At 44.4% G+C, this 116,652-nt stretch overlaps 1 protein-coding gene across 1 annotated transcript; it reads right to left on the bottom strand.

Moving 5' to 3' along the window:
- Positions 1 to 17,784: 17,784 nt before the first annotated feature.
- On the bottom strand, positions 17,785 to 110,552 carry LOC122927751 (TRPM8 channel-associated factor homolog). The gene is made up of 8 exons (XM_044279896.1): positions 110,399 to 110,552; positions 62,809 to 63,438; positions 61,659 to 62,605; positions 49,346 to 49,440; positions 48,236 to 48,449; positions 35,445 to 35,684; positions 30,692 to 31,026; positions 17,785 to 18,258 (listed from the first exon to the last, which is right to left on the bottom strand). Exons 2-8 carry the CDS (start codon positions 63,423 to 63,425, stop codon positions 18,013 to 18,015), a joined length of 2,694 nt encoding a protein of 897 aa, XP_044135831.1. The 5' UTR covers positions 63,426 to 63,438; positions 110,399 to 110,552; the 3' UTR covers positions 17,785 to 18,012.
- Between the last annotated feature and the right edge of the window lie 6,100 nt (positions 110,553 to 116,652).

Raw genomic sequence — 116,652 nt, forward strand, 5'->3', positions numbered from 1 at the left:
AGCGTCCCATGTAAGTTGTCTGTCTCACCCAAAATGGTCATCTGGGTGAGCAATTGTTGGTTGCTATCCACCACTTTAAATACCCCACCTCCCGGTACAAGTACGCCCCCCGATTACCTCTCTCACCTGTCCGTAACAACCATGGGATCTGGAATAGTGTGTGGAACGCACGCCGCTCGCGTGCGTTCCACCGGACCGGAAGCTGGCGTCACATGGTGCGGGCTCACCAGAAGTGAGGTCAGGGCCTGCGTCTGAGCGTCGCCAGTTGCTGGGCAACTGCCCAGCTCGCTTCTACATAGCCCTTATGCTGCATTTGATGTCCTGCCTGCTATTTTAGTAATGCTCAATCGCAAGTATAAATGAAAATAGGATATTAATCTGACCGGATAATCGAGCTTAGGCCTCAATCCCGATATGATCGCGCCAACAGAAAAAATTAATTATGTTTTATGTTTTATGTTTATGCTAATAATCCTATTAGAAATGACAAAACCTACCATTCGCTACATGTGCGCACGGAAAAAGCCTTCAGTGCAAGTGGTGTATTACTATATCATAGCAGCACTGCAGTCATATGAAGCAACTATAATTGTCTTGTCACAATAGGGTGATACAGGAGTATTCACACTGCCTAAGACATCAGCACCCAGGTCACACAGATTCAGGTAACCACCGAACACCTGAACCACCGACCGCAGGCTGAGGCATCCACTAGATGTGGTAAGATCAAACCATTTTTTATTATCTCAACGTGAGACATATCCGTAGAGGTATTTGTAAATCCTGTTTGTCTGCGGCAGTTCTGTATAATTATCGTTGTAATAATCGTTGTTCTTTCACCCATTTGTAATTTTAAAGGACTTAGTAAACGTTATATTTTAATAATCCCTATTCACATATATAATTCAGTCAATTTTGGGTGTGATTATATACCGCCACACACTACGTTGTGCGCTGGTATAACCAATCTTTATCTAATTGTATTTTCGGATATGGCAGGATTTCTGAGCACTGGCTTTGACTCGGACAGTTGGCTGACAGAAGCTAAAGAGGTTTTCTCTGACAGAGCCTTCTGTCAGAGAAAATATATCCCATCGTATGGTGCTTCATTTAAGGAGCTAGAAAAGGTGTATAAGGAACAGATAGTTTCCTGGTGGGAAGTCCAAAGTTTGGAACACTACTTGGAACATAATATAGTCCCACGAGGTCTTCGTATCAATTTGACTCCTGCTATACGCTGTAGAAATGCCACCCTCATGAAAAAATGGGAGTTGGAGGCTACGAATAGTTCATTGCGATTTATGAAAATTTTAATTGAACAGGAGCGGCAGACTCTGGTGGGACTTGATATTAAACTACGAGACCAAATAACTATCACGCAGACATTTTCACAGGAGACGGATTTTGGGACAAAGTAGAAACAACTTCAGACCTCTTTAGATAAATTCCAATATCATCTTAAAGAGCGTAAACATAAACAATTTACTCGAGATTTGGCTGATTTTAAAGAAAATAAGGTATACGCGCAACCGATAGAAAGAAGGAGGTTGACAGAAAGAGATACTGATTTCTCATCAACTGAGACGGATCAGTCAGAATCAGATAAAGAATCCTATACAGGTAATCGTAAAAATTCCAATAAAGGTAGAGGCCGAGGCAAGAAAAACTACAGGAGAAATTCCTATAATAGAGGCGGGCAAAGTTTTTTAGACCAAGGCCAGACCTACACTCACACTACATCAACAAACTCAGGGAGCAGGAGTAACACAGGCCCAAAAATAATTAACCTGTCACCCCATACCCTAACCAATACTGAACAAAAAGTCTTGGAAAGGGGTCTCTCCTTTGTCCCAACATCCAAATATAATCCATTTAAAACTATAGTTGACCTGCATCTTTTTGCACGTAAACTTCGATGGTATAAATATTTTCGTAATATAGATAAAAAACAAAGCATAGAAATGGGTGTTCCTGTTGAGATGGCACCGGACGTAAAATTGTTACAAAGCTTAACTACTGCAAACAAACCGGCTCCGGGTGAGGGACCCTATACTTGCCTTAAAAACAAAAGCAGGAGGATCCCCCCTATAGGTGAGACAAACTGCGTCGATGTCTTTCTGAAATTGGTCAGCAGTGACTTAGAGACTACCCACCTTTACTCTGCACCACAAAATTGTACTCCAGACGAACTACGTGCACTGGATGATCTATCTAAAAATAAAAATATCGTTATAAAACCATCGGACAAAGGTGGCAACACAGTTGTCTTGAGTACAAGTAAATATGAAGCAATATGTGAGAGTTTATTGGCCCCTCGTGATTGTTATGAAATTCTTCCTGGCGACCCGACTGTGGCCTATAAAAAAGAACTTAAATGTATTTTAGAAAGAGCCAAATTCGCTAAATTAATTAATCAAGAAGAATTCGACTTTCTCTTTCCCCAATGTCCTCAGATTGCGACGTGTTATAGCCTCCCAAAGGTGCATAAAGGCTATGAGCCTTTAAAAGGACGACCTATAGTATCAGGTGTCGATAGCCTTAGCCAAAACCTGGGAGTCTATATAGACAAAATCTTGGCACCTTTCGTTCTCTCCCTGTCCTCCCATGTTAAAGATACCGGTGACCTACTTAGACAACTGGAGGGAATCCACTTAGAGGAGGGCTGCATATTGGGAAGTGTGGATGTGGAAGCACTATACTCATCCATCCCACACAAGTGGGGTCTATATGCAACGTCATATTTTTTTATCAACAAGGGGTAGACACTTTCAAGCCCATAACACCTTTGTACTTGAACTACTAGAGTTCTCATTGAAGAGGAATTACTTCCTCTTCAATGGACGATTCTACCACCAGCTCAGGGGCACTGCGATGGGCAGTCCCTGTGCGCCATCGTATGCAAACTTGTTCCTGGGCTGGTGGGAGAATACCATAGTATTCAGGGATGAATCTATGATGGAATTCCAAAGTGTTTTAAAATGTGCACGTTTCATTGATGACGTGTTTGTCATATGGAAAGGGAGTCTGGAGTGCTTCTCTAAGTGGGTCCAAGAACTCAATAAAAACGAGATAGGCCTCCATTTTACATCAGAATGTCATCAATCTAAACTCCCATTCCTTGATATCGTTGTCGGGATTGACCAAAGCGGTCGTCTGGAGACTTCCATCTATCGGAAACCAACCTCCACTAATTCCCTCCTGAGGTGGGAAAGTAGCCACCCCTACCCCCTCAGGAAGGGAATACCGCGGGGTCAATACCTGCGATTAAGGAGGAATTGCTCCAGACGCTCTGAATTCATTAAACAAGCTGCAGACCTAAAAACTCGTTTCTTGGATCGGGGTTACCCGGCTGGTGTATTAACATCAGCGTATCAAATGGCACTTAATAGGGACAGAGCGTCACTACTCACCCCCCGGACGGAGACCCCCCCACCCACTGGCGGTAATGAAAATCGGGAAATCCGCCTCATAAGTACTTACAATGGTTGTTCCTCTGCTATTAGAGAAATCATCTCTAAACACTGGCACGTCCTACGGATGGACCAAGACATTTGTAAGGTCATAAAGGAGCACCCCAGCATTACCTATAGGCGTGGCAGTAGTATTCGTGATCTTATGGTGCACAGTCACTATACACCAGTGGTCCAAAAGAAAACTTGGCTTGAAAGAGCCGTCTTTGGTAATTTTAAATGTGGAGGCTGTGTGGCGTGCCCCTTTATGACCAAGACAAAAGTATTCAGAAGTAACAATACAGGCAAAAGTTACACAATACAAGATTTCATCAATTGTAGGAGCATGGGTGTAATCTACAAAATCACATGTACCTGTGGAGTAGAATATATCGGTAAGACAACCAGAGAACTGAGGAGGAGGATAGGAGAGCATGTCGGTGACGTTAGAAATCGGAGAGATACACCTGTGTCACGACATGTAAATAGTGAACATGATGGCAAACCCGACTGTCTTTCCTTTACAGGAACCGAAAGAATCAAGTCAGGGATTAGACGGGGGGATGTGGACAGGAGGATCCTACAATGTGAAGCAAAATGGATCTTCTATTTGAAAACTGTCCACCCCTTCGGTCTAAACGAACAAGACAATTATAGTTGCTTCATATGACTGCAGTGCTGCTATGATATAGTAATACACCACTTGCACTGAAGGCTTTTTCCGTGCGCACATGTAGCGAATGGTAGGTTTTGTCATTTCTAATAGGATTATTAGCATAAACATAAAACATAATTCATTTTTTTCTGTCGGCGCGATCATATCGGGATTGAGGCCTAAGCTCGATTAATATCCTATTTTCATTTATACTTGCGATTGAGCATTACTAAAATAGCAGGCAGGACATCAAATGCAGCATAAGGGCTATGTAGAAGCGAGCTGGGCAGTTGCCCAGCAACTGGCGACGCTCAGACGCAGGCCCTGACCTCACTTCTGGTGAGCCCGCACCATGTGACGCCAGCTTCCGGTCCGGTGGAACGCACGTGAGCGGCGTGCGTTCCACACACTATTCCAGATACCATGGTTGTTACAGACAGGTGAGAGAGGTAATCGGGGGGCGTACTTGTACCGGGAGGTGGGGTATTTAAAGTGGTTGATAGCAACCAACAATTGCTCACCCAGATGACCATTTTGGGTGAGACAGACAACTTACATGGGACGCTTCCCATGCTATGGTGTGGATATGACCCATTGAATATCCAGAGTGGAAGTACGAGGCTAAACAATACCTTCTTCTTTCAGTAAGTAATCTGAGTTTTTAATATACTTATTTACAGTTATTACTCAGAGTATTTAGTGATCTATAATTAGTACATATTTGTAATTTGTTTCCAGTTACCCTTGAAAACATTGCTGAAGTCCCCTGATGAGGTCTGGACATTGAGACCGAAACATGGCGTGTAGGGCTGCGCAATTAGGGTATTAATAGGATTAGGCCCCTACCGAGGGTCAGGTTCGGTATGGGGTCGCCCCTGTCGGGGCGGGTGCTCCATGTGTGCTAGGCAGGTGTGTATTTAGCTCCCAGCCCACTTTGTAGGTAGGAAAGACACAATGGGGTGATACAGGAGTATTCACACTGCCTAAGACATCAGCACCCAGGTCACACAGATTCAGGTAACCACCGAACACCTGACCCACCGACCGCAGGCTGAGGCATCCACTAGATGTGGTAAGATCAAACCATTTTTTATTATCTCAACGTGAGACATATCCGTAGAGGTATTTGTAAATCCTGTTTGTCTGCGGCAGTTCTGTATAATTATCGTTGTAATAATCGCTGTTTTTTCACCCATTTGTAATTTTAAAGGACTTAGTAAACGTTATATTTTAATAATCCCTATTCACATATATAATTCAGTCAATTTTGGGTGTGATTATATACCGCCACACACTACGTTGTGCGCTGGTATAACCAATCTTTATCCGAGACCACAGAGTGGCCAAATGACAGAGTGGTGAGGTCGCAGCAGCATGATGAGACCACAGAGTTGCCCAAAGACAGGGTGTTGGGGTAGCAGCAGCATGAGCAGACCACAGAGCTGTAAGGTGACATCAGCATGGGGAGACCACAGAGTGGCCCAGTGACAGAGTGTTGAAATGGCAGCAGCATGAGGAGACCACAAAGTGGTCCAAAGACAGAGAGTTAAAATAGGAGCAGAATAAGGAGACCAAAAAGTGATGAGGTGGCAGCAGCATAAGAAGACCACAGAGTGGTAAGGTGGCAGCAGCATGAGGAGACCACAGAGTAGCCCAGTGACATAGTGTTGAGGTGTCAGCAGCATGAGGAGACAACAGAGTGGCCTAGTGACAAAGTGTTCAGTTGGCAGCAGCATGAGGAGACCACAGAGTGGCCCAATGACAGGATGTTGGGGTAACAGCAGCATGAGGAGACCACAGAGCAGTGAGGTGGCAGCAGCATGAGGAGACTAAAGAGTGGCCCAGTGACAGAGTGTTGAGGTAGCAGCAGCATGAGGAGACCACAGAGCTATGAGGTGGCAGCAGCATGAGGAGACCTTAGAGTCGCCCAATGACAGAGTGTTGAAATGGCAGCAGCATGAGGAGACCACAGAGTTGTCCAATGACTGTCACGACCATGTTTATGGCCGTGACTCCTTGGGAGCCGCATACAGTTGCCCGCGGTTTGGTTTGTTGTGTCAACCGCAGCTGGGGGCACTTTGCTGTCTGCCTCAGGTGCGGTTGCCGCGGACAACAGGTATGTGTGCGGTTGCCTTGGAATTGTGTGCGTGTATGTATGCACTTTGAATGTCTGCTGTGCACTCTGTGTTATGCTTGGTGTGCACTGTGGCATTTTCCCTTCACTGTAGCTGCCCATGGCAACGTTTGGTTTGAAGTACATGTGGTGGTAGTGTCTCAGCCCTTTGGCCGGCTCCCAGGACACGTTTGCCACACATGTCGTTGTCAACTGTAACAGCTGCAGTGAGTATTTGTGTCTATTTTCCTTTATGTGGTCTCACTACACTTCTGTGTGTGTGATCACTGGGTGTGTCTGTGTGGGTGTGACTACTTGGGCTTATAAAGCCTCTGTGTTTATCTCCAGTCTGAGGGGTACTTCAGCCATGACTAGCTGGAGTAGCCTCCTGTGTTATTTCACCTGCCAGTGGGGGCCACCCTTGTGGTCATAAGTTTAAGTTTATATGTGATGTTCAGTTTATGTTTTCCTTTATTATTCTGTGCAGCTATGGATCTGGGTTCCTGTGTGTGGATGTTTCTTTGCTGGTCTCTGGTTCCTGTGTGTTGTTCCAGAGGCTGGCAGTCGGATCCTGGTTCCTGTGTGTTGTTCCAGGGTCCGGCAGCAGTCCTGGGGAGACTCGCAGGTACTGACACTGATTCCCTTTCTCCTATCCCCTTGTGTGAGTCCCTCACTAGTTTTTTTTTTTTTTTGGTGGGGGGGGCTTTGAGGGGTGGGAGTGTCACGTCCATGTTTATGGCCGTGACTCCTTGGGAGCCGCATACAGTTGCCCGCGGTTTGGTTTGTTGTGTCAACCGCAGCTGGGGGCACTTTGCTGTCTGCCTCAGGTGCGGTTGCCGCGGACAACAGGTATGTGTGCGGTTGCCTTGGAGTTGTGTGCGCGTATGTATGCACTTTGAATGTCTGCTGTGCACTCTGTGTTATGTTTGGTGTGCACTGTGGCATTTTCCCTTCACTGTAGCTGCCCGTGGCAACGTTTGTTTTGAAGTACATGTGGTGGTAGTGTCTTGGCCCTTTGGCCGGCTCCCAGGACACGTTTGCCACACATGTCGTTGTCAATGGTAACAGCTGCAGTGAGTATTTGTGTCTATTTTCCTTTATGTGGTCTCACTACACTTCCTGGTGTTGAAAGGGTTAATTCCCTTCTGTGTGTGTGATCACTGGGTGTGTCTGTGTGGGTGTGACTACTTGGGCTTATAAAGCCTCTGTGTTTATCTCCAGTCTGAGGGGTACTTCAGCCATGACTAGCTGGAGTAGCCTCCTGTGTTATTTCACCTGCCAGTGGGGGCCACCCTTGTGGTCATAAGTTTAAGTTTATATGTGATGTTCAGTTTATGTTTTCCTTTATTATTCTGTGCAGCTATGGATCTGGGTTCCTGTGTGTGGATGTGTGTGTGCTGGGTTCTATTTGTATTGTTGTGGACTTCAGCTTGCCTGCACACGGATCCAGTCAGCAAGACTGTGGCAGGTGGCTGGAACTAGTGCAGCACCTGCTATATCCATAGGCCTGTATTTGTTCCCCATTCCTTGCAGCTTGGCCAGTGAGACTCCTGTTCCTCTGCATCCAGAAGGAACAGGTCGTCTTACCCTACTCCTAGTTCAGGGACCGGTTTGAGGGTGAGTAGGGATCCGAGGTTCCTGAGCATGGGCCCTCCTACCTTCAAGGTCGGCCCATGCAGCTAGGAGTTAGGGACGGATTAGGGATGTATTAGGAGGTGACCTGCTCCCTAATTCTTTCTGTCCTGGCCGAGCAACGGTTAACATCTTCGGGCATCGCACGGCTGAGGATTTTCCCCATCCTCAGCCGTGGCAATGACATAGTGTTGAGGTATAAGCAGAATGAGGAAACTGCAAAGTGGTGAGGTGGAAGCAGCATGAGGAGACCACAGAGTGGTGAGGAGGCAGCAGCATCAGGAGACCACAGAGTGGCCCAAAGACAGGGTGTTGGGGTAGTAGCAGTATGAGGAGACCACAGAGCTGTAAGGTGACAGCAGCATGAGGAGACCACAGAGTGGCCCAGTGACAGAGTGTTGAAATGGCAGCAGAATGAGAAGACCACAAAGTGGTTCAAAGACAGAGAGTTGAGATAGGAGCAGCATAAGGAAACCAAAAAGTGATGAGTTGGCAGCAGCATGAGAAGACCACAGAGTGGTAAGGTGGCAGCAGCACGAGGAGACCACAGAGTGGCCCAGTGACATAGTGTTGAGGTGGCAGCGGCCCAGTGACATAGTGTTGAGGTGGCAGCAGAATGAGGAGACCACAGAGTGGCCCAATGACAAAGTGTTCAGTTGGCAGCAGCATGAGGAGACCACACAGTGGCCCAATGACAAAGTGTTCAGTTGGCAGCAGCATGAGGAGAGCACAGAGTGTCCCAATGACATAGTGTTGAGGTGGCAGCAGAATGAGGAGACCACAGAGTGGCCCAATGACAAAGTGTTCAGTTGGCAGCAGCATGAGGAGACCACACAGTGGCCCAATGACAAAGTGTTCAGTTGGCAGCAGCATGAGGAGACCACAGAGTGGCCCAATGACAGAGTGTTGAGGTAGCAGCAGCATGAGAAGACCACAGAGCTGTGAGGTGGCAGCAGCATGAGGAGACCATAGAGTAGCCCAATGACAGAGTGTTGAAATGGCAGCAGCATAAGGAGACCACAGAGTGGTCCAATGACAGACTGTTGAGGTATAAGCAGCATGACGAAACCGCAAAGTGGTGAGGTGGCAGCAGCATGAGGAGACCACAGAGTGGCCCAGTGATCATAGTGTTCAGGTGGCAGCAGCATGAGGAGACCCCAAAGTGGCCCAGTGACATAGTGGTGAGTTGGCAGCAACATTAGGAGATCACAGAGTGGCCCAGTGACATAATGGTGAGGTGGCAGCAGCATGAGGAGACTAAAGAGTGGCCCAGTAACAGAGTGGTGAGGTAGCAGCAGCATGAGGAGACCACAGAGCTGTGAGATGGCAGCAGCATGAGGAGACCACAGAGTAGCCCAATGACAGAGTGTTGAAATGGCAGCAGCATGAGGAGACCACAGAGTGGTCCAATGACAGAGTGTTAAGGGAAAAACATAGAATGTGTCGGCAGATAAGAACCATTTGGCCCATCTAGTCTGCCCAATATACTGAATACTATGAATAGCCTCTGGCCCTATCTTATATGAAGGATGGCTTTATGCCTATCCCATGCATGCTTAAACTCCTTCACTGTATTTGCAGCTACCACTTCTGCAGGAAGGCTATTCTATGCATCCACTACTCTCTTAGTAAAGTAATACTTCCCGATATTACTTTTAAACCTTTGTCCCTCTAATTTAAAACTATGTCCTCTTGTAGTAGTTTTTCTTCTTTTAAATATTCTCTCCTCTTTTACCTTGTTGATTCCATTTACGTATTTAAAAGTTTTCCAAGATATACATATTAAGGTCCTTTAATCTTTCCTGGTAAGTTTTATCCTGCAATCCATGTACCAGTTTAGTAGCTCTTCTGGAGATACCCTTATGGAGATATGGTCTTCAGTACTGAGCACAATACTCCAAATAAGGTCTCACTAGTGCTCTGTAGAGCGGCATGAGCACTAGAGATGTCGCAAACATAAAAATTTTCGTTCGCGAACGGCGAACACGGATTTCTGCAAATGTTTGCGAACCGGGCAAACCGCCATTGACTTCAATAGGCAGGCGAATTTTAAAACCCACAGGGACTCTTTCTAGCCACAGTAGTGATGGAAAAGTTGTTTCAAGGGGACTAACACCTGGACTGTGGCATGCCGGAGGGGGATCCATGGCAAAACTCCCATGGAAAATTACATAGTTGACGCAGAGTTGGATTTTAATCCATAAAGGGCATAAATCACCTAACAATCCTACATTTTTTTGAACAACGTGGTTAAAAACATCCAGTGTGTGTATACGATCAGGTATGATGTTGTATCGATCAGGTAGTGTAAGGGTTACGCCCGCTTCGCAGACATTGACAGACCAAACTCCCCTTTTAATGTACCGCAAACAACCACAAACCGTCCATTTGCCCAACCGCAAACTTCCCATTTGCACAAGGTTGGATACCAAGCTAGCCATGTCCCGTTGATGTCATTGAAGGTTTCTTCCTCCACCCAGCCACGTACAACACCAAGGGTCCCCTAAAGGTGAATTGAATAGATTTTTCGAACGGGGAGATGGTTAAAAAAACGCTTGCTCCCTCCCCTTTGTTTGAATCCACGCCACGGTCACTGCGTCTGCGCCGTGCAATTTACTGTCACACCCGATATGAGTGGTGTTTTTTGTAGTACTATTCTCATCAGTTTAATCCCTGTTACGTGACGTCCCCAATCTGGGGTCCATTTATTAAATAGATTTTTCGAACGGGGAGATGGTTAAAAAAACGCTGGCTCCCTCCTCTTTGTTTGAATCCACGCCACCGTCACTGCGTCTGCGCCGTGAAATTTACTGTCACACCCGATATGAGTGGTATTTTCTGTAGTACTACTCTCATCAGTTTAATTCCTGTTACGTGACGTCCCCAATCTGGGGTCCATTTATTAAATTGATTTTTCAAACGGGGAGATGGTTAAAAAACCGCTGGCTCCCTCCCCTTTGTTTGAATCCACGCCACGGTCACTGCGTCTGCGCCGTGCAATTTACTGTCACACCCGATATGAGTGGTATTTTCTGTAGTACTATTCTCATCAGTTTAATTCCTGTTACGTGACGTCCCCAATCTGGGGTCCATTTATTAAATTGATTTTTCAAACGGGGAGATGGTTAAAAAACCGCTGGCTCCCTCCCCTTTGTTTGAATCCACGCCACGGTCACTGCGTCTGCGCCGTGCAATTTACTGTCACACCCGATATGAGTGGTATTTTCTGTAGTACTATTCTCATCAGTTTAATTCCTGTTACGTGACGTCCCCAATCTGGGGTCCATTTATTAAATTGATTTTTCGAACGGGGAGATGGTTAAAAAAACGCTGGCTCCCTCCCCTTTGTTTGAATCCACGCCACGGTAACACTGCGTCTGCGCCGTGCAATTTACTGTCACACCCAATATGAGTGGTGTTTTTTGTAGTACTATTCTCATCAGTTTAATCCCTGTTACGTGACGTCCCCAATCTGGGGTCCATTTATTAAATAGATTTTTCAAACAGGGAGATGGTTAAAAAAACGCTGGCTCCCTCCCCTTTGTTTGAATCCACGCCACGGTCACTGCGTCTGCGCCGTGCAATTTACTGTCACACCCGATATGAGTGGTATTTTCTGTAGTATTATTCTCATCAGTTTAATCCCTGTTACGTTCCCTATACGTGGACGTGTGTCGAATTGATTAATCATTGTCAAATTAACGACATCCTGAAATAATTTTGTTCTGAGCTCTGTACTTGCTTTGTATTGGAATTGATGGGGACTTTTTAAATTGTCTGCATTATTTCTAATAAAAAAATCATAATAAAGTCTCTTAATAGTTTATTTTATGAATTAAAAACCCATACAACTTTTAAAAAAAATATTTAAAAAAAAAATGTTTTTTCTATGAAAAATTATCCAGCCGATCGCTTTTAGTCTGATCATAATGAAGCAACGGGCTTATCTGGGGTGTGGCAACATTGCCAACACACTCATAGAGGTGATGATCGCTTCATTGTGATACGCAAGCCCCTTCACCACAACAAGGTACCGATCACGAAGGGGAATTGACACATGTATGTGCCTTTTTTTTGTTTTGTTTTTGCAGCCACAGTGCAGCACTAGAGGCCAGAAAAATTAGGCATGTACACATGCCTGAAAAGTTAGGCATTGTTGCCGGAAAAATTGATGTTTTCAAGGCAGAAAGGTGACTAAAACATTGCGGCTTGAACCTTAGTTGGTGGCGTCATTGGTATGCAGACATTAAATACAGCAGCGTGGGGACCATTTTCAGGCCAAGGCATGTCATCAGGCCTTTTGTTAGTCAAACGTATCCCCCACTGTCAGTCCCTTCGGGATCCATGCCTCATTCATCTTAATGAAGGTGAGGTAATCAACACTTTTTTGACCGAGGCGACTTCTTTTGTCAGTGACAATGCCTCCTGCTGCACTGAAGGTCCTTTCTGACAGGACACTCCTCAGAGTGTCGATATCTGCAGTTAAGGCGAGGTAGTCTCGCTACCTGTCGGTCAAGTCGTTCTCTAAGGCTGGATCCCGAAGGGCTGTGGCGATGTGTAGGACTGAAAAAGCTCTGCATGTCCTCCATCAACAACACATCTGTAAAGCGTCCTGTCCTTGCCGCCGTGGTAGGAGGAGGATTACTTTCACCTCTTCCCCTGTTAGATTCCCGTTATAAGCTGTGTAAAGCATATTTTTTTGCTTGGTTTTGAACTCCTTTCTGACTTCCGGTAACTTGGTAACATTTCCGCCACTTTCTGCTTATACCGGGGGTCTAGTAGCATGGCCAACCAGTACAGGTCGTTCTCCTTCATCCTTTTTATACGAGGGTCCCTCAACAGACATGACAGCATGAAAGACCCCATTTACACAAGGTTGGATGCCGAGCTACTCATTTCCCATTCCTCGTCCTCACTGATGTCATTGACGGTCTATTCTTCCCCCCAGCCACGTACAACACCACGGGTCCCAGATAGGTGACAACAACGAGCACCCTGGGATGCCTGCTGTGGTTGGTCTTCCTCCTCCTCAAAGCCACATTCCTCCTCTGACTCCTCTTCCTCATACTCCTCTTCCAGCATTGCCGCAGGTCCGGCAAGCGATGATGACAAGGCTGTTTCTGGTGGTGATGGTGACCACAACTCTTTCTCTTCCTCTTCAGGCTCATCTACAGCCTGATCCAGCACTCTTCGCAGGGCACGCTCCAAAAAGAAAACAAATGGGATGAGGTCGCTGATGGTGCCTTCGGTGCGACTGACTAGGTTTGTCACCTCCTCAAAAGGACGCATGAGCCTACAGGCATTGCGCATGAGCATCCAGTAATGTGGCAAAAAAAATCCTAGTTCCGCAGGGGCTGTCCTAGCACCCCGGTCATACAAATACACGTTGACAGCTTTTTCTTGTTGGAGCAGGCGGTCGAACATTAGGAGTGTTGAATTCCAACATGTCGGGCTGTCGCAAATCAAGCGCCTCACTGGCATGTTGTTTCGGCGCTGAATGTCTGAAAAGTGCGCCATGGCCGTGTAGGAACGCCTGAAATGACCAAACACCTTCCTGGCCTGCTTGAGGGTGTCCTGTAAGCCTGGGTAATTAGACACAAAGCGTTGTACGATGAGATTCAACACATGTGCCATGCACGGCACATGTGACAACTTGCCCAAATTCAATGCTGCCAACAAATTGCTTCCATTGTCACACACCACTTTGCAGATCTCCAGTTGGTGCGGGGTCAGCCACTGATCCACCTGTGCGTTCAGGGCGGACAGGAGTGCTGGTCCGGTGTGGCTCTCTGCTTTCAGGCAAGTCAACCCTAAGACAGCGTGACACTGTCGTATCCGGGATGTGGAATAGCCCCTGGGGAGCTGGAGGGATTCAGTTGATGTGCAGCCAGACGCCGCTGCAGAAGAGGACTCAGCCGAGGAGGTTATGGAAGAGGATGGAGTAGGAGGAGTAGAGGAGGTGGCAGTAGGCCTGCCTGCAAGTTGTGGCGGTGTCACCAACTCCGCTGCAGAGCCACGCATTCCATGCTTGGCAGCCGTCAGCAGGTTGACCCAATGCGCAGTGTAGGTGATATACCTGCCCTGACCGTGCTTTGCAGACCAGGTATCAGTGGTCAGATGGACCCTTGCCCCAACACTGTATGCCAGAGATGCCATGACTTCCTTTTCAATCACTGAGTAGAGGTTTGGGATTGCCTTTTTTTTAAAAAAAAATTGTCCGGGTACCTTCCACTGTGGTGTCCCAATAGTGACACATTTTTTGAAGGCCTCAGACTCCACCAGCTGGTATGGTAAAAGATGGCGGGCTAAGAGTTCCGTAAAGCCAGCTGTCAGACGCCGGGCAAGGGGGTGACTCCGTGACATTGGCTTTTTATGCTCAAACATTTCCTTTACAGACACCTGACTGTGGGCAGATGAGATGGAACTGCTGAAGGAGAGAGGCGGAGTGGCGGGTGCTTGAGAGGGGGCAAGGAGGACAGCAGTGGTTGACATGGCTGAAGATGCTGGACCAGGAGGAGGATGGTAGCTTTGAGTTTGTGTGCTGCTTGTACTCATATGTTGATATCATTGGCGTTTGTGATGTGAGATCATGTGCCTTCGCAAAGCAGTTGTACCGAGGTGGGTGTTGGACTTCCTGTTATCATGGCATCGCTGTTATCAGAGGCAGACACACACAAAAAATGCCACACTGCTGAGCTTTGCAATGACGGCATTCTGGTGGTGGCAACAGCATGCATTGATTGGCGTGCTGTCTGGCTGACCCCGGGTGCCGATACATGCTGTCTGACTGTGCCACTAACTCTTTGCGACGACCTCCCCCTGCTTCCAACTCGTCTCCTCATTCTCTCTGTCTCCCCTTCTGAACTTTCCCCCTCTTCTTCTTCTCTTCAAGGAGGCACCCACGTGGCATCCACGGACACATCGTCATCATCAACCACTTCACTTGTATCTGACACCTCAGCAAAGGAAGCAGCAGTGGGTACAACATCATCATCATCATCATCACACTGTACGTCCATGTGTGTAATGCTGCCTGACTGAGACATATCCCTGTTATCTACATCCTCTGGCAATAATGGTTGCGCATCACTAATTTCATCCAACTGATGTGTAAATAACTCCTCTGAGAGATCAAGTGAAGCGGCTGTGGTGGCTGTGGTGGTAGTGGTGGTGGTGGCGGCGGGCGGGAGATTGGTAACTTGAGAGCAGGTGACCAAAGCTGAGCTGGAGGAGGGTGGTGTGTCAAGGTTCTTAGCTGAAGGTGTTGAAGATTGGGTGTCCTGTGTAAGCCAGTCAACTATTTTCTCCGAATTATTTTGGGTTCTGGGTACGTGGCCTCTGAACACTGGGCATTATTCCAGGGCCAGTGGAAATCACAGCACCAAGACCACGACGGCCCCTGCGAGGTGGCCTGCCTCTGCCTGTCATTTTTTTTTAGATAAGTGGTACTATGCGTGCAAGGTACTGTGCCACCCTATATAAGTGGTGGGCAGTGGGCACAGTACAGTCTGTGTGGGCCTGACACACACGGGCTTGCAACTGTGATTATATCACAGAAAAATATTAAATATAATTTTTGTTATTTGCAAGGTATTTGAGTGAGTGACACCCTGTAACGGTATGAGTGGAGGCCTAGCCACTAGCCAGTGGCCACAATACAGTCTGTGTGGGCCTGACACACACGGGCTTGCAAATGTGATTATATCACAGAAAATGTTTTAATATAATTTTTTTTATTTGCAAGGTATTTGAGTGAGTGACACCCTGTAACAGTATGAGTGGAGGCCTAGCCACTAGCCAGTGGCCACAATACAGTCTGTGTGGGCCTGACACACACGGGCTTGCAAATGTGATTATATCACAGAAAAATTTAAAATATATATTTTTTTATCTGCAAGGTATTTGAGTGAGTGACACCCTGTAATGGTATGAGTGGAGGCCTAGCCACTAGCCAGTGGCCACAATACAGTCTGTTTGGGCCTGACACACACGGGCTTGCAAATGTGATTATATCACAGAAAAATATTAAATATAATTTTTTTATCTGCAAGGTATTTGAGTGAGTGACACCCTGTAACGGTATGAGTGGAGGCCTAGCCACTAGCCAGTGGCCACAATACAGTCTGTGTGGGCCTGACACACACTGGCTTGCAACTGTGATTATATCACAGAAAAATATTAAATATAATTTTATTTTATCTGCAAGGTATTTGAGTGAGTGACACCCTGTAACGGTATGGGTGGAGGCCTAGCCACTAGCCAGTGGCCACAATACAGTCTGTGTGGACCTGACACACACGGGCTTGCAAATGTGATTATATCACAGAAAATGTTTTAATAGAATTTTTTTTATTTGCAAGGTATTTGAGTGAGTGACACCCTGTAACAGTATGAGTGGAGGCCTAGCCACTAGCCAGTGGCCACAATACAGTCTGTGTGGGCCTGACACACACTGGCTTGCAAATGTGATTATATCACAGAAAAATATTAAATATAATTTTTTTATCTGCAAGGTATTTGAGTGAGTGACACCCTGTAACGGTATGAGTGGAGGCCTAGCCACTAGCCAGTGGCCACAATACAGTCTGTGTGGGCCTGACACACACTGGCTTGCAACTGTGATTATATCACAGAAAAATATTAAATATAATTTTATTTTATCTGCAAGGTATTTGAGTGAGTGACACCCTGTAACGGTATGGGTGGAGGCCTAGCCACTAGCCAGTGGCCACAATACAGTCTGTGTGGACCTGACACACACGGGCTTGCAAATGTGATTATATCACAGAAAATGTTTTAATAGAATTTTTTTTATTTGCAAGGTATTTGAGTGAGTGACACCCTGTAACAGTATGAGTGGAGGCCTAGCCACTAGCCAGTGGCCACAATACAGTCTGTGTGGGCCTGACACACACTGGCTTGCAAATGTGATTATATCACAGACAAATTTAAAATATATATTTTTTTATCTGCAAGGTATTTGAGTGAGTGACACCCTGTAATGGTATGAGTGGAGGCCTAGCCACTAGCCAGTGGCCACAATACAGTCTGTTTTGGCCTGACACACACGGGCTTGCAAATGTGATTATATCACAGAAAAATATTAAATATAATTTTTTTATCTGCAAGGTATTTGAGTGAGTGACACCCTGTAACGGTATGAGTGGAGGCCTAGACACTAGCCAGTGGCCACAATACAGTCTGTGTGGGCCTGACACACACGGGCTTGCAACTGTGATTATATCACAGAAAAATATTAAATATAATTTTATTTTATCTGCAAGGTATTTTCTGTCACACCCTGTATGAATGGTGTGCACACAGTGCTGTCTGTGACTGAGCCTGCAGCCTCTCACACGGGCAGCCAGGCAACTGCAATATATATATAAAAAAAAATCGTGGACTGATGTACCAGCCCTGAAAAGGGCTTTTTGGGGTGCTGTCAGGACGCTGTCCTTACAGCAGATGAGCCTGTGGACACAGAACACTGCCCTAGCTAACACTTTCCCTATTGAATCAGCAGCAGCAGCACTGTCCCTCCTCTCACTGAGAATGCAGCTTCGAATGAATCTAAAATGGATGCTGTCCAGGAGGTGGGAGGGTCTGGGAGGGAGGGTCTGCTGCTGATTGGCTGGAATGTGTCTGCTGATTGTGAGGTACAGGGTCAAAGTTTACTCAATGATGATGTATAGGGGATGGACCGAACATTGCATATGTTCGCCCGCCGTGGCGAACGCGAACAAGCTATGTTCGCCGGGAACTGTTCGCCGGCGAATAGTTCGGGACATCACTAATCACAACTGATTATTATCTCCATTGACTATAATATAATGTTAACTGCCCCAAGCTACTGCTAGACAGACACATCCTTCACAATTTTTTTATATTTATTTTTTTTGCATCATGAGTTTAGTTATTAAAAAAACAAAACTAAGTTGGAGCAGGAATCTGAATTATTTATTGAACATTGCATGCATTGCATATGATTATATTCTATTAGTTTTCCATATTCAGATGATAATCTAACAGGCTCTGTTGCAATATTATTATGATGTGATTTTTATATTTTCCTTTAACACTTTTGAGCCTAAAATGCATTCCTCTTAAGCCACCAAAAGCATATTACTATAGAAGGATCATTTTATATATTTCTTTTATGAAATTTAGCTGACATATTTATTCATTGGATTCTCTTCCCATTCACTTAATATGGATAATTTTTCGGTGGTAGCATCATTAATGGGCCATCCCCAGGCCTTGAAGAATGAAGCTAGGTTCTTATTGACTGCGTGAGAAAACTTCTCTGCCCAGAGATTCATCTTAACATCCTTGACATTACTGACATTGGACATGGTCTGATACTCTGAGAAAACTTGCTTGAAGGGATCCCAGCCAAAGCACTCTTGTAGCTGAAACAATAAAGAAAAGACAAAGTACATTTAGGAGTACAGTTTTATATCATTCTTTCTAGGCAAGGATGAATATGGATATATCATCAGTAGAGTTGAGCGGACACCTGGATGTTTGGGTTCGACGGGTTCGGCCGAACTTCGGAAAAAAGTTCGAGTTTGGGACCCGAAATGACCCCGAACCCCATTGAAGTCAATGGGGAGCCGAACTTTTTAGCACTAAAATGGCTGTAAAAATGTCATGGAAAGGGCTAATGGGCAAATGTTGTCAAAATGTGGTTAAGAGCATGGCAAGTGCTCTGCAAACAAATGTGGATAGGGAAATGACTTTAAATAACATAAAATACATAAAAATAAAACATAAAAATCTTGATCTAGGAGGATCCAGGTCCATATGGAGTAAGAGGTTGAGGAGGCAGTGGATGTGGCAGTGTAGGTGGAAGTGGTGGTGGAGGAGGGGGAGGTAGCCTACACTGCTTTTTGTTTTAAAATGTATTTTTATTTTTTTAAATTAGGGTACACCCCAAAACATTGTGAAATATAACCCTCCAGTCGTGCTAAACACATGTTCAGACAATACACCGGCTGCAGGGCAGGCCAGCACCTCCAAGGCGTAAAGGGCAAGCTCAGGCCATGTGCCCAATTTGGAGAGGAGTAGTGAATAGTGATCTGGATTAATTAAGACTTAACTTTTACTTTTGATACAATATAAAATATATCCCTCAAAACTAGAGGTTGAGTACAAAATACAATTTTCAGTCCCGCACTCGGGGGGGGCTCTTTAATCCAGATCACTATTCACTACTCTTTTCTCATGATTCATGCGAGTGATCATTTATGAATATCATTTCTCTGATTTGCCAAATTTGGAGACCCAGAACTTTTTAGCACTAAAATGGCTGTAAAAATGTCATGGAAAGGGCTAGAGGGCAAATGTTGTCAAAATGTGGTTAAGAGCATGGCAAGTGCTCTGCAAACAAATGTGGATAGGGAAATGACTTTAAATAACATAAAATACATAAAAATAAAACATAAAAATCTTGATCTAGGAGGATCCAGGTCCATATGGAGTAAGAGGTTGAGGAGGCGGTGGATGTGGCAGTGTAGGTGGAAGTGGTGGTGGAGGAGGAGGAGGTAGCCTACACTGCTTTTTGTTTTAAAATGTATTTTTATTTTTTTTAATTAGGGTACACCCCAAAACACTGCTTTTTGTTTTAAAATGTATTTTTATTTTTTTAAATTAGGGTACACCCCAAAACATTGGGAAATATAACCCTCCAGTCGTGCTAAACACACGTTCAGACAATACACCGGCTGCAGGGCAGGCCAGCACCTCCAAGGCGTAAAGGGCAAGCTCAGGCCATGTGCCCAATTTGGAGAGGAGTAGTGAATAGTGATCTGGATTAATTAAGACTTAACTTTTACTTTTGATACAATATAAAATATATCCCTCAAAACTAGAGGTTGAGTACAAAATATAATTTTCAGTCCCGCACTCGGGGGGGCTCTTTAATCCAGATCACTATTCACTACTCTTTTCTCATGATTCATGCGAGTGATCATTTATGAATATCATTTCTCTGATTTGCCAAATTTGGAGACCCAGAAGTTGCAGGGGCTGACCCCTTTCAGTTAGTTCGTGTAGGCGTGTGCATACTTACTGCCCCACCATGTCGCACGTCCCCGTGATGTTCACGATCCAATTTAATATCTGCTCTATCAACTTTCGATGTTCTTTTATGCACCTACCATGGTGATTACGGGTGGCGGGGAATCAGGGTTCCAGGACGGAGAGGGAGAGTGAGAAAAAGAGACCAAATTTAAGGGAGATAAATTTATTTTAAAAAATTTGGATCGAGAAAAAATGTGGGAAAAGCTATTGAGGCGCAAATGTGGGACAAATTACAGAAGCCCAAATTTGGGCCAAAAGAGTCAAGCGGAATTGTAATAGGTATAGCAGTACATCACACCTAAGCGGTACATCACACCAAAAAATTGCTGAATTTCACCAGAAAATGTAACTGACAATTTTTATTTATTTATTTTTTTACAGGTCTTCTAGGTATAGCAGTGGTACTTCACACCAAAAAATTGCAGAATTTCAACAGAAAATGTAACTGACAAATTAAATTTTTTTTGTTAACCGGCCTACTAGGTATAGCAGTGGTAATATACACCCAAAAATTGGTTAATTTTACCCAAAAATGTAACTGACATTTTATTTTTATTTTTAAACGGCCTACTAGGTATAGCAGTGGTACATCACACCCAAAAATTGGTGAATTTCACCTTAAAATGTAACAGACAAATTGTTTTATTGTTTAACCTGTCTACTAGGTATAGCAGTGGTACTTCACACCCAAAAAATGTTGAATTTCAACTGAAAATGTAACTGACAAATTTACTTTTTTTGTTAACCGGCCTACTAGGTATAGCAGTGGTACTATACATCCAAAAATTAGCAAATTTCATCTGAAAATGTTAATGACAATTAATTTTTTTTTTTAACGGCCTACTAGATATAGCAGTGGTACCATACACCTAAAAATTTGTTAATTTCACCAGAAAATGTTAATGACTATTTTTTTTTTTTTAACTGGCCTACTAGGTATAGCAGTTGTACCATACACCTAAAAATTGGTTAATTTCACCAGAAAATATTAATGACAATTTTTATTGAATTTTTTAACCGGCCTACTAGGTATAGCAGTAGTACTATACACCCAAACATTGGTGAATTTCACCCGAAAATGTAAATGACAAAGTAGTGAAATGATATCAAATAAAACACATACAAAAAAATATATATTTGATTTATAAGGTGGAGTTCCATATAGAGTAGGAGCTTGAGGAGGAGGCAGACGTAGTGGAGTAGGTGGAAGCGGCGGTGGATGAGGGAGAGATAGCCAACACAGGTTTTTGGTTTTAATTGCATTTTTTTTAAATAAGGTACACTCCAATAGAGTGTGAAATATCCAAAATACAAACATGAGCAATTGCGCTGCAGTATAACAATGGTTGCTTAGTGCCGGTATACATGTCTATTCTGCACAAGGTACGGACAAGTCTTGAGGGATCCATGCCTGGTTCATTTTAATGAACGTGAGCTTGTCCATATTGGCTGTGGACAGGTGGCTGCGCTTGTCTGTGATGACGCCCGCTGCCGTGCTAAACACACGTTCAGATAATACACTGGCTGCAGGGCAGGCCAGCACCTCCAAGGCGTAAAGGGCAAGCTCAGGCCATGTGCCCAATTTGGAGACCCAGAAGTTGAAGGGGGCAGACCCGTCATTCAGTACGTGTAGGTGTGTGCACACATACTGCTCCACCATGTTGGTGAAATGCTGCCTCCTGCTAAGAAGTTCCATATCAGCTGGTGGTGCTGGTTGTTGTGGCGTGCTGACAAAGCTTTTCCACATTTCGGCCATGCTAACCCTGTCTTCTGAGGTGCTGGCGGTGCCCCAGCTGCGTTGGCGACCTCTTCCTCGTCCTCTGCCTTCGCCTTGTGCTTCGACTGTGCCCCCGCTGTCAGATGGGAATGCCACCAGGAGTGCGTCTACCAGCGTGCGCTTGTACTTGCGCATCTTACGATCACGCTCCAGTGAGGGAATTAAGGACGGTACGTTGTCCTTGTAACGGGGATCCAGCAGCGTGGCCACGCAGTAATCAGCACAAGTTAGAATGTGGGCAACTCGGCGCTCGTTGCGGAGACACTGCAGCATGTAATCGCTCATGTGTGCCAAGCTGCCCAGAGGCAACGAAAAGCTGTCCTCTGTGGGAGGTGTATCGTCTGTGTCCTCTGTATCCCTCCAGCCATGCACCAGTGATGGCCATGAGCTCGTCTGGGTGCTGCTTCGAACATGGTTCCTCCTCCTCCATCTCCTCATTCTCCATCTCGTCATCCTCCAGAACTGTGCCCTGGCTGGACAATTGTGTACCTCTATTTCGCATATTATCGCACACCACCAGGCCGGGCTTGAAGCTGACTGGCACAAACCACTCATTGGTCTGTTGTTCAAGGCTCGTCCACAGCTCCTGCGCGGTGTGGGGTTTGTCCCCCAAACAGATACGTTTTAAAACTGCCTGCTGTCGTTTACCCCTGGCTGTGCTGAAGTTGGTGGTGAAGGTGTTACGATGACCGGATGAGGAGCTGGTAGAGGATGAGGAGCAGAGTAGGAGGAGGAAGCAATAGGAGGCAAACTGAAGCGCCCTGCAATCCTCGGTGGTGGAAGGACATGTGCCAAACTGCTATCCGCCTCAGGCCCAGCCGCCACTGTTATGGAGTGTGCTGTTATGGAGATATAACGGCCCTGACCGTGCTTACTGGTCCACGTATCCGTAGTCAGGTCCTCCTTGCCATAGATGGCGTTGCGCAGTGCACACCTGATTTTGTCCCCTACTTGGTTGTGCAGGGAAGGGATGGCTCGCCTTGAAAAGTAGTGGCGGCTGGGAACCGCATACTGTGGGACAGCTACCGCCATAAGGCCTTTAAAACTATCCGTCTCCACCAGACTGAATGACAGCATTTCAAAGGCCAGTAATTTAGAAATGCTGGCATTCAGGGCTAGGGATCTCGGGTGGGTAGGGGGGTACTTCCTCTTCCTCTCCAGCGTTTGGGAGATGGAGCGCTGAACGCTTCCGTGGGACATTGTGGAGATGCTTGGTGACCCAGGTGTTGGTGTTGCTGGCAGATCATCTGTTTGTGGGGTGGCAGGTGGCACTGTCATTCCAGAGGTGAATGAAGAGGCCGAGACTGCAGAAGAAGAGGAAGCAGGAGGAGCCAGAGACCTTTCTTGGTTTTTGAGTTGTCTACTCCACTGCAGCTCGTGCTTTTCACTTAAATGCCTGGTCATGCAGGTTGTGCTTTGGTTGAGAACGTTTATGCCTCGCTTCAGGCTCTGATTGCACAGCGTGCAAACCACTCATGTCTTGTCATCAGCACATTGTCTGAAGAACTGCCATGCCAGGGAACTCCTTGGATCTGGCTTTGGTGTGCTCGGTCCCTTGCTGCGGTGGGCAGTAGTAGGCGTGCTGTCTAGAGGACTTTTGCACACTGCTCCCTCTTCTGCTGTGCTGGTGGCTCTGTGCAAACACTGCCTCTTCCTCCGAACTACATGACCTTTCACTTGTGCGTATAGCTGGCACAGATCGACAACGTCCTCTCCCTGCAACAGGAGCTCCACCAGCAGTACCACGACCTGGGCCACGTCCCTTATTTCACGCTCTTCTCATATAGAACGACAGTATGCCCCTTTAACACGAGCGAGTTTTCCGCACGGGTGTAATGCGTGACGTGAATGCAAAGCACCCGCACTGAATCCTGACCCATTCATTTCAATGGGGCTGTGTACATGAGCGTTGTTTTTCAAGCATCAGTGCTGCGTTGCGTGAAAATCGCAGCATGTTCTATATTCTGCGTTTTTCACGCAGCCCTGGCCCCATAGAAGTGAATAGGGCTGCGTGAAAAACACATTGCATCCGTGAGCAAGTGCGGGTGCGATGCGTTTTTCACTGATGGTTGCTAAGAGATGTTGTTTGTAAACATTCAGTTTTTTATCACGCGCGTGAAAAACGCATAAAAACGCATTGCACCTGCGCGGAAAAAACTGAACAACTAAACGCAATTGCAGACAAAACTGCCTGAACTTGCTTGCAAAATAGTGCGAGTTTCACTGGCCCCAATCCGCAACGCCCGTGTGAAACCAGCCTAAAGAGTGTATCTCACACGGCCTGAACCAGACTAGGTCTCAATTATAGATTTTTTTGCCCAAAATGACTGTATTTCAAATGGCTGTATTCCAAATGCCTGAATGAAACCCCTGTATGTAGAGGGGGTATCTCACAGGACATGAACCAGTGTAGGCCTAAATTAAATATTTCTTTGCCCAAAATGGCTGTATTTCAAATGGCTGTATTTCAAATGCCTAAATCAAACCCCTGTATGTAGAGGGGGTATCTCACAGGGCCTGAACCAGTGTAGGCCTAACGTAAATATTTATTTGCGCTGTATTTCAAATGCCTGAATCAAACCCCTGTATGTAGAGGGGGTATCTCACAGGGCATGAACCAGTGTAGGTCTAAATTAAATATTTCTTTGCCCAAAATGGCTGTATTTCAAATGCCTAAATCAAACCCATGCATGTAGATGGGGTTTCTCAAAGGGCCTGAACCAGTGTAGGCCTAACTTAAATATTTATTTGCGCTGTATTTCAAATGCCTGTATCAAACCCTTGTATGTAGAGGGAGTATCTCACAGGGCATGAACCAGTGTAGGTCTAAATTAAATATTTCTTTGCCCAAAATGGCTGTATTTCAAATGGCTGTATTTCAAATGACTGATTCAAACCCCTGTATGTAGAGGGGGTATCTCACAGGGCCTGAACCAGTGTAGGCCTAAATTAAATATTGATTTGCCCAACAAAGCTGTATTTCAAATGCCTGAATCAAATCCCTATATGTAGAAGGTGTATCTCACACAGTCTGAACTAGTGTAGGCCTGAATGAAATATTTCTTTCCCCAAAATGGCTGTATTTCAAATGCCTGAATCAAACCCCTGTATGTAGAGGGGGTATCTCACAGGGCATGAACCACTGTAGGCCTAAATTAAATATTTCTTTGCCCAAAATGGCTGTAATTCAAATGGATGTATTTCAAATTCCTAAGGGCTCTTTCACACCTGCGTTCTTGTCTTCCGGCATAGAGTTCCATCGTCGGGGCTCTATGCCGGAAGAATCCTGATCAGTTTTATCCTAATGCATTCTGAATGGAGTGAAATCCGTTCAGGATGCATCAGGATGTCTTCAGTTCCGTAACGGAACGTTTTTTGGCCGGAGAAAATACCGCAGCATGCTGCGCTTTTTTGCTCCGGCCAAAAATCCTGAAGACTTGCCGCAAGGCCGGATCCGGAATTAATGCCCATTAAAAGGCATTGATCCGGATCCGGCCTTAAGCTAAACGTCGTTTCGGCGCATTGCCGGATACGACGTTTAGCTTTTTCTGAATGGTTACCATGGCTGCCGGGACGCTAAAGTCCTGGCAGCCATGGTAAAGTGTAGTGGGGAGCGGGGGAGCAGCATACTTACCATCCGTGCGGCTCCCGGGGAGCTCCAGAGTGACGTCAGGGCGCCCCAAGTGCATGGATCACATGATCGCATGGCACATCATCCATGCGCATGGGGCGCTCTAAAAGTCATTCTGGAGCGCCCCGGGAGCCGCACGGACGGTAAGTATACCGCTCCCCACTACTACTATGGCAACCAGGACTTTAATACCGTCCTGGCTGCCATAGTAACACTGAAAGCATTTTGAAGACGTCTTCAAATGCTTTCAGTACACTTGCGTTTTTCCGGATCCGGCGTGTAATTCTGGCAAGTGGAGTACACGCCGGATCCGGACAACGCAAGTGTGAAAGAGGCCTTAATCAAACCCCTGTATGTAGAGGGGGTATCTCACAGGGCCTGAACCAGTGTAGGCCTAAATTAAATATTTATTTGCACAAAATGGATGTATTTAAAATGGCTGTATTACAAATGCCTGAATCAAACCCCTGTATGAAGTGGGGGTATCTCACAGGGCATGAACCAGTGTAGGACTAAATTAAATATTTATTTGCACAAAATGGATGAAATTCAAATTGCTTTATTTCAAATGCGTGAAGTCATAACAACAAGTGACGCGTCTGATGTCCAGCCTGTAACATCCCATGCATCAAACATGAACATACTTATTAAAAGACAATATTCCCTCCAAATATGCACTCAGATCATTTTTATCATTGAGGCCCAAAGGATCCATTGCTTCCGTACGTATAATCCAACTGGCTTCCTTACATAGCAACGTATGATGTCTTTCTCGCCCTTGCGGAGGATATAATACCAGCTCTATCCCTGAAAAATTCAGGACATTGGGGTTACCCCCATGTACCGTCCTTATATGTTCTATTAAACAGGGACACCCCTTACCTGAACTACATGCTCTCTAAACCTTTCACATAGACTCCTAATTATCTTACCTATAAAAAATGGGCCACATGGGCACATTATTAGGTACACCAAGTATTTACACCTAAATGTGATTAGGGTGTTCACTTTATGATGTACCCCTCCACAGTTCAGGTACTTAAACTGGGGGTAATTTTTTTGCCTGTGTGGCATCTAGGTTGCCCACCTATGCCTTGTAATTTGCCTCTTATTCTTCTGATGGAATAAAAAGAAGATGCTTTGACTACAATAGTGAGTGCTGCCTTGATTATTATTTTTTTTTATAGGCCGTAAGTAAACTTTTTCAAGGCTGAGCACATCCAGTAGTGACAAGGTGCCCGGTATCGGGGCTCATTATCCAATCTAATTGGAGACAGAAAAGATAGCTAACAGTGCCACCCTTTCTCCTTCATATAGTTATTTTTGTTATGTTATGTCTTATGGCTTTTCTGGACTTTTTGTTTGGGGTAGAGCACGCTAAGCTGACTCCAAAAGAGATTGTCTATATAAGAATGGAATCAGAGATGGATTTGGTGCCAGAGAATACTGGACTGGACCTTATAAAGGCAAAGAAGGGACGGACACTTTTTTCACACAGTGCAATCAGAAATCTATGTTGCAGGCGTTGAGCTTTAGAACTGAACATCTCACAACTGGCTGACAAAGAAGTATGTATTTTTTGGACAGTGAACTCCTTGAGATTGTATAAAGACAGTAATCGGGCCCCAAGAGGACTATGTGCTTATAAAGAAATGTCACAATATCAGGATGATAATGATTTTGTAGATAAGTGTCAACATTTACACTCGGAGTTCTCACCACAGATCCTGGAGTTGGTTTTGAATAGGAAAGAAATTGCGTATGCTAGGATCAAGGAGGAGCTAACAAAAGCCAAAGCAGAGTTGCAAATGAGACTAACAGACAACCAGTTCCAGGCCTGTGATAAAAACTGGATAGGAAGTTGGTATTAACCCAAGTAGAGGGACAATCAGGATTATGATTTGGGCAAAGTATTTGAATGGAGTTCAAGGAAACAACGGAGGAAGCGATACTTATGCAAAAATGGCTATTGGACCACAGATTCAAATGTCTCTGATGATTCCAACAATCGTCCAGCTAAGAGATCAGATTTTGACGAGGGTATGACCCCTTTAGGCGGAGTACCAGAAGAAGCCACAGGAAGAGGACAAATGAACAACGGAAACATATCTCATGGAGACGATAGCACAACCTTCGCACATCAGGTTGAGGAATAGTAATGTGGTTAATTTGACCTTGTTGGAGTTGATACCAGACTGTGTCTTAGTAAGGGAGTTAGTTACAGTCTAGTTGAGTAATTCAACCCGTTCATTTTTTAGGTTGATCTATTTAAGGCTGTGCGTAAATAAAATTTGCATAACATGTTTACAAATGTAACCCAAGAAGAGCAAGATGGTGGATAGATGGTGAAATACCCGTCACAATTGGTCCTTTGAGTTTTAGTACCTCTGCCAATTTTGATGAGATGGAAGTGCCATGTCTAGGATTCTTGGCAGATCTAAATAGTGATGGGAATGAGGTTAAAAATTTACCTATTCGTGAATTTACAGGTGGTATTAGATCCACATTTTGTCCCCCCTTGACTGCTGGGGGATGTTGATGTGTTTTACCGTCAGGTTTTGAAAGACGTAAGAGCATTAGTGTATCCTGTGTAGTTTGGGTGAAAGGAAAACTTTGAAAAGGTTACTGTCATATAAACACATTGTGGTGAAACCAGCAGACAAGGGGGGCAATATGGTGTTGATGATGAGGGAGTATTACGTTGCAGAGGCATTAAGGCAATTGTGAGATGTGGACACATATGAGACACTGTCAGTGGACCCCACCATTAGAATTCAGACCCATTTGAGGAGGTTACTTCCTAAATATGTGGAATGGAATCTTTTGTCCAGGAAAGTAGCAGAGACACTCCTACCGCTTTATCCATTCAAGCCATCTTGGTATTTTCTACCGAAAATATATGTCGCTGGAACGACCTCCAGTCCGACCTATTGTGGCTGCGATCGGCTCAGTGACTGAACAGTTATCAAAATAAATTGATTGGCTATTGAGGGCACTCCTGGACAGCATACCATCATACCTGTGGGGCAGAAACAATTTCCTCCTAGCATTAAAGTCTTTTCGGTGGCAGGAGGGATATCGTTTGATGTCCCTGGATCCCTGGATATGGAGAGTTTGTATACTCGAATACTGCATGAAATAGGAATTAGGTCAGTGTTGGAAGTGTTAGAGGGAAATAATAAGAGTAAAAAGAGCAATGGTTTTGTGAAGGAAGCCTTGGAATTGATTCTAACTAATAATACCTTTAGATTTGGAAACCAATGGTATAGACAGAAACATGGTACAGCCATGGGGACACCAGGGTCTTGTACATTTGCCAACATATAACTTACTAGATTTAAGGACAAATATGTATACTCTTTGAATAACCCTTTTTTGAGTCATATTAAAGTGTAAAGGCAGACCAGAGGCAAAACCCAGAGGGCAGAGAGCCAGTAAGCCCCATTCTTCACTGGTGGTGGGGATGAACTGGGCTGAGGGCTCACTGGTCGCACCTCCAGGAAGGTTCCGGTACACTTGGCTGCTACCTGCAGAGAACCACGGACAACAGGACTGGAATCCAACCAAACACAGTATATGAATCAGACAAGAAGACGAACGGGAACCAGCATAGAAACACCTGTAATTTTTGAGACTCTCGATTTGAGATGTTGCGGTTGTGGTGGAGGGTGATGGATTGGTTACTAAGAACTATAGAAAGCCCACAGTGACTGCACTACAACAGCTTTCATCCTCAGTTGTAAAGAAGTCAGTCCCATATGGGCAATTTGTCAGACTGAGGAGAATCAATGGTACAGAGGACGATTATAGGTCCTAAGCCTTAGATTTGAGGAATTGTCTACTCTCCAGGGGATACCCGATGGAGCTATTGGATAAGGCTATGACCAAGGCTTCCCAATTTACTCAGAGTGACCTTCTATTTAGAAGAGTTACCTCAGGTAAAAAGGGGAGGAGACAGAGACGTTTCACTTTCTCATTTAAGTATAGCCCAATAACGGATGCCATTCATAAAGCTATATTTAATAACCTAATTAATGAAGGATAATAGCCTTAGTGATTTAACTGATAAGAATGCACTTATTACCTTTAGGGTCCATTTACACGCCCGCAATGTGGGTCCACATCCGTACTGCAATTTTGAGGAACGGATGCAGACCCATTCATTTTCAATAGGGCCGGAAAAGATGCAGACAGTGTGCTGTCCGCATCCACACTTCCGTTCCGCGGCCCTGCAAAAAAATAGAACATGTCCTATTCTTGTCCGTAGACATGGACAAGAAAAGGCATTTCTATTATAGTGCAGACCGCAAAACACTTGAAGACGCGTGAATGGACCATTAGAAGAAGTCATACTTTTAAGGATAAAGTAGTGAAGAGTCGCTTTGTGAAGGAAAAGCCCAACAATTGGTTAAGAGATCTTATGCCTGTAGGGTACCGCAGATGCGGAAGTTGTTACCTTTGCAAAAATAACCCCCAATTTAAGTACCTGAACTTTGGAGGGGTACATCATAAAGTGCGATGATTAGGAGTCTACGTGAAAGGTTTAGGGAGCATGTAAACTCGATTTGTTCAGGTAAGAGGTCTCCCCATTTAATAGAACATATAAGGATGATACATGGGGGTAACCCCAATGTCCTGAATTTTTCAGGGATAGAGCTGGTATTATATCCTCCACAAGGGCAAGATAGACATCGTACGTTGTTATGTAAGGAAGACGGTTGGATTATACATTCGGTAGCAATGGGTCCTTTGGACTTTGATGATAAAAATGATCTGAGTGCATTTTTGGAGGGAATATTGTCTTTTAATAAGTATGTTCATGTTTGATGCATGGGATGTTACAAGCCGGACATCAGACTTGTTGCTATGACAATTCTGGTAACCGGCATAAAAAGAGCAACGTAACTGCGTGAGTATATCATTGACCTGAGGATGCGCAGTAGCGCGAAATGGCTGTTTGTTTTTGCCGATGGTGGAGTGGATTGCCGCTATTACTACTGAGGGTGCTCACTCTGATCGGCTGTTTTCTTTTTATGTTTGTATGGGTCTCTTCTAGGTTTTCTAGTTTCATCCTACACTACTAAATCTTACTTATAGGTTAATTGACTTCCAATGAATGGACCTAGTTTGTCTGAGATTAGAAATTAGATTGTGAGCCCTGTTGGGGACAAGGATTTATTTTATGTGATAACAATTTCTGTACATCACAGCAGAGTACGTAGGAGCTATATAAGCTATATAAGAAACAGTAAAAAAAAACAAGCAACAGGAAATAAATATATAGTAGTAAGGCAGGATACACATACCCATGAGGATATCTGAAAAGAAGTTGTGCATTAATAGTGTAAAGTACCTGAAGATAAGTCTCAAGCGCTGTCCACACGCTCCACTCATCAAGTTTGGCTCCATTCTTCAGATACTGCTTGATTCTTTTTTCTCTGTCTCCTGGCTTGAGAGCAGGATGAGCGTTATGTCTTGGGATCCCCAGCAAGATTTCATGTACATAAACTGACCACAGGTTACAGGTGGCTTCTGTGGTGTGAGGAGGGAATTCCCAAACTCCTCTCTGCTGGTTGTGACCAAGCTCATGTGCAGCCCCCCACATGCCTTTCTTCAATGATGTAACACTTACTAAAGAAGATGCTGTTGGCACATGGCACATTATTGGGTATCCAGCATGCATAAAACCTAGAGCAACAGAAAAAGGTTAAGAAATTTAAAGGATGCAAGGTTGAGTTGATAAAAGGATCATTGAAGGAAGTCCTCAAGTAATGTCACTTTCTCTTTTCAGTAAACGCTACCCCTGAACATGCAGGCAGCATGTTATAGAGCAGGAGGAGCTGAGCAGATTTAGTTTTGTGGGAAAAGATTCAGTATTTGTACTGAAGTACCAGAACCAGAAATTGCACTTTATTCTTTGAAACCTCAGCTCTTTCTATGCTTAGAAGTCATGTGGGTGGTCTTATCAGTAATCGACAGCTACCTCTCTATGCACAGTCATACAGGGAAGGCTGTCAATCACTGGGTAGGACCACCCACATGACTCCTAAGCATAGAAATAGGCAGCTGTGATTCGAAGAAGGTGCCTGTCCAGCTCCGAAACGCGTTATCATAAACATCCTAATAAACTTACACTTACCATGTGAAGAGTAGCGCACAAACCTTGTTTCTTCTCTTATCTACTAAGCATAGAAAGAGCTGAGATTTATATAAATACATTTCAAGTTATTCTGAATCTTTTTCCCTCAAAACTATATATCAATTTGCTTCTATAACAGGGGTGCACAACCTGCGGCCCGGGGGCCACATGTGGCCCTTGATACCATTCTGTGCGGCCCCCAACCATCTAGTAACAGACATGTATGCCTATGTCTTGTGGCTGCTCACATGTATTTTTCATGTATTTCTCTCATTAGATTCCTGGAAATGTAACTAGACATTAATGGTATATAATGTGTGTTCAATGTGCCATAAGTACAATATTTCAGTTGTTAATACACCTTTAAATTTTAATTTCGGCCCTAGTCATTGGTTCAGTCTGGCAATGTGGCCCCCAAAGAGGAAACGTTGTGCACCCCCGTTCTATAACATAATGCCTGCAGATTGCTCTGCATTTTCATGGTAGGCTTCCCTTTAAATTTTAACCCTTTCCAACAAAAGCCAGTTTGGACCAAATGGCAAAGCCCCCTTTTTCAAGTCTGACATGTGCCACTTTATGAGGTAATAACTTTGGAACGCTTTGACATATCTAAGATTTTTTTTCTCATGACACATTTTATTCATGTTAGTGGTGGATTTGATTTATGTTTTACCTTTATGTTAAAACAAAATCCAAATTTCTAGAAATATGTGGAAAAATTTGCAATTTTCTAAATTAGAATTTCTCTGCTTTTAAGACAAAGGGTGAATCCCCGCAAAATAGTTAATAATTAAAATTTATCATATGTCTATTTTTTGTTGGCATCATTTTGTAAATGTCATTTTATTTTTTTAGGATGTTGGCAGGCTTAGAATTTTGGAAGCAATTTTTTACATTTTCAAGAAATTTTTCAAAATCATTTTTGTAAGGACTAAGTCAGTTCTGAAGGGACTCTAAAGGGCTTACATAATAGAAACCACCCGAACAAGAAGCAATTTTAGAAACTACAACACTCAATTTATTCAAAACTGATTTTACAAACTTTGTTAACCCTTTAGGTGTTCCACAGGAATTAAAGCAAAATGGAGGTGAAATTAAAAAATTTCATTTTTATTGTGCAGATTTTCTTGTAACAGAGCAAGTGTTGACAGCAAAACCAACCTCAATATTTGTTATCCTGATTCAGTGGTTTACAGAAACACCTCATGTGGTTGAAAATCTCTTCACGCAGCAGGGCTCACAAGGAAAGGAGCACAGCATTGTTTTTGGAGGGCAGATTCTGCTGGAGTGGTTTTAGGTGCCATGTCATATTTGAAGAGACCATAAGGGAACCCCTAAAAAAGAAACCCCCAAAAAGTCACCCCATTTTGGAAATGATTGAGGGGTGAAATGAATCCTTTGACCCAACAAGTGTTTCATAGATTTTACAAACACTTTGCCAGGGGAAGACTGGGAGCTTAAAGTGCTTTTTGAGATATGAGGCTATCCCCTAGGAATTTGCGAGATTCCCACAATATACTGTATGTGAAGAGGTCTCTGGGGTTGTGTTCTCTTCAAAAAACCCTCTTGTAATTGTTTCTGTATCCTGTCACTAGTTTTTTTTTTATTCAGTAATGTTTTGTTTAGTCTCCAGTGTCAATATTTAGGGTGTTGGACATGAGTATGGAAAATAAGAAAAACTGGGGAGCAATCTGACTGGGTCATAGATTCAATAGTTACTTTAGAGATCAAATGAAGAAAGTTTGACTGAAAAAAATATATAATCTAATTATCAGAAGGTTATTCAATGTCCGCTAAAAAACTCCTTGGAGTCATTCTTCTAGTTTTTTCTTGGATTTATTTTCTTGGATTTTCAAAAAAAAAGGGAAAGCCAGCTTGTTCCCAAGGTGTCTGAGGTGTGATACTGTAGCACTCAACCAGTCCAGGATATCCAAAACCCCGACTATCCAAACACTGCCTCCAAATCACAAGGAGATTGGATAACCAATTTTAGAGATATAAATATCCCAAGGGGAACAGCCATCGGAAAGAGATTTTTTTTTTCTTTAGTAGATCTGTAATTGGTTTAAAGAAATCTGTCACTAATTATATATTTTTTTGTGTCCTAAGGGTAACATAACTAGTGACAGATCCCCTTAGCAAAATGCTTGGTAACTTTCATTAATTGACCCAGCAATTTTATTATAATCTTGTACTGAACAGTTTCAGTGCATGCCGATGAGTGCTGAATACTCACGAGCCCCTGATTTTCTCCACCCAGCTGCTGCTAATTCAGCTCGGGGGAAAAACTGTCAGTGGCAGGGGGCGGAGAAAGGCAGAAGCTCATGAATATAATGACTCGGCATGTACTGGAGCTGTTACCAAGCAGCATAAAACTGCTGACAGATTCCCTTTAAGGATTCTCTATTTACAGTTCCAAGAGTCATGGGTGCTACATCTTGGAAGATTGCAATTACAGCCCCTTCATCTGTAATCTCTTCCATCTCTCTCTCGATTTTTGGCCAGGATCTGTTCTTTTTGTTGGAAATTTTGGGAAGCGACACATAATGTCTCTGGGTGGTTCACTGGGTTTAGGAGTTGTCAGTAGAGCTCTGTGTGCAAAGCTCTGTCTGTGGTAAAGGTAGAGCCCAGTAGTTATTTGCATATTTCTTTAGAAGAGGCCTCTGATGCAACTGATTGTAGAACACATCTGAAGCCTAACTTGTTTCTGCGACCGCAATTATCATGATCCTCAATATAATCATAAAATCTGTTTAAATGGAGTTGGTATTTGGTGAGATTGTTTGAGGCTCATTTTGTGAATGTGACAATGTGCAGAACAATCTTGCAGAACATCTTGCTTGATATCAGAAAGTTTGTCTCATACCGGGTGAAGATTCTTGCTCAATGCTTGAGAGAAAAAGCTCATCCAGGCTGCAGTATTACTAGAATTTGTATATTAAGATGCTGGGAAGTATTTTTTGGCGGCAAAGGAATTACTGATTCAGAGCAGGATTGTGGACACAAATATTTATCAATATCTCCCCAGGTAGAAATGCCTTTTCCATCTAAAACCGAAACAGTGCTCATTTGTCTACTGATTTTAACCATATAGATGGGCCGAATTCAGCTAAGATATTCGTGGTCAAAGCTGTAGAGCTTTGACCACGAACCCAGTATGACCAATTGCATTCAGAAGTCACCTAATTAGTAAATAGCGTCCACATGTGTGTAATTTATTCTCTGTATAACTACAGCTGTTCTGTGAAGGCCTCAGATGTTTGTTAGAAAACATTAGTGTTCAAACAGCATTATTAATACCAAGGAAAACACCAGACAGGTCAGGGATAATATTGTAATGTGTAAAGCAGGGTTAGGTTATAAAAAAAAAAAACATCCAAAGCTCTTAACATCTCACGGAACACTGTTTAATCCATCATCTGAAAATGGAAGGAGTATGGTTCAACTGCAAACCTGCCAAGACATGCCGTCCACCTAAACTGACAGCCGAGGCAAGGAGAGCACTAATTAGATAGGCACCCAAGAAGTCCATGGTCTCTCTGGAGTATCTGCAGAGATCCACAGCCTAGGTGGGAGAATCTGTTCAAAGGACAACTATTAGACGTGTACTGCACAAATCTGGCCTTTATGGAAGAGTTGCAAGAGGAAAGCCATTTTTGAAAGCAAGCTATAAGAAGTCCCATTTGCAGTTTGCCAAAAGCCATTTAGGGGACATAGGAAACATGAAGAAAAAGATGCTCTGGTCAGATGAGACCAAAGTTTAACTTTTTGGACTAAATGCTAAATTCCTTTATTTTATACCTAAGTTTCTTAAAATCCTGAACAACCCTTTTAACATATACACAATAACTCAGGGTTAGTGCCATTTATATCTTGCTAATAATTTTTACTTGGTAAGGTGCAGAAGGTGTTCAAATGTCTTATACCTCATGACCAGGACCTGGATGTGATGAATAGTCCACCTTACCTGCTGAGATCTGAACATCGGCCACAATTCTTTCTGGACGAGGCAGTTTCTTTGGGATAGATGCCAGATCAGTCACTGTTGACATGATGTTATCCCATAAAGACATAAGCGATTCAGGATCCTCTAGTGAGCGGACTTTATCAGTAGGGACAGTCAGGGTAATATTCTCTGCGCTAAGCTCAGCCCAAGGAGATGTTGAGGTGCGTAATGTATCCAACCACGAAGAAACTTTAGTTTGTCCTGGTGACAAGACACATTTAGGTGACTACACAGTATATGAAACCAGCTATTACATGATACAATGATATAAGAATATCAGGAAAAACTAATTTATATATTGCATGTATGGCACAGCACCAGACAAAAAAATTTAGAACAGTCTTGGGTCTAGAATTTTTACTGTTGCTAAAAGAGCATACAGTACTAATCACAGTGTAAAACTACACATTTAATATATACAACATATATAATTCATATTGTATGAACAATACATTTGCAGACTTAATTGATAATTAGGGGTACAGATAGGGCAATCTGTCACAAAGACTGGGATCATCGAACGGTGTGTTGTCTTCCTGGTGCTCAAGTTCGACATATAACAGATCGGGTTGATAGATTCTGGGAGAGGCAGCCAAAGACCCAGCGGCCATGGTCCACATTGGAACCAATGACAAAGTTAGAGGTGGGTGAAGGATCTTTAAAAATGATTTTAGGAATTTAGGTCGCAAGCTCAGGGCAAGGACCTCAAAGATGGTATTTTCGGAAATGCTACTGGTACCAAAAGCCACACCAGAACGGCGGCTGGAAATTAGGGAGGTTAACAAGTGGCTCAAGAACTGGTGTAGGAAGGTAGGCGGCACCTCAATGGGGAAGGGGCAGCTGTTTTGGGGAAGAAGATCACTAGAAGGTTGTAGGAGCATCTAAACTAGGGACTTGGGGGAGAGTAATTACATTATGGGAGGGGAAAATCGTGAAGATAGAGACCTGAGGCGAGGTAATGGAACTGGAGGTGGAATGGAGGGAAGGATTAGAATAGTTTATACGGAAAGGTGTAGGTAAAAAATATACAAAAACCTCTTAATCTCTAAACCTCTCTAATAAAACTGGTGAACTGAAATTTCGCAATGTCTGAAGAGGACTATGAAATAACTGAAACATGGCTGGATGATGGCTATGATTGGGCAGTTAACTTAGGCTTCTTTCACACTGGTGTTACTCATTCCGGCAGGGGAACAGCCTGCTGGATCCGTACTACAGTATACACCCATGTGTTGCCGGAAGTCCGCCTGGTCCCATTCATTATAATGGGGAGCGTCTCTACTTCACTAATTTGCTATGTCTGAGTGGAGCATCAGAGCATTTCTTGTTCCCTCTCGCCCCCTGCACTGCATCGCGCAGAACAGTTGTTTTTTTACTACCGGTGACATGCCGGTCTTCACATGGGTATGTTTGGCGGAGACTTCTGTGTTTAGAGCTGCCCTGTAAAACATCCTAGGGCAGCAATAAAGACTACCCATTAGTGCCAGGATCACTGCTAGGTGGAAGCCTCCTCCTAGCATACTGAAAAAAAGCCTGGTACGTCACCGGCAGTAAACAAACAGCCCTTGTACTGCATGATGCAACACAAGGCAAGGGGGAGCATCGGAGGTAGAAATGCTCTGATGCGCCACTCATACATGGGTAATGAGTAGAGTTGAGCGGACACCTGGATGTTCGGGTTCGAGAAGTTCGGCCGACCTTCCCGAAAATGTTCGGGTTCGGGATCCGAACCCGATCCGAACTTCGTCCCGAACCCAAACCCCATTGAAGTCAATGAGGACCCGAACTTTTCGGCACTAAAAAGGCTGTAAAACAGCCCAGGAAAGGGCTAGAGGGCTGCAAAAGGCAGCAACATGTAGGTAAATCCCCTGCAAACAAATGTGGATAGGGAAATGAATTACAATAAAAATTAAATAAATAAAAATTAACCAAAATCAATTGGAGAGAGGTCCCGTGACAGAGAATCTGGCTTCATGTCAGCAGAGAATCAGTCTTCATGTCATAGCAGAGAATCAGGCTTCACGTCAGCCACCAATGCAACAGTCCATTGTCAGATATTTAGGCCCAGCGCCCAGGCAGAGGAGAGAGGTCCCGTAACAGAGAATCTGGCTTCATGTCAGCAGAGAATCAGTCTTCATGTCATAGCAGAGAATCAGGCTTCACGTCACCCACCACTGCAACAGTCCATTTTCATAAATTTAGGCCCAGCACCCAGGCAGAGGAGAGAGGTCCTGTAACAGACAATCTGGCTTCATGTCAGCAGAGAATCAGTCTTCATATCATAGCAGAGAATCAGGCTTCACGTCACCCACCACTGCAACAGTCCATTTTCATAAATTTAGGCCCAGCACCCAGGCAGAGGAGAGAGGTCCCGTAACAGACAATCTGGCTTCATGTCAGCAGAGAATCAGTCTTCATGTCATAGCAGAGAATCAGGCTTCACGTCACCCACCACTGTAACAGTCCATTTTCATAAATTTAGGCCCAGCACCCAGGCATAGGAGAGAGGTCTCGTAACAGACAATCTGGCTTCATGTCAGCAGAGAATCAGTCTTCATATCATAGCAGAGAATCTGGCTTCACGTCACCCACCACTGTAACAGTCCATTTTCATAAATTTAGGCCCAGCACCCAGGCAGAGGAGAGAGGTCCCGTAACAGACAATCTGGCTTCATGTCAGCAGAGAATTAGTCTTCATGTCATAGCAGAGAATCAGGCTTCACGTCACCCACCACTGCAACAGTCCATTTTCATAAATTTAGGCCCAGCACCCAGGCAGAGGAGAGAGGTCTCGTAACAGACAATCTGGCTTCATGTCAGCAGAGAATCAGTCTTCATATCATAGCAGAGAATCAGGCTTCACGTCACCCACCACTGCAACAGTCCATTTTCATAAATTTAGGCCCAGCACCCAGGCAGAGGAGAGAGGTCCCGTAACAGACAATCTGGCTTCATGTCAGCAGAGAATCAGTCTTCATGTCATAGCAGAGAATCAGGCTTCACGCCACCCACCACTGCAACAGTCCATTTTCATAAATTTAGGCCCAGCACCCAGGCAGAGGAGAGAGGTCCCGTAACAGACAATCTGGCTTAATGTCAGCAGAGAATCAGTCTTCATGTCATAGCAGAGAATCAGGCATCACGTCACCCACCACTGTAACAGTCCATTTTCATAAATTTAGGCCCAGCACCCAGGCAGAGGAGAGAGGTCCCGTAACAGACAATCTGGCTTCATGTCAGCAGAGAATCAGTCTTCATGTCATAGCAGAGAATCAGGCTTCACGTCAGCCACCAATGCAACAGTCCATTTTCATAAATTTAGGCCCAGCACCCAGGCAGAGGAGAGAGGTCCCGTAACAGACAATCTGGCTTCATGTCAGCAGAGAATCAGTCTTCATATCATAGCAGAGAATCAGGCTTCACGTCAGCCACCAATGCAACAGTCCATTGTCAGATATTTAGGCCCAGCACCCAGGCAGAGGAGAGAGGTCCCGTAACAGACAATCTGGCTTCATGTCAGCAGAGAATCAGTCTTCATGTCATAGCAGAGAATCAGGCTTCACGTCAGCCACCAATGCAACAGTCCAATGTCAGATATTTAGGCCCAGCACCCAGGCAGAGGAGAGAGGTCCCGTAACAGACAATCTGGCTTCATGTCAGCAGAGAATTAGTCTGCATGTCATAGCAGAGAATCAGGCTTCACGTCACCCACCACTGCAACAGTCCATTTTCATAAATTTAGGCCCAGCACCCAGGCAGAGGAGAGAGGTCCCGTAACAGACAATCTGGCTTCATGTCAGCAGAGAATCAGTCTTCATATCATAGCAGAGAATCAGGCTTCACGTCAGCCACCAATGCAACAGTCCATTGTCAGATATTTAGGCCCAGCACCCAGGCAGAGGAGAGAGGTCCCGTAACAGACAATCTGGCTTCATGTCAGCAGAGAATCAGTCTTCATGTCATAGCAGAGAATCAGGCTTCACGTCACCCACCACTGCAACAGTCCATTTTCATAAATTTAGGCCCAGCACCCAGGCAGAGGAGAGAGGTCCCGTAACAGACAATCTGGCTTCATGTCAGCAGAGAATCAGTCTTCATATCATAGCAGAGAATCAGGCTTCACGTCAGCCACCAATGCAACAGTCCATTGTCAGATATTTAGGCCCAGCACCCAGGCAGAGGAGAGAGGTCCCGTAACAGAGGATCTGGCTTCATGTCAGCAGAGAATTAGTCTGCATGTCATAGCAGAGAATCAGGCTTCACGTCACCCAACATTGGAACAGTTCATTGGCATATATTTAGGCCCCGGCACCCAGACAGAGGAGAGGTTCATTCAACTTTGGGTAGCCTCGCAATATAATGGTAAAATGAAAATAAAAATAGGATTGAATGAGGAAGTGCCCTGAAGTACAATAATATATGGTTAAGGGGAGGTAGTTAATGTCTAATCTGGACAAGGGACGGACAGGTCCTGTGGGATCCATGCCTGGTTCATTTTTATGAACGTCAGCTTGTCCACATTGGCTGTAGACAGGCGGCTGCGTTTGTCTGTAATGACGCCCCCTGCCGTGCTGAATACACGTTCAGACAAAACGCTGGCCGCCGGGCAGGCCAGCACCTCCAAGGCATAAAAGGCTAGCTCTGGCCACGTGGACAATTTAGAGACCCAGAAGTTGAATGGGGCCGAACCATCAGTCAGTACGTGGAGGGGTGTGCACACGTACTGTTCCACCATGTTAGTGAAATGTTGCCTCCTGCTAACACGTTGCGTATCAGGTGGTGGTGCAGTTAGCTGTGGCGTGTTGACAAAAGTTTTCCACATCTCTGCCATGCTAACCCTGCCCTCAGAGGAGCTGGCCGTGACACAGCTGCCTTGGCGACCTCTTGCTCCTCCTCTGCCTTGGCCTTGGGCTTCCACTTGTTCCCCTGTGACATTTGGGAATGCTCTAAGTAGCGCGTCTACCAACGTGCGCTTGTACTCGCGCATCTTCCTATCACGCTCCAGTGCAGGAAGTAAGGTGGGCACATTGTCTTTGTAGCGTGGATCCAGCAGGGTGGCAACCCAGTAGTCCGCACACGTTAAAATGTGGGCAACTCTGCTGTCGTTGCGCAGGCACTGCAGCATGTAGTCGCTCATGTGTGCCAGGCTGCCCAGGGGTAAGGACAAGCTGTCCTCTGTGGGAGGCGTATCGTCATCGTCCTGCCTTTCCCCCCAGCCACGCACCAGTGATGGGCCCGAGCTGCGTTGGGTGCCACCCCGCTGTGACCATGCTTCATCCTCATCCTCCTCCACCTCCTCCTCATCCTCGTCCTCCTCGTCCTCCAGTAGTGGGCCCTGGTTGGCCACATTTGTACCTGGCCTCTGCTGTTGCAAAAAACCTCCCTCTGAGTCACTTCGAAGAGACTGGCCTGAAAGTGCTAAAAATGACCCCTCTTCCTCCTCCTCCTCCTCCTCCTCCTGGGCCACCTCCTCTTCCATCATCGCCCTAAGTGTTTTCTCAAGGAGACATAGAAGTGGTATTGTAACGCTGATAACGGCATCATCGCCACTGGCCATGTTGGTGGAGTACTCGAAACAGCGCAACAGGGCACACAGGTCTCGCATGGAGGCCCAGTTATTGGTGGTGAAGTGGTGCTGTTCCGCAGTGCGACTGACCCGTGCGTGCTGCAGCTGAAACTCCACTATGGCCTGCTGCTGCTCGCACAGTCTGTCCAGCATGTGCAAGGTGGAGTTCCACCTGGTGGGCACGTCGCATATGAGGCGGTGAGCGGGAAGGCCGAAGTTACGCTGTAGCGCAGACAGGCGAGCAGCGGCAGGATGTGAACGCCGGAAGCGCGAACAGACGGCCCGCACTTTATGCAGCAACTCTGACATGTCGGGGTAGTTGTGAATGAACTTCTGCACCACCAAATTCAGCACATGCGCCAGGCAAGGGATGTGCGTCAAACCGGCTAGTCCCAGAGCTGCAACGAGATTTCGCCCATTATCGCACACCACCAGGCCGGGCTTGAGGCTCACCGGCAGCAACCACTCGTCGGTCTGTTGTTCTATACCCCGCCACAACTCCTGTGCGGTGTGGGGCCTGTCCCCCAAACATATGAGTTTCAGAATGGCCTGCTGACGTTTACCCCGGGCTGTGCTGAAGTTGGTGGTGAAGGTGTGTGGCTGACTGGATGAGCAGGTGGAAGAAGAGGAGGAGGAAGCCGAGAAGGAGGAGGTGGCAACAGGAGGCAAAGAATGTTGCCCTGCGATCCTTGGCGGCGGAAGGACGTGCGCCAAACAGCTCTCCGCCTGGGGCCCAGCTGCCACTACATTTACCCAGTGTGCAGTTAGGGAGATATAGCGTCCCTGGCCGTGCTTACTGGTCCACGTATCTGTGGTTAGGTGGACCTTGCTACAGATGGCGTTGCGCAGTGCACACTTGATTTTATCGGATACTTGGTTGTGCAGGGAAGGCACGGCTCTCTTGGAGAAGTAGTGGCGGCTGGGAACAACATACTGTGGGACAGCAAGCGACATGAGCTGTTTGAAGCTGTCTGTGTCCACCAGCCTAAATGACAGCATTTCATAGGCCAGTAGTTTAGAAATGCTGGCATTCAGGGCCAGGGATCGAGGGTGGCTAGGTGGGAATTTACGCTTTCTCTCAAATGTTTGTGAGATGGAGAGCTGAACGCTGCCGTGTGACATGGTTGAGACGCTTGGTGACGGAGGTGGTGGTGGTGTTGGTGGTACATCCCCTGTTTGCTGGGCGGCAGGTGCCAACGTTCCTCCAGAGGCGGAGGAAGAGGCCGAGGCGGCAGCAGCAGAAGAGGCCGAGGCGGCAGCAGCAGAAGAGGTAGCAGGGGGAGCCTGAGTGACTTCCTTGGTTTTAAGGTGTTTACTCCACTGCAGTTCATGCTTTGCATGCAGGTGCCTGGTCATGCAGGTTGTGCTCAGGTTCAGAACGTTAATGCCTCGCTTCAGGCTCTGATGGCACAGCGTGCAAACCACTCGGGTCTTGTCGTCAGCACATTGTTTGAAGAAGTGCCATGCCAGGGAACTCCTTGAAGCTGCCTTTAGGGTGCTCGGTCCCAGATGGCGGCGGTCAGTAGCAGGCGGAGTCTCTTGGCGGCGGGTGTCCTGCTTTTGCCCACTGCTCCCTCTTTTGCTACGCTGTTGGCTCGGTCTCACCACTGCCTCTTCCTCCGAACTGTGAAAGTCAGTGGCATGACCTTCATTCCATGTGGGGTCTAGGACCTCATCGTCCCCTGCATCGTCTTCCACCCAGTCTTGATCCCTGACCTCCTGTTCAGTCTGCACACTGCAGAAAGACGCAGCAGTTGGCACCTGTGTTTCGTCATCATCAGAGACATGCTGAGGTGGTATTCCCATGTCCTCATCATCAGGAAACATAAGTGGTTGTGCGTCAGTGCAGTCTATGTCTTCCACCGCTGGGGAAGGGCTAGGTGGATGCCCTTGGGAAACCCTGCCAGCAGAGTCTTCAAACAGCATAAGAGACTGCTGCATAACTTGAGGCTCAGACAGTTTCCCTGATATGCATGGGCGTGATGTGACAGACTGATGGGGTTGGTTTTCAGGCGCCATCTGTGCGCTTTCTGCAGAAGACTGGGTGGGAGATAATGTGAACGTGCTGGATCCACTGTCGGCCACCCAATTGACTAATGCCTGTACCTGCTCAGGCCTTACCATCCTTAGAACGGCATTGGGCCCCACCATATATCGCTGTAAATTCTGGCGGCTACTGGGACCTGAGGTAGTTGGTACACTAGGACGTGTGGATGTGGCAGAACGGCCACGTCCTCTCCCAGCACCAGAGGGTCCACTAACACCACCACGACCATGTCCACGTCCGCGTCCCTTACTAGATGTTTTCCTCATTGTTATCGTTCACCACAACAACAAAAATATTATTTGGCCCAATGTATTGTATTCAAATTCAGCTGAATATAAATTTGAGGCCTAGTATTTAGGCTCTGGGTGACCGGTATAGATTTACTGACAGAATTAGACTTGGAAATGCACAGTAGCGTGTGTGTGAAGTTATTCTGAATGACCCTATGTGCACCTTGAATATTATATACCCTTTTAGGGATAGATTTCAAATAGCTCTGATACAGCAGAAACCACTAAATTATGAAATTGCTAAATTGGGAATTGTATTTCAACCCAGAACAAAAAATGTGCTTTGACGGACACTAAATAACTTGCCCAGCCAGAACAGTACAGCGGTAATGACAGATTTAGCGGGATATAAATTTGAGGCCTAGTATTTAGGCGCTGGGTGACCGGTATGGATTTACTGACAGAATTAGACTTGGAAATGCACAGTAGCGTGTGTGTGAAGTTATTCTGAATGACCCTATGTGCACCTTGAATATTATATACCCTTTTAGGGATAGATTTCAAATAGCTCTGATACAGCAGAAACCACTAAATTATGAAATTGCTAAATTGGGAATTGTATTTCAACCCAGAACAAAAAATGTGCTTTGACGGACACTAAATAACTTGCCCAGCCAGAACAGTACAGCGGTAATGACAGATTTAGCGGGATATAAATTTGAGGCCTAGTATTTAGGCGCTGGGTGACTGGTATGGATTTACTGACAGAATTAGACTTGGAAATGCACAGTAGCGTGTGTGTGAAGTTATTCTGAATGACCCTATGTGCACCTTGAATATTATATACCCTTTTAGGGATAGATTTCAAATAGCTCTGATACAGCAGAAACCACTAAATTATGAAATTGCTAAATTGGGAATTGTATTTCAACCCAGAACAAAAAATGTGCTTTGACGGACACTAAATAACTTGCCCAGCCAGAACAGTACAGCAGTAACGACAGATTTAGCGGGATATAAATTTGAGGCCTAGTATTTAGGCGCTGGGTGACCGGTATGGATTTACTGACAGAATTAGACTTGGAAATGCACAGTAGCGTGTGTGTGAAGTTATTCTGAATGACCCTATGTGCACCTTGAATATTATATACCCTTTTAGGGATAGATTTCAAATAGCTCTGATATAGCAGAAACCACTAAATTACGAAATTGCTAAATTGGGAATTGTATTTCAACCCAGAACAAAAAATGTGCTTTGACGGACACTAAATAACTTGCCCAGCCAGAACAGTACAGCGGTAACGACAGATTTAGCTAGATATAAATTTGAGGCCTAGTATTTAGGCGCTGGGTGACCGGTATGGATTTACTGACAGAATTAGACTTGGAAATGCACAGTAGCGTGTGTGTGAAGTTATTCTGAATGACCCTATGTGCACCTTGAATATTATATACCCTTTTAGGGATAGATTTCAAATAGCTCTGATATAGCAGAAACCACTAAATTACGAAATTGCTAAATTGGGAATTGTATTTCAACCCAGAACAAAAAATGTGCTTTGACGGACACTAAATAACTTGCCCAGCCAGAACAGTACAGCGGTAACGACAGATTTAGCTAGATATAAATTTGAGGCCTAGTATTTAGGCGCTGGGTGACCGGTATGGATTTACTGACAGAATTAGACTTGGAAATGCACAGTAGCGTGTGTGTAAAGTTATTCTGAATGACCCTATGTGCACCTTGAATATTATATACCCTTTTAGGGATAGATTTCAAATAGCTCTGATATAGCAGAAACCACTAAATTATGAAATTGCTAAATTGGGAACTGTATTTCAACCCAGAACAAAAAATGTGCTTTGACGGACACTAAATAACTTGCCCAGCCAGAACAGTACAGCGGTAACGACAGATTTAGCTAGATATAAATTTGAGGCCTAGTATTTAGGCGCTGGGTGACCGGTATGGATTTACTGACAGAATTAGACTTGGAAATGCACAGTAGCGTGTGTGTAAAGTTATTCTGAATGACCCTATGTGCACCTTGAATATTATATACCCTTTTAGGGATAGATTTCAAATAGCTCTGATATAGCAGAAACCACTAAATTATGAAATTGCTAAATTGGGAACTGTATTTCAACCCAGAACAAAAAATGTGCTTTGACGGACACTAAATAACTTGCCCAGCCACAACAGTACAGCGGTAATGACAGATTTAGCGCGATATAAATTTGAGGCCTAGTATTTAGGCGCTGGGTGACCGGTATGGATTTACTGACAGAATTAGACTGGGATATGGCCAAAAAATAACCACACTATTGCTGGTTAAATGCACTTGGTGTGACAGCTTGACCAACCACACTACTGAGGGTTAAATGCACTTGGTGACAGGCGCAGCTTGCCCCTGATGTAGTATATGGCCAAAAAATGAACAGACTATTGCTGGTTAAATGCACTTGGTGTGACAGCTTGACCAACCACACTACTGAGGGTTAAATGCACTTGGTGACGGGCGCAGCTTGCCCCTGATGTAGTATATGGCCAAAAAATGAACAGACTATTGCTGGTTAAATGCACTTGGTGTGACAGCTTGACCAACCACACTACTAAGGGTTAAATGCACTTGGTGACGGGCGCAGCTTGCCCCTGATGTAGTATATGGCCAAAAAATAAACAGACTATTGCTGGTTAAATGCACTTGGTGTGACAGCTTCACCCTGATGTAGGCTTTAGCCAAAAAACAACCACACCATTGAGGGTTAAATGCACTTGGTGACAGGCGCAGCTTGCCCCTGATGTAGTATATGGCCAAAAAATAAACAGACTATTGCTGGTTAAATGCACTTGGTGTGACAGCTTCACCCTGATGTAGGCTTTAGCCAAAAAACAACCACACCATTGAGGGTTAAATGCACTTGGTGACAGGCGCAGCTTGCCCCTGATGTAGTATATGGCCAAAAAATAAACAGACTATTGCTGGTTAAATGCACTTGGTGTGACAGCTTCACCCTGATGTAGGCTTTAGCCAAAAAACAACCACACCATTGAGGGTTAAATGCACTCGGTCGCAGCTTGTGCTGGCGCACCACAAGACACAAAATGGCCGCCGATCACCCCAGAAAAAAGTGACTGACAAACGGTCTGGGCAGCCTAAAAACAGTGAGCAATTGAGTATCAGCAGCTCAATGACCCACAGCTGCAGATCGATCAATAATCAAGTCCTTTGGAGGAGTTAATCTGCCTAATCTCGCCCTACTGTCGCAGCCGCAACCTCTCCCTACGCTAATCAGAGCAGAGTGACGGGCGGCGCTATGTGACTCCAGCTTAAATAGAGGCTGGGTCACATGGTGCTCTGGCCAATCACAGCCATGCCAATAGTAGGCATGGCTGTGACGGCCTCTTGGGGCAAGTAGTATGACGCTTGCTGATTGGCTGCTTTGCAGCCTTTCAAAAAGCGCCAAGAAAGCGTCACAAAAGCGCCAAGAAAGCGACGAACACCGAACCCGAACCCGGACTTTTACGAAAATGTCCGGGTTCGGGTCCGTGTCACGGACACCCCAAAATTCGGTACGAACCCGAACTATACAGTTCGAGTTCGCTCATCCCTAGTAATGAGTGAAGGGGAGCTTATGTCCATGTTCAGCTCTGAATTCGGACAACCCATTTAATAATTAATGTATGTATAAACATATCAAACATGTCAAAAAGACATCCGACCATCCAGTCCAGCCTGTTACCCTGCAAGTTGATCCAGAGGGAAAAAAAAAGTGAGGTAGAAGCCAATTGTCCTCACTATAAGGGAGAAAATTCCTTCCTGACTCCAATCAGGCAATCAGAAAACTCCCTAGATCAACGACCCCTCTCTAGTAGCTATAGCCTGTAATATTATTACGCTCCAGAAATACATCCAGGCCCCTCTTGAATTCCTTTATTGTACTCACCATCACCACCTCCTCAGGCAGAGAGTTCCATAGTCTCACTGCTCTTACTGTAAAGAATCCTTTTCTATGTTTGTGTACAAACCTTCTTTCCTCCAGACGCAGAGGATGTCCCCTCGTCACAGTCACAGCCCTGGGTATAAATAGACGATGGGAGAGATCTCTGTACTGACCCCTGATATATTTATACATAGTTATTAGATCTCCCCTCAGTCATCTATTTTTCTAAAGTGAATAACCCTAATTTGGACAATATTTCTGGGTACTGTAGTCCACCCATTCCAGTTATTACTTTAGTTGCCCTCCTCTGAACTCTCTCCAACTCTGCTATGTCTGCCTTGTTCACAGGAGCCCAGAACTGTACACAGTACTCCATGTGTGGTCTGACTAGTGATTTGTAAAGTGGCAGGACTATGTTATTATCATGATGCAACCCATTATCTTATTGGCCTTGGCAGTAGCTGCCTGACACTGGTTTCTACAGCTTAGTTTGCTGTCCTTTTCCATGTCAGTGTTACCCACTGAAGCCCTTAGAAGGGTCACACAGAGATTGGATTTGAACTGTTTAAAAAAGAAAACATGCTTTGAGAAAACTGCAAGTGTTGCCATGCAAGGTGCAGGGATGCAGATGAAGTTGATCACGCTGCGTGCTGTGGTGGGAGCTATCCTCGGTTAAAACTACAGCAGCACGGAAGGTTCAAGCAAAAACCATCAGTCATCTTGGGCGCAACCGGAGCATATAGACTCACCAGAGCCTGTACTAATGTCCTAGATCTGTTCCTCTGATCTATTGTTCAATATACTTTGCCCAACACATGCAAGACTAACCACTAAGCTTTGTACCTCTTCTGAAGACTGCAATAAGTATTATTGCCTGTGTACCAATAATAGCAAAAGTAACCATAAAGAATATTGTGCATTTTCATTAACAACTCCTTTCAAGGGGAGGAATGTCTATACTTACCATTTATAAATGTTGGAGCTGGTTCTGCCCCATAGATTGTAACTGGAACATTTCCTAGTTGACTCTTCCCCTTTACAATAACGTAAAGAAGTCCTCCCCAGATACAGGATATCACAACCTTCTCATCAACAACGTTCTTTCTATGTATAACCACTGGAGCACGACACAACTCTGCTGCTCCGCTCAGGTCATCGGATTGACAGCCAACTTGTACCTGTAATAGAGATCAGGCAAGATTATAAGGCCTCATACACCTGGCAAAGCCATATGCACAAAGCATGTACATCTGTAGAAGTATAAGACAGAACACCTCTATGCTGCAGAATTTCTTCTTATTGATTAAACTTGATAAAAACCACCATACATCTCCATATATAAACAGGTGCAGTATGAGCTCATAGAATTTAACATAACAAGTAAACATCACAGAAACCGAATTACAGGAAAACGAATTTAAAACTATGTAATTCTTACATGTGACACTTAAAGGGGTTTTCCAAGATTTTTATCCAGAGGATAGGTCATCAGTATCTGACACCCAGGACCCCCGCCAATCAGCTGTTCGAGAAGGCAGTGGCACTTCTGTGACTCCCTGACCTTCTCATTGCTTTTTCTAGGCTGAGTGATGACACGTTCATATGTAACGTGGCCTAGGCACAGTTTAGCCTCATTCAAGTAAATGGGGCTGAGCTGCGATACCAAGCACAGCTGTTATACAGTGTAAGGCACTGTGTTTGGTAAACTGCGAGGACTCACAGGAGTGCGACTTCCTTCTCAAAACAGCTGATCAGCGGGTGTCCCGGGTGTGGGACTCCCATAATCAGATGGAAAGGTCATCAGTAAAATAATGTTGTTTAGAGATTTTATGGGAAGGAGCAGGTAGGTAAGAAATGTAACAATCTCTGCTCCAGAACCCAGGAAATGAGGTAGGAGAGGGCATACCGTAGCATGAGCTCATCTGTTCTGGAGCAGACAGAAGGGGACTTGGCTTGAGAGCCAATTAGTGAGATCTGTACAAAGATTAGTGAGATCTGTACAAAGATATCACTTCACCTTATATAAATGGTAAAATTACACTGGAACTGGTTTTACAAAGCAGGTCAGAGTTACCTGGAGACCCTTTCCTGCAGCTGAGGCTGGAAATACAAGTGTTGCTTTTTTGTTAGGAGACAAGTATAGCCCTGTACTTCTCCATGTATCACCATCTGGAAGAACAACATAAGTGTTAATACAGTGTACGCAAAAAAGTATAAAATAAGTGGTGGTACCAGCGCTGGAGTGAAAAGGAAGAGTGAATATGTATAATTGAGCTATTAGAAGGTACCTAAGGGAAGCCCGTAGGCTTTGAAATGCATAGAATCGCTTTTTGGTCTCTGGAACTTACCGTAGGACAGCTGTGACGTCACACTCCACGCTCCGGAATCCCACACCAACTAGCTCCTTCGCGCGCACGCCAGCTACCGGCCGGAGCGGCGCACGCGCTCTGAGGTTGAGCAAGAAGCACTGCAAGTTATCCCGTAACATCGATGGACTAGATATTCGCCTGACAAATCACCAAACATCGAGCTATCACCTCACTAGAACAGGTACCTTCTAATAGCTCAATTATACATATTCACTCTTCCTTTTTTACTCCAGCGCTGGTACCACCACTTATTTTATACTTTTTTGAGTGTCTCACTGGATCGGAGCAGCCGATATCCATCCAGGTACCTAGCAGCAGCTCTGTTCACCTAGTGTTTATAGGGTTAACTATCTAGCAACAGCGCAGGCACAACTATATTATTTATAACTTAATACAGTGTACACCAGGGCTGGATTAAGCTTGGAGTAAGCCCCTGGGAAAAAATTCTGGTAGGGGCCCCATAATATAAATCTTTGAATTATCTGGGGGGGAGAGGTGGTGTACCTGAGCTATATGTCTATCTGCTGCTACCATGTCTGGCATACAGGCTGCCGCTGGTCAATCCATTATTCTAGAGTAAACACTGCAATCATCAGTCAATCCATAGTCTAATGTAGACACTGCGGTCAGTCAGTCCATAGCCTGGTGTAAGCTCTGTGGTTAGTCAGTCCAAAGTCTAGTGTAAATGCCTCAGTCAGTCCATAGTCTGGTGTAAGCTCTGTGGTCAGTCAGTCCATAGTCTAGTGTAAACTATGCATTGTCAGTCTATAGTCCAGTGTAAACTATGCATTGTCAGTCCATAGTCTAGTGTAAACGATGCATTGTCAGTCCATAGTCTAGTGTAAATGATGCATTGTCAGTCTATAGTCCAGTGTAAACGATGTATTGTCAGTCCATAGTCTAGTGTAAACGATGTATTGTCAGTCCATAGTCTAGTGTAAACTATGCATTGTCAGTCCATAGTCTAGTGTAAACTATGCATTGTCAGTCCATAGTCTAGTGTAAATGATGCATTGTCAGTCCATAGTCTAGTGTAAACGATGCATTGTCAGTCCATAGTCTAGTGTAAACGATGCATTGTCAGTCCATAGTCCAGTGTAAACGATGTATTGTCAGTCCATAGTCTAGTGTAAATGATGCATTGTCAGTCCATAGGCTAGTGCAAATGATGTATTGTCAGTCCATAGTCTAGTGTAAACTATGTATTGTCAGTCCATAGTCTAGTGTAAACTATGTATTGTCAGTCCATAGTCTAGTGTAAACGATGCATTGTCAGTCCATAGTCTAGTGTAAACGATGCATTGTCAGTCCATAGGCTAGTGCAAATGATGTATTGTCAGTCCATAGTCTAGTGTAAACTATGTATTGTCAGTCCATAGTCTAGTGTAAACTATGTATTGTCAGTCCATAGTCTAGTGTAAACTATGTATTGTCAGTCCATAGTCTAGTGTAAACGATGCATAGTCAGTCTATAGTCTAGTGTAAACGATGCATTGTCAGTCCATAGTCTAGTGTAAAATATGTATTGTCAGTCCATTGTCTAGTGTAAACTATGTATTGTCAGTCCATAGTCTAGTGTAAACGATGTATTGTCAGTCCATAGTCTAGTGTAAGCTCTGTGGTCAGTCAGTCCATAGTCTAGTGTAAACGATGCATTGTCAGTCTATAGTCTAGTGTAAACAATGTATTGTCAGTCCATTGTCTAGTGTAAATGATGTATTGTCAGTCCATAGTCTAGTGTAAACGATGCATTGTCAGTCCATAGGCTAGTGCAAATGATGTATTGTCAGTCCATAGTCTAGTGTAAACTATGTATTGTCAGTCCATAGTCTAGTGTAAACTATGTATTGTCAGTCCATAGTCTAGTGTAAACTATGTATTGTCAGTCCATAGTCTAGTGTAAACGATGCATAGTCAGTCTATAGTCTAGTGTAAACGATGCATTGTCAGTCCATAGTCTAGTGTAAAATATGTATTGTCAGTCCATTGTCTAGTGTAAATGATGTATTGTCAGTCCATAGTCTAGTGTAAACGATGTATTGTCAGTCCATAGTCTAGTGTAAGCTCTGTGGTCAGTCAGTCCATAGTCTAGTGTAAACGATGCATTGTCAGTCTATAGTCTAGTGTAAACAATGTATTGTCAGTCCATTGTCTAGTGTAAATGATGTATTGTCAGTCCATAGTCTAGTGTAAACTATGTATTGTCAGTCCATAGTCTAGTGTAAACTATGTATTGTCAGTCCATAGTCTAGTGTAAACTATGTATTGTCAGTCCATAGTCTAGTGTAAACGATGCATAGTCAGTCTATAGTCTAGTGTAAACGATGCATTGTCAGTCCATAGTCTAGTGTAAAATATGTATTGTCAGTCCATTGTCTAGTGTAAATGATGTATTGTCAGTCCATAGTCTAGTGTAAACGATGTATTGTCAGTCCATAGTCTAGTGTAAGCTCTGTGGTCAGTCAGTCCATAGTCTAGTGTAAACGATGCATTGTCAGTCTATAGTCTAGTGTAAACGATGCATAGTCAGTCTATAGTCTAGTGTAAACGATGCATTGTCAGTCCATAGTCTAGTGTAAGCTCTGTGGTCAGTCAGTCCATAGTCTAGTGTAAACGATGCATTGTCAGTCTATAGTCTAGTGTAAACAATGTATTGTCAGTCCATTGTCTAGTGTAAATGATGTATTGTCAGTCCATAGTCTAGTGTAAACTATGTATTGTCAGTCCATAGTCTAGTGTAAACTATGTATTGTCAGTCCATAGTCTAGTGTAAACTATGTATTGTCAGTCCATAGTCTAGTGTAAACGATGCATAGTCAGTCTATAGTCTAGTGTAAACGATGCATTGTCAGTCCATAGTCTAGTGTAAAATATGTATTGTCAGTCCATTGTCTAGTGTAAATGATGTATTGTCAGTCCATAGTCTAGTGTAAACGATGTATTGTCAGTCCATAGTCTAGTGTAAGCTCTGTGGTCAGTCAGTCCATAGTCTAGTGTAAACGATGCATTGTCAGTCTATAGTCTAGTGTAAACAATGTATTGTCAGTCCATTGTCTAGTGTAAATGATGTATTGTCAGTCCATAGTCTAGTGTAAACTATGTATTGTCAGTCCATAGTCTAGTGTAAACGATGCATTTTCAGTCCATAGTCTAGTGTAAACGATGCATAGTCAGTCCATAGTCTAGTGTAAACGATGTATTGTCAGTCCATAGTCTAGTGTAAACTATGTATTGTCAGTCACTGCATAGTGTAGTGTAAATGCTGCAGTCAGTGTCACTCCATGGTCTAGTGCAGTGATGGTGAACCTTTTACAGACTGAGTGCCCAAACTGTAACCCAAAACCCACATATTTATTGCAAAGTGCCAACACAGCAATTTAACCTGAATACTACTGTCCAATATAGTATATCTTCCATGTACTTTATTATTTAGCTATAATAGCCTAGGTACATTCAATGCGCTGCCTCTGCTGTTCACAGTGCGACCTGCACTGGCTCTCTCTGCACTGGTGAATGGCAGGAAAGGTCCATAGACTTTTTCCAGGGTGTGGGTGCCCACAGATAGGCCTCTGGCACCCGTGCCATAGGTTCGCCACCACTGGTCTAGTGTGAACAATGCACTCAGTCACTGCATAGTGTAGTGTAAATGCTGCAGTCAGTTGTCACTCCATGGTCTAGTGTATATACTTTCTGTATTTCATTTATAATAATTTTTTTGAAGTTAAAAATATATTTGTTAAATCTTTAATGGATTTTACTTTGGAGTGAAAGACTTTCAGCCTGGAGACAGGAGAGAGCATTCTGCAGGGGGCAGCACTATATGGAAGGGTTCTGTGGGTAACGGGGAAACACTAATTAACAGGATTCTCTTGTGGAAGCAGAAATGGGGAACAGAAACTTGTGCAGGGGACAGAGGCAGTGCAGAGGAGTGATGCTACTTGTCAGGGGCCTGTTGGTGAAGGGGAGACCTGATGTGGCAATTACTGTGTGAAAGGGCTATTGATGACACAAAGGGTCCAATCTCTGAGGGAGGGGACATACGTAACAGAAAGGGGCATCAGGGGAAGCCTCAGGCTTCCAGGAGCTCTGTGAGGGAGGCACGGTGCAAAGAAAATTCACTCCTGAGGGTTAAGGGGGAGACAGTGGGTGCACTGTCAGGGGCTCTTGAGAGGTGTACAGAAACATATTTAAGATCAATCATCTGAATTGCTGCCTGTGCTAAACACATACAGGCAGCAGCTTCAGGAGAACTATGCCCCCCCCCCCCCCCACAGTCACTCACCAAACATAGGAGCCCCTCATGCAGCCACTTCTTGTTATAGAGATCCTCTGCTCTCTCCCCCTTCTATACTTGCCTGCTGCCAGCACCTGCCATATTCTCTGGATCATCTCAAACGTTATTTCAGTACTAGTAGGAGGCAGCATGGTCTTGTAATGCTGCCACCGGCTGGCTATAAAATGTATCTTCTCTAGAACAGGAGAGCGTGTGCATCTTTTTTCTCCATACAGCACTAGGTGATGGTCGGACTGCGGGTGCAGTACAGCAGCGGCTCACTCTTATTTAGGGGCTAGTTTAGCCGATAGTGCAGAGGTAAGCAACTTTCAGCACTCCAGATGTTGTGAAAGTCCCAGCATGCACATTTGCTCAGCTCTTCTTGCAACTCCCACAGAAGAGAATGGAGCATGCTGGGAGTTGTAAATTCACAAGAGCTGTCGTGCAGGAGGTTGCTGACCTCTGCTGTAGTGTCTTGCTGCTCCTGAAAGGCACTGACATCTGTAGGTTCGGCAGTGTCATCAGTCCAAACCTGCAGATGTGATGGAGGCCCCAACTTCCTGCTTAGTGGTGGAGGCCCCAGGGCTCATGCCTTAGGTGCCCTCCCTTTAATCCGGGGATGGGGTACACTGTGCATTGGCATCAGTCTTAGGGCTAACGATTGACTGTAGTACCCAGGGCCGTCTTTACCAAGGGGCAAAAGGGGCAGCTGCCCCGGGCCCAGTTGCTCCTGGGGGGCCCAAGGCAGCTGCCTCTTGAGCCCTGCTAGCTACTGCCCCGGGTGTCAGGCTGTCAGCTACACAGGGGGTGCTGCCATGCCATGGCTGCCGGCACTGAGTCCAGGCATCATGATCGTACTGTGTTAAAGTTGTGATCTAGGACCTTAATGACATCATCACCATGTGACCAGTAACCTAGCAATTACTGGTCACATGGCTATGAGGTCATCACAGGTCCTACCAGGAGTGTTGCAGAAGTTAACTGTGGAGCTTTTTTGTGTGAAGATTACATCAGAAAAAGGTGACAGGGGCTGTTATGTTAATATACTGTAAACTACAAACCGGATTCCTAAAAAGTTGAGACACTATAAAAATCATGAATAAAAACTGAATGCAATGATGTGGAGGTGCCAACTTCTAATATTTTATTCAGAATAGAACATAAATCACGGAACAAAAGTTTAAACTGAGAAAATGTACCATTTTAAGGGAAAAATATGTTGAATCAGAATTTCATGGTGTCAACAAATCCCCAAAAAGTTGGGACAAGACCATTTTCACCACTGTGTGGCATCTCCCCTTCTTCTTACAACACTCAACAGACGTCTGGGGACCGAGGAGACCAGTTTCTCAAGTTTAGAAATAGGAATGCTCTCCCATTCTTGTCTAATACAGGCCTCTAACTGTTCAATCGTCTTGGGCCTTTTTTGTTGCACCTTCCTCTTTATGATGCGCCAAATGTTCTCTATATGTGAAAGATCTGGACTGCAGACTGGCCATTTCAGTACCCGGATCCTTCTCCTACGCAGACATGATGTTGTGATTGATGCAGAATGTGGTCTGGCATTATCTTGTTGAAAAATGCAGGGTCTTCCCTGAAAGAGATGACGTCTGGATGGGAGCATATGTTGTTCTAGAACCTGAATATATTTTTCTGCATTGATGGTGCCTTTCCAGACATGCAAGCTGCCCATGCCACACGCACTCATGCAACCCCATACCATCAGAGATGCAGGCTTCTGAACTGAGCGTTGATAACAACTTGGGTTGTCCTTGTCCTCTTTGGTCCGGATGACATGGCGTCCCAGATTTCCAAAAAGAACTTCGAATCGTAACTCGTCTGACCACAGAACAGTCTTCCATTTTGCCACACTCCATTTTAAATGATCCCTGGCCCAGTGAAAACGCCTGAGCTTGTGGATCTTGCTTAGAAATGGCTTCTTCTTTGCACTGTAGAGTTTCAGCTGGCAACGGCGGATGGCACGGTGGATTGTGTTCACTGACAATGGTTTCTGGAAGCGTTCCTGAGCCCATTCTGTGATTTCCTTTACAGTAGCATTCCTGTTTGTGGTGCAGTGTCGTTTAAGGGCCCAGAGATCACGGGCATCCAGTATGGTTTTACGGCCTTGACCCTTACGCACAGAGATTGTTCCAGATTCTCTGAATCTTCGGATGATGTTATGCACAGTTGATGATGATAGATGAAAAGTCTTTGCAATTTTTCGCTGGGTAACACCTTTCTGATATTGCTCCACTATCTTTCTGCGCAACATTGTGGGAATTGGTGATCCTCTACCCATCTTGGCTTCTGAGAGACACTGCCACTCTGAGAAGCTCTTTTTATACCTAATCATGTTGCCAATTGACCTAATTAGTGTTAATTTGTCTTCCAGCTCTTCGTTATGCTCAAATTTACTTTTTCCAGCCTCTAATTGCTACTTGTCCCAACTTTTTTGGGATTTGTTGACTCCGTGAAAATTTTAATCAACGTATTTTTCCTTTAAAATGATACATTTACTCAGATTAAACATTTGATCTGTCATCTACGTTCTATTACAAATAAAATATTGACATTTGCCATCTCCACATCATTGCATTCAGTTTTTATTCACAATTTGTTTAGCGTCCCAACTTCTTTGGAATCCGGTTTGTACTGTATAGTGGGGTGATGTATACTGTGTGGGGGCCTGTATACTGTGGGGGGCTGTATACTGTGTGGGACTGTATACTGTGTGGGGGCTGTATACTGTGTAGTGGGCTGTATACTGTGTGGTGGGCTGTATACTGTGTGGGGACCTGCATACTGTGGGGGGCTGTATACTGTGTGGGGGGCTGTATACTGTGTGGGGGCCCATATACTGTGGGGGGGCTCGTATACTGTGGGGGGGCTGTATAGTGTGGGGGGCCTGTATATTGTGGGGGGCCTGTATACTGTGGGGGCTGTATACTGTGTGGGGGGCTGTATACTGTGGGGGCCTGTATACTGTGGGGGGGCCTGTATAGTGTGGGGGGCCTGTATAGTATGGGGGGCCTGTATAGTGTGGGGGGGCCTGTATAGTGGGGGGGCCTGTAAAGTGTGGGGGGCTATACTGCTGTACTTTATACTGTGGGGGTCTGTATACTGTATACTGTGGGTGCGGTATAGTGTGGAGTGCTATACTGCTGTACTGTATAGTGTGGGGGGCTGTATCGTGTATAGTTTGGGGTGCTGTATACAGTGAGGTGTTGTATACTGTGAGGTGCTGTATACTGTGGGCTGCTATACTGCTCTACTATATACTGTGGGGTACTGTATAGTGTGGGGTGCTAAACTGCATACTGTGTGGTGCTGTATACTATAGGGTGCTATACTGCATACTGTGGGGTGCTGGGGTGCACTGTAACACTAGGGTAAGCCGAGCCCTGTTCTCCTTACTGCAGAGCGGTGCCCACTTCCAGCCTGAGCCCAGCTGCCCAGAGCACTGATCCCGAGCCACTGGAGTCTTCAGAACTGGAAGTATTTACAGTCATTCACTGTACTCTACCAGATGTGTGGATTTTTGGTGTGTGTGTTGTGGTGGAGGGCGTGATTGCCTGCTAAGGTGTGGGAAGGCGGGATCCAGGGGGCCCAAGTAAATTTTTGCCCAGAGTCCAATCAATATTAAAGACGGCCCTGGTAGTACCTGTATATGAATTCACAAAAATAATATATAGGTGTATGACTTGTATTCTTGAGCCTTAAAGGCTATGTACATCTTCGGGGGCAATCTTTTTATGCTTGCAGTTTACTCATTTGGGGCTAAAAATCATTGAGCTGTTATATCACAAAGGTTTAACTGTTTTTCTAGCTATGTGCATCCTACTTTCACTTTGTGCTGGTCATCTAAGTACCCTTATCTTTAAATTACTAAGAGGTCATAAACACTTATTTGAGCCACATTCTTATCAGTAAGATAAAAACTGAGCTTTTAGTGTTTATAAGGTCTGAGATCAGAAATATGGAGCCGTCAGCTGCTCTCGCCCATGCAGAAGCTGAAGCAGCAAAAGTAAGGTCTTCCTTTGCTGCACAAGAGATGCAACTAAAGCTAAGGCAAGCAGATCAAGAAGCAGAAAGAGCATGTGTGCAAGCGTCAATGGAAAAGGAGAGAGTAAGCCTGCAAGTGTCACTGGAAGAAGAGAGAGCATGACTGCAAGCGTCACTGGAAAAAATAAGAGTACGCCGTCAAGCGTCAATGGAAAAGGAAAGAGTACTCCTGCAAGTGTCACTGAAAAAACTCGCCGCAGAGAAAGAAGCGGCAGCCGCAGTAGCCAAAGCAGAGTTATTAGAAGCCATAGTGTTCCCCGAATCCGAGAAACACAGCCAAATACTTGGGCCAGACCTAGATGAACAAGCTCCAGGACAGCGCGTCTCAGAATATGTCCATCAGCATCCCAAGACAGATGACGACTATGATCCAGTATATCAGCCAGCTTATACAGAATGCCAAAGATCCTACCTTGAACCGAAGTACCTCGTGCATTACGGTATGCGACAAATGCTGACCACAACTACCGCCCTACAGAATAACCTTCGCTTCGACTTAAAGGGACACACTTCCCTTCAGAACGGTATTATACAGACTTCCCTAAGCCAGAAACCCCTAAAAGGTATGGTGATACACCACACACGTAGCATAACAACAGCACACCGGGTAGTATTGTCGCTAACCAGGCCGCCATGGACTTCGCTAAGTTCTTTGCTAAACGGGAGCTGGTTCACCGATCACCCCGAGAACTACAGGGCATGGCGAGCCTCCTTCCAGAATGCCATAAGGGACTGAGATCTTTCCTGTAGTGAGGAGTTAGAAGATCTCTTGGTAAAGTGGCTTGGAAGCGAGTTTGCTGAACACGCCAAAAGAATCAGATACATTAACATAAACTATCCGGGCAAAGGCCTAAAGATGGTGTGGGAAAGACTTGATTATGAGTGTTATGGGTCAATAGAAGCTTTAGAAAATGCTTAATATAAGAGAATTGATAATTTTACCAGAATAGTGGGTAGTGGTTACCAGAAGCTCAGGGAACTCAGCGACTTGTTGATAGAGGTACAGTTTGCTCAAGCAGAACGAGATCTGCAAGGGCTAGCATTCCTAGACACTGCCAGATGCGTCAATCCGATTGTCCAAAAACTCCCTTATAACCTACAGGAGAAGTGGATCATGCATGGTTCCCGTTACAAACAGGTTCATAATGTACCATTTTCCCCCTATGTAGTGTTTGTAGACTTTGTCGCTCAACAGGCAAGAATCAGAAATTATCCCAGTTTTGACTTTATCATGTCCCACTACCCCTGGTGTCAAACTTCAAAAAACACCAGTGGTAGTCCACAAAACTAACGTTGCCTCCACGGGTTCTTTTTAAAGGCAGTTTAAGTCTTCTCAAGAAGAGAACAAACCTAAATATCTTAGCAAAGAATGCCCCCTGCACAAGAAACCACATCCTCTACTAAAATGTAGAGCGTTCAGGAAGAAGTCTTTAGAGGACTGCAAGGAATTCCTCAAAGAAAACAACATCTGCTTCAGGTGCTGTACCACAACATCGCACTTCGCCAGGAACTGTAAGGTCAGTGTGACATGCACAGAATGCGGTAGGACAGAACACAACACGGCTTTACACCCTGGAAAACCCTCTTAGGTATCACCCGAGCAGAGGAGCATGATGGGAAGCAGATAGACACTGACATAGACACCTCAGTAGTCACTTCTCACTGTAAAGGACTCATTGGAGGGAAGTCCTGCTAAAAAATCTGCCTTGTCAGAGTTTATCCGGTCGGCCACCGAGATAAGGCGATTAAGGTATATGCAATCTATGCAACAGGTCTTTAGCCCTGAAACGGATCTCACAAGTGGACCCAGAAACGCCGGTGTGAAAGTAGCCTTAGCTAGCCATGCAATCCTAGGTATAGGGAGCCATTTTACCATGTGCTTCATCAAATGTACAATCTCTCACTCATGCGCACCACACAGAGAGTACAACCTGTTGACCAATAAACAAGTTAGAGTACAAAGAACAGTCCTCTTATTTGGAAGACATGAATGGTTTATGCTGAATGTCAGACTGAACACTGTGTAACCGTGTAAGAAAACAAAAACATAACAGTGTACATAGCCTTTAAGTGGGGTCCAGGCCAGTAAGACAAGAAATGTATACAGTACAGGTATACCTGCTGGTCTCTGGATGCTAAAGCACACTACAGTCACTAGCTTCAAGATAGGTCACTCCTAGCAGCCACTTTCCATAAATCATGCAGATCTGCCTAGTCCAAGGAGAACAAACCTTTTTCACAATGTGCCCCAATTTACTGCTTAGCATAGCAAGAGAAACCTCAAATATACTGTATGTCACAGCCCCCACATAACAGTGCCAGTGCCAGGTTGAACATGCATGTCTACACACTGACAAAAAGAAAAAGGGCACCAAAAATGTATTCAAATCTAAAGACTCTCTTAATATCTCAAAGGTGCTCAGTTCCTAAATTTACCATGTGGAGAAAAGATAAGGGACATGACTGAGGCATACTCAAACTGATCACAACACTAAGCGCTAAAGGAAAATAAAGAAAAATTCCTGTATTTATAGAAAACCATAAGAAGTGAAGGAAGACAGCAGCTCCTGGAATGCAGTTATGAACACATCTCATGCCTAATACCACCTCTGTCTGTGGCTACCTCAGTGGGCAGTGGGCAGTGACGCTAGGTGTACTGGGTTTGCTGTTCTCTAGACAATGCAGTGGTTTGTAATAACATATCCCAACCTGGGAAATCTAAATCAAGCCAGAAAGGGCATCGTACTGGCCAGTGAGATAAGCACACCCCTTGACTTTTTACAGGTAAAGTTCTTTAATTAGTTGCAGCTACAAAGAATATGGATAAGTATATGCTTAGAAACTTGTTTATAAGATAACAGTGGTGATGTAGGGGCACAATATGTAGTGACTGGTCCTCTTTAATGTGGAAAGAAAAAGGATGCAGAACAAAGGGCTGACCACATGGGCAAACGTAAAAGGGTCTCATGGTAGCCAGAAACCACCTTCTGAGCAATTTAGACAATAATTTTGGTTGGCAAATCTATGGGACCTGTATAAATGTATACAGGTATACAATGAGCTTTGCCTAGTGGCAATGAGCTCCCCCTAGTGGCAGCTGCAGAAGGCAGCATTTTATCATGTAACTGGAAGGTTGTGTCAAAGGAAGAAGATTTGGAGTTGTATGATGTAGTACACACATGATGTATTACAAGAGGAGAGTGCTGTTGTATCTGTGGTAAACATCAATACACTTGAACTCCCCCAAAAATTAATGTTTGCCCCTGATCCGTGTGTCCTTGACATCAATTATTTCTTCACTGTCAGTGATGAAAGACAAAAAACATAACTTTAAAGGGGTTCTCCGTAAATAATTTAACACCCCCCCCCCCCTCCAAGCAGCTCTGCAAGTGGAGGTGACCCATCCTGTTGACATTCTAGACATTCTAGGACAGGTTGCTGGTGGCCATTTTAACTAATTCCCAGAAAGCCCTTTTAACATTTGCCTGCTGGCAATAAAGTAGTTGCTTTTTGGTCCTTTATCTACATACACTTGTATACAATGTTAAAACTTTACCCAAAGGAAATCTATTGTGATGCAAAACTCACTTCATGGAAAACCTTTATCAGATTTGTTCACAATTCTTTTTGACGTAAGCACACAATTTTCCACATTTTCAAATGCATTTTCAATTATACTTTACCAAGAGTTGTGCCATCAATATCTATACGTGTGGGTTCTCCTTGAACATCAAGCTCTCCTGTGTCCTCTTGAACTGAGTCATATAGGCAGTTGACTTCTTGAGCCAAACATATTAGAAAAGCCTCTTTGGATTGGTTTTTCACTGGATTCTCTTTACTAACTTCGGGTAAATTACATTGTACCAGATATGAAAGTTCTTGCCATAGGGACACTCTAAGAGGTGTGGCAGGCAACTTCAGATAGCTAGAGACATCTTGATTGAGCTGTGATAACCAGGAGATTAGAGGGGGTTTAATCTCCACTCCATTTTTCAAGTCTCTCAGAAACTGACACACTGATCTGAGAAAATGATATGCGTTAGTAGTAGACTCGGGAACTTTATAATTGCCATTTGTTATGGTTCTTTCCAGAATGCTTATCCCAAATCTATTGAGGATTTTGTTTCCTGGATACTGAGAAGGAACGTCTGAATGGGAGTATGACCAGTACCAGGCATGGCCAGCAATAAGAAGACTTCCTCCTTCTGCAACAAACTGATGGATTTTGTCTACTTCAGCATCACTATAAGAATTGCAACAATAAATGCTGAATTCAGAACTCACGTTGGACATTGCACAAGAGATACCTTCAGCCTGCAGTATGGGAATCAGTCCTCGCATTGCCTTATTAACACCAATCCTCCCATTTCTTCCTGCATCCAGCCATGAAATGGCATTTAGGATAAAAGACTTCAGCTCTAGTCTTGTAATGTAGCCTTCATGAGACCCCACTACAACACGTCCACTGCCATAGTATGCAGCAGCAAAAAAACACTGGTGGCTGCTTGTCAGTCCAAGTGGAAAAGTCAACGGTCCGTGTAGCAGGAGTTTAGAAACAACAGAACTCCCTGTAATATCCAGACTGGATACTCCATTGAAGATTTGTTTTAGGTCCATGGAGAAGTCCACACTGCAAATAGATGTATAATGACTTGAATATTTCTCAGTGACACACAAAAAAAAATGAATTTCTGGATGACATGATCACTAAACCATGTCAAAGCAAGAGAAAAATAGTAATGAATATTATGAAATAAGTGCATTATCTACACAGAACTAGAAGATGAATTAGAAAACCTCATTAGTACTTACATGGTGCAAATATGTACTTACTCATCAAAAGACGGAAATGGTGGTGGTTTCTCACTCACTGGGAAAATCCCATTTTCTCCAGTCTTATTAGTGAAATAGACTCCAGCTACAGATGTTATTTTGTTTCCAGGAAAATCGAAGAAAACGTTTAATTCTGGGTGGCATTCAGACCAATTGCAGGCTTGAGCTCCAATAAGAAGACCGCCACCTTCCCTCAAAAATGACACAATTTCTGATAACTGGCTTTCATTATATTGTGTCATGCAGAATACTCCCAAATCTTCCTTAAAGCCAGAGGTCGTGTCAGTTTTATGTCCAGAGATAGAAAGAGTTTGTGCCAGGAGACCTAGGCTGTTTTCAATGCCAATTACTGCTTCCGAAGATGGTTTCAACCAGGATATCACATTCAGCAGTAAATCCATAAATTGTGGCTCATTCAGATATGATTCATGACTCATGACAACCAAGCGGCCCTTGCCGTATCTGGATGCAGCAATGAGAGCATTATTTGCAGGAGTCTCCAGCACTGGGAATGCTGTGTCACCAGTAAGAAGAAGCCTACAAGGAATACTGTCTCCTGTAAAATTTAGATTCTGGATGCCTTTGGTAAGTGAGGCGTAATCTTCATTAGCCAACATGATTTCTTGATAACTGTAAAGATAATAAGTAAGCATAAAAACAAAAACTGTAAAACACAAATTTGTCAAAACAGTATAAAAAGGTATGGAAACACTGTAGTCATGGGGACTACTTCTGCTTGATTACTTGTATACTGCAGTTACGTAATTGGCAATGCTATATGGGCAGGGGGCAGCGACTTGATCAGTTTGTAAAGTCATGAAGGAATTTGTGTACTTCCATGCTTTACAAGGCTGCCTCATGTGTATAAGGACAATACTGCCATAACCCCAGTAGGAAATCGGTGCATGGAGAAATGGCGCAGTGGCTGGTACATGGTAGTGGATGTGCAACAGGCACCTCCCCCCACGGCCCTCCTATATCGCGTCCCAGGTGTAGGAAAGGCCAAGTGGTGTCATGCGGCCTAAATGTCTCTTTATGTGTCACGGTGCTTCTACCTGGATACTGCTGGACCCCAGGCTTTGGCTCCGAAGCAATGAAAATTGGAAAGAACTTGAGTCCAGACCTTGAGATAAAGTTCAATGGCAGCTTTACTTTGAATAAACGTTTCTTCAAACAGTTTACAGGCTTTTTCTTGGTTCCAGCAGGATTTAGCATAAACTGGCAGGCAAACTCAACTCTGCTATATATTTCTCTCATCTGCTGTACTGACCAGCTGACTTAGTAACTTGGCTTCTTCTTTATGCTGCACTTCACTATTTAATCAGACTTAAATTGAGCCGAGGAACTGATTTCCTGGCTCCTGAGGCGTCTATGGTTCAGCCTCCCTGGCCAGCAGAGCTTAAGGTGCTCTGGCTGGCGTGGGCACATCCAGCAGAGACGTGCCCCTGCACACCCTTCCCCTTGCAGGGGGTAAACTAAACTCACTCTAACTGGTCCCCACCCTTCCTGCAGGAAGTAGGACTAGCCCACTTCCCTACAGAGAATGGAATGGAATGCTCCATTCTACCTAAGTACAGCTCTGCTGTGTTTGCTGCCACCTGCTGGTGAACCAGGTACATTACATTTATAACAGTTACGTAACAATATTATAGATGCACATTGTGGTGAACATGGAACAGAATACATAGATGACATTGTATTAGCCCAATAAAGACAGTAGCAGGGTGCAGGAGTGGTAACACAACTCTGGGGTGTTACAGTTACAGATTTGTAAAGGGGTTTCCGCAATACAAACTCTGATCAACTGCAATTACCTTTTTAGAAATGTGGTTTTCTCGATGCTCAAAAGGAAGTCATTTAATCAGAATGGTCCTGTATCTCTGGTAGAGAGATATCCTCAACTCTATTTGAGGTTGAGTACCATGTTTCCAGTTTTTTTTTTCCAAAGGAACATTTGTAAAGTTTAATTAGTATTCCCTGCTACCAATAGAAAACCTAAATGGGTTAGGTATTGGGAGGGCCACTGTCCCTTCCCTATAACAAATACCATTTGCAGATCATAGATTTCTGCAAACTGTGCACTGTTCTTCATGAGACAGCTACCCAGCACCAGCTGTTGGGTACAGTAGCACCTATTGGTACCTCTCTAGTGGCGTCGCTAGAGGGGGGCGAGGGGGGGCAATTGCCCCCCCTATGTTGTTCCTTGCCCCCCCCCGGGTGCCCCCCCCGCTGATTCCCCTGAGTGAATACTAATGAGCGCTTCCATTATGGAAGCGCTCATTAGTACCGAAGAACCAGGAAGTGGTGAACGCTCTGTACTCACCACTTCCTGGTCCTCGGCTGTCGGCTGTGCAGGGCTGCGCACAGCGTGAGGTCGCTCTGTGACCTCACGCTGTGCGCGCCAGTTTAGAGCACAGTCGACTGAGGAGGGAGAAAATGGCAGGCGGCGTCCGTCCAGGAGCAGGAGAGGTAAGTGTTTTTTTATTTTATTTTATAAAAAATGTGGCTGCTGGGGGCTAATAGGAGGCATATGGGGGCATTTAGACGCATATGGGGCTAATTGGAGGCATATTTGGGGGCTAATTGGAAGCATATTTGGGGGCTAATTGGAGGCATATGGGGGCATTTGGAGGCATATTTGGGGGCTAATTGGAGGCATATTTGGGGGCTAATAGGAGGCATATTTGGGGGCTAAAAGGAGGCATATGGGGCTAATAGGAGGCATATGGGGGCTAATTGGAGGCATATGGGGTCTATGGGGCTAATTGGAGGCATATGGGGGCTAATTGGAGGCATATGGGGGCTAATTGGAGGCATATGGGGGCTAATTGGAGGCATATGGGGGCTAATTGGAGGCATATAGGGGCTAATTGGAGGCATATAGGGGCTAATTGGAGGCATATAGGGGCTAATTGGGGGCTAATAGGAGGCATATGGGGGCTAATTGGAGGCATATGGGGGCTAATTGGAGCCATATGGGGGCTAATTGGAGGCATATGGGGTCTATGGGGCTAATTGGAGGCATATGGGGTTAATTGGAGGCATATGGGGGCTAATTGGGGGCTAATAGGAGGCATATGGGGGCTAATAGGAGGCATATGGGGGCTAATAGGAGGCATATGGGGGCTAATTGAAGGCATATGGGGGCTAATAAGAGGCATAATGGGGGCTAATTAGAGGCATAATGTGGGCTAATGAGGCATAATGTGGGCTAATGAGGCATAATGGGGCTAATATGAAGAATAATGGGGGCTAATGAGGCATAAGGGCTGATATGGGGGCTAATGAGAGGCATAATGAGGGCTAATGAGAGGCATAATGTGTCATCCACAGATGCCCCCATAACAGTGTGTCTTCCACAGATCCACCATAACAGTGCGCCTGTGCACTGACGAGAGACAGAAAGAAGGGGAAAGAATCCGCGGAAGCAAGCAGAGGACGGCACAGCAGACGACTGAATAGCTTCTTTTGTAAGTAAATTGTTTTATTATAAATGTATCCCTGCATACCGCAACTCTCTAGTATTTTGTAATCTTATTTCTATATACTTATTTTGTTTTTGCCCCCCCATTTTTGACTGTGGTATCTTTGTGCCCCCCCTATATATTGTTCCTAGAGTCGCCACTGTACCTCTCAGAATTTGTATCAGTATAATTTCTGAAAGATGCCAATAGAAATTAATTAAAGCATGTTTTATAGACCATCTAGCTGCTTAATATTAAGGAACACCCTTTGTAGAAGCTCATAAAGAAGTAGCCCTTTTCATATAGTGGGCTCCAAAGTAGTTGCATATGTGCCAGCATTTTCCTTGGCATAAGAGTCCATGCTCTTAGAGTATCAGTCAAAGCTATGATATTGTGGCCTAGATGTTATAAATAAGCTAGTGATTCCTTCTCTGTATGGCTTGGATAAGGCCCCATTCACACGTCCGCAATAACGGAATTGCGGAACTATTCATTTCTATGGGGTCGCATGATGTGCTGCCCGGATACGGAATTGTGGACCCGCACTTCCGGGTCCGCAATTCCGTTCCCGAAAAAAAAATAGAACATGTCCTATTCTTCTCTGCAATTGCGGACAAGAATAGGCATATTCTATTAGTGACGGCGATGTGCGGTCCGCAAAATGCGGAATGGACCCTTAATCTGAGCATTCCTTCAGAGAGAGGGAATCTTGGATGTTTAATTAAATTCAGCTCAAATTGGATAATACTACAGGTGAGCTGTTTTAATTTGGCTTTCAAAATTAGATGATCTAACTAGGGGTTGAAAACAGGTAAAGAGGCTCTGTCACCCAGATCAACCCTACCCTACCAGGCATTCTTCTGTAGTTGTTCTGGTGGTGGAGAAAAAACTACTTTTATAAATATGAAAATTAAGTATTTGGGCACTCGGAGGCAGGATTATGCCATCTAAGCACTGCTTTAGTGACGTCATCGTTGCTTCATAATTAGAGATGAGCGAATCGAAGTTGACGAAGTGAAATTCGATCCGAATTTCAGGAAAAATTTGATTTGCACTGAATCCGAATTTCCTCACGCTTTGTGGTAACGAATTGCATTTTTTCCTAAAATGGCTGCTGCACGTGTGAGTACATGGACTAAGGAACTCTGGGAAGGTGGGATCACCCATAATGTCATGCATTCAGCCAATCAGCAGCCAGCCAGCCCTGTGATGTCACAGCTAGAGTTGAGCGAACACCTGGATGTTCGGGTTCGAGAAGTTCGGCCGAACATCCCGGAAATGTTCGGGTTCGGGATCCGAACCCGATCCGAACTTCGTCCCGAACCCGAACCCCATTGAAGTCAATGGGGACCCGAACTTTTCGGCACTAAAAAGGCTGTAAAACAGCCCAGGAAAGAGCTAGAGGGCTGCAAAAGGCAGCAACATGTAGGTAAATCCCCTGCAAACAAATGTGGATAGGGAAATGAATTAAAATAAAAATTAAATAAATAAAAATTAACCAAAATCAATTGGAGAGAGGTTCCATAGCAGAGAATCTGGCTTCCCGTCACCCACCACTGGAACAGTCCATTCTCAGATATTTAGGCCCCGGCACCCAGGCAGAGGAGAGAGGTCCCGTAACAGAGAATCTGTCTTCATGTCAGCAGAGAATTAGTCTGCATGTCATAGCAGAGAATGAGGCTTCACGTCAGCCACCACTGCAACAGTCCATTGGCATATATTTAGGCCCAGCACCCAGGCAGAGGAGGGAGGTCCCGTAACAGAGAATCTGTCTTCATGTCAGCAGAGAATTAGTCTGCATGTCATAGCAGAGAATGAGGCTTCACGTCAGCCACCACTGCAACAGTCCATTGGCATATATTTAGGCCCAGCACACACACAGGCAGAGGAGAGAGGTCCCGTAACAGAGAATCTGGCTTCATGTCAGCAGAGAATCAGTCTGCATGTCATAGCAGAGAATGAGGCTTCACGTCAGCCACCACTGCAACAGTCCATTGGCATATATTTAGGCCCAGCACCCAGGCAGAGGAGAGAGGTCCCGTAACAGACAATCTGGCTTCATGTCAGCAGAGAATCAGTCTGCATGTCATAGCAGAGAATCAGGCTTCACGTCACCCACCACTGCAACAGTCCATTGTCATAAATTTAGGCCCAGCACTAGTGTTGAGCGGCATGTCCCATATTCGAATTCGCGAAATTTTGTGAATATTCGAAAGAATATTCGTAAAATATTCGCGATTATTCAAATTCGTTATTATTTCGCATATGCGATAATTCGAATTATCGCATAATACATATGCTATGCAAAATTCACATGTGCGCTAATGAAATCGCCTTACGAAGATTCGCAACTCAATTCAATCACTAATGTATGAATGCAATGCCCTTTGCCTCTGTTCTGGGACAAGTGTAGATATTCGCATGTGCGCTAATAAAATCGCCTTACGAAGATTCGCACCTCAATCACTTTCTAGGGAATGTGAGACTTTTGGGAATCAATCGAGATACAGTGGGGGGTGATGACAGTAGTTGACAGAGTACAGATCAATGTAATCTGTAAGGTGGAAAGTAAAATAAAAAATACGAATATTCGTAAATCGACTTTTACGAAGTTCTACGTATTCGCGAATATGGTGCTATACTATATGAATGCACAGGCCTTTGCCTCTCTGTTCTGGGGACAAGTGTAGATATTTGCATTTGCGTTAATAAAATCGCCTTACGAAGATTCGCAGCTCAATTCAATCACTAATGTATGAATGCAAAGCCCTTTGCCTCTGTTCTGGGACAAGTGTAGATATTCGCATGTGCGCTAATAAAATCGCCTTACGAAGATTCGCAACTCAATTCACTAATGTATGAATGCAAAGCCCTTTGCCTCTGTTCTGGGACGTGCCGATATTCGCATGTGCGCTAATAAAATCGCCTTACGAAGATTCGCGCCTCAATCACTTTCTAGGCAATGTGAGTAAGATCTGAGCTGTTGGACCTTTGGGAAACAATCAATTATATGTGTACTGTAATTTTGTGGGGGGGGGGGGGGAAACAAAAAACGAATATTCGTTTTTACGAATATATAGCACTATATTCGAAATATTCGCGAAATCGCGAAGTTGCGATATTCGCGAAAAAAATTTGCTTTTCGAATATTCGCGCTCAACACTACCCAGCACCCAGGCAGAGGAGAGAGGTCCCGTAACAGAGAATCTGGCTTCATGTCAGCAGAGAATCAGTCTTCATATCATAGCAGAGAATCAGGCTTCACGTCACCCACCACTGTAAGAGTCAATTTTCATAAATTTAGGCCCAGAACCCAGGCAGAGGAGAAAGGTCCCGTAACAGACAATCTGGCTTCATGTCAGCAGAGAATCAGTCTTCATATCATAGCAGAGAATCAGGCTTCACGTCACCCACCACTGCAACAGTCAATTGTCATAAATTTAGGCCCAGCACCCAGGCAGAGGAGAGAGCTCCCGTAACAGAGGATCTGGCTTCATGTCAGCAGAGAATCAGTCTGCATGTCATAGCAGAGAATGAGGCTTCACGTCACCCACCACTGCAACAGTCCATTGGCATATATTTAGGCCTAGCACACAGGCAGAGCAGAGAGGTCCCGTAACAGACAATCTGGCTTCATGTCAGCAGAGAATCAGTCTGCATGTCATAGCAGAGAATGAGGCTTCACGTCACCCACCACTGCAACAGTCCATTGGCATATATTTAGGCCTAGCACACAGGCAGAGCAGAGAGGTCCCGTAACAGACAATCTGGCTTCATGTCAGCAGAGAATCAGTCTGCATGTCATAGCAGAGAATGAGGCTTCACGTCACCCACCACTGCAACAGTCCATTGGCATATATTTAGGCCTAGCACACAGGCAGAGCAGAGAGGTCCCGTAACAGACAATCTGGCTTCATGTCAGCAGAGAATCAGTCTGCATGTCATAGCAGAGAATGAGGCTTCACGTCACCCACCACTGCAACAGTCCATTGGCATATATTTAGGCCTAGCACACAGGCAGAGCAGAGAGGTCCCGTAACAGACAATCTGGCTTCATGTCAGCAGAGAATCAGTCTGCATGTCATAGCAGAGAATGAGGCTTCACGTCACCCACCACTGCAACAGTCCATTGGCATATATTTAGGCCTAGCACACAGGCAGAGCAGAGAGGTCCCGTAACAGACAATCTGGCTTCATGACAGCAGAGAATCAGTCTGCATGTCATAGCAGAGAATGAGGCTTCACGTCAGCCACCACTGCAACAGTCCATTGGCATATATTTAGGCCTAGCACACAGGCAGAGCAGAGAGGTCCCGTAACAGACAATCTGGCTTCATGACAGCAGAGAATCAGTCTGCATGTCATAGCAGAGAATCAGGCTTCACGTCAGCCACCACTGCAACAGTCCATTGTCATAAATTTAGGCCCAGCACCCAGGCAGAGGAGAGAGGTCCCGTAACAGAGAATCTGGCTTCATGTCAGCAGAGAATCAGTCTTCATATCATAGCAGAGAATCAGGCTTCACGTCACCCACCACTGTAAGAGTCAATTTTCATAAATTTAGGCCCAGAACCCAGGCAGAGGAGAAAGGTCCCGTAACAGACAATCTGGCTTCATGTCAGCAGAGAATCAGTCTTCATATCATAGCAGAGAATCAGGCTTCACGTCACCCACCACTGCAACAGTCCATTGGCATATATTTAGGCCTAGCACACAGGCAGAGGAGAGGTTCATTCAACTTTGGGTAGCCTCGCAATATAATGGTAAAATGAAAATAAAAATAGGATTGAATGAGGAAGTGCCCTGGAGTCCAATAATATATGGTTATGGGGAGGTAGTTAATGTCTAATCTGGACAAGGGACGGACAGGTCCTGTGGGATCCATGCCTGGTTCATTTTTATGAACGTCAGCTTGTCCACATTGGCTGTAGACAGGCGGCTGCGTTTGTCTGTAATGACGCCCCCTGCCGTGCTGAATACACGTTCAGACAAAACGCTGGCTGCCGGGCAGGCCAGCACCTCCAAGGCATAAAAGGCTAGCTCTGGCCACGTGGACAATTTAGAGACCCAGAAGTTGAATGGGGCCGAACCATCAGTCAGTACGTGGAGGGGTGTGCACACGTACTGTTCCACCATGTTAGTGAAATGTTGCCTCCTGCTAACACGTTGCGTATCAGGTGGTGGTGCAGTTAGCTGTGGCGTGTTGACAAAAGTTTTCCACATCTCTGCCATGCTAACCCTGCCCTCAGAGGAGCTGGCCGTGACACAGCTGCCTTGGCGACCTCTTGCTCCTCCTCTGCCTTGGCCTTGGGCTTCCACTTGTTCCCCTGTGACATTTGGGAATGCTCTCAGTAGCGTGTCTACCAACGTGCGCTTGTACTCGCGCATCTTCCTATCACGCTCCAGTGCAGGAAGTAAGGTGGGCACATTGTCTTTGTAGCGTGGATCCAGCAGGGTGGCAACCCAGTAGTCCGCACAGGTTAAAATGTGGGCAACTCTGCTGTCGTTGCGCAGGCACTGCAGCATGTAGTCGCTCATGTGTGCCAGGCTGCCCAGGGATAAGGACAAGCTGTCCTCTGTGGGAGGCGTATCGTCATCGTCCTGCCTTTCCCCCCAGCCACGCACCAGTGATGGACCCGAGCTGCGTTGGGTGCCACCCCGCTGTGACCATGCTTCATCCTCATCCTCCTCCACCTCCTCCTCATCCTCGTCCTCCTCGTCCTCCAGTAGTGGGCCCTGGCTGGCCACATTTGTACCTGGCCTCTGCTGTTGCCAAAAACCTCCCTCTGAGTCACTTCGAAGAGACTGGCCTGAAAGTGCTAAAAATGACCCCTCTTCCTCCTCCTCCTCCTCCTCCTCCTGGGCCACCTCCTCTTCCATCATCGCCCTAAGTGTTTTCTCAAGGAGACATAGAAGTGGTATTGTAACGCTGATAACGGTGTCATCGCCACTGGCCATGTTGGTGGAGTACTCGAAACAGCGCAACAGGGCACACAGGTCTCGCATGGAGGCCCAGTCATTGGTGGTGAAGTGGTGCTGTTCTGTAGTGCGACTGACCCGTGCGTGCTGCAGCTGAAACTCCACTATGGCCTGCTGCTGCTCGCACAGTCTGTCCAGCATGTGCAAGGTGGAGTTCCACCTGGTGGGCACGTCGCATATGAGGCGGTGAGCGGGAAGGCCGAAGTTACGCTGTAGCGCAGACAGGCGAGCAGCAGCAGGATGTGAACGCCGGAAGCGCGAACAGACGGCCCGCACTTTATGCAGCAGCTCTGACATGTCGGGGTAGTTGTGAATGAACTTCTGCACCACCAAATTCAGCACATGCGCCAAGCAAGGGATGTGCGTCAAATTGGCTAGTCCCAGAGCTGCAACGAGATTTCGCCCATTATCACACACCACCAGGCCGGGCTTGAGGCTCACCGGCAGCAACCACTCGTCGGTCTGTTGTTCTATACCCCGCCACAACTCCTGTGCGGTGTGGGGCCTGTCCCCCAAACATATGAGTTTCAGAATGGCCTGCTGACGTTTACCCCGGGCTGTGCTGAAGTTGGTGGTGAAGGTGTGTGGCTGACTGGATGAGCAGGTGGAAGAAGAGGAGGAGGAAGCCGAGAAGGAGGAGGTGGCAACAGGAGGCAAAGAATGTTGCCCTGCGATCCTTGGCGGCGGAAGGACGTGCGCCAAACAGCTCTCCGCCTGGGGCCCAGCTGCCACTACATTTACCCAGTGTGCAGTTAGGGAGATATAGCGTCCCTGGCCGTGCTTACTGGTCCACGTATCTGTGGTTAGGTGGACCTTGCTACAGATGGCGTTGCGCAGTGCACACTTGATTTTATCGGATACTTGGTTGTGCAGGGAAGGCACGGCTCTCTTGGAGAAGTAGTGCCGGCTGGGAACAACATACTGTGGGACAGCAAGCGACATGAGCTGTTTGAAGCTGTCTGTGTCCACCAGCCTAAATGACAGCATTTCATAGGCCAGTAGTTTAGAAATGCTGGCATTCAGGGCCAGGGATCGAGGGTGGCTAGGTGGGAATTTACGCTTTCTATCAAATGTTTGTGAGATGGAGAGCTGAACGCTGGCGTGTGACATGGTTGAGACGCTTGGTGACGGAGGTGGTGGTGGTGGTGTTGGTGGTACATCCCCTGTTTGCTGGGCGGCAGGTGCCAACGTTCCTCCAGAGGCGGAGGAAGAGGCCGAGGCGGCAGCAGCAGAATAGGCCGAGGCGGCAGCAGCAGAAGAGGTAGCAGGGGGAGCCTGAGTGACTTCCTTGGTTTTAAGGTGTTTACTCCACTGCAGTTCATGCTTTGCATGCAGGTGCCTGGTCATGCAGGTTGTGCTCAGGTTCAGAACGTTAATGCCTCGCTTCAGGCTCTGATGGCACAGCGTGCAAACCACTCGGGTCTTGTCGTCAGCACATTGTTTGAAGAAGTGCCATGCCAGGGAACTCCTTGAAGCTGCCTTTGGGGTGCTCGGTCCCAGATGGCGGCGGTCAGTAGCAGGCGGAGTCTCTTGGCGGCGGGTGTTCTGCTTTTGCCCACTGCTCCCTCTTTTGCTACGCTGTTGGCTCGGTCTCACCACTGCCTCTTCCTCCGAACTGTGAAAGTCAGTGGCACGACCTTCATTCCATGTGGGGTCTAGGACCTCATCGTCCCCTGCATCGTCTTCCACCCAGTCTTGATCCCTGACCTCCTGTTCAGTCTGCACACTGCAGAAAGACGCAGCAGTTGGCACCTGTGTTTCGTCATCATCAGAGACATGCTGAGGTGGTATTCCCATGTCCTCATCATCAGGAAACATAAGTGGTTGTGCGTCAGTGCATTCTATGTCTTTCACCGCTGGGGAAGGGCTAGGTGGATGCCCTTGGGAAACCCTGCCAGCGGAGTCTTCAAACAGCATAAGAGACTGCTGCATAACTTGAGGCTGAGACAGTTTCCCTGGTATGCATGGGGGTGATGTGACAGACTGATGGGGTTGGTTTTCAGGCGCCATCTGTGCGCTTTCTGCAGAAGACTGGGTGGGAGATAATGTGAACGTGCTGGATCCACTGTCGGCCACCCAATTGACTAATGCCTGTACCTGCTCAGGCCTTACCATCCTTAGAACGGCATTGGGCCCCACCATATATCGCTGTAAATTCTGGCGGCTACTGGGACCTGAGGTAGTTGGTACACTAGGACGTGTGGATGTGGCAGAACGGCCACGTCCTCTCCCAGCACCAGAGGGTCCACTAACACCACCACGACCATGTCCACGTCCGCGTCCCTTACTAGATGTTTTTCTCATTGTTATGGTTCACCACAACAACAAATATATTATTTGGCCCAATGTATTGTATTCAAATTCAGCGGGATATAAATTTGAGGCCTAGTATTTAGGCGCTGGGTGACCGGTATGGATTTAGTGACAGAATTAGACTTGGAAATGCACAGAAGCGTGTGTGTGTGAAGTTATTCTGAATGACCCAATGTGCACCTTGAATATTATATACCCTTTTAGGGATAGATTTCAAATAGCTCTGATATAGCAGAAACCACTAAATTATGAAATTGCTAAATTGGGAATTGTACTTCAACCCAGAACAAAAAATGTGCTTTGACGGACACTAAATATCTTGCCCAGCAACAACAGTACAACGGTGGGTAACGAGAGATTTAGAGGGAATTAAATTTGAGGCCTAGTATTTAGGCGCTGGGTCACCGGTATGGATTTAGTGACAGAATTAGACTTGGAAATACACAGTAGCGGGTGTGTGTGAAGTTATTCTGAATGACCCTATGTGCACCTTCAATATTATATACCCTTTTAGGGATAGATTTCAAATAGCTCTGATATAGCAGAAACCACTAAATTATGAAATTGCTAAATTGGGAATTGTACTTCAACCCAGAACAAAAAATGTGCTTTGACGGACACTAAATATCTTGCCCAGCAACAACAGTACAGCGGTGGGTAACGAGAGATTTAGAGGGAATTAAATTTGAGGCCTAGTATTTAGGCGCTGGGTCACCGGTATGGATTTAGTGACAGAATTAGACTTGGAAATACACAGTAGCGGGTGTGTGTGAAGTTATTCTGAATGACCCTATGTGCACCTTCAATATTATATACCCTTTTTGGGATAGATTTCAAATAGCTCTGATATAGCAGGAACCACTAAATTATGAAATTGCTAAATTGGGAATTGTACTTCAACCCAGAACAAAAAATGTGCTTTGACGGGCACTAAATAACTTTCCCAGCTACAACAGGACAACGGTAACGAGAGATTTAGAGGGATTTAAATTTGAGGCCTAGTATTTAGGCGCTGGGTGACAGGTATGGGTTTAGTGACAGAATTAGACTTGGAAATACACAGTAGCGGGTGTGTGTGAAGTTATTCTGAATGACCCTATGTGCACCTTCAATATTATATACCCTTTTTGGGATAGATTTCAAATAGCTCTGATATAGCAGAAACCACTAAATTATGAAATTGCTAAATTGGGAATTGTACTTCAACCCAGAACAAAAAATGTGCTTTGACGGACACTAAATATCTTGCCCAGCAACAACAGTACAGCGGTGGGTAACGAGAGATTTAGAGGGAATTAAATTTGAGGCCTAGTATTTAGGCGCTGGGTCACCGGTATGGATTTAGTGACAGAATTAGACTTGGAAATACACAGTAGCGGGTGTGTGTGAAGTTATTCTGAATGACCCTATGTGCACCTTCAATATTATATACCCTTTTTGGGATAGATTTCAAATAGCTCTGATATAGCAGGAACCACTAAATTATGAAATTGCTAAATTGGGAATTGTACTTCAACCCAGAACAAAAAATGTGCTTTGACGGGCACTAAATAACTTTCCCAGCTACAACAGGACAACGGTAACGAGAGATTTAGAGGGATTTAAATTTGAGGCCTAGTATTTAGGCGCTGGGTGACAGGTATGGGTTTAGTGACAGAATTAGACTTGGAAATACACAGTAGCGGGTGTGTGTGAAGTTATTCTGAATGACCCTATGTGCACCTTCAATATTATATACCCTTTTTGGGATAGATTTCAAATAGCTCTGATATAGCAGAAACCACTAAATTATGAAATTGCTAAATTGGGAATTGTACTTCAACCCAGAACAAAAAATGTGCTTTGACGGACACTAAATATCTTGCCCAGCAACAACAGTACAGCGGTGGGTAACGAGAGATTTAGAGGGAATTAAATTTGAGGCCTAGTATTTAGGCGCTGGGTCACCGGTATGGATTTAGTGACAGAATTAGACTTGGAAATACACAGTAGCGGGTGTGTGTGAAGTTACTCTGAATGACCCTATGTGCACCTTCAATATTATATACCCTTTTTGGGATAGATTTCAAAGAGCTCTGATATAGCAGGAACCACTAAATTATGAAATTGCTAAATTGGGAATTGTATTTCAACCCAGAACAAGAAATGTGCTTGAACGGACACTAAATAACTCGCCCAGCTACAGCACTAGGGACAGATTTAGCTGGATATAAATTTGAGGCCTAGTATTTAGGCGCTGGGTGACCGGTATGGATTTAGTGACAGAATTAGACTGGGATATGGCCAAAAAATGAACAGACTATTGCTGGTTAAATGCACTTGGTGTGACAGCTTCACCCTGATGTAGGCTTTAGCCAAAAAACAACCACACCATTGAGGGTTAAATGCACTTGGTGACAGGCGCAGCTTGCCCCTGATTTTGTATATGGCCAAAAAATGAACAGACTATTGCTGGTTAAATGCACTTGGTGTGACAGCTTCACCCTGATGTAGGCTTTAGCCAAAAAACAACCACACCATTGAGGGTTAAATGCACTTGGTGACAGGCGCAGCTTGCCCCTGATTTTGTATATGGCCAAAAAATGAACAGACTATTGCTGGTTAAATGCACTTGGTGTGACAGCTTCACCCTGATGTAGGCTTTAGCCAAAAAACAACCACACCATTGAGGGTTAAATGCACTTGGTGACAGGCGCAGCTTGCCCCTGATTTTGTATATGGCCAAAAAATGAACAGACTATTGCTGGTTAAATGCACTTGGTGTCACAGCTTCACCCTGATGTAGGCTTTAGCCAAAAAACAACCACACCATTGAGGGTTAAATGCACTTGGTCGCAGCTTGTGCTGGCGCACCACAAGACACAAAATGGCCGCCGATCACCCCAGAAAAATGAGACTGACAAACGGTCTGTGCAGCCTAAAAACAGTGAGCAATTGAGGATCAGCAGCTCAATGATCCACAGCTGCAGATCGATCAGTTAATCAAGTCCTTTGGAGGAGTTAATCTGCCTAATCTCGCCCTACTGTCGCAGCCGCAACCTCTCCCTACGCTAATCAGAGCAGAGTGACGGGCGGCGCTATGTGACTCCAGCTTAAATAGAGGCTGGGTCACATGGTGCTCTGGCCAATCACAGCCATGCCAATAGTAGGCATGGCTGTGATGGCCTCTTGGGGCAAGTAGTATGACGCTTGTTGATTGGCTGCTTTGCAGCCTTTCAAAAAGCGCCAAGAAAGCGTCACAAAAGCGCGAAGAAAGCGACGAACACCGAACCCGAACCCGGACTTTTACGAAAATGTCCGGGTTCGGGTCCGTGTCACGGACACCCCAAAATTCGGTACGAACCCGAACTATACAGTTCGGGTTCGCTCATCCCTAGTCACAGCCCTTTAAATAGCGTCAGCCATCTTAGATTCTGCCATTTTCCAGTGTACTTAGTGCAGGGAGAGACGTCAGCAGGCGCTAGGGACAGTGCTAGGAAAGACTTCATTGGGCTAAAAAAAAAACGATTTACAAGTGCAGGGAAAGATTATTCAAGGTGGAGTGAAAGGATAGGGAGGAATCATTCCACAGCATTTATTTTATTTCGAACAGGGTTTAGTAGGGGAGGATACAGCCTGGGTAATAGGAACAATCCTATTACACCTTGCTGCACTGACTGGGGATCCAAATTGCCATTCTACAGCTCTGTAATTCCAGCAAACCATTGTTGTTTTTGGGGTGCAAGTGCTGTTTGATAGAGCCATTAACAGGGTTTATTACAAGGAAAATTTTCTACGTCTTATTTGCCCTTGTGCGGTGCAGTTATATGTTCTAAATAATTTTTTGGCATCTATTAGTGGGAAAAAAAGGCTTATTAGCCATTGTGTGGTGAAGTGCAAAAATTACAGCCCTTTTTGTCGTGTATTAGTGGCAAAAATAAAATATATTTGCCGTTCAGCAGTGCAGTTATATGTTCTATAGCCCTTTTTGCTGTGTATTATTGGCAAAAGTAAAATATACGGATGTAGCAGGGTTAACACACATGCTTTATGAGACATGTTATCTAAACTAAATGCAACTAAATGCACTAAGCAATTGCTTTTCAATGGCTTTTGCTTCAAGATAACGCAATGAGTTAAGAAATTTGAGTTAAGAGTGTGTGTGTTACCCCTGCTACATCTGTATTTGCTGTTCAGCAGTGCAGTTATATGTTCTAAAGCCTTCTATGGCGTGTATAAGTGGAAAAAAATAGGGGCCTATTTGTCATTCAGCGGTGCAGTTTTATGTTCTAAAGCCCTTTTTGGCGTGTGTTAGTGGCAAAAGAAAAATATATTTGCCGTTCAGCGGTGCAGCTTTATGTTCTAATCTAAAGCCCTTTTTGTCGTGTAATCCTGGCAAAAGTGAAATATATTTGCCGTTCAGCAGTGCAGTTATATGTTCAGTGAGGTCAACACAAACTTACTGCTGACACCCTCTCCACTCTGTCGGGGGGCTCTACTTGTATAAGCGTTTTAATAGAACTGGTTATGTAGACATCTACAGTATGTGGAATCAGCTGCCGACGGTGTAAAAGGAGTGCGCTTCTTCTTGGCGCTATCATCGTTGCTGTAAGGCTGAGTTCATACTTGAGTTATTTGGTTAGTTTTGGCCCTTTGACTGCCCAAATAAGTGAAGTGTGCAGTGATTCACTGCGATTAAATTCAGATCGAACCGATTTTTTTTTTAATTCGGCAAACCAGCTGAACCGAATTTTTTAAAAAGTCGCTTATCTCTATTCACAATGACTAACCTCTCCTATTGATCACGCCCATATGTCTTCAGATTGACAGTGGTAGACACTCTGGTCTAGCGCTGAGATCCCGCGCCTGCGCATCAGCGTCCAAAACGGTCACAAAGGGCGTTAAATCAGTGTACATCAATGTGCATTGCAGCAACATGCATAGCTAGTACTTTCTGTTAGTGAAACTGTTACTGTGCGTCAGTATGACTGGCAGGTGAAAAGTGTCACTATTAGGCTCAGTTCACGCTTAACTTATTTGGTCACTTAGGAGTCAAAAACACAGAACAGGTGCAGATCTTTTCATAATAAGTTATCTGCGAGTAGGATTGGCTCCTGATTTGGCTCATCATACAGTAACTGAAGTATGAACTCAGCCTTACAGGTCAATGTTAGTGACAGGTATAAGGTACTTATATAAGGTGCAGTGGTCCAAGATTCTACTATAGAGTGAAAGATCTGTATCATTTTACCCTGTCTGCTGCTTCTACATAGCTTAATAATGTATTTTGTTAGCCACTGATACAAGTAGAGCCCCCTGACAGAGTGGAGAGGGTGTCAGCAGTAAGTTTGTGTTTACGTCACAGTTTATTTTTCATTTCCTGAACCATACCAGACACCAACAGGCTCAAGGACTAGTCCACCTTCTACTGTACGTACATATGGAGGGCTGGTGCAGCTTTTTTTTAGAGAAGTAGTGATGGCTTGGGACGGCTTGGGATTCTCCATCCTGGCTCGGCACAAGCCACCAGTTCTCTGAAATGTCCACAATATAGAAAGGGAGGGACTGTAGTACCAGAAACTTGGCCAGGAGCACATTCAACTTCTGCGCTGTTGGCTGAGTGCACGCATACTTTTGTCTTTTTTCAATCAACTCGGTGATCAATTGCTGGCAAAATGCGTGACAAGGAGTAGAAAGAGGAGCATCAAGACCAGGGGGGAAGGAAACACAGCTCCCTTCTGCTGAGGTGGTGGAGCCCTGACTGCTTGAGAAGGGATGAGGGCCGATGGGAAATAGGACATGCTGTACCACTACATTAGCACCACGTTTTTTCCCAGGCGACTTTATAGTGAAGCTCCATGTGTTGATGCAGGGCTGTGCTTCACCTTCTGCCCACAGATCCTACATATGGCCATGCTGACGTCCTCCGGCGACTTGATAAAAAACTCCTACACTGGCGAGTATAGCATTTTACCCCCACCACAGTCTGCTGATTGCTTGTCGCTGTCTCTATGAACCTGTGCAGCGCATCTATAGCCAATAGCTGGTGCTAGGTGTCTGCCTCATGCAGAACAAAAGAGGTGAATAATAGTGTATTGAGGAGCAAAACTTATACAGTACTACCTACAGCAGCGTCTGTTCATCTTGTCTGTCAGAGTCAATGCAGGGGCAAATCTGTGTGCTATGTTTGTTTTGTTTTTTAACACTAAACATTATTAATAACACGACAACAAGCAGCCATTTTACATCACGTAGAGACAGGCAACCATTTTTATTTCACCTAGAGACACTCAGCCGTGTGAATACACACAAGGATGTAGTTATAATAACCACAATAAAAATTATTATTCCAACACTAGTCCTGTTTAGTTATCACAAGTATGTCCTGTTGCTTACTGAATGTCAGAGATTACATGATGTGTAGGGTTTCGCATGACTGATGCCATGTTTCAGTTAGGCCATGGATGCATAACAGAGGAGTGATACATTGGCTATACCATGGTACTGCGTATAGGGGTCAACTACCTGATATACAAAGGTGTGAATTTTAAATACATGTATATTAGAAAATGTAATGATTTCTTATATATGTCTATATATATATAAAGAAGGACGTATATATGTATGTATGTGTGTATGTATGTATGTGTGTATGTATGTTCCGCGATCACTCAAAAACGCAACCATCGATTTCAATGAAACTTGGTATACACATCCCTTGCTACCTTGAAAAAAATCTTGTGGGGGTCACAGCTTTCTAGGACATACCGTTCCTGAGATATTCCCAAAAAATTACCATTAGCCAATACAAGCCTGCAAGTCTTTCTCTTCATATCCCAACTGCCATACACACGGTCACATGTCCCTTATCAGCCAATAGAAGCTTGCAGGCCCTTAGTCTCCACATACACACCGTTTTACTACAGCTTTCCATAACAATCCAGCCATTTTTCTTCACTACTGTAGGTCAGCTTTAACCCCTTAAGGACTCAGCCCTATTTCACCTTAAGGACTTGGCCATTTTTTGCAAATCTGACCAGTGTCACTTTAAGTGGTGATAACTTTAAAACGCTTTGACTTATCCAGAATATAGAACAGAGAAAAAAAGCGGAAGTTAATTCAGACCCGTAGAGATCACAACGTATCCCAAAGGAATGAAAAAATCTGGGCGCCGACAGGGGTGGTTGGGATGAGGAAAAGAAGAAAGAAGAGAGGGGGAGGCAGCTCCAAGAAGTGTTTGTGATTACAGACACTTAACAGGATAGTATATGAATGTGTAGGGTGATATGTCTACAGTGTTGAACAAAGTCAATCACTTGCAGTACATGCTCCTGAAGAAGGGGGATTGCTGTCCCCGAAACGCGTCGTGCCACATATGTATATTAAAGGTGATTGATCAGAAGCACTGGATTTTTGCTGCCTTCCATCACTACGACTCTACACGCGATCCTGGCCGGGGGGGTCAAAGTCACAGGTGTTTTATGCTTATCCTTATGACTACCCCCCAGTGAAGTGAGTGTTATTTGTGTGAAATTGCCCTGTTGGGCACTTCACATTTTTATCATTACTAACTATACCATCTATATTATTTTTATTATTTCTATAGGGTTCTAGTCAGTCCTATCTCTATAGCTGTGTATATTCAGGGTCTTCTACCCGGAGTACCCACTATCTTTACTCCATGCTATTGTTTTATGATACATTTTGTGCAATATAGTAGTTATCACTGCGAGTGGTGCTTTTTATTCCAATTATATTTCATTTCTAACTGTACTTTGATACGGGGTTTGGCGCTCTTTCTCCCTCATTTTGTCTTTGTGGTCTATACTGCAAGTGATTGACTTTGTTCAACACTGTAGATATATCACCCTGCACATTCATATACTATCCTTGACTTATCCAGGCCATTCTGAGATAGTTTTTCCAACACATATTGTACTTCGTGACACTGGTAAAATGAAGTAAAAAATAATAATTTGTATTTATAAACAAAAAAACTAATTTGCCAAAAATGAAGTAAAAAATTGCAAATTTCAAAGTTTCAATTTCTCTACTTCTATAATACATAGTAATACCTCCCAAAAAGTTATTACTTTACATTCCCCGTATGTCTACTTCATGTTTGGATCATTTTGGGAATGATATTTTATTTTTTGGGGATGTTACAAGGCTTAGAAGTTTAGAAGCAAATCTTGAAATTTTTCAGAAATTTTCAAAAACCCAATTTTTAGAGACCAGTTCAGGTCTGAAGTCACTTTGCGAGGCTTACATAATAGAAACCACCCAAAAATGACCCCATTCTATAAACTACACCCCTCAAGGTATTCAAAACTGATTTTACAAACTTTGTTAACCCTTTAGGTGTTTCACAAGAATAAATGGAAAATAGAGATACAATTTAAAAGTTTTACTTTTTTGGCAGATTTTCCATTTAAATAATTTTTTTCCAGTTGCAAAGCAAGGGTTAACAGCCAAACCAAAGTCAATATTTATGGCCCTGATTCTGTAGTTTACAGAAACACCCCATATGTGGTCGTAAACTGCTGTACGGGCACACGGCAGGGCGCAGAAGGAAAGGAATGCCATACTGTTTTTGGAAGGCCGATTTTGCTGGACTGTTTTTTTTGACACCATGTCCCATTTGAAGCCCCCCTGATGCACCCCTAGAGTAGAAACTCCATAAAAGTGACCCCATCTAAAAAAAATACACCCCTCAAGGTATTCAAAACTGATTTTACAAACGCAGTTAACCCTTTAGGTGTTCCACAAGAGTTATTGGCAAATAGAGATGAAATTTCAGAATTTCAATTTTTGGGCAAATATTCCATTTTAATCCATTTTTCCCAGTAACAAAGCAAGGGTTAACAGCCAAACCAAACTCAATATTTATGGCCCTGATTCTGTAGTTTACAGAAACACCCCATATGTGGTCGTAAACAGCTGTAAGGGCACACGGCAGGGCACAGAAGGAAAGGAATGCCGTACACTTTTTGGAAGGCAGATTTTGCTGGACTGTTTTTTTTTTTTCCCCCATGTCCCATTTGAAGCCTCCCTGATGCACCCCTAGTGTAGAAACTCCAAAAAAGTGGCCACATTTTAGAAACTATGAGATAGGGTGGCAGTATTGTTTGTACTAGTTTAGGGTACATATGATTTTTGGTTGCTCTATATTACACTTTTTGTGAGGCAAGATAACAAGAAATAGCTGTTTTGGCACCATTTTTATAGACCAGGTTGTCACGGATGCGGCGATACCTAATATGTATACTTTTTTTTTATTTATGTAAGTTTTACACAATGATTTCATTTTTGAAGCAAAAAAAATCATGTTTTAGTGTTTCCATAGTCTGAGAGACATAATTTTTTCAGTTTTTGGATGATTACCTTGGGTAGGGTATGATTTTTGTGGGATGAGATGACGGTCTCACAGGCTCGTCGCCGGAAGGCAGCGCGATGCCTTCTTTAGGCATCGCGCTGCCTTCCATGCCATCAGGTCCCCCCTACAGCCGCATGGGGACCCGATGGCACCTCCGCACAGCCTCCGCAACCTCAGGTAAAAGCTGCAAACCGCAGGTCTGAATTGACCTGCGGTTTGCGGCGATTGCCGCGTTGTGACAGGATGCCTGCTGAATAATTTCAGCGGGCATCCTGTTCCTATTAACCCCCGCAGCGCCGCAATGTCTGTTTAAAGTTAGGACGTACCGGTATGCCCTGGGTCCTTAAGGACTCGGGAAACAGGGTGTACCGGTACACCCTAAGTCCCTAAGGGGTTAAAGGGGCAGGGCGAACCTTATTAAAATGACCAGTTTTGCTAGGCTCTTATACCCACTACAGACGGTACCGCTTCTATTGAAGCATACGGACATCCGTAAGTTACAGACAGCGTTTGTGGCTTTTTTGTGGAAAAAAAGAGGCCCCATATTGAGTACAAAAAACTTTGCCTTTTGAAGTGGGAAGGGGGCCTGCAGTTACCTGACATCTGGGGCTACAATTTTGCAGCGCTCTTCCGCTATATTCGAGACTGGGTGTGAGGAACATCTAATTATACTGATAGGGGACTGAAACAAGAACTAGTAGCACCCTTTGATCTACACGCTCTATTGCACACGAAGATTCCACTACTTCCAGACATAGCTAAGCATGCCTCCATACTCAGGGACACGATAGCTACATGGAAACATGTCAGGAAATTATATCGACTTCCAATTTACATTTCGGCCTATATGCCGCTATGGTCCCTCCCGTCTTTCCCTCAGGGGAGTACTAATAAACTATTCCGGGAATGGCGTCAGAAGAATGTGGTGACTCTGGGGGACCTATTGGACACTACCAGATTGAAATTACTATCTTGGAAAGAAATACGGGCCAAATACTTTATACCCTTACGTCAATACCTGCAATATTTACAGGCAAAGACATTCTGCACAACCCAATCGACATCATTGGGCAACGAGGCAGCCATAACTAGATTTAAAGGTCTGATGGGCCAGGCGAATAGTATGGATTCTATCTCTGTTTTATATAGAAGACTGATGAATGGCAAATTGGAGGGGGTTGCGCAGACGGTCTTTAAGGAATGGGAGAAACAGTTAGTGATGAAAAGCTTACCCTTAAAATACGAGAAGGGATGGATAAAATAAGGACTGCCATCAGTAGTGAACATTGGAGAGAGACCCAATTTAGAATAATTCACAGGGCAACTTATGCATACAGTCTATCTTATAACAACGCGCCGGCGCACTATCTGAGACACTGCCCCAAATGTGACATGCACAAGGCTGATCTCTTACATGGGATTTGGGGATGTGTTAACTTGAGACCATTTTGGGAGCAAGTATGCACATACATCAAGGATGTCTGGGAGGTTGAAGTCAGAGATGTACCCCAGCAATGTGTGTTCCAATTTATTCCCAGGGATCAGGAGGAGGCTGACTCAACCATAGTGGGCACCAAAGGACCACATGTCCTGCTACTTGCAGCAAAGAAATGCATATTGAGAAAATGGCTAAAATCTCAGGTGCCCATGCTGGATGAGGTAATTGGCACTATGAAAGTACTTATGTAAATGGATAGGCTAGATGCGGAACATAGTAAGGAGAAAGCCACACAGAACTTTATTCATAAATGGAGACCATTTATTGAGCACTCACTCACCACTTATGAGATACAAGAGGTTATGAAACCATTTGTGGATACTACCTGGTACAGGAAAGCACATTTGGCCGGCAAACTGGGCAACCTGTTGGTATGATCTGAACTATTTGGACTATCAGTGGTGCTATTTGTTAGAATTTGTTGATAAGGAGGAGGTAATTGGGCGGGGTAGGGGAATTCAAGGGCAGCGGAATGGGGATCTGGGTATTACACCAGTATAGAAACATAGAATGTGTCGGCAGATAAGAACCATTTGGCCCATCTAGTCTGCCCAATATACTAAATACTATGGATAGCCCCTGGCCCTATCTTATATGAAGGATGGCCTTATGCCTATCTCATGCATGCTTAAACTCCTCCACTGTATTTGCAGCTGCCACTTCTGCAGGAAGGCTATTCTATGCATCCACTACTCTCTCAGTAAAGTAATACTTCCTGATATTACTTTTAACCCTTTGCTCCTCTAATTTAAAACTATGTCCTCTTGTAGCAGCTTTTCTTCTTTTAAATATTCTCTATTCTTTTACCTTGTTGATTCCCTTTATGTATTTAAAAGTTTCTATCATATCCCCTCTGTCTCGTCTTTCTTCCAAGCTATGCATGTTAAGGTCCTTTAATCTTTCCTGGTAAGTTTTATCCTGTAATCCATGTACTAGTTTAGTAGCTCTTCTCTGAACTCTCTCCAAAGTATCAATAGCCTTCTGGAGATATGGTCTCCAGCACTGCGCACAATACTCCAAATGAGGTCTCACTAGTGCTCTGTAGAGCAGTATGAGCACCTCCCTCTTTCTACTGCTAATTCCTCTCCCTATACACCCAAGCATTCTGCTAGCATTTCCTGCTGCTCTATGACATTGTCTGCCTACCTTTAAGTCTTCTGAAATAATGATCCCTAAATCCCTTTCCTCAGATACTGAGGTTAGGACTGTATCACTGATTTTATATTCTGCTCTTGGGTTTTTATGTCCCAGGTGCATTATCTTGCACCTATCAACATTAAATTTTAGTTGCCAGATTTTTGACCATTCCTCTAGTTTTCCTAAGTCCTTTTCCATTTGGTGTATCCCTCCAGGAACATCAACCCTGTTACAAATCTTTGTGTCATCAGCAAAAAGACACACCTTACCATTGAGGCCTTCTGCAATTTCGCTGATAAAGATATTAAACAATATGGGTCCCAGAACAGATCCCTGAGGTACCCCACTGGTAACAAGACCTTGGTCTGAATATACTCCATTGACTACAACCCTATGTTGCCTGTCCCTCAGCCACTGCCTAATCCATTCAACAATATGGGAGTCCAAGCCCAAAGACTGCACTTTATTGATAAGCCTTCTATGTGGGACAGTATCAAAAGCCTTACTAAAGTCTAGATAAGCGATGTCTACTGCACCTCCTCCATCTATTATTTTAGTCACCCAATCAAAAAAATCTATAAGATTAGTTTGACATGATCTCCCTGAAGTAAACCCATGCTGTTTTTCATCTTTCAATCCATGGGATTTTAGATGTTCCACAATCCTCTCCTTAAGTATGTTTTCCATTAATTTCCCCACTATTGATGTCAGGCTTACTGGCCTATAGTTGCCCGATTCCTCCCTACTACCTTTCTTGTGACTGGGCACAACATTTGCTAATTTCCAATCTTCTGGGACGACTCCTGTTGCCAGTGATTGGTTAAATAAATCTGTTAATGGTTTTGCTAGTTCACCGCTGAGCTCTTTTAATAGCTTTGGGTGTATCCCATCAGGCCCCGATTATTATTCTAATTACTGGCCAATGTTACTACGGTGTTCTAGATCTTATCTCGCTTTTCTTGTGGGGATGGGGAGGTGGGGTTGGAGTAAAAAACAAAAAATGGGATCTGGGCAATGACTTGTATACGCAACAGTGTATTTTGTCTTGCATCTCTGACTTGTACATGCCATGTATCTTTAACCGACAATCATTGTATGTATCTCTTTCTGATGCCTGATCTTAAAGGGAACCTGTCACCGGGATTTTGTGTATAGAGCTGAGGACATGGGTTGCTAGATGGCCGCTAGCACATCCTCAATACCCAGTCCCCATAGCTCTGTGTGCTTTTATTGTGTAGAAAAAAACGATTTGATACATATGCAAATAAATCTCAGATGAGTCGGAGCTTGAAAATATGACTCTTCTCTGGTCACACAAGTAAGATATGACTCTTTTATGTTAATTTGCATATGTATCAAATCGTTTTTTTTTACACAATAAAAGCACACAGAGCTATAGGGACTGGGTATTGCAGATGTGGTAGCGGCCATCTAGCAACCCATGTCCTCAGCTCTATACACAAAATCCCGGTGACAGGTTCCCGTTAATAAAAATTTTCATAAAAAAAAAAAAAAGGGGGGGCAGGGCGCTATGGATGACAATGTTAAGGGAGTGGAGTGCTGTGGAGGCCACGCTCAAAAGACGAACTTAAAAACTCTGCTATTCAGGCCACGCTCAAAAGACGAACTTAAAAACTCTGCCTCCAGGTTCCGCTAAGCCGCGCCCCCGATCCAGTTAGTTAGAGTGAGCTGTTCAAAGGGACATCCCTGTGTAAGATATTCCCAAAAATGCATTAGCCAATAGAAGCCTGGTCACATGACCCTTATCAGCCAATGGAAGCTCGCAGGCCCTTAGTCTCCACATACACACAGTTTTACACCAGGTTTCCATAACAACCCAGCCATTTTTCTTTACTGCTGCAGGTCAGCTTTAAAGGGGCAGGGCGCTGTGGATTACACTGTTAAGGGAGCGGAGTGCTGTGGAGGTCTCAGTTCAGGGGTAGGTAGCGTGGCCACCCTCAAAAGACTGACTTAAAAAAACTTTCCCAGGTCCCGCTAAGCCATGCCCCCTCCCACTACGCAGCCAACGGGAATTGAACAAATTAAGGTAAATATCAACTTCTGTCAGCTGCAGGGGTGGGAGGGAGGGTGACTTTCTCTCTGCAGCTCATGCTCCCACAGCACAGTGCTGCTGTCTGAGAGTGAGCTGTTCAAAATAACATCCCTGTGTCCGTCCAGGTTCTGTACCTGACAGAGGACAGGAAGTCTGAAAGCTGGACTGTCCTGCCTATAACTGGACCTCTGGCCACCCTAGGGGCAGGCTGCTGTGGAAGTCAGTTAAGGGGACGGTCTGCTATGGAGGTCAGTGTTAAGGGGTAGATTAGTGTAGAGGTTATTGTTAAGGGGACGGGGTGTTGTGGAAATCACTGTTAAGGAAATGGGGTACTGTGGAGGTCACTAATAAAGGGGCGGGAAGCTGTGGAGGTCACTGTTAAAGGGGCGGGCTGCTGTGGAGGTCACTGATAAGGGGGCGGGATGCTGTAAAGGTCACTGTTAAAGGGCCATGCATGGTGGAGGTCTCTGTTAAGGGGACAGGGAACTGTTAAGGTCACAGTTAAGGGGGTGGTCCACTATGGAGGTCAGTGTTAATGGGCGGGGTGCTATAGAGGTCACTGTTAAGGGGCAGGGTGTTGTGGAGGTCACATTTTAAGGGAACAGAGCTCTGTACAGATCACTGTTAAGGGGGAGGGTTATTGTGGAAATCACTGTTAACGAAACGAGGTACTGTGGAGGTCACTAATAAAGGGGCGGCTGCTGTGAAGGTCACTGAAGGTCACAAGGGTAGGGCGCTGTGGATGTTACTGTTAAGGGGGAAGGCCGCTGTGGAGGTCACTGTTGAAGGGGCAGGGTACTGTAGATGTCACTGTTATTGTGGATACTGTCGATATCTTTTAATGACACACACAAACATTAAATGAAATAGATGAAATATACCCATGCGAAGCCGGGTTCTTCTGCTAGTAAACAAATAATAAAATAAAAACAAGAGTATCCCTTTAATATATTTTAATGAAGTGCCTTGTGTTTAAAAATAGCACCACTGGAGAAAATATATTGGACAGATTTACTAATCCTGTCCAAAATGTAGACAGCTTAAATTTTTATAAAGTTTAATCAAAATTTCTCACGTTGGCTCAGGCTGATTGATTAATGGGGCATGGCTTCACACTTTTTTCTAATTTTATACCACCTATTGTTTGGCTTATTTTGTGAAAGAGTTTTGTGCTAAAATGTTGCATCTTAAACCATCCATCTTTCCAGCTAAGCCACACCCTTTGACAGGCTCGGACTGGCCCACCGGGGAGGTTGGGGATTCCTCGGTGGGCCCCCAATTTTCCTGCGCACAGGGAAAATATGGAGGAGCAATTTTTTCTCCTTTCTCAGGAGAGATAATTATTGTAGCCACTAGGTGGCAGTATCACACAGTGATGCAGCCTCCTACTGGTGTAAATTGTATAGAAGGCCCTACAGTATCTTCTAAATTTCCTGGACTGCTGGCAGTGAAGGAGGAAAGAACATATATGGCCATCCTCCTGCTCTCCCTGCTGTCAGAAAACTGTGGTTGCTGGAGAGAAGGAATTATCTGCGATCTGCCTGGCTAATTTCTACGGTGTGTGAGAATAGTGAGCTGTAGGAGACTGTAAGGGGGAAATAGGGGATTTGTTTATAGCAGACACAGATCTATGAATGTGTGCTGCTTTCTGCAGAGTTCAGAGTGACATTGGCGGGACTCTGCCCTAGGTCCCATCCCAATGCCTCTGCTTTAGGTGCACCCCCATAAATGCCCAGCTCCAGATGCCGCCTAATGCCCCCACTCTAAATGCACCTCTAATATTGCCTCTTCTCCAGTCGCATCCCCTAATAACCCTGCTCCAGGATCCCGTAATGCCTCTGCTTTAGGTGCACTCCCATAAGTGTCCCAGCTCCAGATGCCCCCACTCTAAATGCACCACTAATATTGCCTCTTCTCCAGTTACCCCTGCTCCAGGATCCCCACTATTACCCTGCCTCAGGTGACCCTAATGCCTCTGCTTCAGGTATGACCCTCCGTTTGTTCCTTTGCTCACATTGCTCCTCTAGCACCCTTGCTTGGACTTTGTTAAAGGTTGTGACCTGCAAAGGGGGTTGGACTTATGCCTGAAAAATTCTGCACAATGTGTCACATTCTCCAGTAGTAACACGTATGTTTTACATGGCGGCAGTGATGATATTCTGTGTTTACAGGCATCACAGCTGTTATGTAAAGAGATACTGGTGGTGGAGGATTTAAAGGGGTTGTCCAAGTTTTTAAGTTATCCTCTCCACACCATAGGGCATAACTATATGATTAGTGGGGTCCAAATCTGCGACCCCCACTGATCCCAGGAATGGGTCCTGCTCCCCTTTTTTGATGGTGTGGCAGGCCACACATATGCCCTGCTGCTCCATGTATTCTCTTTGGGACCACTGGAAATAACCAGAGCTGTACTCCGCCATCTCCGGTGATCCCATAGAGAATGGATGGAGAGGTAGGGCATATGCTAGACCTGCCACTTAGTCAAGAAGGGGTATCAGTGGGGGCTCCAGCGTTCAAACCCCCATGAATCCCTTAGTTATCCCTGATCCTGTGGATAGTGAATAACTAGAGAAGTGGACACAGGCCCTTTAACAGGCGAGCGTTTCTATTTTAGTTTGACACATATTTTGGGCCAGATTTTTAATTTTTATTTAATTTTATTTTTTACACCCAAAGAAAAGCTTTACAGATAGGGAATGTGAAAAGGTTAAACAGCTATGACACGACAGGTGATAAATGTCTGATTGGTGGGGATATGACTGCTAGGACCGCCATGATCAAGGGAACGTGGTCCCTTGTGTACATAGATTGGCGGTAATGTAATTGAATGTCTCACGACTAGAGTTGAGCGAACACCTGGATGTTCGGGTTCGAGAAGTTCGGCCGAACATCCCGGAAATGTTCGGGTTCGGGATCCGAACCCGATCCGAACTTCGTCCCGAACCCGAACCCCATTGAAGTCAATGGGGACCCGAACTTTTCGGCACTAAAAAGGCTGTAAAACAGCCCAGGAAAGAGCTAGAGGGCTGCAAAAGGCAGCAACATGTAGGTAAATCCCCTGCAAACAAATGTGGATAGGGAAATGAATTAAAATAAAAATTAAATAAATAAAAATTAACCAAAATCAATTGGAGAGAGGTTCCATAGCAGAGAATCTGGCTTCCCGTCACCCACCACTGGAACAGTCCATTCTCAGATATTTAGGCCCCGGCACCCAGGCAGAGGAGAGAGGTCCCGTAACAGAGAATCTGTCTTCATGTCAGCAGAGAATTAGTCTGCATGTCATAGCAGAGAATGAGGCTTCACGTCAGCCACCACTGCAACAGTCCATTGGCATATATTTAGGCCCAGCACACACACAGGCAGAGGAGAGAGGTCCCGTAACAGAGAATCTGGCTTCATGTCAGCAGAGAATCAGTCTGCATGTCATAGCAGAGAATCAGGCTTCACGTCAGCCACCACTGCAACAGTCCATTGTCATAAATTTAGGCCCAGCACCCAGGCAGAGGAGAGAGGTCCCGTAACAGAGAATCTGGCTTCATGTCAGCAGAGAATCAGTCTTCATATCATAGCAGAGAATCAGGCTTCACGTCACCCACCACTGTAAGAGTCAATTTTCATAAATTTAGGCCCAGAACCCAGGCAGAGGAGAAAGGTCCCGTAACAGACAATCTGGCTTCATGTCAGCAGAGAATCAGTCTTCATATCATAGCAGAGAATCAGGCTTCACGTCACCCACCACTGTAAGAGTCAATTTTCATAAATTTAGGCCCAGAACCCAGGCAGAGGAGAAAGGTCCCGTAACAGACAATCTGGCTTCATGTCAGCAGAGAATCAGTCTTCATATCATAGCAGAGAATCAGGCTTCACGTCACCCACCACTGTAAGAGTCAATTTTCATAAATTTAGGCCCAGAACCCAGGCAGAGGAGAAAGGTCCCGTAACAGACAATCTGGCTTCATGTCAGCAGAGAATCAGTCTTCATATCATAGCAGAGAATCAGGCTTCACGTCACCCACCACTGTAAGAGTCAATTTTCATAAATTTAGGCCCAGAACCCAGGCAGAGGAGAAAGGTCCCGTAACAGACAATCTGGCTTCATGTCAGCAGAGAATCAGTCTTCATATCATAGCAGAGAATCAGGCTTCACGTCACCCACCACTGTAAGAGTCAATTTTCATAAATTTAGGCCCAGAACCCAGGCAGAGGAGAAAGGTCCCGTAACAGACAATCTGGCTTCATGTCAGCAGAGAATCAGTCTTCATATCATAGCAGAGAATCAGGCTTCACGTCACCCACCACTGTAAGAGTCAATTTTCATAAATTTAGGCCCAGAACCCAGGCAGAGGAGAAAGGTCCCGTAACAGACAATCTGGCTTCATGTCAGCAGAGAATCAGTCTTCATATCATAGCAGAGAATCAGGCTTCACGTCACCCACCACTGTAAGAGTCAATTTTCATAAATTTAGGCCCAGAACCCAGGTAGAGGAGAAAGGTCCCGTAACAGACAATCTGGCTTCATGACAGCAGAGAATCAGTCTGCATGTCATAGCAGAGAATCAGGCTTCACGTCAGCCACCACTGCAACAGTCCATTGTCATAAATTTAGGCCCAGCACCCAGGCAGAGGAGAGAGGTCCCGTAAAAGAGGATCTGGCTTCATGTCAGCAGAGAATCAGTCTGCATGTCATAGCAGAGAATCAGGCTTCACGTCAGCCACCACTGCAACAGTCCATTGTCATAAATTTAGGCCCAGCACCCAGGCAGAGGAGAGAGGTCCCGTAACAGAGGATCTGGCTTCATGTCAGCAGAGAATCAGTCTGCATGTCATAGCAGAGAATCAGGCTTCACGTCAGCCACCACTGCAACAGTCCATTGTCATAAATTTAGGCCCAGCACCCAGGCAGAGGAGAGAGGTCCCGTAACAGACAATCTGGCTTCATGTCAGCAGAGAATTAGTCTGCATGTCATAGCAGAGAATCAGGCTTCATGTCAGCCACCACTGCAACAGTCCATTGGCATATATTTAGGCCTAGCACACAGGCAGAGGAGAGGTTCATTCAACTTTGGGTAGCATCGCAATATAATGGTAAAATGAAAATAAAAATAGGATTGAATGAGGAAGTGCCCTGGAGTCCAATAATATATGGTTATGGGGAGGTAGTTAATGTCTAATCTGGACAAGGGACGGACAGGTCCTGTGGGATCCATGCCTGGTTCATTTTTATGAACGTCAGCTTGTCCACATTGGCTGTAGACAGGCGGCTGCGTTTGTCTGTAATGACGCCCCCTGCCGTGCTGAATACACGTTCAGACAAAACGCTGGCTGCCGGGCAGGCCAGCACCTCCAAGGCATAAAAGGCTAGCTCTGGCCACGTGGACAATTTAGAGACCCAGAAGTTGAATGGGGCCGAACCATCAGTCAGTACGTGGAGGGGTGTGCACACGTACTGTTCCACCATGTTAGTGAAATGTTGCCTCCTGCTAACACGTTGCGTATCAGGTGGTGGTGCAGTTAGCTGTGGCGTGTTGACAAAAGTTTTCCACATCTCTGCCATGCTAACCCTGCCCTCAGAGGAGCTGGCCGTGACACAGCTGCCTTGGCGACCTCTTGCTCCTCCTCTGCCTTGGCCTTGGGCTTCCACTTGTTCCCCTGTGACATTTGGGAATGCTCTCAGTAGCGCGTCTACCAACGTGCGCTTGTACTCGCGCATCTTCCTATCACGCTCCAGTGCAGGAAGTAAGGTGGGCACATTGTCTTTGTAGCGTGGATCCAGCAGGGTGGCAACCCAGTAGTCCGCACAGGTTAAAATGTGGGCAACTCTGCTGTCGTTGCGCAGGCACTGCAGCATGTAGTCGCTCATGTGTGCCAGGCTGCCCAGGGGTAAGGACAAGCTGTCCTCTGTGGGAGGCGTATCGTCATCGTCCTGCCTTTCCCCCCAGCCACGCACCAGTGATGGACCCGAGCTGCGTTGGGTGCCACCCCGCTGTGACCATGCTTCATCCTCATCCTCCTCCACCTCCTCCTCATCCTCGTCCTCCTCGTCCTCCAGTAGTGGGCCCTGGCTGGCCACATTTGTACCTGGCCTCTGCTGTTGCAAAAAACCTCCCTCTGAGTCACTTCGAAGAGACTGGCCTGAAAGTGCTAAAAATGACCCCTCTTCCTCATCCTCCTCCTCCTCCTCCTGGGCCACCTCCTGTTCCATCATCGCCCTAAGTGTTTTCTCAAGGAGACATAGAAGTGGTATTGTAACGCTGATAACGGTGTCATCGCCACTGGCCATGTTGGTGGAGTACTCGAAACAGCGCAACAGGGCACACAGGTCTCGCATGGAGGCCCAGTCATTGGTGGTGAAGTGGTGCTGTTCTGTAGTGCGACTGACCCGTGCGTGCTGCAGCTGAAACTCCACTATGGCCTGCTGCTGCTCGCACAGTCTGTCCAGCATGTGCAAGGTGGAGTTCCACCTGGTGGGCACGTCGCATATGAGGCGGTGAGCGGGAAGGCCGAAGTTACGCTGTAGCGCAGACAGGCGAGCAGCGGCAGGATGTGAACGCCGGAAGCGCGAACAGACGGCCCGCACTTTATGCAGCAGCTCTGACATGTCGGGGTAGTTGTGAATGAACTTCTGCACCACCAAATTCAGCACATGCGCCAAGCAAGGGATGTGCGTCAAATTGGCTAGTCCCAGAGCTGCAACGAGATTTCGCCCATTATCACACACCACCAGGCCGGGCTTGAGGCTCACCGGCAGCAACCACTCGTCGGTCTGTTGTTCAATACCCCGCCACAACTCCTGTGCGGTGTGGGGCCTGTCCCCCAAACATATGAGTTTCAGAATGGCCTGCTGACGTTTACCCCGGGCTGTGCTGAAGTTGGTGGTGAAGGTGTGTGGCTGACTGGATGAGCAGGTGGAAGAAGAGGAGGAGGAAGCCGAGAAGGAGGAGGTGGCAACAGGAGGCAAAGAATGTTGCCCTGCGATCCTTGGCGGCGGCAGGACGTGCGCCAAACAGCTCTCCGCCTGGGGCCCAGCTGCCACTACATTTACCCAGTGTTCAGTTAGAGAGATATAGCGTCCCTGGCCGTGCTTACTGGTCCACGTATCTGTGGTTAGGTGGACCTTGCTACAGATGGCGTTGCGCAGTGCACACTTGATTTTATCGGATACTTGGTTGTGCAGGGAAGGCACGGCTCTCTTGGAGAAGTAGTGCCGGCTGGGAACAACATACTGTGGGACAGCAAGCGACATGAGCTGTTTGAAGCTGTCTGTGTCCACCAGCCTAAATGACAGCATTTCATAGGCCAGTAGTTTAGAAATGCTGGCATTCAGGGCCAGGGATCGAGGGTGGCTAGGTGGGAATTTACGCTTTCTATCAAATGTTTGTGAGATGGAGAGCTGAACGCTGGCGTGTGACATGGTTGAGACGCTTGGTGACGGAGGTGGTGGTGGTGGTGTTGGTGGTACATCCCCTGTTTGCTGGGCGGCAGGTGCCAACGTTCCTCCAGAGGCGGAGGAAGAGGCCGAGGCGGCAGCAGCAGAATAGGCCGAGGCGGCAGCAGCAGAAGAGGTAGCAGGGGGAGCCTGAGTGACTTCCTTGGTTTTAAGGTGTTTACTCCACTGCAGTTCATGCTTTGCATGCAGGTGCCTGGTCATGCAGGTTGTGCTCAGGTTCAGAACGTTAATGCCTCGCTTCAGGCTCTGATGGCACAGCGTGCAAACCACTCGGGTCTTGTCGTCAGCACATTGTTTGAAGAAGTGCCATGCCAGGGAACTCCTTGAAGCTGCCTTTGGGGTGCTCGGTCCCAGATGGCGGCGGTCAGTAGCAGGCGGAGTCTCTTGGCGGCGGGTGTTCTGCTTTTGCCCACTGCTCCCTCTTTTGCTACGCTGTTGGCTCGGTCTCACCACTGCCTCTTCCTCCGAACTGTGAAAGTCAGTGGCACGACCTTCATTCCATGTGGGGTCTAGGACCTCATCGTCCCCTGCATCGTCTTCCACCCAGTCTTGATCCCTGACCTCCTGTTCAGTCTGCACACTGCAGAAAGACGCAGCAGTTGGCACCTGTGTTTCGTCATCATCAGAGACATGCTGAGGTGGTATTCCCATGTCCTCATCATCAGGAAACATAAGTGGTTGTGCGTCAGTGCATTCTATGTCTTTCACCGCTGGGGAAGGGCTAGGTGGATGCCCTTGGGAAACCCTGCCAGCGGAGTCTTCAAACAGCATAAGAGACTGCTGCATAACTTGAGGCTGAGACAGTTTCCCTGGTATGCATGGGGGTGATGTGACAGACTGATGGGGTTGGTTTTCAGGCGCCATCTGTGCGCTTTCTGCAGAAGACTGGGTGGGAGATAATGTGAACGTGCTGGATCCACTGTCGGCCACCCAATTGACTAATGCCTGTACCTGCTCAGGCCTTACCATCCTTAGAACGGCATTGGGCCCCACCATATATCGCTGTAAATTCTGGCGGCTACTGGGACCTGAGGTAGTTGGTACACTAGGACGTGTGGATGTGGCAGAACGGCCACGTCCTCTCCCAGCACCAGAGGGTCCACTAACACCACCACGACCATGTCCACGTCCGCGTCCCTTACTAGATGTTTTTCTCATTGTTATGGTTCACCACAACAACAAATATATTATTTGGCCCAATGTATTGTATTCAAATTCAGCGGGATATAAATTTGAGGCCTAGTATTTAGGCGCTGGGTGACCGGTATGGATTTAGTGACAGAATTAGACTTGGAAATGCACAGAAGCGTGTGTGTGAAGTTATTCTGAATGACCCAATGTGCACCTTGAATATTATATACCCTTTTTGGGATAGATTTCAAATAGCTCTGATATAGCAGGAACCACTAAATTATGAAATTGCTAAATTGGGAATTGTACTTCAACCCAGAACAAAAAATGTGCTTTGACGGGCACTAAATAACTTTCCCAGCTACAACAGGACAGCGGTAACGAGAGATTTAGAGGGATTTAAATTTGAGGCCTAGTATTTAGGCGCTGGGTGACAGGTATGGGTTTAGTGACAGAATTAGACTTGGAAATACACAGTAGCGGGTGTGTGTGAAGTTATTCTGAATGACCCAATGTGCACCTTCAATATTATATACCCTTTTTGGGATAGATTTCAAATAGCTCTGATATAGCAGGAACCACTAAATTATGAAATTGCTAAATTGGGAATTGTACTTCAACCCAGAACAAAAAATGTGCTTTGACGGACACTAAATATCTTGCCCAGCAACAACAGTACAGCGGTAACGAGAGATTTAGCGGGATATAAATTTGAGGCCTAGTATTTAGGCGCTGGGTCACCGGTATGGATTTAGTGACAGAATTAGACTTGGAAATGCACAGAAGCGTGTGTGTGAAGTTATTCTGAATGACCCTATGTGCACCTTCAATATTATATACCCTTTTAGGGATAGATTTCAAATAGCTCTGATATAGCAGAAACCACTAAATTATGAAATTGCTAAATTGGGAATTGTACTTCAACCCAGAACAAAAAATGTGCTTTGACGGACACTAAATATCTTGCCCAGCAACAACAGTACAGCGGTGGGTAACGAGAGATTTAGAGGGATTTAAATTTGAGGCCTAGTATTTAGGCGCTGGGTCACCGGTATGGATTTAGTGACAGAATTAGACTTGGAAATGCACAGAAGCGTGTGTGTGAAGTTATTCTGAATGACCCTATGTGCACCTTCAATATTATATACCCTTTTAGGGATAGATTTCAAATAGCTCTGATATAGCAGAAACCACTAAATTATGAAATTGCTAAATTGGGAATTGTACTTCAACCCAGAACAAAAAATGTGCTTTGACGGACACTAAATATCTTGCCCAGCAACAACAGTACAGCGGTGGGTAACGAGAGATTTAGAGGGATTTAAATTTGAGGCCTAGTATTTAGGCGCTGGGTCACCGGTATGGATTTAGTGACAGAATTAGACTTGGAAATGCACAGAAGCGTGTGTGTGAAGTTATTCTGAATGACCCTATGTGCACCTTCAATATTATATACCCTTTTAGGGATAGATTTCAAATAGCTCTGATATAGCAGAAACCACTAAATTATGAAATTGCTAAATTGGGAATTGTACTTCAACCCAGAACAAAAAATGTGCTTTGACGGACACTAAATATCTTGCCCAGCAACAACAGTACAGCGGTAACGAGAGATTTAGAGGGATTTAAATTTGAGGCCTAGTATTTAGGCGCTGGGTGACAGGTATGGGTTTAGTGACAGAATTAGACTTGGAAATACACAGTAGCGGGTGTGTGTGAAGTTATTCTGAATGACCCAATGTGCACCTTCAATATTATATACCCTTTTTGGGATAGATTTCAAATAGCTCTGATATAGCAGGAACCACTAAATTATGAAATTGCTAAATTGGGAATTGTACTTCAACCCAGAACAAAAAATGTGCTTTGACGGACACTAAATATCTTGCCCAGCAACAACAGTACAGCGGTAACGAGAGATTTAGCGGGATATAAATTTGAGGCCTAGTATTTAGGCGCTGGGTCACCGGTATGGATTTAGTGACAGAATTAGACTTGGAAATGCACAGAAGCGTGTGTGTGAAGTTATTCTGAATGACCCTATGTGCACCTTCAATATTATATACCCTTTTAGGGATAGATTTCAAATAGCTCTGATATAGCAGAAACCACTAAATTATGAAATTGCTAAATTGGGAATTGTACTTCAACCCAGAACAAAAAATGTGCTTTGACGGACACTAAATATCTTGCCCAGCAACAACAGTACAGCGGTAACGAGAGATTTAGAGGGATTTAAATTTGAGGCCTAGTATTTAGGCGCTGGGTGACAGGTATGGGTTTAGTGACAGAATTAGACTTGGAAATACACAGTAGCGGGTGTGTGTGAAGTTATTCTGAATGACCCAATGTGCACCTTCAATATTATATACCCTTTTAGGGATAGATTCCAAATAGCTCTGATATAGCAGGAACCACTAAATTATGAAATTGCTAAATTGGGAATTGTACTTCAACCCAGAACAAAAAATGTGCTTTGACGGACACTAAATATCTTGCCCAGCAACAACAGTACAGCGGTAACGAGAGATTTAGAGGGATTTAAATTTGAGGCCTAGTATTTAGGCGCTGGGTGACAGGTATGGGTTTAGTGACAGAATTAGACTTGGAAATACACAGTAGCGGGTGTGTGTGAAGTTATTCTGAATGACCCAATGTGCACCTTCAATATTATATACCCTTTTAGGGATAGATTCCAAATAGCTCTGATATAGCAGGAACCACTAAATTATGAAATTGCTAAATTGGGAATTGTACTTCAACCCAGAACAAAAAATGTGCTTTGACGGACACTAAATATCTTGCCCAGCAACAACAGTACAGCGGTAACGAGAGATTTAGAGGGATTTAAATTTGAGGCCTAGTATTTAGGCGCTGGGTGACAGGTATGGGTTTAGTGACAGAATTAGACTTGGAAATACACAGTAGCGGGTGTGTGTGAAGTTATTCTGAATGACCCAATGTGCACCTTCAATATTATATACCCTTTTTGGGATAGATTTCAAATAGCTCTGATATAGCAGGAACCACTAAATTATGAAATTGCTAAATTGGGAATTGTATTTCAACCCAGAACAAGAAATGTGCTTGAACGGACACTAAATAACTCGCCCAGCTACAGCACTAGGGACAGATTTAGCTGGATATAAATTTGAGGCCTAGTATTTAGGCGCTGGGTGACCGGTATGGATTTAGTGACAGAATTAGACTGGGATATGGCCAAAAAATAAACAGACTATTGCTGGTTAAATGCACTTGGTGTGACAGCTTCACCCTGATGTAGGCTTTAGCCAAAAAACAACCACACCATTGAGGGTTAAATGCACTTGGTGACAGGCGCAGCTTGCCCCTGATTTTGTATATGGCCAAAAAATGAACAGACTATTGCTGGTTAAATGCACTTGGTGTGACAGCTTCACCCTGATGTAGGCTTTAGCCAAAAAACAACCACACCATTGAGGGTTAAATGCACTTGGTGACAGGCGCAGCTTGCCCCTGATTTTGTATATGGCCAAAAAATGAACAGACTATTGCTGGTTAAATGCACTTGGTGTCACAGCTTCACCCTGATGTAGGCTTTAGCCAAAAAACAACCACACCATTGAGGGTTAAATGCACTTGGTGACAGGCGCAGCTTGCCCCTGATTTTGTATATGGCCAAAAAATGAACAGACTATTGCTGGTTAAATGCACTTGGTGTGACAGCTTCACCCTGATGTAGGCTTTAGCCAAAAAACAACCACACCATTGAGGGTTAAATGCACTTGGTCGCAGCTTGTGCTGGCGCACCACAAGACACAAAATGGCCGCCGATCACCCCAGAAAAATGAGACTGACAAACGGTCTGTGCAGCCTAAAAACAGTGAGCAATTGAGGATCAGCAGCTCAATGATCCACAGCTGCAGATCGATCAGTTAATCAAGTCCTTTGGAGGAGTTAATCTGCCTAATCTCGCCCTACTGTCGCAGCCGCAACCTCTCCCTACGCTAATCAGAGCAGAGTGACGGGCGGCGCTATGTGACTCCAGCTTAAATAGAGGCTGGGTCACATGGTGCTCTGGCCAATCACAGCCATGCCAATAGTAGGCATGGCTGTGATGGCCTCTTGGGGCAAGTAGTATGACGCTTGTTGATTGGCTGCTTTGCAGCCTTTCAAAAAGCGCCAAGAAAGCGTCACAAAAGCGCCAAGAAAGCGACGAACACCGAACCCGAACCCGGACTTTTACGAAAATGTCCGGGTTCGGGTCCGTGTCACGGACACCCCAAAATTCGGTACGAACCCGAACTATACAGTTCGAGTTCGCTCATCCCTACTCACGACCCCTTTTTTCATGATCAGTGGGTGTTCCAGCAGTCAGACCCAATCTGATATTTATCACCTATCCTGTAGGCGATAGGTCATTATGGTAGGACAACCCTTTTAAATATACTGTAGATTATGCGCAATCTGAGGAGGTTAAGATTTGGTAAATTTCATGCCAGATATTTATGCTTAACCCCTTATGGACTGGGCTCATTTTCACCTTAAGGACCAGGCTATTTTTTGCAACTTTGACCAGTGTCAATTTATGTGTGAATAACTTGAAAACGCTTTTACTTACCCAAAATTTTAAAAAATTGGCAAATTTCCAAGTTTCAATTTCTCTACTCCTATAATACATAGTAATACATCCAAAAATAGTTATTACTTTACATTCCCCATATGTCTAATTCATGTTTGGATCATTCTGGGAATGCCATTTTATTTATTTATTATTATTATTATTATTTTACGATGTTCATCTCAGGGTTTAGGTCATGTGGTATTTTATAGAGGAGGTTCTTACGGAGGCGGTGATACCTAATATGTCTACTTTATTTTTTATTTTTTTTCGTTTAACATAAAAAAGCATTTTTGAAGCCAAAAAATCATGTTTTAGTCTGAAGTGATGGTTTGATTGGTACTATTTTGGCGTACATACGTACATGACCTTTTTTGGGAAGTAAGGTGGGTAAAATTTATATTTCATGATAGTTTTTATTATTTATTTTTTCAAGAATCGGGGGCTGAAAGGTCACAGGAGCCCCCAATGGGAGAGGGAGGGAGCTCCCTCCCTGTTTACCCCTTCCATACAGCGGTCCCTACGGACCGTGGCATGGGAGGGGTTAAACGGCTGACATCTGTGTGATGATGTCAGCCGTTTCAAGCACTAAATATGTTTATAGGGCCTGTCAGTGTCCCTTTAAGGACCAATAATAGTTCCCCCCTTTGTGTTCTAGCAGTCATCATTTATCTTCTTTTTTTTTTTTGGTCATTCTAAGGGATTACCCCTTACCCATACCCCTTGAAAAAGCTGTACGCGAAACGTGCGTTGGGGAGTGGACCGGTGGTATTGCTGCACGATACAATCAAATCAATTGGTCAGTATATATAATGGTTTCCATCATGTGTCAAATACAATTTTGATTATTGTTATTGCCCTAATTTTGATAACTTTGGTGTATATCTTCACACCGGCTTGTGGCAAATTCTGACACATATATACATGTGGATATTTGTGGTATCTAATAGCTACAGCTTTTTGATACTATATGCCCACTACTCATGACCATTTGGGTATAATTATGCACTTGCACTTTACCTTAGATATATGTATTGGCAGCCCACCATCGGTTCACTTGGTTTTTAACATGTATTGTAACCTGTATGTATTGTCTTATTTGTGACCAGTGCTGATCATGTGTCTTTTGTGATTTTCTTAATAAAATTGAGTATTTTTTGTACTATTGCAGTATATATTCTTTGAATTAAAGTATACTTTGCTTACCTTACTCCTTCAATCGGCTATATATATTCTAAGGGATTAGTTGTAATTTTTTTAGGAACCATTTTGGGGTATATACAGTGGATATAAATAGTCTACACACCCCTGTTAAAATGTCAGGTTTCTGTGCCTTAAAAAAAAAAATTACACAAAGATAAATAATTTCAGAACTTTTTCCACCTTCAATGTGACCTATAAACTGTATCACTCAATTGAAAAACAAACTGAAATGTTTTAGGTGGAGGGAAGAAACAAAAATAAAAATAATAATAATGTGGTTGCATAAGTGTGCACACCTTCTTATAACTGGGGATGTAGCTGTGTTCAGAATTAAGTAATCACATTCAAAATCATGTTAAATAGGCTAGGAGTAGAACTTACCCCTGAATTTGACCGACTATATGGTGAGAATTTTCTACCTATTCCTAAACAACTAGAAGAACTAATTGGTAGTTGGGATATCCCGTTTGTCTCTTGGTTCGGCCGAAAATCCCTGATAAAAACTATACTTCTCCCAAAAGTACTATACTATCTACAAGCCTTGCCGATCTCTATCCCTTTAGCTTTCTTTCAAAAAGTCCAGAAGATTTTTCTCCAGTTTTTGTGGGGAGGAAAGAAAGCGAGGATACCCTCAGCTTATGTGATCCGGCACCCTACGAACGGTGGTATGGGAATACCAGATGTATACACTTATCATAAAGCTATTCTTTGTACCAGGGGCCTGGATTGGCTACGCCCTACTCCAGGGCGTCTGGACATTAGGGTGGAGGAAGAGATGTCGAACATTCCGTTACGCTCCTTACTCTTCCTTGATCTGATAAAGGTTAATAAAATATTGAAAACACATAGTTCGATCACTAAGAACACAATAATACGGTGGTGTAGTTTGAACATGTTACCAAAACTGATGCCTAACTATGCTTTACTTATGCAAGTGAGGGATGTTATGTGTCAGTCCAGTCTATGTTTCTGGAACACGGTCAAGGAGGAAGTTAAGAATAATTTGACGCCGATATTATCCTTGTGCCCAGATACTGATTTACCATCATTGTCAGAGTTGGAGTCACATCCTGCCCTGACACATTGTACTATGTTCCAAATAGCACACTGTTATCAAGTGTTCAAAAAATTGACTAGAGCTCCAATATGGGGCACGCAACATACGAAATTTGAAAAAATGGCCTTGCAAAAACTGGAACCTAAAAAGAAGATCTCACAGTTATACACTTCAATTAATTCCTTCACTATTACGGCTAGATGTAGATTCATTGATAAATGGGAGGAGGAACTAGCTATAAAGTTTGATAAAGGGGAATTGCAGAGGGTTTTATTAGCTCCAGGAAAAGTATCTCGGTGTGTAAAGCTGCAGGAAAACAGCTACAAAGTTCTTACGCATTGGTATTATACACCACAACGTTTACATGCTATGTTCCCAGAGGTTAGCCCCATTTGCTGGAGATGTGATCATGATGTCGGGACTCAGAGTCATATTTGGTGGTCATGTACTAAAATACAAACTTATTGGCAAATGATCTGTGGGGATTTATCCCGTATAAGTAGAGTACCAGTCCGGGCGTCGCCCAAGTTATGTCTTTTTAGTTTACTAGGAGAAGTAGCTGGTAAAAGATTGAAGGAGAATAACATCTTGTGTAAAATATTACTAGCTGCTGCACGTATTCTTGTGGCGGTATATTGGAAGAAACCCGAACCCCCATCTATGCAACATTGGTATCTGAAGTGTGACCAAATTTATAGAATGGAACAGTTAGCTCACTGGGATTCCAGGACACCCCAACGTTTTGCAGATATATGGAGGCCGTGGAAGGAGTTTAGGGGATTTACTGACTAAGATGGTACCCCCTGATGGTTATGACAAGGTCTATAGAAATAGTTCAGTTAGTGACATAATTGTGATAAGGAGATATACCATGCCTAGAAATATAACTGGGACACGAAGTTCTATCGTGCCTCTACTGTACCTTTACCCTCTTCCCCTTGGACTTTCCTCACCCCCATCTTTCCCCCTCCCCATCCCATCCCCTCTGGAGGATGTTCATCCCCCACAGTTGTGTTATGTTATGCCTGATGAAGCGATCTACTGATGTTATTAATATCATTGTATCAGATGTAATGATTGTCACTTAAGCATGCTGATGTATCTAAGACATTGTCAATGCGACTCTTTTATTGAATTTCAGTATATATTCAATATCGCTAAGAAACAATAGAAAACAATTTGAAGTAAAATCATGTTAAATAGGAGTCAGCATACACCTGCCATCATTTAAAGTGCCTCTGATTAACCCCAAATAATGTTCAGCTGCTCTAGTTGGTCTTTCCTGAAATTTTCTTAGTCGCATCCCACAGCAAAAGCCATGGTCCACAGAGAGCTTCCAAAGCGTCAGAGGGATCTCATTGTTAAAAGGTATCAGTCAGGAGAAGGGTACAAGAGAATTTCCAAGGCATTAGATATACCATGGAACACAGTGAAGACAATCATCATCAACAGTGACATTACCAAAAACTGGACGTCCCTCCAAAATTGATGAAAAGTTGAGAAGAAAACTGGTTTGGGAGGCTACCAAGAGGCCTACAGCAACATTAAAGGAGCTGCAGGAATATCTGGCAAGTACTGGCTGTGTGGTACATGTGACAACAATCTCCTGTATTCTTCATATGTCTGGGCTATGTGGTAGAGTGGCAAGACGAAATCCTTTTCTTACGAAGAAAAACATCCAAGCCAGGCTACATTTTGCAAAAACACATCTGAAGTTTCCTTTGGGAAAAGGTGTTATGGTCTGATGAAACCAAAGTTGAACTTTTTGGACACAATTAATTAATTAAGATATGTTTGGCGCAAAAAACAACACTGCACATCACCAAAAGAATACCATACCCACAGTGAAGCATGGTGGTGGCAGCATCATGCTTTGGGGTGTTTTTCGTCAGCTGGAACTAGGGCCTTAGTTAAGCTAGAGAGAATTATGAACAGTTCCAAATACCAGTCAATATTTGCACAAAACCTTCAGGCTTCTGCTGGAAAGCTGAACATAAAGAGGAACTTCATCTTTCAGCATGACAACGAACCAAAGCATACATCCAAATCAACAAAGGAATGGCTTCACCAGAAGAAGATTAAAGTTTTGGAAGGGCCCAGCCAGAGCCCAGACCTGAATCCGATTGAAAATCGGTGGGGTGATCTGAAGAGGGCTGTACACAGGAGATGCCTTCGCAATCTGACAGATTTGGAGTGTTTTTGCAAAGAAGAGTGGGCAAATCTTGCCAAGTCAAAATGTGCCATGCTGATAGATTCATACCTAAAAACACTGAGTGCTGTAATAAAATCAAAAGTTTTTTTATAGTTTTTCTTCCCTCTACCTGAAAGATTTCAGTTTGTTTTTCAATTGAGTTGTACAGTTTATAGGTCACATTAAAGGTGGAAAAAGATCTGAAATGATTTATCTTTGTCTCATTTTTTTACATCACAGAAACCTGACATTTTAACAGGGGTGTGTAGACTTTTTATATCCACTGTATAGTGTATTAAATAACTTTTATTATTTTATTTTTTGTGAGAAAGGTAAAAAAAACAGCATTTTTTTACATTACGTTGTGAATTTTATTTACAGTGTCCACTGTGTGGTAAAAGTAACATATTTTTATTATGTAGGTCCGTACAATGATGATAATGCCACGTTTCTATATATTTTTACTATTTTTCCTTTCCTTCTGCAGCCTGTCAGCTCTGCAACTGCTCCCGCTCCTCCTCCAGACTGAAGGGGGGAGGGGGGGGGCGTGTTCTTTAGCTGCTCATATCTCTGGTTTCGTATGATATGGAGATTTGCATTGTTTGAAAACTGGCATTCCAAGCTTTCAGACAATACCAGAATGACAGCATTATCTTCAGTACATGGGAAGATATTACTGTCAGAAATCGGGATGCAATAAATGCAGCTTAAAGTGAAAGTAAAAGCCGGTTTTACCCATTATTCCCTACTCAATTTCTAACAGTGATATTTCCTGTTTAGCTTGGACTAATGCTGTCTTTTTGGTCCAGAATACCAGCTTTTAAACAAGAACAATTCCATGCTTCTAGCTGCTAATATTCAGGAGATATTAGCAGCTAAAACAGCCCTTCCCCCCTCCACTTCTGCCCAAGCTCAGCTTGGGCAGAGCAGTTAAGTACTTTTCCCACAGCCGAATCTGAGCTCCGGCAAACCATTTAGGTGGTTAATAAGATTATGGTCAAAGTATCTGCAGTCCTTGGGTGCAAAACGCTCATTAACTTTGAAACCAGGTGAAAAGAGATTACGAACCAATTGAGTAACTTTGAGGTGTAAATACCTTTAAAAAACTAACCCTAAAGGCTTCATAATCCATCAAATTGACCACTTGTATCTGGTAGTGACTTATTTTGTCAACTATTGTCATCTTCATGGGCAAGGTTTTAAGGGAGTTTGTCCCTGGGTCTGCATCATAGGTTAAGGGCCTTTCTAAACGCTCTAACTCTCAGACACACAAAGACGCTAACACACTTGACTTGGTTTTCTACAGGCTTTGCTCAATCTCCAACTTTAATAACTCTCCTCTACTGCTTTCTGACCACAATATCCTCTCCTTCACTCTCACAAATCTGTACCCATCCCAGCACTCCCCTACCTATTACATGCACAGAAACCTACAGGCCATTGACCCCCACACACTTACAGACACTCTACATGCATCATTGTCACCAATCTCTTCCCTTTCCTGCCCCGATAAGGCTGTAAATCACTACAATGACACCCTAAGAAGCCCCCTACCCTCAGAACCTTCAAACACAGACCAAAGCAACCCTGGCGTACACCGCAAACTCGCTTCCTACAGCATTGCTCCAGGAGTGCTGAACGCCTATGGAGGAAAACTCGCACACCCGAGAATTTCCTCCATTACAAATTCATGCTACGGACCTATAACTCTGCCCTCAACCTCACCTAACCAGACTTACTTCACCACTCTAATCTCACTGTCCAACAACCCAAAAAAACTCTTTGACACTTTCCAATCCCTTCTCAGTTCTAAAGTTCAGGCACCCACCACAGACCTCTCTGCTGAATACTTAGCCGCCTACTTCACAGAGAAAATAGAACAAATCCGTCATTAAATCAGCTCCCAGCCACTAAGTGCTATTCATCCCCCTCCCCCCACCCCGCATCTCCTCTGGCTCACTGTCCACATTTGACCCAGTCACGGAAGAAGAAGTCTCCAGGCTCCTCTCTTCTTCTCGTCCTACCACTTGCGCCTCTGATCCTATTCCCTCACACCTACTCCAGTCTCTCTCTCCGGCTGTCACCACTCACCTAACAAAAATCTTCAACCTCTCCCTCCCTTGTGGTATCTTACCCTCCTCTTTCAAACACTCTATCATTACTCCATTAATAAAAAAAATCTCTCATCTCTAAACACCTGGAGCGTCTGGTCTACTCTCGCCTTACCAGCTATCTCTCTGATCACTCTCTCCTTGATCCATTACAATCTGGTTTCCGCCCCATGCATTCGACAGAAACTACCCTCACCAAAGTGACAGATGACCTCATGAGAGCAAATTACAATGGCAACTACTCTCTGCTCATTCTCCTTGACCTCTCTGCAGCTTTTGACACTGTAGACCACCATCTCCTACTCGCTATGCTCCAATCCATTGGCCTAAAGTGTTCTCTCTGGTCGCTCTTTCAGTGTATCATTCGCTGGCTCCACTTCCTCACCTCTCCCCCTAGCTGTTGGAGTTCCTCATGGTTCAGTCCTAGGCCCTCTCCTCTTCTCCCTGTACACAGCACCAATTGGACTGACCATCAGCAGATTTGGCTTCCAGTACCCTCTCTATGCTGATGACACACAACTATACACTTCATCCCCTGCTGTATTACAGAACACCAGTGACTGTCTCTCTGCAGTCTCTGACATTATGTCCTCTCTCTATCTGAAACAAAATCTTTCAAAAACGGAACTTCTTGTGTTCTCTCCATCTACTAACCTACCCAAACCTAATGTCTGCCTCTCGGTGTGCAACACCGTCATCACTCCTAGGCAGCACGTCCGCTGTCTCGGGGTGACTTTTGACACTGATCTTTCTTTCACCCCCTATATTCAATCTCTCTCCCGCTCATGTCGCCTGCACCTCAACAACATCTCTAGTATCCGCCCCTTTCTCACTATGGAGACAACAAAAACTCTCATTGTTGCCCTGATCCACTCCCGCCTTGATTACTGCAACTCACTATTAATTGGCCTCCCTCTCATCAGACTCTCCCCTCTCCAATCTATTCTTAATGCAGCAGCGTCACCTATCTGTCCAACGTCTACTCTGATGCCTCCACCCTGTGTCAGTCATTGCACTGGCTACCCATACACTATAGAATCCAATTAAAACTGCTCATCCTCACCCACAAAGCCCTCCACAGTGCTGCACCACCCTACATCTCTTCCCTCATCTCTGTCTACCACCCTACCCGTGCTCTCCGTTCAGCCAGTGACTTACGACTGACTTCCACAAAAATCCGAACCTCTCTCTCCTGGCTACAAGAGTTCTCCCGAGCTGCACTAGTTCTCTGAAATGCCCTACCCCAAGAAAACAGGCTTAATCACAACATGCACAGTTTTAAGTGTTTGCTAAAAACTCATCTTTTTAAGGTGGCCTATCACCTCCCTTGATCTAACCTCCCATAACCCATTTATCATTCCCTGAAGCTAAGCCTCCACTGCACCCAGAAGCACTTCGTATATTGGCTGCTGACCGGCTCATGTGGCTTTATATCTGCTCCCCTATTCTCCCAAGATGGCTGGACTATCGTACATAACAAGCACTTCTACCTTTTGTGTCACCCCCTATCCCCTCATAGATTGTAAGCTCTTGCGAGCAGGGCCCTCATTCCTCTTGTTGTAATAATCAACTTTTCTGTTGCTATGTTATTTATGACTATTGTTTCTTCAGTGTAGATCTAAAAACTCCACTCCTTGAGTCCTATTTGTCAGCACATAGTAAAATCATCAGTAAGGTTGGACATATATGAGTACTGGGACATCATATGGCGAAGGGTGCCACACATTGAGGAATTTTAATCACCTCCTATAATGGCACAAAGGAGACCATGTCATCTGAGGGACAAACTAATTACATCTGATGTTGCATTTGGTCCCAAGATTGTACAAACTGTATTCTCTAAAACCAAGATAAGTATCTTCCCATGTCTGATCTACTGCAACTGTAATTCTACTTTGAAGTGATCCTACACGTGTCAGATCAGTTTGTGATATATACTATGCAATGTCCATGTGACCTTCTGTACGTCGGAGAGACCAACATTGAATAAAAACAATGCATTAGTAAACAGTAAACCATTATCCAGAAAGGCATGTGCGACTTACCTGTCCCAAAACTTCAATGCAATGTGAGCCAATTATGATATTGTATTATCGATCATGTACCACAGCTTAGGACAGGAGGAGATAGACAGAGGATCCTCAAAGAAAAGGAGCTAAGTTGGATTTATGAACTCGATACGCTGTTTATAACGGGTTTAAATGTTGACTTTTTCATCACACCATTCCCCTGATGACTGATCTGCATTATAATGCCATATTTACCTCCGTTGCACTTTTTTTTTTTTCCAGTAGATGCAGTTGCACATATTTGTGCACAAACATTACCTTGGGGAAGGCCATTTTAAATTTTGCTATGGGGCAGAATGTTTTCAAATGTCAAATTTTTGTTATGAAGAACAATAGGTGAGAATGAAATGGCATTTTCTAACAAATAAGAATAGTTCAAGCTTTGCTTGAGGTAATGTCAAAGCAGCACAACAACAATGAATTTCATGGAAAATAGAGACTGAATTACAGTGCTTATATCTTAACCCCTTAAGGACCGGGCTCATTTTCACCTTAAGGACCAGGCTATTTTTTTTTCAAATCTGACCAGTGCCACTTTATGTGTGAATAACTTTAAAACGCTTTTACTTATCCAGGCCATTCTGAGATAGTTTTTTCCGTCACATATTGTACTTCATGACAGTGGTAAAATGGAGTAAAAAAATTCATTTTTAGTTATAACAAAATACCAAATTTACCAATTTTTTTTTTTAAATGTGCAAATTTCCAAGTTTCAATTTCTCTACTTCTATAATACATAGTAATAATTCCAAAAATAGTTTTGGGGACGTTTTTTGGGGGACGTTACAAGTTTAGAATCAAGAGTTAACAAAGTTTGTAAAATCAGTTTTGAATACCTTGAGGGGTGTAGTTTCTTAGATGGGGTCACTTTTGTGGAGTTTCTACTCTAGGGGTGCATCAGGGGGGCTTCAAATGGGACATGGTGTAAATAAACCAGTCAAGCAAAATCTGCCTTCCAAAAACCATATGGCGTTTCATTTCCTTCTGCACCCTGCCGTTTGGTCATACAGCAGTTTACGACCACATACGGGGTGTTTCTGTAAACTGCAGAATCAGGGCAATAAATATTAAGTTTTGTTTGGCTGTTAACCCTCGCTTTGTTATCAGAAAAAAATTGATTAAAATGGAAAATTTGCCAAAAAATAGCTGTTTTATTAAATGTTTTGACTGTGTTCATTTGAGGGGTTAGGTCATGGGGTATTTTTATAGAGCAGGTTCTTAAGGACGCAGCAATACCTAATATGTCTACTTTTTTACATTTATTTAGGTTTTACACTAAAACATTTTAGTATCTCCATAGTCCAGAGTATCTCCATAGACTGAGAGTCAGTTTATTTTTTATTTTTTGGCCGATTGTCTTAGGTAGGGGCTAATTTTTTTGCGGGAGGATGGTTTTATTGGCACTATTTTGGGGTGCATATGACTTTTTGATCGCTTGCTATTACACTTTTTGTGATGTAAGGTGACAAAAAAATGGCTTTTTTGACACCGTTTTTATTTTATTTTTTTGACTGTGTTCATCTGAGGGGTTAGGTCATGGTTTTATTTTTATAGAGCAGATTCTTATGGATGCAGCAATACCTAACATGTCTACTTTTTTAAATTTATTTAGGTTTTACACTATAATATCCTTTTTTAAACAAAAATAAAATAAAATTTTAGTACCTCCATAGTCTGAGAGTCATTTATTTGAATTTTTTGGCTGATTGTCTTAGGTAGGGGCAATTTTTTTGCGGGATGAGAGGACGGTTTTATTGCCACTATTTTGGGGTGCATATGACTTTTTGATTGCTTACTATTACACTTTTTGTGATGTAAGGTGACAAAAATGGCTTTTTTTACATCGTTTTTATTTGATTTTTTTTACTGTGTTCATCAGAGGGGTTAGGTCATGGGGTATTTTTATAGTTAAGGTTCTTACGGATGCAGTGATACCAAATAGGGCAACTTTTTTTATTTATTTTAGTTTTACAAAATAATATCATTTTTTTATTTAAAAATTAAATTATTTTATTCAGTCAAAAAAACGATTTCATATATATGCAAATGAGGCTAGGAAGGAACCCCAACGTTTCAGGAGCTCAGCCACGCCCACCGTGAAGGAGCCCTGCTCCACTCTGCATCCTCTGAATCTCCTCCTTCCTCCCCTGATGTCACATAGTTGAAGCGCCGTAATCTCATGCATGCCAGATAGCGCATGTGCAGTTCGTTCCCTGACGCTGATGCCAGCACAGGGACGGAACACCATGTCGGCACTGATATGCGGCATATTTATATGCGTGATATTACAGCACTTTAACTCTGTGACGTCGGGGGAGCAAGGAGGGGATTTGGAGGATGTGGGTGGTGCTGGGCTCCTTCACAGTAGGTGTGGCTGGGCTCCTGAAATGTTGGTAACAGCTCTTTGGGCTCCTTACTAGCCTCATTTGCGTAGATATAAAATCGTTGGTTTTTTTGACTGAATAAAAGCCCTCAGAGCTATGGCAAATGTATATTGTGGATGTGCTAGTGCAGTGATGGCGAACCTATGGCACGGGTGCCAGAGGCGGCACTCAGAGCCCTCTCTGTGGGCACCCGCACCCTGGAGAAAGTCTATGGTGTACAATATGCCTTAGAATTTGCCTGCCATTCATCAGTGCAGGACATGCTATGAACAGCACAGGCAGCACATTGAATGTAGGCAGGTTATTATAGCTAAATGATAAAGTACATGGAAGATATATGATATTGGTCTTCAGGTTAAATTGCTGTGTTGGCACTTTGCGATAAATAAGTGGGTTTTTGGTTGCAGTTTGGGCACTCGGTCTCTAAGAGGTTCACCATCACTGTGCTAGTGGCTATCTAGCAGCACATGTCCTCAGCTATATAGGCTCAAACTAGCTGACAGAATCCCTTTAAAAATATTGAGCCATTCTGTCACAAAAGGTTAACAGTTTTTATAGCTGTGTGAATCCTACTTTCACTTTGTGCTGTCATCTAATAACCCTTATCCCTAAATTACTAAAAGGTCATAAACACTTAGTTAAAAGCCATATTACACTCGCAGATAGTTGCTAAGATCATCGTTAGCGATGATCATTAGCAATGATCTGGCAGTGTGATTCTGCCACCAATTACCCAATAAATGAGCAAACGCTCATTCATCAGATAATCAAAGTCTTTCTACATAAAAAAAGATAATATTTTGCCGGCAGCTGTCTAATCACGATCTGCTGCCAGCAAACAATGATTGTGTATGGGGATGAATGATGGCATTAGCGATCGCTTGTTCCCATACTGAGAAGGAGATTGCTGCATGTAATAGCAGAGCTCTCCTCCGCTAGCAAGCAGGTGATTTTCGGGAAGGAACTCTTAATCTGTAAGGTGTAATAAGGCTTTAAGCCACATTCTTATCAGTAAGATAAGAATTGAGCTTTAATAAGTGTTTATAGTACCTTGAAAAAGTATTCATACCCCTTGAACTTTCCACATTTGTTCATGTTACACGGGGAGACACAGCGGCGGCCATGCAGGGATCTGGAGCGATGCAGGTGCCGAGGAGCAGGTAAGTATAATCCATACAAGGGGCACAGGAATTTTAGATATTGGATAACCCCTTTAAGCAGTTTCGTGCCCAAGAGATTTAAAAAAAGTAAATATGTTACCATTTTGTTCACCAACATACTGTACAATATAAAAGTTAACTTTATGACCATGTGGTCGTAGGTCAGTGCTAACAGGACCAGGAAACCTATTTCGAAAACCTACAAACTTTTAGTATGCAGATGCAGTGGTCTATCAATATAGTTAGTGGTGATCTCTAGTGACCTATTGGTAAGTTACCTACTGTACCTTCAAGATGAAGCACTGCCACAGATATACTGTGAGTCAACCATGAATGGATGGGTCATGTCTACCACAGCAAGATCTCTTGGGGAGTGGCAATGCAGAATAGGTCATAGAAGGGGCTCCAGCAGCTCAAATGTTCTACAGCTAAAATCTTAGCTTGCTAATGAAAGTTTAGATTGAGCCTTTAGAAGAGAAACATGGCTTATTAGCTCACTGACATAACGGGACACATTGTCTAGTGGCCACTGATGATAGGGGGCATGGAAATTAGGGAATAAATACATACATGTCCAAAACTAGGACAGGCACAAAAGGTCAATTAGTACAATACACTAGAAGAGAAACATTTAAAAACAGATCTTGGAAATAATGAAAATAAATCTCTAAAGCATAGTAAGGTCTTTAAAATGTCTGGATTTTTTAAATACTATATTAGCTTTTATGTTCATAATGTTTTTGTTTGCCCTCCCTTCAATAATGTCCTCTGGTTATGCTAGCTCTCATAGTGAATCTGTCACTTAAAATTCAGCGACTAAACTGGCCAAGGCTGTGTTTGATTATTAGCCGGATACTTATTCAGCTGTGCTGTACTATTACCTAAAATGAGGACCTTCTCTATGACATCTATGTAAGAGGGTTGAAAACAGCCTTGACCCTCCCTCCTACAAAGAAAACTTATCAAGGCTGATTTATCATTTAAATATGCCACTTTTTACACGTTTGCGACTTTTTATATGGCACTTGCACAAAACTTTTTGCGCAAGTGGCATTTCTTCTCCAGCCTCACCATTTTCACTAAAAAGGAGGTGTGACAAGCAGGACCAGTGGCCCTGCCACATTTATCATCTTTCACACAAATTCTCTGGTGCATCATAGCAGCGCGCCTGGCCCATCTTTTTAGTGTTTTCTTGCTATGGTTTTATGTTGTAATGGCAGTTCCACCTAAGGCTACTTTCACACTTGCAGTAGCCTTTTCCGGCAGGCTGTTCTGGCAATCCACTGCGCTGGCTGAGGTCCGCTCCGGGTCCGTTCACTATAATGGAGGTGCGGGCGCAGCACAGCAAACATGCCGAGAGGCAGCCGGAATAAAACTACAACATGCTGTGGTTTTTGTCCTGCCGCCACCCATTATAGTGAATGGGGCCGGAGCGGACTTCCGCCAGCACTGTGGACTTGTGGTAGCACGGATATGGCAGGCTGTTCCCCCGCCGGAACAGACTCCCGGAAAAGACTACTGTAACTGTGAAAGTAGCCTCAGTTGAACTGTTGACTGTTATGTGACTGTTACTGAGAACACACCAGTATTACATTTATAGTATGTTTATGCATGCTATTATATCTCCCCACACATAAGTGTGCAATGCACCCATGTGTGATACCCACTGTTACCCAAGGTCATCGTAGGTGAAACATCTTTTGTGTATTGTGACCACTGCAGGAATGAATATTAGTGACATCACAAGCAGTCTGTAGCAGCGTTTCAACACCTCAGAGGAGTTGTATACCTTGGTCAAGTGGCATTACAGATGGTCAGAGCTAATTACTGATGAATTGCTTAGGTTGCAATAATAAACACACAGTGTATGTTGTTTACTGCACTGTACAATGTGAACCATTAGTGTCAGTCAAGGGTTAAGTGCCTCGTAATGCATCAAAGGCTGAGTCAGAAGTCAGCTTGGGTGTCATGCTGCCATGCAAGTTAGCATATTCCCCATAGGCAATAAATAGAAGTGCAGGCAGATATGGTAAATCACAGGAGAGCATCCGAGAGCACCATTAGCTAAGAAGGTAGAAACTTCAGGCCAAGATTGTGCAAAGATGCAGCTGAGCACCCCAGAGGAATGGAAGCCCATGTAGGATTGAGTACATTCAAGTACACACACTACATGCATATACAGCATGTTATGTACAGTGCTGCAGAATAATCATGTCACTGTATATACACTCTATAACAGAAACCATTCAGGCTGGAGTCATCAGCGCCTTCCACATAAAATAATAATAAAACATGTAACATGCAGTCTTTATATGATATGTACAGTTTATAGAAAGCGGCATTTTATTTACAGCTTATAAAGGCACAAACATACAAATAACAGAAATACAGAATGCTGTATGTAGAGAGCTATATGGTCATATCCATCACATACTCTACTCCTCTATATCCCTCATTAGAATAGGTAGCACTGATATCATTGAAATTTACATTATACAAAGATAGTAATACAGATGGTACACAATCCTAAACCTCTGTTTTTCATAATTTAATAGTATGCGATATTAAGGAACTCTGTAATATATTAAAGTGTCTGTTTATAAATTTTCTACAAATATCCCCCCTCCAAACACAGATCACTGTCTCTATCTGTCCATAGAAGTCCGTACACAGGAGAAATTAGCCT

The sequence above is a fragment of the Bufo gargarizans genome, chromosome 2 (genome assembly GCF_014858855.1).
Source record: "Bufo gargarizans isolate SCDJY-AF-19 chromosome 2, ASM1485885v1, whole genome shotgun sequence".
Taxonomy (NCBI): domain Eukaryota; kingdom Metazoa; phylum Chordata; class Amphibia; order Anura; family Bufonidae; genus Bufo; species Bufo gargarizans.

Coding starts and splice junctions, on each gene's coding strand:
- LOC122927751 (XM_044279896.1), bottom strand. CDS start 63,425: ATGTTGGCTAATGAAGATTACGCCTCACTTACCAAAGGCATCCAGAAT. Junction 35,685..48,235: donor AGCTCCAACATTTATAAATG/GTAAGTATAGAC, acceptor TCTTGTCACCAG/GACAAACTAAAGTTTCTTCG. Junction 18,259..30,691: donor CGCTTGAGACTTATCTTCAG/GTACTTTACACT, acceptor TTATTGTTTCAG/CTACAAGAGTGCTTTGGCTG.